This window comes from Colletotrichum orchidophilum (genome assembly GCF_001831195.1).
Source record: "Colletotrichum orchidophilum strain IMI 309357 chromosome Unknown Scaffold_109.1, whole genome shotgun sequence".
NCBI lineage: Eukaryota > Fungi > Ascomycota > Sordariomycetes > Glomerellales > Glomerellaceae > Colletotrichum > Colletotrichum orchidophilum.
This window is the reverse complement of record NW_019173065.1, coordinates 1-128,210: the sequence shown is the minus strand read 5'-3', so window position 1 is coordinate 128,210 and position 128,210 is coordinate 1. Positions and strand designations below refer to the sequence as shown.

At 54.6% G+C, this 128,210-nt stretch overlaps 30 protein-coding genes across 30 annotated transcripts; 17 read left to right on the top strand and 13 right to left on the bottom strand.

The window, feature by feature from the left end:
• Positions 1-11,174: 11,174 nt before the first annotated feature.
• On the top strand, positions 11,175-13,582 carry CORC01_10753 (domain found in Dishevelled; the record flags this gene model as incomplete). The annotated part of the gene is made up of 3 exons (XM_022622380.1): positions 11,175-11,912; positions 12,050-13,384; positions 13,457-13,582. The coding sequence occupies 3 exons, from the start codon at positions 11,175-11,177 to the stop codon at positions 13,580-13,582; spliced, it is 2,199 nt and encodes a 732-aa protein (XP_022471130.1).
• Positions 13,583-15,310: 1,728 nt separating this feature from the next.
• Positions 15,311-16,144, top strand: CORC01_10752 (uncharacterized protein; the record flags this gene model as incomplete). The annotated part of the gene is made up of 2 exons (XM_022622379.1): positions 15,311-15,532; positions 15,638-16,144. 2 exons carry the CDS (start codon positions 15,311-15,313, stop codon positions 16,142-16,144), a joined length of 729 nt encoding a protein of 242 aa, XP_022471129.1.
• A 3,349-nt stretch (positions 16,145-19,493) lies between these two features.
• On the top strand, positions 19,494-23,620 carry CORC01_10751 (beta-tubulin cofactor d; the record flags this gene model as incomplete). Its single annotated transcript, XM_022622378.1, has 3 exons — positions 19,494-19,655; positions 19,736-22,779; positions 22,867-23,620. The coding sequence occupies 3 exons, from the start codon at positions 19,494-19,496 to the stop codon at positions 23,618-23,620; spliced, it is 3,960 nt and encodes a 1,319-aa protein (XP_022471128.1).
• A 7,639-nt stretch (positions 23,621-31,259) lies between these two features.
• On the top strand, positions 31,260-31,997 carry CORC01_10750 (uncharacterized protein; the record flags this gene model as incomplete). Its single annotated transcript, XM_022622377.1, has 1 exon — positions 31,260-31,997. A coding segment is annotated over one exon (738 nt), but the record flags the coding sequence as incomplete, so codon positions are not given.
• Positions 31,998-32,157: 160 nt separating this feature from the next.
• On the top strand, positions 32,158-33,819 carry CORC01_10749 (uncharacterized protein; the record flags this gene model as incomplete). The annotated part of the gene is made up of 2 exons (XM_022622376.1): positions 32,158-32,492; positions 32,616-33,819. 2 exons carry the CDS (start codon positions 32,158-32,160, stop codon positions 33,817-33,819), a joined length of 1,539 nt encoding a protein of 512 aa, XP_022471126.1.
• Positions 33,820-35,915: 2,096 nt separating this feature from the next.
• CORC01_10748 (RNA polymerase Rpb5 domain-containing protein) lies at positions 35,916-36,790 on the bottom strand (the record flags this gene model as incomplete). Its single annotated transcript, XM_022622375.1, has 3 exons — positions 35,916-36,441; positions 36,507-36,589; positions 36,707-36,790. The coding sequence occupies 3 exons, from the start codon at positions 36,788-36,790 to the stop codon at positions 35,916-35,918; spliced, it is 693 nt and encodes a 230-aa protein (XP_022471125.1).
• A 753-nt stretch (positions 36,791-37,543) lies between these two features.
• On the top strand, positions 37,544-39,198 carry CORC01_10747 (nuclear segregation protein; the record flags this gene model as incomplete). Its single annotated transcript, XM_022622374.1, has 3 exons — positions 37,544-37,690; positions 37,818-38,987; positions 39,070-39,198. 3 exons carry the CDS (start codon positions 37,544-37,546, stop codon positions 39,196-39,198), a joined length of 1,446 nt encoding a protein of 481 aa, XP_022471124.1.
• Positions 39,199-40,795: 1,597 nt separating this feature from the next.
• Positions 40,796-41,657, bottom strand: CORC01_10746 (uncharacterized protein; the record flags this gene model as incomplete). Its single annotated transcript, XM_022622373.1, has 2 exons — positions 40,796-41,396; positions 41,455-41,657. 2 exons carry the CDS (start codon positions 41,655-41,657, stop codon positions 40,796-40,798), a joined length of 804 nt encoding a protein of 267 aa, XP_022471123.1.
• A 2,324-nt stretch (positions 41,658-43,981) lies between these two features.
• On the top strand, positions 43,982-45,793 carry CORC01_10745 (obg family GTPase CgtA; the record flags this gene model as incomplete). Its single annotated transcript, XM_022622372.1, has 1 exon — positions 43,982-45,793. One exon carries the CDS (start codon positions 43,982-43,984, stop codon positions 45,791-45,793), a length of 1,812 nt encoding a protein of 603 aa, XP_022471122.1.
• Positions 45,794-46,468: 675 nt separating this feature from the next.
• Positions 46,469-47,710, bottom strand: CORC01_10744 (glucan 1,3-beta-glucosidase; the record flags this gene model as incomplete). Its single annotated transcript, XM_022622371.1, has 1 exon — positions 46,469-47,710. One exon carries the CDS (start codon positions 47,708-47,710, stop codon positions 46,469-46,471), a length of 1,242 nt encoding a protein of 413 aa, XP_022471121.1.
• A 2,142-nt stretch (positions 47,711-49,852) lies between these two features.
• CORC01_10743 (uncharacterized protein) lies at positions 49,853-51,874 on the top strand (the record flags this gene model as incomplete). Its single annotated transcript, XM_022622370.1, has 2 exons — positions 49,853-49,893; positions 49,948-51,874. 2 exons carry the CDS (start codon positions 49,853-49,855, stop codon positions 51,872-51,874), a joined length of 1,968 nt encoding a protein of 655 aa, XP_022471120.1.
• A 241-nt stretch (positions 51,875-52,115) lies between these two features.
• On the bottom strand, positions 52,116-56,207 carry CORC01_10742 (ABC transporter; the record flags this gene model as incomplete). The annotated part of the gene is made up of 4 exons (XM_022622369.1): positions 52,116-52,142; positions 52,202-54,436; positions 54,517-55,293; positions 55,362-56,207. The coding sequence occupies 4 exons, from the start codon at positions 56,205-56,207 to the stop codon at positions 52,116-52,118; spliced, it is 3,885 nt and encodes a 1,294-aa protein (XP_022471119.1).
• A 1,977-nt stretch (positions 56,208-58,184) lies between these two features.
• On the bottom strand, positions 58,185-61,502 carry CORC01_10741 (uncharacterized protein; the record flags this gene model as incomplete). Its single annotated transcript, XM_022622368.1, has 4 exons — positions 58,185-58,312; positions 58,392-60,735; positions 60,798-61,350; positions 61,489-61,502. 4 exons carry the CDS (start codon positions 61,500-61,502, stop codon positions 58,185-58,187), a joined length of 3,039 nt encoding a protein of 1,012 aa, XP_022471118.1.
• A 1,123-nt stretch (positions 61,503-62,625) lies between these two features.
• Positions 62,626-63,660, top strand: CORC01_10740 (uncharacterized protein; the record flags this gene model as incomplete). The annotated part of the gene is made up of 3 exons (XM_022622367.1): positions 62,626-62,761; positions 62,865-63,366; positions 63,429-63,660. The coding sequence occupies 3 exons, from the start codon at positions 62,626-62,628 to the stop codon at positions 63,658-63,660; spliced, it is 870 nt and encodes a 289-aa protein (XP_022471117.1).
• A 1,164-nt stretch (positions 63,661-64,824) lies between these two features.
• CORC01_10739 (ribosomal protein L23) lies at positions 64,825-65,543 on the top strand (the record flags this gene model as incomplete). The annotated part of the gene is made up of 2 exons (XM_022622366.1): positions 64,825-64,901; positions 65,015-65,543. 2 exons carry the CDS (start codon positions 64,825-64,827, stop codon positions 65,541-65,543), a joined length of 606 nt encoding a protein of 201 aa, XP_022471116.1.
• A 145-nt stretch (positions 65,544-65,688) lies between these two features.
• Positions 65,689-66,846, bottom strand: CORC01_10738 (uncharacterized protein; the record flags this gene model as incomplete). The annotated part of the gene is made up of 1 exon (XM_022622365.1): positions 65,689-66,846. The coding sequence occupies one exon, from the start codon at positions 66,844-66,846 to the stop codon at positions 65,689-65,691; it is 1,158 nt and encodes a 385-aa protein (XP_022471115.1).
• An 874-nt stretch (positions 66,847-67,720) lies between these two features.
• On the top strand, positions 67,721-68,947 carry CORC01_10737 (uncharacterized protein; the record flags this gene model as incomplete). The annotated part of the gene is made up of 2 exons (XM_022622364.1): positions 67,721-67,924; positions 67,997-68,947. 2 exons carry the CDS (start codon positions 67,721-67,723, stop codon positions 68,945-68,947), a joined length of 1,155 nt encoding a protein of 384 aa, XP_022471114.1.
• A 325-nt stretch (positions 68,948-69,272) lies between these two features.
• CORC01_10736 (uncharacterized protein) lies at positions 69,273-70,363 on the bottom strand (the record flags this gene model as incomplete). The annotated part of the gene is made up of 3 exons (XM_022622363.1): positions 69,273-69,317; positions 69,376-69,954; positions 70,115-70,363. 3 exons carry the CDS (start codon positions 70,361-70,363, stop codon positions 69,273-69,275), a joined length of 873 nt encoding a protein of 290 aa, XP_022471113.1.
• Positions 70,364-72,742: 2,379 nt separating this feature from the next.
• CORC01_10735 (3-dehydroquinate synthase) lies at positions 72,743-74,393 on the top strand (the record flags this gene model as incomplete). Its single annotated transcript, XM_022622362.1, has 4 exons — positions 72,743-73,075; positions 73,126-73,172; positions 73,226-73,666; positions 73,727-74,393. The coding sequence occupies 4 exons, from the start codon at positions 72,743-72,745 to the stop codon at positions 74,391-74,393; spliced, it is 1,488 nt and encodes a 495-aa protein (XP_022471112.1).
• Positions 74,394-75,678: 1,285 nt separating this feature from the next.
• On the bottom strand, positions 75,679-78,436 carry CORC01_10734 (NOL1/NOP2/sun family protein; the record flags this gene model as incomplete). The annotated part of the gene is made up of 3 exons (XM_022622361.1): positions 75,679-78,058; positions 78,126-78,358; positions 78,419-78,436. The coding sequence occupies 3 exons, from the start codon at positions 78,434-78,436 to the stop codon at positions 75,679-75,681; spliced, it is 2,631 nt and encodes an 876-aa protein (XP_022471111.1).
• Positions 78,437-79,654: 1,218 nt separating this feature from the next.
• Positions 79,655-80,719, top strand: CORC01_10733 (class II Aldolase and Adducin domain-containing protein; the record flags this gene model as incomplete). Its single annotated transcript, XM_022622360.1, has 3 exons — positions 79,655-79,930; positions 80,014-80,152; positions 80,220-80,719. 3 exons carry the CDS (start codon positions 79,655-79,657, stop codon positions 80,717-80,719), a joined length of 915 nt encoding a protein of 304 aa, XP_022471110.1.
• Positions 80,720-83,723: 3,004 nt separating this feature from the next.
• CORC01_10732 (ABC transporter) lies at positions 83,724-88,699 on the bottom strand (the record flags this gene model as incomplete). The annotated part of the gene is made up of 4 exons (XM_022622359.1): positions 83,724-84,695; positions 84,771-85,666; positions 85,731-88,336; positions 88,614-88,699. 4 exons carry the CDS (start codon positions 88,697-88,699, stop codon positions 83,724-83,726), a joined length of 4,560 nt encoding a protein of 1,519 aa, XP_022471109.1.
• A 2,468-nt stretch (positions 88,700-91,167) lies between these two features.
• Positions 91,168-93,502, bottom strand: CORC01_10731 (endomembrane protein 70; the record flags this gene model as incomplete). The annotated part of the gene is made up of 3 exons (XM_022622358.1): positions 91,168-91,186; positions 91,265-93,341; positions 93,421-93,502. The coding sequence occupies 3 exons, from the start codon at positions 93,500-93,502 to the stop codon at positions 91,168-91,170; spliced, it is 2,178 nt and encodes a 725-aa protein (XP_022471108.1).
• Positions 93,503-96,431: 2,929 nt separating this feature from the next.
• CORC01_10730 (arrestin) lies at positions 96,432-97,919 on the bottom strand (the record flags this gene model as incomplete). Its single annotated transcript, XM_022622357.1, has 1 exon — positions 96,432-97,919. One exon carries the CDS (start codon positions 97,917-97,919, stop codon positions 96,432-96,434), a length of 1,488 nt encoding a protein of 495 aa, XP_022471107.1.
• A 5,406-nt stretch (positions 97,920-103,325) lies between these two features.
• Positions 103,326-104,860, bottom strand: CORC01_10729 (ZIP Zinc transporter; the record flags this gene model as incomplete). Its single annotated transcript, XM_022622356.1, has 4 exons — positions 103,326-103,511; positions 103,588-103,897; positions 103,998-104,620; positions 104,717-104,860. 4 exons carry the CDS (start codon positions 104,858-104,860, stop codon positions 103,326-103,328), a joined length of 1,263 nt encoding a protein of 420 aa, XP_022471106.1.
• A 2,594-nt stretch (positions 104,861-107,454) lies between these two features.
• On the top strand, positions 107,455-107,817 carry CORC01_10728 (uncharacterized protein; the record flags this gene model as incomplete). Its single annotated transcript, XM_022622355.1, has 1 exon — positions 107,455-107,817. The coding sequence occupies one exon, from the start codon at positions 107,455-107,457 to the stop codon at positions 107,815-107,817; it is 363 nt and encodes a 120-aa protein (XP_022471105.1).
• A 4,035-nt stretch (positions 107,818-111,852) lies between these two features.
• On the top strand, positions 111,853-113,508 carry CORC01_10727 (uncharacterized protein; the record flags this gene model as incomplete). The annotated part of the gene is made up of 2 exons (XM_022622354.1): positions 111,853-111,870; positions 111,928-113,508. The coding sequence occupies 2 exons, from the start codon at positions 111,853-111,855 to the stop codon at positions 113,506-113,508; spliced, it is 1,599 nt and encodes a 532-aa protein (XP_022471104.1).
• Positions 113,509-114,465: 957 nt separating this feature from the next.
• On the top strand, positions 114,466-116,876 carry CORC01_10726 (Spc97/Spc98 family protein; the record flags this gene model as incomplete). The annotated part of the gene is made up of 2 exons (XM_022622353.1): positions 114,466-115,128; positions 115,182-116,876. 2 exons carry the CDS (start codon positions 114,466-114,468, stop codon positions 116,874-116,876), a joined length of 2,358 nt encoding a protein of 785 aa, XP_022471103.1.
• Positions 116,877-118,340: 1,464 nt separating this feature from the next.
• CORC01_10725 (uncharacterized protein) lies at positions 118,341-119,768 on the bottom strand (the record flags this gene model as incomplete). Its single annotated transcript, XM_022622352.1, has 1 exon — positions 118,341-119,768. The coding sequence occupies one exon, from the start codon at positions 119,766-119,768 to the stop codon at positions 118,341-118,343; it is 1,428 nt and encodes a 475-aa protein (XP_022471102.1).
• A 1,248-nt stretch (positions 119,769-121,016) lies between these two features.
• Positions 121,017-121,467, top strand: CORC01_10724 (uncharacterized protein; the record flags this gene model as incomplete). The annotated part of the gene is made up of 2 exons (XM_022622351.1): positions 121,017-121,161; positions 121,376-121,467. 2 exons carry the CDS (start codon positions 121,017-121,019, stop codon positions 121,465-121,467), a joined length of 237 nt encoding a protein of 78 aa, XP_022471101.1.
• Positions 121,468-128,210: the final 6,743 nt, after the last annotated feature.

The window sequence follows — 128,210 nt, the reverse complement described above, 5'->3', positions numbered from 1 at the left end:
AGCACCAGTGTCATGTCCCAGAAGGAATGATAGTTGGTGGTTGCTTCATTGATGGCAGGATCGACGCCCGGAATCGCTAGACCTAAAACTAGGCTGGTGAGCCTTTTCGTTCTGCAGGAGGAGCAGTCTGCATCTTGTGTATGCATCATCAGCCCCAGGCCACACGAGGTGTCAAGTCGGTAGCTTCGTAGCACCCCCTGTCGGCCCCGCGAACGAGAAGCCATGTCTTTGATCTGTCGATTTTCGTTTCTTTTTCCTTCCAGCCTCCAATGGCCAGTTCGTCTCAGATGTCTCTGAAACGGACATGTCTCTGAAACGGCTCTCAGCTGACTAGCCACGATATTCGACACGACTTGAGTGAACGCCACATGAGCCGTCGGGTTTCTCCACAGTTGATTGGTCTCGCTGTTGGGAAGAAGTGTGTCGAATCGTCGATGCAACTTATAGCTCGAAAGTACAAACTCGTCGAGGTCACACTCTGTCTCCGTAACTCTGCCCCGTTGATTGCGTCTTCGCCGGCTTTCCACATCGACATGTTTGGCGGCGAAAAGAGAGGGCTCGGGTGCAGAACAACTTGCTTCGGTATATGGATGTGCAAACCCTTATGAAGATTGCAGTGTATTGGTGAGAGATTAGCTTCTGCTAGCACTGTATAAGGAATATCGGTCCGCAAGCCGCACGCTATCGCCTTTCGGCGGGCAGGCATCCTGTTTTTCTCTAATGAGCTAGGTGCACAGTGACGCGACACAGAGGTATCCGAACCCCGCGCTGCGATGTTGCTTGAAGACTGATGAAGTCACCTATCATGGGAGTCCCCTGGACAGGGAGTATGCCCAACAAAATCTGACCCGTGCCAGCAACTTTCAGCCCATGAACCTGTCTTTGTCGCATAATTGCTGGATGCGCCCGACCCGCGCCTTGTGACTGGTTTGCTCAAGCGATACAGCTATTGACGGCGAGGCTCATCTAGGAGCGCGGCGATGTCGTTCGTCGTAGATGAAACGCACAGCTGCAGTTACCGCATTTACTAGCCATACCAGGATCGTTCAGACGTAAACGACGGCGAGCATTTCAAGCTGAACTTATTGCCAGCGATAATGCGCCACGAAGGAAGGAGGGAAAAAGCTGAGATCGGCGAGTGGTCTAACGCCTGCTACGCATTGCATGTACATATGCTTTTCGCATCCTCAAATCCTGATAGTGTGCTGCGAGCACTATAGTCTCGATCCGTTGCACCGGGCGTCCGCGGGCTTTCGTTCGATCTAAAATCCAACTTGGGTAAAAAGTAAGGTTCGTGCTGGTACAGAGTACGCCAGAAAGTTTGGCTGCCCAATCACTGCCAAAACATGGTTCGCTTCCACTTCAGGGACAGACGCGGGAGGGCGACGAGCGAAACGTCAGACGTTTGAAACCGAGAGGTAGCAAGGTTTGCTGAAGCGAAGGTAAGAAGTCCTGGCTTCCAAAAGACTGAACGGCATAAGGCGTCGAGCTAGCGTATTGTAAGCAGGACCCATCTTCCTATTCAGTCGTCGTAATTGTAATTTTCCGCTGCAGGGTTGCCCGGTAGTCCTTATTGGAATTGAAAGTTGAGACCCATCCTGCTTGAATTCAAACCGTAGTCACCGTCCACTGTGTGGTCTGGGGGTTTTCGCTCGTGTTTCCAGGAAGGCTTCTAGAAGGCTGGACGTTACGGAATACTTGGGCGGATGCTCGGTGTAGGCTCCAGGCGGCGGTGCAGGACTGCAAGTATCGTTAGGCCCCGGTATCACAGAAATATTAGGCGGGATCAGTCGTGGGGCGCATCCATCCGCAGCATCCGTTGTGTCTGTGCTGTCAACGCGCGTATGTAGCGGGCCGGTAGACCACCAGCCGCGCGAAGCTAACGGCTCAAAAGGGTCTGCACCTGCCTAGCCTTGAGGCGTCTTAAGAGGCCTTGATGAAACTTGTTTGATTATGGCAGCAGAGCTGCAGTTCGTGGCCCCAGGAGAGAGCAGCGAAATGAAGGAGCCAATTGTCGACCACAAAACAGCCTGAAGCATCTGCTTGTTTCCTCCAGTATCCGTAAGCCGGGAGAGGCCAAAGCTTGCGGTGTTAAATGTGGAGTCGTAGATATGGCATGGAATCAAAGGTGACTTCTGAAGCAAGGCGCTAAGCTGGAGGACAGGCTGCTTATCGCCTAGCGCTCCCTCGACGCATTGCTAGTCACTTGGAAGGCTGGCTTGATTGGCAAACGGCGTCCAAGTGGGCGTGTTTTAGGGTATAGGACTCCGGCTGCCAAGGGGGTAAAGATCGGCGTCCAGGGACCAAGGCGCGAAAGCAACTTTGTCGGAAATAACCAGCCATGAAGGGCCCATCTAGCAGCTCCTCCATCATTACGGTGACTCCGAAATCTATTTTTAGGCCGAGTCTACCTGGACGCACGCACACCCATCGGCCAGCTCAGCGTACATACTATGTAGCATACGAGACTGTGAAAGCGTTGCAGCGGGGCAGGGAAGGTGTCGAATGCATCCGGACCGTTGAGCTGGAGGCGGGCTCAGTCAGCTTCTGTATTATGTCAAGATAGGGCACCGTATCGATGATTTTGCTGTCGGGTACCACAGAGAAGGCTGTGATAACCCAATTATCAACATCATACTAACTATGCGCGAGTGAACGTGTCGCGCGACGAGTGTTGAGGAATGAAGAGTGCAGTGTGCGAGTTGAAATGCCGGAAAACATTGCCGAGAGAATTATTTTTCCTGATATTTTGCGTTTGTCGTGGTTCTTCGTCAATAATGTGGCTCTTTCGATTGCTGTTTCAGGCGTTCTGAATCGCCGACGGTGAGAATGCCGCCATTCTCGTCCAATGGGCCGCATTTGAAGCGAAGACAGAGGCTCCCAGATATGAGTAGATGCTCTGACTCCGCCAATCTCTGACAGTTTCTGGTTGACCATTCCAGTCCAGACAAATATTGGATGACGTTGGATGCGTACTGGGCTGTCTACCCGCACCAGCCCGTTGAGGTGAAGTGAGGGGACGGGTGCGGAAGCCAAATAAGTAGTGTCCTGTGACGCTGGACTTTGTCGGAATGTCAATGGCACACCGTGTGTCGATTGGTAGGGGGGTGCCAGGCTTCAATCAGTCAGCAGATGAGAGAAAGGTTGCCGTAGGTGCGTATTGTTACCGTATTAAGGTAAGGTGGTAAGGTAACTATGGCCGGGGAGGATTGAAGGTGGCGTAGGTGGGCGAGTTTGGGTTTGGATGTCCTGCATGGTGACGATCAATGAGCGACGAGCATCCCAACCGAGGAGAACGTGGTTGTGTCGAAAAGTGAGAAAGATGGCAGCCGAAAAGGATTGAAGGGGAAATGAGGGGGGCCTGTCCCCAGGACGGAAGGCAGGGGTGACTCTGCGTGGCAGCAACGTGACGCCGCCATACATAGAAAGACGCGGGCCCATCTGGATCCACTGCGTGGCTACAGGGAAGGTGCGGACCCAAAACAGCTTGGCTCGGTGGGAAGAATCCCTGAGGCCACGCGCCGATCTGTCGGCCGCTGGTGAGACTTCCAGGTGCGGCCCCTTGCCCCATGCCTCATTGGCGGAGACGGGCCTTATTGTGCCTCCGTACCCCCGCCGTCTTTTGCACTACGGCGCAGTGCAGATTGTTCCGTGGAACACGCCGTGTGCAAGGAACCTGAGGTAATGTCGACCATCGCGTAGCTTCGAAGAAACGGGTAAATGATGCAGACCCAGCAAATACACTTTCAGGTCGCTACACTACTATGGCAAATAGGTAAAACCCTGGGTACTGGGGAAATTAGATACATTTGACGGTAAGAATTTCAGGCCTCTTGTAGGCGCAGAGCAAATGTGCCGGTGGGATCCATGCATGTACCCAAGATATGTTCCAGACTCTGGCCACATGTTTGTCTTCGCTTAGGTAATATTGTGTCAAAAGTGTGCAGGCAACGGAAATAAGGAAAGAAACGGAGAGAGACAACGGCGGCCGGCAAACAGTTCCTCCTGCCTGCCGTGCCTGCCCAGCTAGCTGTGTTAAGCTTGTCTCTTTTTCTTTGCTTTTTCTCTCTTTTTTCCCCTTCTTTCCTTGCCGCACCTCCCTGCGCCATTGAATGGGCAGGTACTCGATACTGCCTGCCTGCCTGCCTGCCTGCCTTCCACCGCCTCGCCACCTTGCACTCGAAGGCATCGTGCTTCATATCCTTGTCATCCCCACCTCTTCTCGTTTTGGCTCACCGTCATTGGTTGATAGATCTGGGTACCTGCCTGGATCATCCGGCGACACATGGGAGCCATGAGATGGGAGCCACACAGTCTTGTTTCTGCACGCCTCTTGTCATTTTTTGACGAAGCGTGTATACAGTGTTAACAGTGCGAAGCACCTGCTTCCCTGTAAGTACATTCCTTCGTCCTTCCCACTCAATATCCACTTGACCCGGTCTTCAAGCATCCAATTACACCACAACTGGTAGCAGCATGGACTATCAACCACAACCCTTTGCGGTAATCCGACGGCGTCGTCAGCAAACCTCGTTCCCGCTCTCGTTGTGCCATCTCAAGTGCTTGAGTGGGCGGGCGCTGCTTCATCACCGCCTTTTCAACATTCCCAGCCTCACCCACCGGTGGAACTCCCATCACGCCGGTTTCCCGTCCCAATTTCTGTATCCCGCCGATGGACGTGTTCGTCTACCCGCACTCTGTCTCCTCACTGTGCCAGCTACCGTGTTGTATTTGCGAGGCCGATATATCAACCTGTGGACTCTTTTGGTTCTTCGAAATACGTGCCCATGCCCCGACTTCCAAGCCCGCCTACTAACACTTTCTCAACCACCCCAAGCTTTTTAGGCGCACGTGTGTTGACAACGCCTCTCTCCTACGCCCCGCTCATCTTCAATTCACAACCAAAACCCCACGTTATATCTGCCTCATGAGATGGTTCAGAGAAGGCTAGTATAGTATGGCCTGCTGGCCTACTTGTTACCACGCTAATCTCCTCAGAGCTTGACGGCCTTTCTTCGGCGCTTGTCCTCAGGGGCCAATATGGCGGGAGAAACTGTGTTCAAAACCAAGATATCAGACGGCGAAGAACCCGTACAGCTGCCTGCCTGGCCGCCTAGCATATTCGCTGCACCTTACACACCCTCTTGGCCTTCTCAACCTCTCTCTGCCGTTGGTTGCCCCCGCAGTGCCTTGCGCCGTGCGTGCTAAGATCGCTCTGACTCCCCCGTCCCCTATCCGCCCATCCATCAGTCCATCGGCATCTACTATGTAAGACGCCCGCTTTCCGGGTATTCCCAAGGTCAGAGTGCCTTGCCCGGGGCCTAGCCCAGTCTAGAACTCTCTGACATCAGAGCAAAGTACATAAGATGGACGGCGTCGTCAGGTGCGGCGGCAGGCACTGACAGAGTTGGTGGCCTTGAAGCGTAAAATCCCCACATACCAAGGTCGTGCGTAGTATGTGTGCTGTAACTAATGTTGCCCCCCTCCTGCTTCCGTGGAAGAACTTGTAAATGTATGGACTGTGGGTGATGGCTCATTCACACATTGTGTTGGTGCATTCAAAGGAAGTAGATGACTAGATGGGAGCTGCAAACCGTGGCTGCAGAGTGGTGTAAAGTCAAACCTGTTGGGAGAGGCTTCTGAAGACCACACAACATTACCTACTCAACGCTGCTTGAGAACCATTCTGGGCGTCCGACGGCGTCGCCAATGTGGTCCAGTACAAGGTCGTCTTGCCTTATTAGACTATGCTATGCCAAGTCGCCCAGTAGCTGAACGCAGTCAATTGGCAGGGCTCGATGAGTGCGAAACGCTCTGTAACGCTGTACCTGCGAGGTATATCTGCCCTTTTCCCCCCCATCCTGAAGCTGCCGTCCTACTTGGGAGCTGGGGGCACATGATGAAGATGCATGGCCCTTGGACGCGGCCAGATGTTATGACATGGCAGATGTTCTGCCCGTCGCATCCGATCAAACGGCTGCCAGCCATGGTACGAAACCTCGCACCACCCATCGGAAAAAGAAAGGGAAAAAGGGTAAAAAAGGTAAAGTCGTTCCTTGAACGGGAACGACGGACGGCCCTTGCGTCTTTGATACCTCGGTCATGCATCCGTCTCCCGAATCGATTCGGAAGTCGATTCGGAAGACGGGGACTTGCCCTGACAGTGGACAGAAAGATAGAAATTGCATCTGGAATTAAATAGATAAAAGAGGCAAATTTGCGCCAACACGAGCCACTGACCTGGCCGGTGCATGTTATCACAGATGAGCTTGAAGAAGCGAAGAAGCGAAGCGGCGGATCGTGTAAGAGGGAATGTGCGGCGCTCTAAGCAGAGGGGGGGTTTTTCTTGGCGGATTGATAATTGCTGATGTGATGTCGGTACTCACGGCGCAGCTTTCGACGGCTTCGGGAGCTAGTGATCCACTTGCCCGAGAACGGCGGACTGACCACCTTACCACTTCTTTGCAAAGAGCTTCTTCAACTTTGGTCGCGCGAGGTTTTCGCATCTTTCGAGAATCTTCCTTGCCTAATTAGCCCTCTTTTCGGTATGGTACACCGTGGAGCGCTTGCTGTCTCTTGAAATTTCCAGCCCCCATTGTTCCCGGCCCTACGATCGGCTGTTGAAAAATAAAGGAAAATAAGATTTAACCAACAGAGACTGCCGGGCTGCAATAGAAACTGCGGCTGTTCAAAATCGTTGCATCGTCTCGGTCCACCTCACACTGTAGACAACGGCTTTTGTTGGAGCTGGCGCGAGATGGTGAGAAACACCTGCATGGTTCCCTGTTACCTACACACCACATGGAGGGGGGGGGGGGGGGGGGGGGACGCAAAAGAAACCCCCCCCCCCGCCCCCCCTTCCCCCCCTCCCCCCCTTTTCCTTTCCCTCTTTTCACCCGCCCCCCCCCCCCCCCCCTCCCCCCCCCCCCCCCCCCCCGGGTCACACCCCCCGCCCCCCCCCCCCGCGTCGTCCATTCACGACCTCTCTTACCTTTACCTTGACTCCTTTGCATACGGCCCCCCCTCCCCTTCGTTCCCCCCCTAGCCCGGCCATGAGTCCAGCCCCTCCGATGGCCGCGTATTTCAGCACACCGCATATCTCAACTTCATTGACATCACAAAGGGCTTTCGAAAGATGAGGACAGGATGAGAACGGGTCAAACACAACCGGGGGGAGGGAAGCGGGGAGAGATGGATGCCCTGCGGTATCGACAAGGGGGAAGGGAAGGGGCGGGCGGAGGTAAGGCAACACGGCGGCGCACAGTCGGGAGTTCTGCAATAAGGCGCGCCGCGAGATATGATATCCCTACGTGCTGCGGTAAGGCATTATGGGGTAGCAGCGGCACCTTGGGTAGGGTGAGGTGTGATTGAAGAGGATGATGGAATGGGAGGCGCCGTGCCTCATGGCGAAGGCGCAGGCAAGGCACATGGCAGGAGGGGACCAGGAGCCCCTGGGCGTTGAGAAGGAGGGGGGGAGTTGAGCAAGGGTAAGGTACAGCACTTGAACTGAGGAGTGGTTATTTGGATGGATGCTCATTGCTCGCATGTGCGGCGGTTTAGTTGCAATGCGACATTGATTGGGGTAGGATGTTGAGTGAGAAGCGAGCGAGCGAGTGATTGAGTGAGTGAGTAAGTGAAAAAGGGATGTCTATCGAGATGAGAGGATGAGACGGGCACGCATAAGGTATGAGAGTTGTCTCCCGTTCATGGTCTCTCACTCCGTCACTTTGTACCGGATAGTGAGGGGTGAAGAAGGAGCAAGCGGAGGAGAAGGGGGAAGAGGAGGGGGTTCCATCACTTCCATTGCTACGGCATGTATGCTCAAGAAGGGGGAGTGCGGTGGATGAAGACCTTCCATTGGGTCCCCAGGCCGGAAGGACCCCACACGACACCGTTTTTTTTTTTTTCTCACTGCAATGGGCTGTCGTCCAGCGGGGACCTGGGAGTGGATCTCTCTCAACCGGGACCTGGACCAACGGCAGGTTGCATTCGTGCTCTGTACGTTCTTCGTGCAGTATTCGTAGAGCAAAACCCTTAATAATATGGATAGGTAGAATAGGTAGTCTGTACCCATAAGTAAAATAAGAAGCCGTTCATATCTCCACTTCGTTGACCGCTTAGGGAAAGTCGGTTTTCCGGATGGGCGAAGAGGGGAGAATGGAAGGTCAGAAGATCAAGAGAGGCACCGTTGCAGCAGCAACCAGCTTACAGTGGAGGTGATGAACAGAAACAGCCTCACAGTCCATAAGGTAAGGTATGCATACGAAGTTCCCTACAGACAGTGGATAGCGGACGGTGGACGGTGGACGGTGGACGGCGGCCGGTGAATGACGGCGGAGGGGCATGCATGCAGCGGCACCACCATTATCAATCTACCTCGTGGCAGCAGCTCTATTCATCCATGAAGGGGTTGCAGCATGGCTGGCCACACGGCCTGGCTCCCGTCTCTGGTGCGTGGGCGAAGCCTGCCTTTGCATGCTATCGAATGAGAAATGCAGACCGCACCCCATCCCAGACGGCCCACCCAGCTCACACTCAGCAAGTCGCCTCAATGAGACTCAAAGGACGAGAATGTGTGTCTGTGTGAGTGTGTCTGTGTGAGCGAGTGTGTGTGTGTGTGTGTGTGTGTGTGTGTGTGTGTGTGTGTGTGTGTGTATGCGCGAGGGAAAGACGTTGGGCGAAAATAAGAATAAAACACGTTGGATGGATTTCCTAACTTTGCTTGTTCATGTTCCTGCTCCTGTTCCGTCTGCGCACCACTTCCTCTTCTCTCCAAGTCCAGTCAGCTGCTCTCGCTCGCCTCCCAAGAAGATCGGGATCGCTGGCTTCCCTTCCCTTGCCCCTGGTCCATGTTTGAACCCGCGCCGCCTCGTAGCCTCTTCACGTTTCGTCCGCTCTTCTCCGCCTGTTGTGCTGGACAAGTTCCGACCAAAGGGACCGACTCAATCTCCATCCAGCCTACGAATACCTTGGGGCACTAGATCAACCCATCAGCCAAACGCCAAAATTGCCTCCACGTCCCGTTTTGTTTTATGTTTTCTGTTTCCCTTTTTCTAAATTTCTTGTTCCTCTTTCTTCTTCTCCTTTTCGATTTAGCTTTCCCGTATCCAACGAGAAGGGCATGCAGAAAAGAGAGAGAGAGAGAAACAGAGAGAGGGAAAATTAGTTCGCCCAACCCGCAAGCCAATTTTCAGTCTAATCGAACTACCGCTCCTATATCGTACGGGGACGGTATAGTCGGAATATCAAACAGGTCCCATTCTGCTCCTGCTCTAGCCTCCTACCACCAGTACTCTGTGCTCGTTGTTCCGAAGGCCATTTTTCTTTCTAACCCCCCCCCCCCCCCCCCCCCCCCCCCCCCCCCCCCCCCCCCCCCCCCCCCCCCCCCCCCACACCCAACACCCCCCCCACCCCCCCCCCCCCCCCCCCCCCCCCCTCCCCCCCCCCCCCCCCCCCCCCCCCCCCCCCCCACCACGGCACACGCCTGCCAAGCGCACCCCCAAAACCAATGAGAAGGGGAACCATCAAGTCTCACGTTGCTGAGCCTCGGTCTCAAGTCTCGCTCTTTCCGCGTCTCCTTTCCTCCCTTTCCACCCCAGGCCTGACCTCACCATCCACACCTCACATCTTGGACCTGCAACTACGGACTACATTGGCTTAACTTGCCTTGCTTTATTACCGTACATCATACATCAGTTACCATTCATTACCTATTCCTTGACCTAGGTATGTAGTAAATCTCGACCCAGAAAAAGTAGAGAGGCACCGCCAAAGCAACGCCCTCGTGTCCATCTACTACATCCCAGCGTCAGCCGCCACGCTTACTTTCCACTGCACCAATCCCAATTCCGATCCCATCGTGCTCCTCTAACCTGAATGCAGGGGTTATTGCCATTTGCTTCACCTTTTATTCCCGTCTCATACACATCGTGGTGCACTCGTTAGCCTTCTTGCTGAGGGCCGTCTCGGTTGCCTTCGCCGCCGTCGCCTTTCGCACATCACCGCCGCCAGTCATCCGTCGTCTGCGCCTGTCCGCCGCCCGTCCGTTCCACACACACATGTCACCAAGCGCGGCGTGAGAATCTGCAGACACAATCCTTCAAGCCCAGTCCGCCGGTGTCATCTGCCATCCAGAGGCGATAGCTTTGACTATCACGTCACGCCTGGACTGGCAAAGATCGAATTGTTGGATCATCGTATCTCAGCGTCAGTCAAGTCAGTATTACCCTGCGCGCACAGGCAGACGGTCATATCCGTAGCCCGCATTTCTCAAATCTCCCCCATCCGCGTTCTTCCCAGTCTCGTCCATCTTCTCAAGTCTCGTATGCCCGCCCAGTTCTTCTCCAATCTTGTTGATCATTCATGGTTGTCGTTGTACCTACCCTAGACCTAGTGCGAATACCTTACTCCCGTGGTCCTTGAAAGCCCCTTTACTTTTGTGAATCAGCCTGTTTCCATTGCCCCCGACCTAGCAAGTGAGCAAGTCCCCGGTGGGCAGCTTCAAGCAACAAGTGTGGCATGGAGCTTTGTTCGTGACGTCCGACATCATCTCACCTCTTCTCCTTGACTGACTGCCTGTCTATCCGTCTCGCCTTTTTTTATTTTATTTTAATTGTTATCTCCCCTCGTCTGTCTCCCCCTCTGATTACCTACCGTCACTCAAGGTGGTGGTGGTTCAACTTCGGGCTCTTGCTGGCCCTGACTTGCCTTAGTTCTGCCCGCCTGCCGCCCGCTCTGCTTGTAGCGTGTGGAGCATCAGGTCAAGTCCCATGTACCTGCTCCCGCTTGCACTCCCCCCACTTCCCTTGCCCGTCTCACTCCCACGCTCTTCCCACTCCCACTAGGTAGCCCCTCCCCCCTTGTATCCTTTACTTGCAGGGTTCCGCCGTCTACATGTACATCACCCCCTTGGGGCATGTGTACTCCGTACTGTACCTCGTCTCGGACAAGTACCTTTTTTTCTCTCTCGCTCCATTCGCAGCCCTTGTCCCTTATTCTCCTTCTCCTCCACCATTACCACCACCGCACACCTCCTCTCCTCTCCTCCTCCACGCCCTGCCTCACCAAACCACCCGCTCTCTCTTCCTTTTTTTCCCTCTCCTTCTGCGCCGTGCCTTTTATTTGAACACCCGTCTTGCCGTCCGCGCCTCTTCTGATTCTCTCCCTCCCATTAGATGGCCGCTGTCTCCAAGACATCCCGACCTCCGAACCACGAGCCATTGTCAAACGAGGCCAGCTCTCAACCTCTCACACACAAAGCCAACCCCAACCCTACCAGTGCTAGCAGTCCACGATCCACCGCTACCACCACCACCACCACTCTTCCTGCAACTGCCACTGCCACTGCCACCACCACTACATCATCATCGACCGATCCCTACCAGGCACAAAAACAACAACAACAACAACAACAACAACTGGTGCCCTCGGTGAACCGTCCGCATTATCGCTCTCACCACCACTCGCCTTCCACCAGTTCTCTATACAAGCTTCAGCGTTCTGGTGGTATCTTGGGCTTCGCTGCTGCCGCCTTTGACAAGACCCAATTTGCCCTCGCAACATTTTCCTCGGACCAGTCTGTCCGCCAGCGCGTTTCCAGTTCCGCACTAGGCCGCGCCTCTTTGACCCCCGACTCCGTCTCCGACTACTCTGCCAATCTGGGCTCGCAAGACAAATACCCACGATATACGAACCCTTCCAATTACTCGTCTTCCTCCAGCAGCACCCTTAACAATATAGAGGGCAAGTCTCCAAGCCAGGTGTCGCTGGTACAGGATATACCCTCTCAGCCATACAGCGAGACCGATCCGACCAGGCCTGTTCCCATTCGATTGCCGAGCATTGAAAGCAAAATGCACCAAACCTCCTCGCGGCTTCTCCGCATGACGGATGACGACCGGCCGTTCACAAAGGTTAGTCAATACCTCCTAATTTCACCCTGTTCGACGAGCATCGCATTCGGTGATGGTCACATTTCCAGTCGCTCACGCACCTGTCGCTGGCGGTTGAACCCGGCTATTTAGAGATGGCTAACGTGGGAGAATGACAGGACTTCAAGGATCTCTACTCAACACTGATCGTCAGCCTTCTGCCTTTGTCTGCACACCGAGTACGGTTAACACGAGTGGAAAATACGTTCCTGTCCGAAGATGCGATTAACAACTTGGGATCTCTGAAGTTTTCTCAATCTAACCGTATGCCCGACCCCAAAGATCCCTCCAGAATAGTCACGACGACCACAACAACGACGTTCTCCATGGCCAAAGACATGGCACGCTCCATTTGCCAAAAGTTCCTCGAAGCGAGGTTTATTGAGTCAGCCGACGGAAAGTACCAGCAAGTGTACAACATGAAGGGTTCCGTGTGGCAATTGACGCCCAAGGGCGTAACCGTGCTGGATCGCTTCTGCTCACGCAACGGTATCCAGCAGAAGTCGATATCTGACCTGGTCGGCGCGACCCTGTCGCAACTCGTTATTCTCGAGCGGGACGGGCAGACGGATAAGCTCATTACCGATCGCGGCACAATTGAGGTCATTTTCAGGAGATTCATTGGAACACACGGCCCCAACGTCAAGTCGAGCGTCAGCTCAGCCGATTCAGATTCCCTGAGCGACTACAAGGATGGCTTGACCGGTGTCAAGATGGCTAGCGAGCGTAAGGTGAACGGCAAGACGTACAAGGATACTTTTACTGGCAAGGCTGCCACTGATTGGCTGATGGACTGTTGCACAACCGTAGACAGACGGGAAACGTACGACATCGCGTCACTGTTCGTGGAGTACGACTTGATAGAGCCCGTGGTACAAGACCGTGCTCATATGGCACAATATCCCAGCAACAACTTGTTCCAGCCTACAAAGCATGCCATTTACCAATTGACGGCAAAGGGCAGGGACTTGATCAACGGTCTCGGTTCGCGGGGAAGAACGTCAGAAAGCGAGGTCGTCACGCCCTCACGTAACGCTATTGCGCGAGACTCCAACACCCAGCGGCTGGACAAGATCCTAACCGACGCAGCCCTTCGCCTGTTGTTCAGAGAAAACCTGCGCGAAACACACTGCGAAGAGAACCTTTCCTTTTACCTGGACGTCGACGACTTCGTTCGGAGTTGCCGGCAGGCGATTCGGGTTGCCCAGAAAAACCCCAATGCGAGCTCAATGGACGGCATCAAGGAGATCATGGCCCAGGCGTATGGGATTTATAACGCATTCCTCGCCCCCGGCTCTCCCTGCGAGTTGAACATTGATCATCAGCTCCGCAATAACCTGGCGACTCGTATGACCAAGGCTGTCGGGCAGGACGTTGCCATGATCGACACTTTGCAGGAGGTCATGTCCTTGTTTGAAGATGCTCAGAACGCAGTTTTTAAACTGATGGCAAGCGTATGTTTATTTTTCACGCGATTGAGCTATGGAATGTGTGAACTTTTAGGCTAACTCGACATGTTTTCGCAGGACTCGGTTCCCAAATTCCTGAGAAGCCCCAAATACGAGCACACTCTGAAGAACTACGACTTTGACTCAGTCACGGGTGGCGGCCGCGGCTTAGAGCGCAGCACGAGCCGATCGAACCGCAAATGAGCAAATCTTTTATATTACGCAGCTGTTTTCCCAAATTCAATATGAGACGGCATATTTCTGCACCATCTCGTCACAACAAGACCGAATGCGTTCCTAGGATCGACTCATCGATGCTGGTACACGCTGGCCATTTGGCATACGGCACTTTTCTCAACCCATAATCTTGTGCATACGGGGTGGATGGCCTTTGATTCGTTAACGGGCGGTGGGCGAAATCTTTCAGTTTTTCCAACAGAGGAGGCCTCGCCAAGGGCCGATCTTGGTCGCCACCTGGATTATTTTGGAAATGAAGGCGTTGGGGATGGAACTATTCTTAGAGGGAGACCCCATGAGTCGGCGAAACTGACTCCGCTGCACATGATCACGTCATCGTCATATGCGGACTCGACTTGTTGACTCGCCCTTTGTTTTTTCTAATTTCTCATTTTGTTTCAATCATAACTGGCTGGGCGGGGCGGACGATCATAGAAGGACGGCATGAAAGAGCGCAGTCTCAACCACGACCCCCGAGACGAGCTTATGGCGACGGATGAACGATTTTGTTCGTCACAGAGTGGAGGACGAGGGCGATTCCGCTGCCCGTTGGCATGCCGGAAGTGGATGTCGTGTGGACATCACGAAGCGAGTAACTTGCTATGGACAAGGGGGGAGGATGGAAAGGGAGACGAACGGTCGAGGAGCGATCTGACCCAGCTGTACATATCTCAGAGCTCCGCCGACCGAGTGGGGGCAAAACGCTCGACCTTCCAACTCGCCTCTGAAAGAAAGGGAAGCAAATGAAAGTGGTAACACAAATCTTCCCAGGCTTGCGCGTGCTCATGTCCTTATTTGCTCGGAATGCTTCAATGATGAAATCCAGCAAACCTCGAAATATGAGGTAAGAAAGTGCAGGCAGCGGGGTGGAGTGTCTACTCCTGGCGCTTCCATGTGTTCATTAATTCATCGCATGTAGTCCCGTCTTTGCCAAGCTCCCCCTTCTGGACCTGACGGTTGGAATGCGCCACATTACCGGCGGCCGGTGGAAACATTCTTGGCAACTCAACGGACCACAACAAACACGGGCCCGGGACGGTTCCACCAGCATTCCTGGCCGCGAGTCCGGAGCTTCTCATTGGGCGCGGTTGATGTCTCGAACAACCAAAACAAATCTCCAGTCTAATCTTGTCGGGTTCCAGAGTCCTTGTCGAGTGAGAGTCGTCGTGTTCCTGAGACCTTTTTTTCCCCTTCCATCCCGGCTTAGCATTTTCCTCCCTTTCCTCCGTCGTAAGCTTTCGTCAGGCTCGTAATGTCAGTTTTGGCCCGCTGAGCGTGCCGTGCCGGTGGATATCGTCGTGTGTTTTTGTTTCAGTTCGACATTGACATAAAGAGGAGGCTCTTGAACCGTCTTGCAACACTTCTCTTTCCCCTTCCATCCCTCACACACACACACAACCCACAAGACTAGAACTCTTTCGTTTGTTCGGAGGTTCCCCCCCTTTCTTTTACATTTGCTTTAATTGGCCTCAGTCACTCTCTTGAAGAATCACAACCACTGCAACTCGCTCTCATTACCACAAAACAAAAAACTCAACAACTATTATTAATTAGCTCTGTTGCTTCCGGACATCCTCACATTCTCTCCAAACTCGAAACCTCTCGATCTACGCTCGTTCAGCCAGTACTCAATAATCAAAACAACGTTCAAGAACAAGACAATCACACATTGCACACCCACAACCAACAGACAAGATGCAGATCCAATCCGTCCTCACTTCCATCGCCCTCGTTGCCGGCACGGCCGCGGCCTACGATCCCGTCTACACCAACGGCACCTTCACCGTCACCACGGTCTGGGAGGCCGTCACCACCTACTGCCCCCAGCCGACCACCCTCTGCTTCAACAACCGCACCTACACCATTGACGAGCCTACCACCTTCATCATCCCTGACTGCCCCTGCACCCAGACCTACGTGAGTTGCCTCTCTCTTCCCCCAAACCTGACCACTATAACTCTCTCCCTCTCCACATTCGTTTGGTCCATGAACTGTCGCTAACAATACGCCTTAATATCATAGACCACCAACCATTGCGCCGAGTGCCAAAAGCCAACTGGCTACATCATCCCCGCCCCGCCCGTCCAGACCGGCTCCGGTGACGTGCCCCCCGCTGTACCCACCCAGACCGGCCTCATCAGCTGCCCCGGCAGCCCCAACTGCCCGCCCGCGGTCTCCAACTCCGGACCTGGCTTTGTTTCGCCCCCTGCTCAGACCGGTGGTGCCGGCGGCTCTGGCGGTGCTGGTGGTGCTGGTGGCCCTGGAGGTCCTGGAGGTCCTGGAGGTCCCGGCGGTCCTGGAGGTGCTGGCAGTGGTGCTGGCGGTGCTGGCGGTGCCGGCGGTGCCAGCCCCAGCCAGAGTGGCGCTCTCGTCTGCCCCGGCAGCCCCAACTGCCCTGCGACCGGCACAGGCGGCATCGTCGGCGTCGGCGCCAAGCCTTCTACCGTCGTCGTCGCTGGTGCCGAGAAGAAGGCCGCTGTTGCTGGTTTCGCCGTCGTCGCCGGCTTCGTCGCCGTCCTGGCTCTGTAAAGGAGACTCCTTCTCTGTGCAGGACAGCTCCATCTCTAAAAGCCTTTTCTCCAACCTCGATACCTCTCATTCTATGAGTTGCACTATTTTTTCACCGTTTTGGTAATGGGGAGAGACTTCCAGAGAGGGGCGAGGGAAAGGGAACCTGAAGACCTGTGTGGGTGTGTTTGAGAGGGATGAGAGGGGGCGTGAAGTGAAGCCAGATTTGTCTGCGCCTTCTGCACTCTTTTCCTTTTGTCCTTTTCAATCCTCATATGGGTTGAAGGTTTTTCCTTTCCTTCCCCCTCTTACAATCGTCATCTCTTCCTTGCGGCGGTTTGAGAAATTTTGCAGCCCTCGAACCGAGGGAGTCGGAGTGGCCCGTCAATCAAAGCTTTTGGGGATGTTTGATTCAAAGTTGACAATATTATTTATGTCTAGTGTGTTTTTTGTTTTTTGTTTGGTTTCCATCTTCCTCATCATTGTTATCACGCCCCATTATTGTTTTACGCCGATATGCCCAGAGATGAGGATACTCTACCTTGCATAGGGTGGGATAGACGAGAGAGATAGAGAGAGGAAGGGGCGGGGGTGGTCGGAAGGACAGACAGAGCAATTTATGCGGTATCCGCTAGAACCTGGGTGAAAGACTGGGGGACGGGCGGATCTACTGCTTTCAGTGGATGTAAAGGGGACGAAAGAACAATCTCCTTTGTTAGAATCTCTTGTTTCTGACAGGGTTCTCATGTTTGAGAACTTTGCTGTTCTGTTTGCTGCTGTCTGTCACCGGTGGGGGGGGAAAGGGTGGAAGGAAGGAAGCAAGGAGAATCGAAATGGGGTTTTCGGTTTGGCATTATTAACCCTCTAGCATCATTATTGTCACCAATCATCATTATCCTAATACAGGTGTTTTTTTGTATGCCTTTATATACTTCATCTTTTAGACCTTATAGAATTATCACTTTTTTGTGTGTGTGTGTCACATTTAGACCAAATATTTCTCATCACGGCACTTTTGAAGTGAGGTGGGAAATGAAGTGCTCTTTTCGGTCATGGTTGGGTGATATTTGTTTGGGGGTTGGTGAGCTTCGTTCTCTCAAAGACGGCTGCTCAACATTGAAGACTTCACATGAACCGTAGCCGGGAACTTTGAAGGGGATCTGCAACGGATGCTTATGCTGAGTACTCTCAAAAACAACTGAGGTTGAAGATTGAAACTCACGGCCTTTAATCAACACCCCTGGCTTTCAGTTTGCAGTTCATAGCCTCGACTATAACTCGCCTATACTTCCAAAAATTTGCGTACAACAATGGAAATGAAATGAAATGAAATATAAACTGATAACAATTCGCAAAAGGTTCTATATCATTTCTTCATTGGGTGTTGCCGGTTAGCAGTGTGAGATGAGTAGGTACATGTCCTCACACCGACCATCTATTCCCGTCGGCTATGCTCATTACCGTCATTGTGTGAAAACATAGCATTACTCTATTGCGTAGAAATGATCATTTTAACAGATATCGGAAAATACTAGGTACATCTTCAATTACTTGATTGCTGAGCTTTTCTGCCGCCCCTCAAGGAATGCATAAAGTTCTCACAGATAGATCTACTCACTAACAACGTCTAGGATACTCCGTCGCATTTGAAGATCTCAAATTTCAGATGGCCTGACTGAACGTCTAGTATGAACGCCAAGACATACAGATGCAGATGACAGGAAGGTAGTCCTCCCTCGGGAGGGGGCATACGCACTCTTTTCCATTACCGTCAGTCCAAGTAAATAAGAAAATAAGCTCAAAGTCATAGAGCACAGGCTGTTTCTTCCATTGATACCTTTGCCAAGGGCTGGATGAAATGCCCACGGGCTATATACATAAACACGGAAATACCAAACAGGGCAGAAAGTCTTTGGCTATTCTGGAGCTTGTGGTATCCGCCGGCGTACCTAAAATATCCATCCTACGTATCTTGAAAATGGCCAGGTCAATGGGCATCCAGTTGTAAAATCAAGTCTGTCTGCTCCGTCTCGGGAATTTGTGGCCCAAAAAGCAACTGTTGTCCTTTTCTGTCACCCGGGACCACCCGTATAGGTAAACCGCCGCGAACACTTCCAGAAGACTTGCTCTCTCCCGAAAAGGAGAGTCCTTTCGGGCAGCAGACGCTCCTGAAAGACCCAACCGCGCTTATACAGCGACGCTCTGTTGTAATCGTTCAAGATGGTCGTGTGATCCCAGACGGTGTATTCACCGGATGGAATATCCATCATTTCTGAGCAAATAAACGATTCCAAGACTGACAAGTCTCTTGCTATGAAGAGTCCATCGTCTGGTCCCTCGGAATGCGCTGCGACAATCTTGCAGATAGATTTGGAGCATTCGTGGTCCGTTATCGACGCATCTTTCGTCTAGTCTGCCTAGCTGTCTTGAAGGATGCATAGAGAGTCGATCCAAGTGATGTGCCAAAGAGATGGCATCGCGGAACGTCTTGGGGAGATCCTTGATAGCCGTGAAGCTTTGGGATGCGGGAAGCGTGTCCGAGATAAGCTCTACAAACAGTCAAGGGTCCCAGCAATGACTCAACGTGAGATAGCACTGATACTTGGGAGGAGTCTCATGTTTCTGGGTGGTGTAGCTGCCGGGGTTGCCGACAGAGAATTGATTTGATTCCGGGACTAGTTGACTCATTTTATGACAGGTCTAGATATGTCTTCACAACAAATTCAAAAGCAGATTGCCGACGAAAAGATCGATTATTGATGCAAAGTGCAACACACGCGTGTCGGTAAAAATCACCATGTATTTTGTAAACCTCTTTACTTCTCGAGGTTGTTGAGAGACTATAGGTGACCCATAGTAATCACAGGTGCTGAGCGTGAAAGAGGAAATCTGAATATACAACAGCATATGATTAAATATAATGGTAGTTCTTCAATGTAACCTTGCGTCGACAGTAGCTAGAATGAGATGATGGATGAAGGGAGAGAGGCCAGAAACAACCTCATATTATGCGAGATGGAGAGAAGGTGCAGTGGCAGCGAATCACAGTGTGGTAAAACAAAGATCGTTCCATCTATCGCACTGTGCCAACTTCACAGCCTGAACTCAAGGGATCCACATCGTCGACCTCACTCATTCACCAGACCAACTCTTCAGGGCATCCTCAATCTGGTTCGTAACGTACCTCATATCAACTCCAACTCGGAGTAGGAAAATCATTGCTGAGATTCTCATCGAGGTCCATTGGCCTGCGTCTAGGGATCTTTTGGCTCCCAATCTACCCCCCCACCTCCCACGGAATATGGAATAAAAGCCCGGCCAGCCATCTCTAAACTTCTCATCCTCATCCTCGAATCTTCGGTCCGTCAACATGGACGCCAAGGAAGACGACAGCGACATCAAGCTGCAAAAAGCCTCCTCAGACCTCATCGCAGAATTCTCTCGCTCTCTACCCCTTTTTCTCCGCAAACCCGATGGCAAGACCCTCCGCGCCCGCGTCCGGGTGTCGGAGACCGCACGTCTGACTTCAAGCGTAACTACACCCCACGCAATCTCATAATCTTTCCTTGTCAGGAAACAAAAGTCTCATAATTCTGACACGCAATTTCATAGCTCCTCGACCCCTTTCAAGAACTCCCTCAACTACTGGACCCTCATCTCCCCGAATGGCTTCCCCTCCTCGCGTCAACTTATCTAGAGCACCTCAACACCCGCACCCGCAACCGCACCCGGCCTTCGGCCCCGTCCTCCACCGGCTCAACCCGTTCCCAGCTCCTCGAACCCCTGAACCTCGCCATCGCCAAACTCATCTACACCTTCACCAAGATTCGCGGCGAAAAGGTAATCGTCCGCTTCCTCAACGTCGAGTCCCGCCACATAGAACCCCTCCTTTCGGCCCTCGAAGCCGCAGAGCGCGCATCGTCGACCGCCCGCCCGGCGCTCAACCCTCCTTCTCCCCAGTCCGCCGCATCAGCAACCGCCACCATCACCGCGACGCAATGGTCTTGGGAGGAGCGCTATCTCGTCCTCCTCTGGCTCTCCCACCTCCTCCTCGCCCCCTTCGACCTCTCCACCATCTCCTCAGCCTCCGCCGACCCGGACCTCACCCTTCCCCAGATCCGGGACTTTGACTGGCCCGAGGACCTCCCCGGAATCACCGTCCGCATACTCCCCCTCGCCATAAAGTACCTCGCATCCTCCGGCAAAGAACGCGACGGCGCTCGCGCCCTGCTCGTCCGTGTCGCCATGCGTCGCGACATGCAATCTCAAGGCGTCCTCTCCGCCCTCGTCCGCTGGTCTCTCGCCTCCCTGAGACCCTCACCCTCCGGCGCCGCAACATCAGCATCGACACCGGCCCCGGCCCCGGCCCCGCCTCAGCCGCCTTACTTCTACATCGGCGTCCTCTCCTTCCTCGCCGGTGTCCTGCGATCCTCCATAAACACCTCCGACATGGACACCTACCTCTCCCCAATCTTCCTCACCGCGCACACGGTCGCCTCCGCCGACGACCAGGACACCCCCATCTCCACCGCCATCCGCTCCGTCGCTGTGGCGCGCAAGATGCTCATCAAGGTCATCCGCTCCGTCACCGTCCTCCTCCTGCGCAGCAACAAGTCCCCGCCGGACCCGCAGAGCACAGAGCTCGTCGAGACGTCCATAGGCTACCTCCTCGAATCCCTCGCTGACAACGACACCCCCGTCCGCCTAGCCGCCTCAAAGGCTCTCAGCATCGTCACCCTCAAGCTCGACCCAGACATGGCCTCCCAGGTCGTCGACGCCGTCCTCGACTCCCTCAACCGCAACGTCTTCTGGACCCGTGACACCCCTGGGCCGGCGGGTACCAAAGCAGCCTCCGCCACGACCACCACCCGCGACCTCACAGCCGTCGATCCGCTAGAGTGGCACGGCCTCATGCTCACCCTCTCCCACCTACTCTACCGTCGTTCCCCGCCCGCCACACAGCTGCCCGACATTGTCCACGGCCTCCTCCTCGGCCTCTCCTTTGAGAAACGCAGCACCTCGGGCGGTTCCATCGGCACAAACGTCCGCGACGCAGCCTGCTTCGGCATCTGGGCCCTCGCCCGGCGTTACACCACCCCAGAACTCCTCAAAGTCCCCACCGCGGCCGTCGTCGCAGCGCGCATCCACAGCGCCGACGTCTCCATTCTCCAAGTCCTGGCGACTGAGCTCACCGTGACGGCGTCCCTCGACCCGGCCGGCAACATCCGCCGCGGCGCCTCCGCGGCCCTGCAGGAGCTCATCGGCCGGCACCCGGACACGGTAGAAAAGGGCATCTGGGTCGTGCAGACGGTAGACTACCACACCGTTGCGCTGCGCTCCCGCGCGGTGCTCGAGGTCGCGCTCAACGCGACGAAACTCTCATCACAGTACGGCGCCGCCCTGCTGGACGGGCTGCTCGGTTGGCGGGGCATAGGCGACGCCGACGCCGTCTCGCGGCGCGTGGCCGCCGCCTCGTTCGGCACGCTCACGCTGGAGCTCTCGCCGCATGGCACCATCTCTTCTGTTGCTTCTTCCCCTTCCCTGTCCTCTGGCGACGTTGCTCAGTTCACGGCGTCCATCGAGAGGGTTCTCGCGCGCCTGCGTACGCTTCAGACTCGCCAAGTTGACGAACGGCATGGACTTGTACTCTGTCTCGCATCCGTCCTGGATAGGTTTCCTGAGCTGCTCACCGGTCGGCCGGTTGACAGCGTCACTGAGATCGCTCACCGCATCATCTGTGACCTGGAAACAATCTTCAAGGAATTCCAGACGACGACATATCGTAGGCCGGAGCTAGTCGCCGAAGCGTATAGTCGTTTGATTACTTCTTCATTACCTATCCTACAAGCTGCAATGCTACCTGGCAGCGGCATTCTAGACCTACAGCCAGGCAATGAGGTCGTGTCAACTGACAGCACCAAAAGTCTACTCAAAGCCATCAAGACAATAGACGCCCTGGAAAGAATCCCCGATAGGGTTGCGAGCCTCGTATCAACATTCAACTACGTAGTCAGCGCAGGCCTCGCCCGCACAGAAAAGGAGGCCGTCGCGGCGTCCTCCGAAGCAGCCCTGGTCCTTCTCGTCTTCTCACCCGCAGAGGAGCGCAGGCGCATCATTGAAGAATGGGCAGCTACCGTGAAGCAGCGGCCGACATCTCGCGCGGCCAACGACACGGGTGTGCTCTTCGCCCTGACCATGGCGTACCCGATCACGACCACATTTGGTGCCGCTTTGGAAGCCGAGGAGCGGGATGGCGTTGTCTGCGATACAATACTCGCGAGATGGGCCGGCGACAATGACAATGACACGCGCGTGGCGATTCTGCAGGCCCTGTCGGAGAGCGGTATGTTACGGGACCGCGCGCTAGTGTTCCTCGACCTGCTGGCGGAGGGTTTAAACGACTACACGACGAACGCGAGGGGAGACGTGGGATCCCACGTCAGGCTGGAGGCGCTCAAGGCCACCAAGTCATTGTGGAGCATGGCCCTGGCCGTGAATGGCTCTGGAGGCGGTATTGCCAAGGAAACCAGCGGGATAGATTGGCTACCTATGGCGGTCTCGAAGCTTTTCCTCCAGACCCTACGTTTAGCTGCCGAGAAGCTGGACCGCGTACGCACTGAAGCGCACGCGGTCCTTGCTATGACTGTAGAGTCCAGGTAAGGATAGGACCCCTTATCCATGGTTGTAACTCACGAACGCGAGGGGATGAAGAAGGGGGAAGCCTCACTAACAAAACATTTCAGTTTTGCAACGAGCTTCACAAAGCTTACCTTTTCGTCAAAGGTTTACTTCCAAACGCTGCTCAACCTCTACGCATCCGAGGGCAGCCTGCAACCCCTGATCGCAGGGCCGGCGAGGGCCGATGCGGCAGCCTGGATGGCCGAGCTGCTGGCGGGCTACGTTACGTCAGCAGACACAGGCAATGAGGACCTGGTGATTGCGTCCCGCTCGGCGCTGGCCAACTTCTGCGCCACGTCGCAGCGGAACCTGGCCGCGGTCTGCGTCGCGCTGGTGGGCAACGTCAGGAGCAGGCAGGGGCAGGACCGCGTGGTGGTGCCGACGCTCGAGATTGTGGCGTTCCTCTGCCACGTCGGGCTCTTCCAGAAGTGTCAGGAGGTTAACCTGCGGCACCTGTGCCTGCAGGTCCAAAAGGCGGGTTACAAGACGGGCAATGTTAGGAAGCTGGAGGCCTGTATCAAGGTGTACGGCTGCGTGGCTGGGTTCGACGAGGAGTGTGCCGATATAGGATTGGTGGTGCCTTTGGAACTCCAGGGTAAGAGGCGGGACGGCGTCTTGGAGGCCAGAAAGCGACTTGGTGCGTTGATGTTTCATCCCTGGCCTAGGGTGAGGAGCCTTGTCGTCGATGAGTTATGGAAACTGTTTGGGGAGGATGGCGGCGCCGAATCGCTGAAGGGCGTTGACTGGAGTAAGGCAGACAAAGCCTCCATCAATCGCGTCGTGGACCAGTTCGCATTGGCTCGGGCGGCATACGCATAATAGAGACAGGTTGGTGCGCGGGAGTTGTGAGAGGTTTCATCCCAAGTCGGTGTACTTTTAGTCAGTGTGGTCTTTCGAGAAGTGTTCATCTGCGGTTTGCGACGCTCATGGATGCGATAGGGCAGCTGTCACAAACCTTCCGTCCTGCCAGATTCATAGTTCGGCCCATCCCTGAACGTTTGTCTTTCGGCCGCAAGTTAAAATCCAATAACAAGTCGGGACGGAACTCAAAGCAGAAGCTCAGACCCACGTCCACAACCTATCCAAAGACGCCATAATGAGGTCAGTTCATGGGTTGACTGCCGTTACAGACGGTATGTTACCGGGCAAGGAAGGTGAATGGGAAAGGGTCGCAGACAAGAGCTCGCTGCTGAGGCCCGACCTTCATGCCGATGCTGCAGCACTCTCATGTACGCCCAACAACTGTATCCCGAATTTCCAAGGGATTTGATAGCCATATCCAGTTCGTTTTGAGAGACTATAATTCAAAAAATCGCCAAGACGCGTTCATCAATGTCCAATGCTGGTAATGCATAGGCATCCCGCGGCCACCGAGATTCGGCGGATAATTCGGCGGGGTTTGCTACCGGCGGATTACCGATGATCGCTCCGGGCAGCACAGAATTCACTAGCATCATCTGGTGCATTGTCATTTCCGTGTCGATCAGCTTTTACTTCCGCTTTTCAGCGGAAACCAGCCGGATGCAAGGCCGAAACAAACCACTCAATTGTGTTGGATAATGCCAAGACCCGTTGACCCAGGCACCTAGTCGCAAACTCTTCACCTCTCTACAACAGTCGGCATGGTTGGCCGATCTTGGCCCTCAATTGTCTGGTTCAAGCACACTCTGGCTCCAATCCTTTGGCGGAAACTCAGGCCGAGACCGAGTTCTGAAGTTCTGGAGTGGTGAGACGGCATTGGCTAAAAGAGACTGCGCTTGACTCCGTTGTACTTCAGATATCATGCAAAGACCTCTCATGTTTACGAATGTGAGCCAAGCATCCGTAAAACAAATCGGATCCGAAAACTGTGTTTCATGGCCGGCGGCCACCATTGTGTCCTTGCGTCGTGCAAGCTGCGAGCAGCACATATTGCACAGGGGCCTTGTAACGTTTTGTCGATCGGATGACACACATGGCTAGTGAGGCCGTAAGGCGCAGAGTAATTCTGCCTGGTGACCAACCGCCAATATCGGATGCCGAAGCGGGTCACACAGACAGTCTATACCAGAGACAGATACATCGTGAAATCATTTGGCCGCTGCCAACTACAGAGTAGGACGATTGAGGCTGAGTGTCCTGGGAGTCATCCAGTGCGCAGAATCGGGCCGTTATGACCGTGCCATTATTTAGTCCAGTCAGCAGTTTAGGAGCGTCTTTTGGAGAATGTGATCGGATCCTTCCATGTCTCAAGAACATGGGACTTCTGGTGCAGAGGCCACTTTCCTAGCTGACATTTCCGCCGAAGTTTATTTCTGCCAGCATAGGTTAGAAAATCGAGGTAGCCTGCGCCGCGTTTAGACAAAGCCACCGACACGCAAGTGGCAGCGAGGTTCTGCCGGCCTAGGCACACTATCCAAGGCCATTTGCACGTTTAACAGACAAATCGCTGCAGTGATTACCAAAAGGCCTAGTGATGCCCTTATCAACGTGTGCCTGTCACCCATCTTCGATAGTCTGGCTCGCTCTTCGTTTCTCCATGACGGCGCTCTGCTGTTCCACGTGGATTTGACACAAAGAACCCTGGAAAGCAATTTCAGCTTCAAGGGACGCAATATGATAGGTGCCGGGGAGTTAGTCTCGATGAGGCCATGGTATGACGGACGCTGTAGACCTCGGATCCCCCCCAAGGCGCAAGTTGGTGAGACAAGATAGAGCCCTCTTCCCCCCAGATTGAGGGCTTGTCAGGTGGGCGCTAGGAGATGGACGGGTGCAAGACCAAGTCCGAAGGAGGAAAGGTGAGCGACGCCAGGCTACCCAATCTGGCGAGGGGTAGTTCGGAGGCGCGGTACGGAAGACGGATGGGGTGCGGGCATCGATTTGGGATTTTGATAAGTATTCCAAGGCTAGAGATGGAGAGTGAGAGGCTGGGATTGGTCCATTGGTGGGCATCGACTTAGCGTGGAACTACCCCCAAATGGTACCATTGAAAGGACCTGCTCAGTCGGGCAAGTTGGCAGATATGCAGTGAAACTCTTCAATATCTCATGGGACCGGGTGGTTGTCTTTCAACAGATAAAGCCAGCCCTTGCACTTCCAGGAGTTGTTTCGCTGCGACGGGCTGTGCGTAGAGATTGCGAGAAGTCAGCCACGGGGCCCGGCTAAGGATGTTGGGTAGGGAACGATTCCTGCGGCAACGTACCTTCATGGAGGTATGCCGGACAAGCGGCTGACGGTCAAATACTCAAAGTCATTGGTATCGTATCTGTTGGTTGTGTGGGGTCTCCTGTCCTCCGACCTTAGTCTTGGGATTAGCATCATTGGTCCGAACCGAGGTCTGAAGCGGTGTCGCGTGAGCAGCGGCGGTGTGATGAGGCAGACTCAGGAGCGCCGTTCCGCGCGTTGTTATCCCCTGCATCCCAATCAATATCGCTAGTTCTGGGCGTTGAAGATGGGCGCACCAAGAAAGCTATCATGCTGCTTTGGACGAGCGAAGTAGAGTTTAGCTAACAAACATATCATCCGTTCTTCGTGCTGAGTGGCCAAGGCTGGTGTAAGCCTGTAGAGATGTGATTGGGAATTGCTGGGCAGGAGGGATGTGCGTAGATAGGTCGGGAAGGCATCTGTGGCAGAGGTACCTTGGACCCAAGGCACCAGCACCAGCATCTGTGATGGTTAATGGCGCCGAACTTGGCCGGAGCGGAGGATTGAAGTTGGATGTGGTGAAGGTTGGGTTGCATTTCGACAATTTTTTTGCCTCGAAACATGCAGGCGGTGTGCAGTATCTGTAACTCTGCTACTTAGCTCCTGCAATCCGTAGACAAACCCGATTTATTAGTGAGGTGCGAGCAAGGAGATGATTCTCAAAATACCATTCGAGGCGCGCGTCTTCTCTCCTGGTGCTTCGGCTCTGGCTGCCTCCCTCGGGTACGCGATGTACGGAGTACAGAGAGTGTTATTTTCGTGACGAAAGACAGGATAAGGTCGAGGAAGATGAGATGCAGCGTGGCTGGCGTGGCGTGGGGTGGCGTGGCGTGGCATGATATGATATGATAGGTATGACATGGCAAAGGCGGCGTGGTATCTCTACCTGGGGATAAGAAGCAGGATATGCAGATGCAGAGTAGCAGGTAGGGGAAGCTGTTTGAATCCGCATGGCACTCTCAAGCTGACACTTGCTGCAACTTGCCGCACCACTAGATGACAGTTCGCGAACGACGGGAACCTTTGGGAGCCGCTACTGCCCGTAGTCACGGGCAGTACCGGACCTGACCCGCCCGCAAGGTAGGTGCGTGAGACGCGAGAGACGGAAGAGATGATTAGTTGTACCCAAAGGTGAGTAAGCTACGGGTAGTGAGGTAATGCATTCGTATGGCTTACAAAGTTTCAATACAGACGGAGAGCGCATTCACAGTTCTGCGGCAGGAACCACTCCATCTCCATTGATCCATCTCGATTGTCACGGCCAAATCGGGCCTCTTACGGGTCCCCGCGCAAGCCGTGGACTCCATCGTGTGTTCCTGGTGACAGGAAACTGGACTGGTCTGACCAGTGGGAGACGGGAAAGACCCAACCTAAGCGGTGGCCCATGCTTTTCCCCCGGTGTTCAACTTCTGTGCTTCTCGGATTCTCCTCTTCCCCAAGAGCCAGCCGATGGTGGTCGAGCGGGTGTCACCCACTTGTTGCTGGGCCTTGACCAACAGATGACGAGATGACTTCTCCCGCGCTGTCCACTGTTGGGGCCACATGCAAGGAAGCAGGGCAGGGTGAGCAGGGTGAGCATTTGAGCAAGGCAGGGTAAACCGCAAGCAAGGTACGGCAGAGGAATGGGTGCATCGCAGGGCAAGACATGATGTGCGTGCCTTGAGTGGACTGCGACTTGCAATTGCCATTGTGGTTTAACCGCTGCGGTCATGAGAACGACGATGGTGTCTACGTGCTATCTATCCTGACCGCATCAATGGGGTGAGGTAAGCAACGTGGAATTGAAGTACCACAGTGAGACTGGGTAGGTACCTTAGGGAACAGGATCGTACGGGCTTGGTGAGACGCACGCCAACGTTTCTCAGTGCCCGCCGCGCCGCCCCATTCAGTTACCGACCTTAGTCGGGTCTCAGGATGGGAGGGAAAAGGCACAATGATGGTTTTCTCACCTGACTCGGAAACTGGAGGCGGAGAAAGATATCAACTCTTTGCAATTTGCCCATACCCAGGTGCCCAGCAACACGGTCCTGGCTGAGAGAAAAGAAAATGCGTATCTGTAACCGTACGGATGGACTGCGAGGAAGGGGTTGAGAATAGATGCAGCCGGCCCACACCGGACTGCTCTTCTGTCTCCAGTCCGTCCCTGCCCGCCTGCCTGCCTGCCTGCCTGCCTCCAATATGCATTGCCCCCCATGCTCAACACACGCCCCCCTTTTTACCCCCACGCCTAGCCCCCCCTTCCCCCCCTCTTTCTCAACCTCAGTCTTGGATCGCAGCTCTCTCCTCTTCTCCGATCTCCAAATCCTCCCCCACCACCGCCTTATCCTCTGCCTCTTGTCGTGCGCGTACCCTGCATTTTTGACCTGCCATCGACTGAACTCAAATTTCAGCTGGACAGTGGACTATCAACCAACTACCTTGCACTACGATCTGTCTTAGCACCGACCCAAGTCACCCAACGCACTCTGGATTCAGGAACGGCCTAGTCTGATGTTAATACCTTACGCACCCACGCTCTCGACTTTCCCACGCGGCAGCCCTCCACCCCTCCTTGGAGATCTTCCTCTGGCGGCGAGACACTTTCTGGTGAGACCAGGGTGAAGAAAGCCTTGACTGTTGTTGATTGATAGTTGACCTCAAGCGCCAGCACTGTCGGACAGCAATTGATGCTTGGCCTATGCCATCGTCGACCGATTCTGCATACATCCCTCGCCGTGACTTGACTTTCTGATGGCTGGATGCGGATGCGCCTATGACAAAGAGCCTTGGCCCAGAGGCACCAGACATCCCTCTCATTTTGCACTTCTTTTCGATGATTGAGAGTTGACTCACCTCGCCTGGCGGCAACGGTTATGGCCATGGCTTCCTTCTCCTGCGTCAGCCACCTCCGCGGCTTGGCATATTATCATCAAACCTCACCCCCTCGACCGACCCAAAAGGCCACCGTTGTGGCTTCGTCCTAGTCTCGCTCTAATCTGCTTCTTCCTCTTCAACCATTTGTCTTCTCGGCATCGGCTATTGCTCTTCAAGAGCTTTGCGTCTCCCGGCCGCGGCAGCTCAACAGATGCCCAGGCCGAGAATCGTTCCTCTCGCGCCACGCCAGCGCTAGAGTATACTTGCTCGACTGGCTACATGACCCTTTCTAGAAACCAATGATAAAATACGGGGGCACACGAGGTAATGCAGCCATCTACTTTGGGACGCCAGCCGAGACGCGACTGAGCTCCTGCTGCGCTATCCAATTCCACATGCTCGAGCCGGCCGGCCGAGCCCGCCTCCGCCTCAATCCCATCGCCATTCTTGCTCCATCACTAGCTGCGAGCCTGCGACAGCCTTTCGCCTGTATACGCCGCGGCGGCAATCAATGGGGCCTCCATTTTACCTTCCGGTCTCACAAGAATCCTGGCAGTGCAGCCAACACCACCGAGAGTCCACCACATGGCCGGTAATATTAGTCCATAAGCCCAGGCTCGGCCGCTTGATGAAGCCCAATTAAACAAACCACGGTTATCTACGCCTATCCTCCTCTAGGATTCCCAACCCTCAACCGTGCAGCGCCATCAGGCCATGGCGGTTGTCAACTACATGAAGGCAACGAAGGAGACATGGATCTTGCCGGCGATTATTGACGCCAAAAATGCCAAAAAACTTGTCTGTCCTGACTGAACGTAACAAAGCTTACCAACGCGTCGGGCCATGCCACTCTTCTTTCTCCAGTCAGCAGGACAGAAAAGTGCAGGACAGGGCAGGGCAACGATAGCCGGTAACAACAGACACTTTGACCCTCCGCAGCTCGTGAAAGCCATCCCCTGTCAATTTTACCTGACAGCCCATTGGACATCCACGGATCCCTGTGGACAACTGTTCCCCGGTAAAGAAAGAGGGCAAGGGCCAAATCGCCTCCGCATCGCCTCCGCGCCGCCGTACGGCGCACTCAAGTTTACAGCAGTGTCCGTACCTACTTCGTAGCACACCCCGAACAACGATCGGATTTTGAGAGGGAGTTAGGATGTGGCCCACACTGATTCGATGAGCCAAGGCACTGAATTCGCAACTGTTCTGTCCATGTTGGTCGGGGGGGCGTGCGCAAAACGCGCCGTTCAACGGCTGGTCCACCAATCCTGCGAAGAAAGGCTGGCCTCTAGCCTGCCGTCGCCTTATCTAAGTGGAGAGGCGCACACGACTGGGAAATCAAGACGACTTCGCAGGCAGTCAAGACAAGACGAGACAAGTGGAGACCGGGTTCCGTTGGTTCTCTACCAAGTATGCTGATAAACGATAACGGAGAGGCCAATAGCCGTAGGGCCATTGTACGGATTCTGGAGTAACGGGTACTTTTGCTTCCTGCTACAAATCGAGGGTGCTGGTGGGACGTCGATGACCGTGACAGAGATGCGGCCAAGGCCTCGAAAGAGCATGCGGGTTGCTCCGACGAGGATTGCTGGGACGTGTCCGCTGTGTTTATCGAGCAAGCGGCCCCACGATTGCGGCTGTTCGCACTCCACGAGAGGGCATATGCTCCGAGCATCCGTTTGTCAAAGAAGAGGCTTTCATTCTGCGTCATGATGCCATATTCACAGAACAACGAGCTTCAAGTGCAAAGAAAGGAGATGTGGCGGCAGCTCTGCGAGCTTTTTCGCGCATGCTGCAACCTGCGCAGCAGCGCCGGTCTAATACCCGTTTTTTTCCATCGGGTCTCGACTCTTTGCTCGTCCAGCGGCAGTGTCTGCGTAGCGAGCGCCCAGGCCCCAAGAGGCTGTTGTCGCGTCCGAACTGGAGCCTGCCGAACTATGCGAAGAAGCCATGCTGACCGCAAAGCGAAGGCGAGCCATTCTTGCCTCAACTCACCTTACCTTTGGGCCCGGGTGCTGCAGCGAGCGAGACATTGTCGCGGGACACACTCGGTCGAAGCGAGCGACTCCAGGCTCAAGCTAGGTACTTGTCTTTACCACCTTAAGTGCTTAGCTCCTAGCTCGCCAGTCAGCTCCGAACCCCCCCTACCATATGAGCGAATCGGTTACACGTTGGACGCCGGCTAGCGTCGTTCTATTGGGCGTTGGCAGTTCTGCGATGGTTGACGACCGTATCCCCCGTCGGTACTAACACAGACACGTATACATGGCGCTGGGAAGGGACAGAGGAACGTGGGGACGACAAACGACAATCACAGTAACCGAGAGCATCTTGGTCCGTCACAGACTCGAGATCGTTCCCGTCGAACAAAGGACACGGGCAGCTCTGAGTCTTTGACTGCTGCCCCGGTGCTTTCGTCGAGTCTGCCGCGCCATTCCATTCGCCGAGCCGACCTCCTCACAACCTCTCACCTGTCGCCCTCCAACCGACAGGATCAGGATTGGCCAGCCAAGAAAAGCTGTTGATGCACACCACCACGTCCCTGATCGAACACCCTCGCCCAGTCCCTTGTCACTCCGTCCCACACCCCCCCGACGTTCCCCTACGCCCAGGGCCCGAATCCCCATTCATCCCTAGCGTGCAAAGGGACCTTCACCAGGTATCCTTGACTGCCCCCCAACTTGGCCATCCCGGCCCAGCCTATCCCATCGCCCATCTCATCCTAAAAGCCACTAGGAGAGCGGCGGTATGCTCACTAGAGACCTGCCTCTATCTGCGTCTACTCGGCGGTGCAGCTTATTACTTCCACCCACTCCTCCGCAGTATCGAGGCCAGGCTCCATTCCGTGTTCCCCTTCCACCACATTCGACATCTTCCCGCATATTCTTCTCGCCATCTCACCGGTCCAGAAGTCTACAGGAGTTGGAAGAGTTTCTCGTTCGTCTTCTTCGTGGTCGAGACGGTTATGCTCCCGCCTCCATCATCGCTCCGACTACCGCCCGGATCCGGCCTGCTTCATGTCGCACCGTTCGTCCCTTCACAATCGCAAAGTTCATGCATCAGACGCAACAAACGCTACAATACCTTCGCCAACCTCCCTAACAATATTGTGCTATTCTTCGACCAAACAATAAATTGCGCTGCTTCGGCCCCGAATTAGACATCAGTATCTCTGCCATTGGGACAGCTAGTCGAGCCGATTCCTTGCACGAAATTCGACCCGCCCGCTACGTCACGCCTCGATCTTCGACGACGCATCCTTTTCCTCGCTCGTCGTGCCCTCCGCGGAGGTCGACGGGCGTGGATTGCTTCAGTCCACCATGAGTCTCTACACTGAGGCGCCCGAGTTGCGTAGTTTCTCGCAGGACAAGCCTTCGCTACTGGTTTGTTGGTGGATAACGTCATTCTGCACAGTCATCATCCTGCTACGGGTTGCCGGCCGCTTCATTCGAACCGAAAAACTATTCCAAGAGGACAAAGTAGCAGCCTTCGCTCTGATTCCTCTATGGCTACGCATGGTTTGCGTGCATTTTGTCCTGCTCTACGGGACTAACAATGCCGATTTTGACGGCATAACATTATCCTCGGAAGACGAGCGTAGGAAGGAAATCGCAAGCGGTCTCGTGCTTGCCAGCCGTATCTTCTACGCAGCAACGTATGTCGTGGAATTTCCTTCAACTCCTTTCTTCGCGCATTGCGCCCGCAACGTCTATGCAGCAATTTCATCACTAAATCCAGTTGGACGGAAGGACGGCTTGCTAACGCTTTGTCTGTGCAGACTGTGGATTCTCAAGAACACTATTTTAGAGTTTTTCAAGCGTCTGACTGGCGTCACTTGGGCACGTTCCTATGAACAGACGCTTGTTTTCATCAGATGTACCTTGGTCGCATCGTTTGTCGCCATTGTCATTAGTGATCTGGCGGAATGTCGACCCTTCCACCACTACTGGCAGGTCATACCTGACCCAGGCGGTCAATGTCGCCAAGGTTTCGCTCACCTCCTCACCATGGCGACCTGCAACATCATCACCGACTTGCTTCTCGTCTTCTTCCCTATTCTCATCATTCTGCGCAGTCAGATGAACGTGAAGAGAAAGATTCAACTCACCCTGTTGTTCTCACTCAGCCTGGCCGTTGTTGGCGTGACCTTTTACCGTGTCCCTCACGTCATCAGGGCACATGGCAAACAACAATTGCGTTCTGTGCTGGCATCCGTTGAGCTTCTATTCGCGACGACGGCCGCAAACGCTCTGGTCTTGGGCTCATTTGTGCGTGACCGCGGCTTGAAGAAACAAAAGTTCAAGTACGGTTCCGTGGCCGAAGATTCAATAGATCGCAGGGGTTCCGATTCACGCCGTCCCACTCTTCACCGTCACTGGGGAAGTGATGAGGATCTCGTTCGAGACATTGGTCTCGGTGTCGATTCTGACCTACGAGAACGTGACGAAGAACGAGACGAGTTTGACAACGAGCAGCAACGATACACGCCCGCACCGATGGCCAGACCATTCGGCGAGGAGCTAAGACAGTGGCAATTCCCTCAACGGCAAAGAAGCAATGCCGAACGAAGCGACGCTTCTCTCTTACCCCACGACCTCTCTTCCTCGCGGAGCAACTCGACTACGACGCCGCGCAGGGTCTCCTTTTTCGATGTTGGGGGTTTGCTATCAGAGGATCAGGTTGGAGTAGGCCAGACGTTCCGCCGGGACAGCATTATCTCGAGCGTGGATCCCATGGCGTCTAGCGTTCACGGCGTCCCGTCACCGGCTTTACCCGCTGGGGCGAATGGTTTACGACGCGGATCAACAGCTCTCTTGCAAGATCTTGGCGGACTCCTAGGCCCCACGAAACCCTCACGCCAAAGATCCAGGACCGGCACCGAACTGCAACCAATTCCTCAATCGCAACACGATGACCATCCGTCATATGATCCTCGCCCCGGCGAGCCAACACTGATTGATCCTGGTGGCCTACTCAAGTAGTCTCGATTCAACTACTCAGAAACTAACCTACGATATGCGACGCAATCGCCACCTAATCACAACAAAGCACGACTACGTATGCACGATAACTATTTATGAGACATTATATGTAAATGTACCTTGACGATCTCAGCGACATTGCTGGGGCCTTTTGAACATGAGGAGTTATAGAGATTTAGAGCCTTTGACCGGCGTTTCTATAGGTCAACGGCGGACCAGATACGGCCGTGGTAATTCGCGTTTTGACTTTTTGGGAAGAAATATCTACGACCGAGGGAAATGGGCGTTGGAGGAAACCCCTGGTTTGGAGGAGACAAGATCTGCTAGGGCATGTCTACGGGAGCGACTGGTTCTGTCTTCATGATGATTCTGAAAGCTGTTGGCTTCACTGTGTTTATCTTTATCTATACCCCGGCGCGATAACCGTCATGTTTTGTGTCTGAACCACTTGTTTTAATATCATCACCATCTACAAATGACGAATGACTTGCCGTACAATGTGCTCACTTACCTGTGCTTTTTCACACTCGCAGCATTGCAAGAAGCCTGGTCCCTGCAGCGTTCCTGTTCGATCTCGCCCCTGTTCCCTGCCCAAATCCAACGACTGACTCTTTGCCTTCCAAGCCGCTGCCGGCAGTATCCCTCCTCAATCACTCTGTTACTTCCTGAGGTTGTGACGGGGTTTGCTTTTTCTTTTTTTGGTTGCGATCGATCGTTTAGAGTTTTTTAATTCTATTTTTTTTCTTTCTCTTTCCTGTTCATTTTAACATCTGCCCCATGCTTTCTTTCAAGTGCTTTCCCGTTATTTCCGTCCCGAGTCTAACAGATCAAACTCGCATTCTGCTTTCCGACTCTCTTCCTGACTCGACGGGCGGCCGCTCAACGCCGGGCGCCTGGCCCCCACTCTACCTCATCCCTAGGACGAAAGACCCAACGGACCCGAAGTTCCGAACACGCCGCAGGTATTCGGAAGATAAGCGTTTGGCAATATGCGGGAATAGCACTATGCAGCGCATTATTGTCTGCACAGTATTCTCCGTATCGAGCAGATTTTTGACAAGGAACTGCTGGTATTGTAGAGTTTCGGGTTAGTCCGGCACACCTTTGGTAAGGAAAGGGGGAGGGGGGGCTGAGACCGTTTTTGATAGATATAGGAGTCCACATGGTGGCGATGAATGCGAGATGGAGAACCTTACGGCGTGGTTCATCCGGTGTATGGATATCGATCTCTCCCCCTTTGATCATTCCCTGGGGCTTGCACTCTGTACCACACGCGGTGGACACATGGTTTTTTTTCTTTTCTTTTCCTTTTTGATACTTTATCTACAGAACTACATGCCGGTATACACCAGAGGGGAAAAGGGGAGTCATTTGAGTTGGAAAGGATTTCCTTGTTCTCTATATTACAAGAGACAGGAGGTAATATTTCTGGGAAAAGTTCAAGTCACCGACCGAGAAGATGAGAGCATCGTGATGAATGATGCGCATTATGACTTTGCTTCGCATTCACTTGACTATGGTAAGAACTATTTTAGGTAAAGTAAAAAGGAAATTGAGTGTTTGCAGTCCCGCTATTTATCGCTGGGAAGTCTTCTAGCCGGCGTTCAATGGCTGCCGGATCTGGAAGACTTTGCCAGATCACAAAACAGGCATGCTTGTCCTACCATTGCCAGGCGGTCGAGCTTGGCCGCTGGCTCCATTCTTGTCTCTCTCGTGTACCCTGGAAGAGCAACCACTACGGCTGGTCTGTGTCAGAATTCATCTCAGTCGATTAAGGATACGTAATGCCGAAGAAGCAAAAGCAATTGAAAAAAAAAAATAAGTCAGTTATGTTGTCCATCTAGAGGAAGCCCCTCATCTCTATTTTCTTGTTGTCGTACACAAAACAGCAGACCGTAGCCGTACCCTCAACGCCAGACTCAAGAGTGATGCAAAGAGTATACTTAAAACTCCCTTCCCCCCCATCTACCGGGGCGTCAAGTCATCCTGCCGGAAAGGCGAAGCCCAATTCCAGCCCACGTTGACCCCTTCTTCCCGGTTTCCCTCTTCCCATGTCTGCCTTTCTCACCGCAGGCCCTTTATACGCAAGACCTTTTTTACACGCACAATCTGTAACTGGCGTAACGACCTGCCGTCTCCGAAGTACGGATGATCTTGACAACGTGTCCGCGCTTGAGACCGAGGTACTTGGCGACCGGATCCTTTTGCAAGATGCGCGGCAGCTGCGTCTCCTTGAGGCGGTAGCGCTTGAGGAGGGCAATCTTCTCCTCGCGGCTCAGGAGAATGTGTTTGGGCACAAGCTCGTGCTGAGTGATGTTGACCAGCAGGTCCTCCTCGAGGAAGCATTCAACTTTAGCAAAAGACTCGATGGTGACGAGCATCTTGCGGGCGGCGGGGGAGAGAGCGACGTGGGTGACCATAATGCCGGACGAGTACTTGTTGCTGATGAGGTGGTGGATGAACTTCTTGATCTCCTTGATGCCAAAGGTCGTGTCGGCGAGGAACTCGACCCAGAGGGTGCCGCAATCGGGCGTCGGGTTCGGGTTATTAGGCGTCGCGGGGGGTGTGAACTTGCGGATCATGTCGGCGGAGGGGTTCGCAGAGAACTGGAGCTTGCCGCGGCTGGATGGGCATCGTGTTAGTACTGTGAGAACTAGTAGACTCTGGCGGACAGGAGGAGCACGTACTTGACGCTGCCGTCGGCGCTGGTGTACTCCATCTTAAAACGATCGAGAGAGATTGTGAGTTCGTCCTCGGCGAGTTCATAGCCCTGTGATCCGTCATCAGCACAGATGTCGCGGGGTCGCGAGGTCCATCATCCGCGAAACGAAGAAGAGTGTAGCCAGCGTGTTTCTCCTTTTTCAACGGATGGTAAGGGAGTCCGTACGCGATCTGCAGCCATCTCGTGGGCTGTCCGCCATGCTCGCCACAGCCTGGTAACCTCCTTGTTGACGTCCTTCTGGTCCGACATCTTCGCGATGCTTCGTCGTTATGATATATGTCGTCGTATTCGTGATCAGAACAGCTTTCGTTTCTGTCGAGAAAGGGGGGGGTTTGGTCGAGATGAGGACGTCTGTGGTGGGTTGGTTCTTGTCGCAACGAGAAGCTCGAGAACCCAAAAAAGATTGGCGTCGCAAAACGGGTGCAGCCAAAAAGTTCTGGCGGCGGATTCAGCCTTGCAGGCCGAAGCAAAAGTTTGAGTGGGGCACTCGACTGTGCTCAATCCCGGTTCGGTGCTCAGCAGTGGTTCTGGAATAATTGCGGGAAATGTTAATCCGAGACAGCCCGGAATATTCTGGACTAGAATGTCTTGGAGCTGAAGATGAGGTACGTACCGTCCTCTATGATTGACTGACCCCAGCGTCGTCGACAAGGTGGCAAGTGCACGCTCCAGCCACGGGCCTTTCAAGGGTCCAGAGTCACAGTTGACGCACGTGCCATCTTTGAGTCGATCCCCACAATCGAGCCCAGGATGGCAGGTGGCCTTACCTTCTGGAGAAGGTACCTGCCACGGAACCCAAAAGAGTGAATTTCAACAAAAATTGGGGGATCTTTTTGACGAAAAGTTCACCCTTCGAGTGGATAATTCCGATTTCCACTTCTCCATCCTCCCCATCACCAACCCGACTTTACTGTCCGTTCCGACTACGGCAGTGTGCGCAGTTGCCGGCTTTGTCTAATTGATCTCCCTTTGCATCAATTAACAAGCTCCTCCACCGTCACGATGGCCGACTCTAAGCAGGCACCCGCTGCTGTGGCGGCAGAGACCAAGACGGAGACCAAGACTCGCCCGACCATGCCCGATGAGGCTGAGTACCAGAAGAAGCTCAAGGTCGCTGAGAAGGAGCACAAGGAGGCTCTTGACCAGCTGGTAAGTGCCATCTACAGTCCCGTTGGTAGCGTGCTGCTTGCATTCCCTCCCCTGTTGGGAGAATCGCAATGGAGCCCCAGTACCTCAAAATGACACATCACCATTGGATCACGAATGGCTCACATAGATACTTGTCCAGAGCGCCATCAAGGCCAAGATCGAGATCGCTATGCCCAACAAGAACAAGGAGCAGCAGTCCCCCGCCCAGAAGCGTCGCGCCGAGCTCATTGCTCAGGCCAACGAGATCCGCCAGAAGCAGGGCGCCGGCAAGAACGCCCGCACCTCCAAGCTTGACCAGATCAAGCGCCTCGACGAACAGATGCGCTCCCGCATCAACGAGCAGAAGACCGCCCGCTCCAAGGTCAACTTCAAGAGCGTCGAGGAGGTCGACCGCCAGATTGAGAAGCTTGACTCCGAGGTCAACTCTGGTCGCATGAAGATTGTCGATGAGAAGAAGGCTCTCGCCGAGATCTCCTCGCTTCGCAAGCTGAAGAAGAACTTTTCCCAGTTCGACGACTCCCAAAAGTCCATTGACGAGCTGAAGGCCAAGATTAAGGAGATCAAGGACTCGATGGAAGACCCCGAGGCCAAGGCCATGTCCGAGCAGTACAACAAGATCCAGGCTGAGCTGGACGCCATCAAGGCCGAGGGCGACGAGGCCTACAAGAGCCTCTCCTCCCTTCGCGACGAGCGCACCAGGCTGCACAACCTCCAGAACGAGAAGTACGCCGCCCTCAAGACCATCAAGGACGAGTACTGGCAGCAGCGCAAGGCGGCTCAGGCCCACGAGCGCGAGGCTCGCGAGAAGGCCCGCGAGAGAAGAAAGAACGAGGCCGAGCGCTACCAGAAGGAGCGCAAGAAGGCCGACGCCGAGAAGTTCCTTGCCGACGCCAGCGACCCCGCCTACCTCGAGGAGATCCGTCGCGCCAACAGCCTCCTCCAGTTCCTCGACCCCACGCACAAGGTCGAGAAGGCTCCTCTCCAGGCCGCGAGCGGCCTCACCGCCCAGGCTTCGCGTACCGTTGACGACTCTGGCATCAAGGGCATGAAGGTCGTCTCCAAGAAGGACCGCGACGACGAGCTGTTCCCCGCCGTCAAGAAGGGAAAGAAGGGCAAGAAGGGTGGCGTCTCCGAGGATAAGGCCGGCAAGTACAGCTGTCCGCCCTCCGTTGTCGAGGACTGCGCCTTCCTGGGCATCGACCCTCCCATGAGCGCGGCCGACGTCCCCGCCGTCGCCGAGAAGGTCAAGGCAAAGCTCGACCACTGGAAGGCCGACCAGGAGGCTCAGACTCAGCGGGTAAGTTCTTTATGCAGAGATCCTCGTCCCACTACCCTTTTTTCCCCCCCCGTATTCCCATGCTGACCTACCACTCTTTCAGAACATTGAGAAGGCGAAGAAGCAGCTTGAGAAGCTCGAGGCCGACGAGGCCAACGGCGTCAGCAACGGCGATTCGGTCGAGGAGGTCACCAAGGACCTCAAGGAGACCTCGGTCGAGGAGAAGGCATAGTCTCTTCTCACTCTCCGACTCCACCCATAACTTTGCCGGACTGAAAATCCACCAACCCCCAACCATGGTCTGTTTGCTACACGTCATGTCGTAGGCATTATAGACTTGGGGAAAGTGAACTCTCTCACCTACGCCTCTTTGTCACCCAAAAAAGATACACGCATACAACACTCTCACACGCGCTCACACACACCTAAAAAAAAAAAACCCCCTTGGCATAAAAGAGGAAACGGAAACTTTGTCGGAATCAATTGGGGGAATGCGAAACCTTTTTATAAACTCTCTGGCCTGTTTTTGCGTCTTCCTAGCCAAGTCCCTCGAGGCAGTGGCTTTCTTGTACTTAGCAGCTTCCCCCAAAACCGTCTAGTTTCAGCCACACCCAAAAAATGAGAGGTAAAGAGAAAAGCTTTTTTCTTTGATTTGTAGAATCAGAACGACGTACGTCCTTGAACATGGAGTATCCCTCAGCGTCCCCAAAGATCGAACGTACCTAAGCACACCACGCTTCTAAACAATGGGCTGGGCATGCGCGGCTTCAAAATGAGCCATTTGGAAATATGTCTAATGCGGATGTAATGCCACGTCTCACTCACACAAAGCCGGTCTCCCCTACGCGCCATATGAAGGGCAATATCACATCTACATACTCTAAGGTACGATAAACGGCTATTCGACTATGGCACCGCTTTGCTCGGCTGTCCAGCGCAGTAATCTCATCCGGTAGGTCCATACCCTATCAACAAAGTCGGATCACCAACGCCCATTGGCCTGTTGTCTTGGGCTGTCCTCGTCGGGCAGGTGTGCTTGTGCAGCAGGCAAGTCATGTCATGCCGGGCATACCTATCCACGAGGGTCCAGCTCCTGACGTGACGTGCTCGACTGCGTAACGTACCTAGCTATGTACAGTGCTTCCCGGGGAGAATTGAATAAACAAGTCGAGGAGTTGGGAAACGGGACGAGTGCGCGTGTAGTCTCGGTAGTAACGGTTCGGGTCTCATCGTGTAATCGTATGACGTCTCTGGCGTACAGAGTGGTGATCACCGACTGCCTGACTTTATCCCATCTTACTTCACGGCAGGTGCAGATAGCTGTATGGTACGTGAGATGAATTTTGTATGGTGTGTAGATTATTGCTCTAGCGGCCACTTATTTGAGGGCTGTTGACCATTTAGATCCCTCCTGCAATGAAGAAGAAGAAGAAGAGGAAAACAAGTAGTATCCGGCCAGCGCCGTCGCAAATGCCAACAATGCCTCTTTCCGTGATCCGTACTCCGGTGCCCACTACCAAAGAAAATGGAAAAGGACGAAATCAGACAGAATACAAAAACCGTTCGAGACTAAATCGCAAACTTCTGGTGTCTCGAATATAGTGAAGGGTAAGTCCGCAAAGACGTGGGTCCCCAACGTTACCGCTATGCTTTGTTTGCATTGCATATGCCTACTGATCCCGTGTCAATACGCCAATAAGACCGCTAATGCAGTTCGTGGTTCTCATAAAACATCAAAAATGTTTTGCAAAGGCGCCATAATTCGTACCGAGTATTCTTCGATTTCCAGGAGATTCCAGCTTGGAATAGTTTTGTCAACCTCGGCAACATCATCCCACCCATCCGTAGTATTGACCCGGAGGCGGAGGTGCGGTTCGTCCATATCCAGGCGGTGGTCCGGGGTGTCCCATGGGCTGCCCCATGGGTGGCATTGACCTTCTTTCTCTTTCCCTCAAGGCCGGTACCCTCCTGTCCATTCTGCCAGGCATCTCCATAGGGGGTGGTGTCATGCTTGCAAACGGATCTCTGTCATGACCGCCGGGCGCAGCAATGGCTGGAGGCCCGCCTGGAGGAGGTCCCCCTCCTCCAATTCTTCTTCCAGATCTATTCTTGGACCCGCCACTGAGGGCGCTCAATGGGGGATCCTTGACGAAAGGATCATCATCGGGAGGGACGTTCAGCTCGACCAGGCTGAAGAAATATTCGAGGACCTCGGGATATCGCTGAACACTGGATTGCCAATCCTCGTCAATGCCATGCTTCAAGGTAGCCTGCGCCTGGGCAAGCTCGCTGGGATGGGGCGGAGCATGGTAGTAATGGTATGCGGTAGCGTTAATGCGTTCGATGTTGGCGGCATGAGCTGCCTTTCGGCGCTCGGTGAGAAGGCGAAAATACTCCAGGATGTAGTCTTGCGCGTGAGCCCGAACCCAGCTCCTTTGTATCTAGTTAGCATATCCGCCATGGCACAAGCATGAATTGTCAGGCTTACCGAATATCGTTGTATATTGACTGCATCATTCGCTGCTCGGCCTGTTTTATGGCAACATCCAGCCCCTTGGCCTCGCAGTCGCAAACTGCAGAGGCAGGAGCGTGACATATAGCACAGTCAGGATCCATCCTGGTGGTAGTCTTGCGCGTACGCGGAGTGCGTGGAGTGCGCGGCCTGTAGACTCTGCTGGAAAACGGATACATCTTAGCGGAGGGATCACCAGATGGGACACTGATGGTCTGTTTCTAGCGGGAGAGGAGAGGGGTTGAAGATGAGAGGATATTGTACAAGGAGGTCAAGATGGGTCATCTACTACTAGTACAAATATCATTATTCCTCTCGAGACCCTGGGACGGGGTCTCATGGACAGAGCTTGGAGAGTTTGGGGTTGGGGATGAGGCTCGGGAAACGGGCAGAGAGAGTAGAAGAGGAGGAGACAGAGGAAAGAGGTGATGGACTGACTTGACTTAAGAGATTATTAAGAGGGGCGAATGGTTACAGCCCTGCAGAGCGTCGGCGGTAGGTGAGTGAGAATAGTTGGGAATGAACAAAACTAGGACGAATAAAGCGAGTTGCTCCCGTATGTTGGTGCTATGTATCCTGCAGCATCGAAGCATGAACAATAAGGCAAGCAAGCAAGGAAGCAGCAGACTAGGCTTCCTCAGCGTGCAATAGAGAAGGCCGAATCGACAGCAACGAAGTTGTAGCAGTCAGACGGCGGGCTCTCATTCAACGAGAAGCAGAAGCAGAAGCAGACGCTGCGGAGGCGACGTGGGGAGAAAGATAGCTTGATCCACGAGGACGCAGGCGGATGAAGAGAGGATCGAATGGGAATGGGTTTTTGACTGCAGCGCGAGTGTCGTGGCTCGAATGCCAGCGGCTTCCAATATGCAAGTCTTTGGAGGGGGGGGGAACGAAGGTGGCCCAATGAAGGGGCAGCCAAGCGTTAGAGGATCGTCTGCCCGATCAAGTCCCAATGAGCTCCGATCGGGGACCAGTAAGAGGTGGACTTTCTCCGGGGATGCTCAAGGGGGAAGAAGAGGAAGGATGGTGGAAGACGAGAGAAAAATGTTGAAAACTGCAGTCAGTATGCAGACGGAGACAGACGGAGAGAGAGAGCAGCAGGTCGATGAGTGGAGGGGAAGATTATGTGTGTGCGTTGTCGTTACCCCTCGTTTGTCCTTCCGGTGCCGTTCCCGCCTTTACCTTTAGGTTTCAAGGCGGTCAAGGGCATGGACAGCCCGCAAGTAGGAGAGCTGTAGCCAAAAGAAGCCGCGGGGCGGATTGCAGTGAAGCGGGGAGGGAGTAATAGTTACTTTGTAGGAGGTTGGGCGAACCCAAAGGTGATGGATACTCCAGAGTGAGATAGCGCGCTGGTGGTGCAGATGGTCCAACCGGAGACACTGAACAAGGAAACAAAGCGGAGAAGGGCAGGAGACATCGGGCGGGTCAGCGTTTGCAGGCCGAGACGACCGGCGGGGTGGGGTGGCTGGACTGCCCGTTTCCCCATCCGCAGGTCGTCTGGGCTTCATTCCCGTCAGTCCGCACCAAGTGGCCCAACTTTGGAGGCGCCAGACCAGCAACACCGTCCACTGGGAAAGTACGATGCACAAGGGGCGAACCAGTCCAGACAGGAAGGAGAGGATGAAAGCAATTGATTAGCTGGGAACCACTTGGTTCCATCCGGTGCAACGTTGACGGCCCCAGTACGAACGCATGGTTGGTCCCAGAACGCCAACGAACGCCAGTCAAAGATCTGGCTTAACGTTGCCTTGGCTGGCTCTCAGCGCCATCTTGACATTCCTTCATCAACTACGAATACACGATGGGATATCCCACTCAACCCCCCGTGATACCTCCAAACGAAATACTGTCTGCGTCGACGATGCGTGCTGCTTTCCCGATGCCCCTACAATCCATTGGGTCATGGGACCAGGCTGGTTGGCTCACCGCATCTTGCCCTACCTCATGCAGGTTGCGTCTCGATTAGAGCTCGCTGCATGCGCGCAAAACATACCTGAACAATGCGTTTCTGTCAGATTATGGATTCGCAAAGAAGCTGTGGCAAGCTGCCATTGGTAAGCTGTGGCAACATGGCTCTCTCCGAGTCGGTCGAATTTGCCTCACCGTGGTCCTTCATGGAACAGCGTATCGAGAGGTGAAGGAGTGACGTTGAGGAGGCTGAAAAGAGAAGCGAGGCCCTTTCCCAGTCTTCCATTCTTCCCCAGGCAACTCAGGGGGAGCTTACGAGGCAGTGCACGGCGCCGGATATCCTGTCAGCCCCAGTTCGCCTACCGATGATCTGGACACTGGCCCGTTTGGCAACGGCGTTCGGTCGCTGATCCTGGTCTCAGAACGGTTGCTCCCGCCCCTGCAAGATTATGTAATTCAGCCTCCTTATCTTATCGTCGTAACAGATGGGATGGAAACACCCAAAATTTCGAGCTTGCTTCAACCCATCGCGGGCACTCGACGACGACGAAAACGACGACGACCGGCCACGACCTGTGCCAAGTGAGAGACGAAAATGGCGTCAAGATGTTCGGGCGGACATTCGGTGCTGCTACCGTTTCTCTACCCTTCGTTGTTTCTTTCCAAGAGCACCGCCGCGCCTCGTCTCGCTGCGAGAGCGGCCGCGAATCGCCGCCATAGCTCCACTCACGTAGCCCAAGAATCGAAAACCACCAGACTCAACCCAGCTCCCGACGACTACTCCTCGCCCATCTTTGCCGATAAAGCCTCAGTGACACTATATGCAGGCCCCGGTGGCCATGGTTGCATCTCATTCTTTCGCGACGCATACCTCCCCGACGGCCCCCCTAACGGCGGCGATGGTGGCCACGGAGGCAATATCTACATCCAAGCTGTACATGGCGAAACATCGCTGCACAAACTGGCCAGGAGGCGCTTCATTCGTGCAGGGAAGGGAAAGTCCGGACAGGGAAGCTCAAAGGGTGGTCAGCGAGGCGAAGACGTCATCATCACTGTACCAGTTGGTACCGTGGTCCGCGAGCTGAGCAGGGAAGACCCCATCGCTGAGGATGCGATAATGCAGCGCGCCATGAAGGCGCAAAGGAAGGCCGAGAAAAGGGCCAAATTAGCGCGACAGGTCGAGCTGGCGGAGCAGGCCAGACGAGAGCTGGAGGAGGGAGTCGAAGAGGAGGATGAGGACATGGCGGCGGAAAGGGAAAGGCAAGCTAAAAAGCAAGCGGAAGATGAGTTTGACGAGCCCGAAGATCCCGATCGCAACAAGTTTCTTCTGTACCCCGGCCTCTCAAAGTCCGATCTGAAGACGATATCTCTACCCAAAGCCCCTACCCGTCAGCGTCTTTACCACCAGCCGCCCGGCCCGATCCAGCTCGACCTGTCGCGCCCGTCCCCGCAACCCATCCTGCTCGCCGTTGGCGGCATCGGCGGGCTCGGCAACCCGCATTTCACGTCGCGCGAGTATCCGCGGCCCATTTTCGCCACAAAGGGCGAGCGCGCCGTGACCATGGAGATTGAGCTCGAGCTTAAGCTCCTCGCCGACGTCGGTCTCGTGGGGCTGCCCAACGCCGGCAAGAGCACCCTGCTCCGCGCCATCACGAACTCGCGCACGCGCGTTGGCAACTGGGCTTTCACGACACTGCAGCCGAATATCGGCACCGTGGTGCTGGACAGCTACAAGGGGCGGCCCGTGATCAAGAGCTACAAGCGGTATCCGGCCGCCGACTCCGCGGCGCACGGCGGCGGCAGCGGCCCCGGCGCGGAGGAGGTTCTCGTTGAGCAGCGGACCCGCTTCACGGTCGCCGACATCCCGGGTCTCATCGAGGGCGCACACCTGGATCGCGGCCTCGGCATCGCGTTCCTGCGCCATGTCGAGCGCGCCGGCGTGCTCGCCTTCGTTGTCGACCTCTCTGCGGGCCCGGCTGTGACGGCGCTCAAGGCCCTCTGGAATGAGGTCGGTCTCTACGCCCAGATGCGCGAGGAAGAGGAGCGCGCGCGCGAGATTGATGCCCGCGTCGACTGGGACCTCAACGCGGGTACCAGCAGCGAGGCTGCTTTGCAGGGTACCATGATGGTCGCCGGCGCCCCGCCGGCGCCGCAGCAGGAATCGGGTCTGCGCATCGCCGCCAAGCCCTGGTACGTGGTCGCCACCAAGGCCGATCTCCCCGAGACGCAGGACAACTTTCAAAAGTTGAAGAGCTACCTCGAGGAGATCAAGCAGGGCACCACGCCCCATCCGAGTGGGATTGAGAACGCCTGGACGGAGAATGCGACCGCCATTCCCGTCAGTGCCATCAACGGCCAGGGCGTTGATCGGATTGTCCATTGGACTGTGGGACTACTTGACGAGTAAATGTATCATATCATTCTGTACCATTCTGTATAATCACTGTATAATGCTACTCGTAGAAGAAGTGTTCTCCTCCTTGCTTCAATTGGTCCGTGAGACCGATACCCGGCACCTGACCAAGAGCATGAAAAAAATACAGGAAGTCATGGCCAGCATGTTGTCAGATTGCCAGTTTGAGATATATGAATCCGGTACGTGTAAGATTTCTGACTCGTTCCTTCGTCGCAACTTTTCGTCGCACTTCTGATAGGATAAGGTGGTTTGGAGAAGTTGGAGATGTAATCGGGTCTGATAACTTGCTGTGCCCTGGCGTGCTTGGGTGGTTACACAGGAAACGATCAAGAGAGGATGAAATGAATACACAGAATCAATATCAGGAACTTTTTGGTATTCATTCGTAGTCACTACTCCGTCTAGGGCGACTCCAATTGCATCGATGGTGCGTATCTAGGTGCTCCCATCCAACTGACTATTCAGGGTTTGCCCACGCACTTCAAACCCAAAGCCATGCAAAAAATTAGTATTTGCTGCTAAACCGTGAGAGACCTTTCAGTCACTTCCGCCTCCCAAGTGTTCTGCTCCCAAAGTTCCAAGTCAACCCCGAATAACCATTGGAGCATTACGAGGTCAAGAATGATCATGCCGAGAACGCATACTCTTCTCCTCGCCATGAAGTCCTTACAACATGGCGAGAACAACCGCGCCAGCCAGAATAACAATGCTGAAGCTTGTCGTAGCCGCACTGCTGCCGGGGACGATCTTCGGTGTCGTTGTCGGAGAGCTGACGTTTCCATTAGTACCAGGGCGACCGGTGCCGGAGCTTGGAGAGGCAGAAGGCGAAAGACTGCCTGTAAGATTAGCACTTCCGCCACCGCTTCCACCCGAGCCAGAACCATTAGTTGGCACCGCAGTGGAGGCACTGGCAGAGGCAGTGCTCGTGGAGGAGGCCGAGGCTGAGGATGATGAGCCAGAGCTGGCGTTGTCGCACGAAAGGTCGTAGAGGGGCTTGGTAGTCAGGGTCGAGCCAATGACACCGAAGCTGGGGTTGGGGGTTGTTGGAGAAGAATCCTGGAATGTGTACCACCAGACATTGGTCTTGCCGAACAGGGGGCATCCGACATCATCCCAGTACTTCTTTGCGTTCTCGAGTGATGGAACAGCAGCCCCTACAGTCTTGCCGCTGACAGGCCAACCAGTCTCAGTGACCCAAACGGGCTTCCCACCAGCAGCGTTCTGGGTGGCACGCAAAGCGTCGGCCCAGCGTTCCTTGCTGTCGGAAATGGAGTTGGGCGTGGTCTTCTCGAAATAGGCGTAGGCATCCATACCAACCCAGTCGCAGGCATCGATGACCGCCTTGTTGCTGACGTCAACCCAGGCGGTCCATGTGTCGATGTGACCGAGAGTGGTGTTGGCCAAGGGGGAGTTCTCGATGACCTCTCGAACTTGCTCAAAGTATTTGACGATAGTGTTGGGATCAGCGCCAGAGAACTCACCGTTGGCGATGCCAGTAGGTGAACGGCGATAGAAGTCCTCGCTTCCGACGGCGATGCCAGCAAGCAGGCCCTTGAGCTGGCTGCCGTACTGCGAGACAGTCTTTTTCAAGGCCTCAAGCTCGTTGGCAAAAGTAGCGTCACCGGCAGAGGCCCACAGACCGAGCAGAAGGGTTGTCTTAGTGGAAATGGCGGCGGGAATGGCAGAGATGGGGTCGTTGGTGCTCCCTGCCTGGACCATGGTGTAGAGGCGGGCGGAAGTGAAGGCGCCATTGGTCCCCTCGAGGCTAGCTGCGGCCTTGAACTCGGATTCGAAGTCTGCCTGTGTCTTTGCTTTACCGTCGGTGAAGGTAGATCCGTAGTTGAAGCCCTGGAAGGCGCTGGCCGTAGCTGCGGTATATATAGCCGCCAGGCTTAGAGAGGCACGCATTTTTTGCAGCGAGAGCTCTGAGGGTTTGATAATGTGGTGTTATGCAAAGGAGAAGATGAGAGTTGCGTGGAGTTGGTTTTGGATCGAGGGTTATGGCAGTAAGGTGTCAAGTTATCGTTGTAAGGCGGGGCCGGGTACTCTGGGAGGAGTGTTGACTACGAATAAATATACAAGAGGGAGGTAGGTCCAAGGTTTTCTTAAAACGAGAGACGGATCGACGAGGTTAGCCCAGAGTCCCGTAAATACAAAGAAGGATGGGGGGCAGGTCAGGTATCGTGAGTGACAGTGAGGGTAGGGAGTTAGAAGAGTTAAAAGATTGATGAAGGCGGCTGGGCGATGAAAGGTTAGAAAAGGGAAAAGTCAAGTGACGAGGTAGGGCAGAGCAGACAAGGAGAGATTCCCCAGACAGTAGGAGGGAGACTTCATCAGATCACATCACAAGCTTGGGTGTCCTGCAGGGCTCCTTGTCCCTTGGAGCTCCCCGTCTGTCCCCTTTGGAAGGCCCTTGGAAGGCCCTTTGGGGGCTTTTGAAGGTTTGCACGCCCAACAAGAAGAACCTTGAAGGATGGCAGGGGTGTAAAAGTCTGAAAGAGGCAGGCGGAAAAGCTAGTTGAGTGGTGCTACAAGACCAAGTAGACCGAATTGGCGTGCCTGCTCCCTCTATCAACTCCATCAGGGCTGCCACCAGGAAATCACAAACATAGTTCGTATGCAGGAACGATCCAAGGTGAGGTCATTGGTGTGGCCCGTATTCTCCGAGCAACACCGTTGGGTCCGCCTTACCCACGGAACGATGGTGACGATGAGGCCCGGTCGAAACACCGACCCAATCACGGCTGCGATCCCATTTTACCGGCGTCCCGGCTCCCAGCTGGGACGGCCGGATCCCTGCTGGCGTTCCATATTTAGCACACATCTCCACTATTTAAACTCTCCAGCCCCTCCAGGGCTGCCCTGTTCTGTCGTCCGGCCAGGCCGTGGTGCCCCTCCCCCGTATTTTCCAGCGACCACGATCATCGATGCCTCGGATGACCAACACAAACACGCTACCTTTAAGCGGGAGATTACATCCAGACCATCACCTCCACCACTGTCTTCTGACTTGTTCTGGTACCATTTTCCCGCAGGGTTACTCTCCAAAACACAAGCGAGGCTTGGTTGTGTCAATCTTCAGTCACCAGTTCCGCCATCCCATCCACGCAGTGCAATCACCAGCATACTCCCAGGTTGTTCTTGTCATTCTAACATGTTGATGCAACGGTGCTGGTAGTCCCACCCACCCATCGACCACGACTGAAATTCGAGCGATTACACCTTCGAGGAAAGACCACCGCTGTAGGCGAAGTAGGTTGAGAAAGCAGCCTCAACATTGACGATTGAAACAAGGCTCGACGACTGGAGAAGAAAAGGACACAGAACAAGAAATAAGAGTGACATCTGCAGGTACAATGTAAGCAAAGCGCCTGCTTCCCCGCCTATGCAGGAGCCCAGGATAGACGCCGAGGTCGGGTCTATTGACTACATTCCTCGACCTTGAATCAGCAAAGAGCATCGCGTTTCTCCCCATCGTTTCGTCGGAAAGACACGACGTTCTCCTTGTTCTCTGTTTATATCTTTCAGTCATCGCAGTCTCAGAGTACCATCTGAACAGCATCGGCCCAGTTTTTGCTGATTCCTCGCGCGGCTCCTGGCAAGATGGGGTTGCTACCTGCAAGACACCACAAGGTAAGGTAGTTCTCAGTTACGGCAAAACAACCTAATGTGACCCCTCAGTGCCAACCCGGCTAAGGGATTAAGCCCTTGGCCGAATGGTTTGGGCCTTGTCAACTTTTTGCACCAAGTGGGAAAACGGACAACAAAAGGCGATGGTTGTTATAGCCGAATGCATCTGATGATTGATGTTGTTGGGCAGCTGGCAGATCTGCTAAACAACTGGCAAGGCCCCACTATAGCAAGCAACTGTTCCATTACCTTATTGTCGTGGCAGCATGGGTGAATTGAACGTCAGACGGGTAAAAGTGGGGCGAAGGACTAGGCAACTTCACGTTGTCATCACGAGGCACCAGTGGCACCTTACCTTGTCTTCGAACACTCGACTTCTTACAATATGCCAACCAACACTGATTGCGGGAACAGATCGCCATGGCAGATTACAAGGTAATATTGCCCGGACGCCCTCAAAGGTAAGAAGAAAAAAGGCACCGGGTCAGTGATAAGAACCGAACTGACCATCCCAGGCCTATCGTCTCGGACTCTGATACGGTCTCCGAGACGAAGCCAGTCCGCGTTAATAAAGTGAAGCTATCGCGCACGAGCACACGCAAAGTACGAACTGGATGCATCACCTGTAAGAAACGCCACATCAAGTGTGACGAGTCCAAACCGCATTGCGGCAACTGTCTCCAGGCCCGGGGTCACTGTGAAGGTTATCCCCCGGATCACAAGAAGAAGAAGAAAAAGACACCAGGGCCGTCTGAACTCTGTTGGGATTCCACGCAGGCCATCGTCCCTCGTACGACGTCGCCAACCGTGCAGACTAAACTGAACACCAATACGATGGACTTCCACAACGACACCGGCATGTCTTACTTCCAAGAATTTGTCGGCCTGGTTCGAGGCCCCTGGATGAGAGCCGCCTCCACCGGCGACCTGTGGGAAGTCATGCTGCCTCAGCTGTCTCGCAACAACGGCACTCTCCGCTCCGCGGCCATGGCCATCGGCGCGTTGAGCGTGTGGCATCGTCAATCCGCGCACGCCTCCCTCCGTGCCGTGTCTGCACCCGATCAACCTACCGCCCAAGAAGACGCCCACTACTTCCAAGCCGTGGCCCACTACTGCGACTCCCTCAAGATGCAGTGTAGACGGGCCTCCGCCCAGGATGCCGTATTCCTATCGGTGCTCGTCCTCTTCTTCGAGACCCTCCGGGGCAACAGAAAGGCCGCCCTCGATCACGTCAACCACGCCCTGTCCCTGCTCCTCGCCATCGTGACGGACACGGACGCTCACCACCGCCTGGCCGACCTAGCTCCCAATCCGAGACCCGTCATAAGCGCCGTAGCAGACGTCTTCAACCACCTCGCAAAGCAGGCCCGCACCGTCTTCAGTGGCCGCATCAGCGACGGCCCGCCCCTCCCGAACCTCGCAAAGCGCCTGCGGAGCACCAAGCAGACGATGGAGACCTTCATGATGCTCCTCAGCCAGACGCAGAGCGAATCCGCCATCTCACCAAGCTCTTATCCCGACGCATTTGACACCCTCGAAGAATTCGAGCAAGTCTGGCCAGCCATGCGACGTCACCAGGCCGCCATGGGCGCCATCATGGAGGACGTCTTCAAGACCTGCGGCCTCCGCAGCGGAGACGACGCCGCCATGATCAACAAGCTTCACCTCGAGATCTTTGCCAACCCCCGCATCGTGGACTTTTGCGCAAACTTCCAAAAGTCCATGACCAAGCTGAACGTCGCCTTCCAACCCCTCTTTAACAAAATCATGCAAGCCGACTTGAGATCCCCTACCTACCTCCGCGCCATTCTCCTGCGCATCGAGTTCTTGGGTGTCTACATCTTCAGCAACCCGCCCTCCTTCATCGACGACCAATCCGCCCGGGCTCTGACGCCGCTGTACCGCGAGTACCTCTCCCTCGCCCACATCGCCCTGAGGGCGGCTAAGAAGGAGTTCCAAACGAACCCGGCCCACCACCTCTCGCTACAGTGCAGCCTGAGCTGGTTCCTCCTCGTCACCTCCCTCTTCTGCCGCGACCCTCTCGTACGCGACGAGGCCTTGTGGATTTTGAAGGAGTACCCAGGCCAGGACGGGATCTGGAGCATCCGCGCCTTGTACGCTCTCGCCCGGAGGAATCGCTACATCGAGCGGGCGAACGCGGTCGAGGGCACGCTCGAAGAACAGTGGCAGCGTCTATGGCGTCGCGAGTTCGTTTTCGAAAACAGCGGCGATCGCATTGTGCTGCGGTACATGGAGAAAGACGAGTCGGCGAGGGCATGGCAGCTGGTGGAAGAGGCGGCCGATCTCCCCAAAGACAGCGAAGACGTCCAGTGGAAGCGGCAACCTCTCACGATGCATAGCGGACTGCTCGTTTTGGATCTGTTCAATGCTGTGACCCAGGGTGATATGGATACTAGGATACCAATTGGCAGGCCGTGCTAATAGGTGCAGTAGAGAGTTGTTGAGGAACCCGTTGGACAAAGGTATGTTTCTAGATGCGATTCAAGTGAAGTCTCTAAACATGCTGGTTTGATACCCCGAAAATAAAACTAAAAAGCGAAAAAGCATAGTAGATTCCAACACGCTGTCTGCCCAATGAGTATGATTCTGCCAAGGACTTCCACATATTCGCTTAGTTTACTTTCGACTCCAAGATCCTTATGTCTCTCTCCCGATCCATAGGTTATTGGTCCAAAGCCTGGCTCTGGCACTGTTGCAATTCATATTAGCAAAGAACGATCAAGGTCAAACAGACTAGAGACAACTTACCATCTCCCAGTAGACGCCCTGTTTCCCAATGAGCTCGCTGTGGCTTCCCTTCTCCACCACTCGTCCCTCGCTAAACACGAAAATTACGTCGGCGTTTTGAATAGTCGACAGCCGGTGGGCCACAGCAACAACTGTGCGACCATCACGCGCCCTCTCAAAGGCCGCCTGCACAATCTTCTCCGACTCCGAGTCCAGCGCCGAGGTGGCCTCGTCCAAGAGCAAAAGCTTGGGCTCGCGGATGAGGGCGCGCGCGATGGCGATGCGCTGCTTCTGACCGCCTGACATGGAGACACCCTTGGCCCCGACGTCGGTATCATAGCCCTCGGGCAGCGAAATGATAAAGTCGTGGATGAAGGCGTCGATGCAAACTTCATGTATCCTCTCGTCCGAGATGGAGCTGGGGTCGTCGATGCCAAAAAGGATGTTGTCTCGGACTGTCCCCCGAAACATGATGGGTTCTTGCGGTACGAGAGACAGGTTTCGTCGGTAGTCGTAGACGTCGAGCTCGTTTATATCGACGCCGTTGCAGAGGATAGAGCCGTGATTTCGGTTCAGGTCGTAAAACCGTTCCAGTAGTGAAATGATCGTCGTTTTACCGCACCCCGAGGGCCCAACAAAGGCCGCGTACTGGCCTTTCTCGATTGTTAAGTTCAAGCCTTCAAAGACGACAACATCGCGCGTGGGGTACTTGAAATGGACGTCCTGCAGTTCGACCCGTACACCTCCTTCGGACTCGGCAATGTCCTCTATTCCTCTCGTCGCACTTTGGCCAACGTCCGCCGACTCCCGGACGTCGAGGATACGGTCTGCAGCTGCGGCTGCTTGCGCAGCGCTCGGTGCCACAGCCAGAGTTTGACTTGCCGCTTCAGCACCCTGAATGATGGCCATGAAACAGACGAAGAACGCCTCCATGGTGTATTCGCCAGTAGCAAGGAGCCTGCCGCCGTAATAGAACACCAATGCTTGGCAACCGAGACTCACGCTATCGGCAAATCCATACAGCGCAGCTGTCCACTGCGCTTTGCGGCGTGCCTCGAGGATGTGACCATTCAGGAGCTTCTCGTATCTTGCGTTGATGGTCGACTCCATGCCAAGGGAAGAGACCGTCCTAATGGCTCCAATAGCTTCAGTGGCAAATTGTGAGCTCTCTCCGAAAACGGCCATATTCATCTTGTCGAATTGGACCTCGTGTCTATACTTCCAAAGCCCAGCGCCCAACATGATTGGCATGGTGATGAACATGGCAACCAGACCGAGCTTCCAGCCGAAAATCAGAGCGATGATGACGCATCCGAGAACGGTAAAGACGCCGGATAGCAGCATCGCCAGGTTCAGTCCGAGGAGTTCCTCCAGCAGCTTCGCGTCGCCCGAAACTCTGGCAGTCAGAGCACCGTGGGAATTCTTATCCTGGTCGAAAAAGCTAATCTTCTGGTGAAGCATGTCGGTCAAATATTGCCTCTTGTACTCAGCGCTGACAAAGTACTGGAGGCGCAAGCCTACCCACCCCTGGGCGACGTATGCAAGACCAACGCCTCCAGCGAGGGCGAACCACATCAGACCCCAGAAGTTCGCCTTTCTTTTCAGCTCGTCGCCGGTTAGGAGGAAGACAGCAATGACCTTTGAAAACAGCCAGGCTTGTATCGGCGTACCGGCCGCGGTCGCCATACAGGACAAGATGACAGCAGAATACGATGTCCATTTTGCCCGCCTTTCGAAGAGGAGCTTGCCGAAGCTACGAACCAGGCCTCGGGACTTATTGGACGACTCGCCCTCGGCAGTATCGGTGAAGGCAGCGCTCCTGAAATGGTCGTGGCCATTGAGTTTCTCCTCCGTTTCCGAATCAAGCCCAGAGGCAGAGGCGTCCGACAAGGCCTTTACAGGCGTTGAAAGGTTCAATGCTTGAGCCCTTACAAGTGAGCTATAGACACTGGATGCGTCACTCAGGAGGCTCTGGTGGGTGCCTTGCTCGACCGCCTGGCCTTTCTGTAGTACTACAATATTGTCGGCCTTTTTGATTGTCGAAAGCCGATGGGCAATAGTAATCGTAGTCCGGCCCTGGGTAACTCTGTCAAGTGCGGCCTGGACTATCTTCTCGCTCTTGGCGTCAATAGCACTGGTCGCTTCGTCGAGGATGATGATGCGCGGCTTCTTGATAATACTCCTAGCAATTGCAAGTCTTTGTTTCTGCCCACCTGAAAGCTTTGCTCCGCCGTCGCCGACTCGCGTATCGTAGCCCTGTGGAACATGTCAGTCAATCAAATGTTCCTTCACGCAAGGTGCCGATTGATGGAATTAGGCAACTGCAGGGCACTCACATCAGGTAGCCGGCTAATAAACTCATGGGCGTATGATTCCTGGCATGCGTCACGAACAAGCTCACGCTTTGCTGTCTCGGTTTCATTTTCCCACTCGGTTCCTATGAGACCATTGGCGACGTTGCTGAAGATGGTGTTGTTGAAGAGGAAGGGCTCCTGCTGGACCAAACCAACCTGCGATCTCCACCACTTGAGGTCAAGATCCTCCAGGTTTACACCGCCGATGGTGATTGAGCCGGACAAATCGGGTCGAATGAGTGACTTGGACTCGTCGGTGACACTTTCAACCCTCTCAGCTTCTGGTTTCTCGGACGATGAATCCTCAACAACCCGAGGCAAGGCGTGCTGCTCTCTCAAGCTGTACCAACGCTCCAATAAGCCGACAATGGTGCTCTTGCCCGATCCGGATGGGCCGACGAGAGCGATGTTTTGACCTGGCTGTATGCGGAAGCTCAACGAGTTGAGGACCTTGACGCCGGCTCGGCTAGGGTATTCGAACGTTACATCTTCGAAGACAATATCTTCCGAGTCAATTTCCGGCTTCAGAGTACCCGGGGGCGGCAAAGGAGCGTCGATTACGGTAAATAGCTCACAAGCCGCAACCATTGCCTTGCTGACAGCGATGACTGGCGTTGAAATCCTCTCCAACGAGGTCAGAATCATCATTACTGACATCAGTACCACGACAACCACGCCGGCATCACTGAGGGCGCCTGCGATGTATCTCTGAGTGCCGTACCAGAAAGCCAGACCGAAAGCGCCGAAGACGCCAAAGAACTGAATTTCATGTTAGCTCTCGTTAATGCTGTGGGTATCTACCTGGACGTTGGGGAGCAGAAACGTACGATAAGGCCAAACTGAATCGCAATTATGGGAGCGGTTTTCTGAGCCCGCCTCCTGGCTTCGTGCACCCACCCCTCGTAACGAGAAATGATGTGCTTCTGTGCACCACAAGCCATTACCAGTCGCACTCCGCCGAGAGCCTCGCTGGCAATGGCGGTACCTTGAGCATCAGCTTCCGTCGTCGCGGTCTCTCCCTTGACGATAACCGGCAGGCAGAAGGACAGAACCAGGAGAATGTATAGAATCAGCGAGGAAGTGACCAGGGTGAGATCCCAGCTCCAGATAAAGGCAATAACCAGGGCGGCCCATATCGTGCCGTTGAACTGCAAGAATGTCCCCAGGCGGTCAGAGATGCCGATTTGCAAGGTGGCTGACGTGCCAGTGATGGCCGTCGCGGCGGCGCCCGGAGGCATCGAGTCAATGACATGGATTGACTGGTCGAACAGCGAGCGGAGGTAGTGCAGGCGGATGGCGGACGATAGACGGATCCCGATCATTCTGAAGCAGAACTTGTTGATGGCGTTGAGGAACCACCGGCCGAGGAAGAGAGCCGTGATGTACAGAGCCTGGCGGTTCAGGAGGCTCTCAAATTGCGACTGGGAAATGGTTGAGTCGTTGCTGAAGTAACCTGTGAACTGACCGACGAGCTGGCCAAAGATGATGTTCATCAGCGGGAGTGTCACACCTGCTGCGATGGACGCAAACGCGGCGATCACGTAGACGAAAAAGTCCCATTTTGTCGCGTATGTGAAGACTCTGAGATAATCCGCAAATTTTGGCTTTCGCACCAGAACCTGTCTACCCGTTGTCGAGATGGTCTCGTCGGTTCGAACTGGACTCTTCGCCATGTTGGGCACCACCTTGAGGTGAGTCGTTGTGCCTAGCGTGCTTGATCGTTTTTGGCGTAGATGTCGTGCAAAGAGGCTTTCCGTCCTAGATTAGTGCCCCCTTTTCTTCCGTGTGTTAGTCTGACAGTTTCCTTCCAGACTTTGACAGGAGAAGGAATTTGAAGTTTACTTTGGGTTGGAAGAATCCGTCCGTCCGGATGCTTTCCTGCTTGGTTCATTCTGAACACTTTTGTCCCAGTGATGTTTTGACGTCAGAAGGTCCGACCTCGTGCTTCAAGGAGAAGGACGTTCTTTTCTGGTTCTTGGGCCTCCTTTTTTACTCTACCTTGATTTCCTCTTGACGGCAATGTGCATGCAGCAAATCGAAACGAGGCACTGCTGTCGGTAGGCCGTGTAAGCTGGAGGTCCGAGAAAACGAACTGAGAGCTACATGATGAGATTATTTCTTTGCGACGGCGAGACCGAGGACAAAACCATAAAATGGCTGATGACGAGCTGTAGCAATTTGTACCTTTATTTTCCAGAGACTCGGGACTCAAAGAAAGTCTGATATGATTTTTGTCTTCTTTTTTTGGATCATTGACACCGCCCATTCCTGGAAAGCTTCTCTCACGGTTGAAGCTGTCTGAGACGGTATTTGACAGAATGCAAACTACTGCAAGGGCCTCCTCTAATGCCGCTTTTGGAAGGCGACAAGCCGTGCGCTCGGGAACCCGGGTGAGACCTAAGAGAGAATCGGTGAGTTTGCACCCATCACGGCAGCCTTCTTATACCCGACTCTCCGAGTAAATCTCGCACGTATAAATCAGTCTCTGGCAAAGACTAATGCGCCTGTAGAAACACGTCCTCGGGGCTCAGTGTACACTTGCAAAACTTTTGACACGGGTGGCGATGCTGCTAGCTGCAAAGTGTACTAGCTATGTAGGTACTGTTCGTTGTTGGGTAGAAATTCGCTCTCCCCTTCTTCGATCCAAAGCATGGAATCCTGTGAGGCAGACTTGCTGCGTCAAAGTCTTTGCGCCGGCGCTTGCGCTTGACAGAAGATAATTTCCGAGCTTCCTCCCCCCTTCCACAACGTGACCTTACCTCTGATCAGCCAGGAAGTCAAAGCTGAGACTCTGGGGCTGTCAACCTCGGCAACGATTGACCAAAATTCTTGTTTGTCAAAAAGTCAAACGAGGCTTCGCCCTTTCCTTTGCAGCCTTACTTGATCCATCAGACCTACGTCCGCTCTCGTCCTGTTTCTGGAGGTAAACGAATTCAAGCGACTGAATTCAGTTGACTATCCAAACTTTGTCTAGAGGAAACCGAGCCATGGCAGACTGTATGTTAAGGTTGAGAGAAGAGAGCAGGCCGCTTCCGCCATATCCGTGAGAGCTCCTGCATGACGAGGCTTCGCACGACTGACTGGTTTCCAATCATCGAGGCGGATCCTTGCAATAGTAGTAGCTGGCTGATGTCGTCTTCCCCAGTGTGTTCTGTCCGCTTCGTCAGCTCGGACAGATTTTTTGCATCAAAATTTGGCCTGTGGAAGAATACCATTGTCCCGGAAAGCCGGGAGAAGATATTAAGTATACAGTGGCAACCCCGTGCCTTTTCAGGATGCTGGCGATCATACCTATACTGTACGTATTGCAAAGCTGTATGGTGACACAATATGAAGTGACGCCGATATCTTATGAGAAGCTTTCCTGCACCTTCCGCTGGTCTGTACTTGTGAGAAAAAAAGGCCTAGGAGCAGTCAGAGAGGCCCAAAACGCGGCCTCACTAGACCTGCCTCAGTATGTTAGGAAGCGTGAGAAAGTCGGCAAAGGGCCTTTGGCGACTTTTCCTAGCGAAACAGGCACATGTTCATACTCGAACGTAATTGGAACTCGGCCATAACTCTGGCAAAACTTTTCGTCATTGGGTATCTTTCTTCATCGACCAGGTTTCCGTATTTGTGGGCCACACCAGCGAGCCACTCATGCTTGAGAATCACATGTATCCACGGATACCTCTTATCACTCCAGACTTTTTCTCCTTCTTGTCTCCACCGCCACTGCCAATGCCACCATCCTCTTTCTTCTTTCCCTTCTCATCTTTCCGTCGGTTCTGTACTCCACCTGGAAAGAAAAACCATTTGCGATTAGTTAACCCGCCAGTACCCATCTTGGAATCGAAGCCGGGCCGTTCCAGACTCACCTCTGCCGAAATATCTCGGATCTGCCGTGGTCGGGCTAATGGCCTCGTCCGTCTCTATCGGGCTGGAAGGTACGGGCGGGAGATGTGAGCTCGAGGGAACCGGTGTCGACGGCTTCGACATGATGGGCGGCGTCGCATTGTACGACGTTGGGTTGAGGAAGTCGTGCTCTGACAAGACCCTATGGATCCCCGAGTGGCTACCCCTCGTCGTGACCGGACTGCTCGAGTGTGTTGAACCTTCTCCGTCACCATCCATGCGGAAGACAAAATCGCCCCGGCCATGAGAATTCGAAGATCCTATCGAGAACCGATTCTCCTCTAGCTGCGATTGCAGAACCGTGTATTTCCTCATCAGACTCGTATACTGCTTCTGCAGCTCAGCCTGCTTCGCCCGACTCACCGCCAGCGCGCTCTCGACCGCCGCCTTGGTTTCGGCGTTCCTCCTGCGTTGGATTCCTTCGTGCGCCTCTAAGAGCTTCGAGTTGAGCACACCAATCTGGGTCTGGAAAAGTTTCTTGGTCTTCTGGAGTTCCTCCTCGCGCGCTTGAAGCTTCAAGTCCAGGATCTCGGCTCGATTCTCCGCTTCTGCGGCAGACGTGATTGCCGCCTGTCTCTCTGCTTCCTTGGCTTGTAGGTCTCTTTCTGAGATTGAAAGTCGCTCCACGTCAGCCTTCAAGCGGTCGTTCTCGGCAGCATTGATCTCGACAGACTGCATAGTCTGCTTCGAGTTGAGCTCCTTGACCTCAGCATCGCATACTAGCTTCTTCAGCTTCTCGCTCTCTTCTCGTGCGCCTTGCAATTCTTGTTGGAGAGACTGAATCTCCGTCTTTGTCTTCCTCGACTCTTCACGAAGAGCCCGCAACTTGGCAGACAAGTCAGACTCCCACTTTTTGGCCAAAGTTCGGCTCTTCTCTGACTCTTTCCTGATTTGACTCTCGGCCTTCTTCGAATCTTCCAAACGTTTCCTCAGCGTCCGGTTCGTCAAGATAAGATTCTGAGTTTCAGCTTCACTTGCAGCTTCCCGCACCTGTTTCCGTCGCAACTCGCCGATATGCGCCATGTGTTGCTGCTTGAGGTACCGCTCGAAGTTCAAATCATTGTGGAGTAGAAGAATCTGCCTCTGCAGGTGCGCAACTTGAGATTGTCCATCGGTGGTAGACGTCGGTGTAGAAATTACTGGCATAGGTGGAGGCATGTGGCCAGTAGTCTTCTCTGCTGCTGAGTCTGGATGGCTTAGTGCGAGTGATGGAACGCTGTCATTAGCTAAAGATTGATGGAGTCCCGCTTTGATAGCCTTGTTCGACTGGATCATGTCCTGTAAATGAGTATGGGAGGACGACGGAACAAGCTGAGGGGGCAAAGTTGGACTATCCCCAACGAGATCTGCTTTGGGGGCTTCTAAGGAGTTTCTTTGCGAAGGCTGACTGGAAAGCGAGCTCTGGCGTTGGCTGCTTGAATGGACACGGCTGCTTGTCGTCGAATTTTGTTCCACATCTTGGTTGCTTCTCCAGCTCTCGGCACCAGGTTCTAAGCTGGATCCGCTGAGCAAGGCGGGCCCGAGACCGTCTTGATCAGATTCATTGCTGAGAAGGGAGCCGTCACCCTCAGCCGATTGCATGCTGTCCGGTTCCAAAGCTGCTAAAGTATCTGGGGAGAAACGCAGCGCCATGCACTCAGCCACAACTTCTGCTGGTTCGCTCGTCATCCATCGCCCGAAATCAGTCTTTTCAGACTCGATTGTCAGAGTATAGAAGTTGGGGTGCAAAAGATGGCTTTGCCTGTATCGCTCAGACTTGTACCTTATTTCTGTTGGTTGAACTTCCACCTCGTCCGGATTGACCGCGTTGGCATGTCGGAGATAACGCTGCGGCTTCCGAATGTAGTCCATGAAATTGATAGGATATAAGCCATAGAGAACGGTAAAGTAATTAGCGAGATGAGGGACCTCGATATCGTCGGCCTCGGGAGAATATTGGCATGTCTCCCACCCTGAAGGCGAAGCGAGGCTTTTCTGCTCGCTTTCAACTGATGTCGCCTCAATAATCCCCGTCCGTTCGCTGTCCCAGAACAGTAACCGCGCGTAGATATTGAACAAATTTGGGAGATGTGGCACCAATGAACTGGGCATATGTGGCAATATCATGATGAGGGCGGTGATCGCCATCGAAATGGCAGTAGCCGACGTGTCCTGTTGCAGGCATCGCAGTAGGTTATTGAACAGCGGCGTTTGCAATATCAGGTGTAGGTGTGGTGGTTGGCTCTGGACAAATTCGCACAGTAAATTGGCGGCCCTCGCACGGAATTCACTCCGCACGAAGCACGCATCCAACGTGAAGAGGAAATCCTGCCATGCTGTGAGACAACTCGTCATATCTACGAGAGATTCAAGAAACCAAAAAGACGTACCTTCGGCTTCCTCCTACCATACGTTATCAAGGCCTGGCGTATCGCACGCTCGCTGGATTGCGCAATCAAGTCATTCTCAGACTGGGTTTTGTTGTATTTTTCCAACCACGACAACAAGAGCCTCGTGGCGAATGGATTTACAACCCGTTCTTCGTTCGGATCGTCCTCTCTCGGTGCGTCCAGCATTAGAACCTCAAGCGTGGCATGGTGAGACTCTTCCATCAAGCCTTTCTCCCGAGTAAAGTTCTCCAGTATCGGGTCGTTGAGTATGTCCCACCATTTGAGTAGACGGGCCGGCGCGCGGATCGCGGGCACTAGAAGGCGAAAGACGTGGATGAATGCGGCATATTTGGACGGTGCACCCTTGACGTGCTTATCCCAGATGCCGAGGAAGTCATCTTGTAGTCTTTCGGCGCTCGAATCTTCGTATTTCTCATGCTTGTTCAGGTAGGCATCGATGACTTCGGCAACATGGTCGGGTAGCGGGAGGGAAGGCGAAGCAAAGAAGGACGTCAAAGCTTTGGACAGGTCCTTGAGTGACCTAGAGAGTTCGCTGTCAGTCCATGGTGTGCGTTGTCGCAAGTCGCAGGCACAGATAAGTTGCGCGATGGATAATCGCGCACCACATGATGCAGTGAGGAAAGTTGGACGAAGATGGAGGAAAAGACGAACAGGAAGTCTGGCCACTTACGCTGACGACGCCATTTTCTTAGCTGTGACTCTTCATCGAGCCTCGCGATGTGCTACGCTTGTCGAAAAAGCAAGGCAAGGTCCGTCTGTGGGCGCAGATGGGCAAGTCGGTGTCATGCAATTGTCAGGCAACGGCAGCGGAATCTGCTGATGCAAGGTACAGGCTTTGCCAGGGACCCTCTCTCGAACAAGGCCGATAAGATAGGCTGGATCATTGGACGGCACGCTACCTAGGCACCTACATGGCATGGGGCATACCTACTCTTCGGCAGGACGTGGCCAAACAGCTTGCAACGCAGCTTGTAGTTACACTAGTCTCGCTTGGTCTCGCTTGGTCTTGCTGCGGGTCCAGCCTAACCTTCTGGGTCTCACAGTGCTGTCGCAGACGGCAGGGCTCACTCAATATTGCCGGGCAGTGCGAAGAAGGCGACGAGGGGAGTTCTGAGTGGAGATACTTGAATCTCGGTGGTCCGGCTGCCCTGCAGGCATGTACCGGGACCCACCAGTGACCTCACGGGGAGACTAACCCCGCAATCCGCGAAAGAGCGCCATGCCATGCACCGATGCACCCGACCCCAGAAAACGTACGGGAGACTGTGGGGCCATTGGACCACTTGAAGCTGTTGTGGGTTGTGGCCTTTTCCAGAGACGCACCTGATCAGTCGCTCCATGGCCAGTAGCTCAGCTGAGGGGTTGCTGGTTGCTGGTTGCTTTGGTTTGAAGCCGGCCAACTGCGCGGATCCGAGGGGGACATGCCGCAAGATGAGGTACCTCAACGTCCACCTCCAGGTGAGGTGTGAGGAGGTAGACATTTGGGAGGTCAGGTAAGGTAAGGCAAGGAGAAGAGAGGTCGGTTGGTGGTGCAACCCCTCCTTTGTCCAGATGACTCGACCCTTATTAGTTCCTTCCCATCCCTCTTTCCATTCAAGTGCCTCTAAGCTTCCTTCTTTACCTTCTTCATCTTCTCCAATCATCACCAACGAACAACCCAATCCCATCAATCACCCGTCAATTCCAAGCAACGACCTGCTCCGAGACCTCATCTCGGTACCCCAATTGCTTCAATCAACCCATCAGCTAGCACAAGCTGTATTACTTCACCTTCCCCCCTTGAACCACTCCGTTAACAATCGGCACGATGGCAAACAAGAGCTCTGCAGTGGCGGACGAACCCATTGAGGTTCTGTTCGCCCTGCAACCCAACTTCGACCTTCTTGACATGGCAGGTCCAATGGAGGCCCTGTCCACCGCCCTTCACGACCAGAAGGACAAGAGTTAGTACTACAAGCTCCCAAGCAGCTCCTCCTCCCTTCTTTCCCCGCTCCATCCGCCATGCCGCCGTCACACAGCCATGCTGACCAGTGCCCAACCCCGCAGACTCCAAGGCCTTCGAGTGCACCATCACGGCCGCAGAGCCCAAGGTCGTCTCCGACTCTGGCGTTACCATTGGCACCCAGATCCCCTTCAAGGAGGCCTATGAGCGCCTCAGCGACTTTGACGTCCTTGTCATTGTTGGCGGCGACAGCGAGAACATCCTCAAGACTAACGCCGAGCCCCTCCCTCTCATCCAGGCCTTCTCCGAGCTGCAGCAGAAGGACCCCTCCCACGAGCGGACCCTCCTCTCCATCTGCACCGGTTCTCTTTTCCTCGCCAAGCAGGGTGTCCTCGCTGGTCTGTCCGCCACTACTCACTCGGACTACATTACCAAGTTCGAGATCCTCTGTAGCGAGGCCGCTACCCGAAACCTCACCGAAAGAACTGACGTTATCGACGATGCTCGCTACGTCGTGAACAACCTTCGCTTCGAGCTGGGAGACGAAGACGAGAACCCCTATGTCCGCCGCAAGTCCGACTCCGGTCGCCGACCCTCTAATGCTAGGTACGTCATCAGACCGCCATTCCACCTATAACGCTACCAGCAAGGCTAATGCATCGAAATAGAAAGGGCAGCATGTCTTTCAAGAGCTCCGGCCGCCGCGAGTCCATTACCCGTCGTGCTGCGATGCGTCTCGGCGGTCTTCGTGTCATTACCGCGTCTGGAGTCAGCGCCGGTATCGATGCAGCTCTCTACCTTGTTAGCGCCCTCGTTGACGATGCATCGGCCGAGGAGACTGCCCGCCTCATGAACTGGACCTGGAACAAGGGTATTGTTGTTGACGGCCTCGATGTCTAAGTAAGACATCGATAGCCATGACGGATGGATGGTAAAAGTTCATCATGATTCATGAAGATCTGTAAGAAGGACGGGAAAAGCCTTCCAGATGTGTACGGGATATTCAAATTTTCATGTTGCTAGCAATGCTGTGTTTATTAGTACCTTACAATCCACCTTTGTTTCCACGAAACAAAATCTGCAGTCCATGAATCGAATGCGAGTTATTGCCCTCACTCCCAGCCAACACCGCGTCTCGCACAAGTTATGCATGTTTTTCAAAGCACATTGCACTCGTTTTCCTCAATTGAGAAGGGTAAATGCAGTCCTAAAACCCAGAAACCGCCGAGTTTTTTTGCTCCCCATTCCCCTCATAAACCAGTGGAGATTAAACTCGGGTTTGTGGGCGGCCTTACATAACCCGTCTGTTCTTGGAATCCGGGGTTCAGTCTTGACGGACCAGGTCATCCCTTGATCGGCGTCGCTCTTACCTCGTTGAATTCCCACTCCTGCTAGGTAAAACATCGGATAGGCAAGTGTGCCGCTCGTCTAACCTACACTACACGTCTCGATCAAGTCGAAGGCCAACCGAGATGACATAGACTCGACATCTGACGTCTCCGTGCGAGGGAGGGGAGCAAATAGAATTTCCCAATTGGGATCGACACTTATGTAGAGACTGAATTGACGAGAGCAAGTCTCGAGCTATCCGGCTCAAACTTTCGGAGACCGAGATCTACGAAAGGCAGGACGTTGCGTGACATGCCTTGACTCCACCTCCGCCTGTCACACAAGCAGTACATCCTTGTATTCGCGTTCATCATTTCTACCAGCTGCAAATATATTACGTGTCCGCAAAAAGAATGATGTTTTGCTGGCTATCTGTCCCCTAGGAACCAATTTTCTCCAGTGATACGTGCAATCAAGGTCAGGCGCTGAAAGCTAGCAACTAGGGCCGGGGATGCGGGTCCGGTCGGAGGTACATGCTATGGAGACACCATGAGTGAGCTGCCGGAGACCCGCTGTGACCGGACCCGTACCCGGCTTCGGACCCACTAGCAAAGACGGAAATACGTGGTCCCGATTGAACCAATCAGCAATCGGGTCGATCCTAGTCCTCAACTTTTTGGACTCTCGCATCGCAGAAGATCCTCGAGTTACGCTTAGCAAATCACCGACAACAAGATGGCGGAGGCATTGACAATGGCGGTAGCCCGCCAAGGGCCGGCATCCTTCAAGCTGGGAACGAAGGCAGTGTTTTTGTATGTCCACTTTCCGATCACAGACGCCTCGCCCGAGGAAACCGCCTGGCGCCACGTCTTTCGAAAATGACCTCGTCCATAAGAAGCTAACCTCTCTCTCTTCCTACCCCTAGGCCAAACCATGTCGTCACCTTCGTCCGCAAAGATAGATCACCGCCAAACTGGGCGACCTTCAACGTGCCTCTCACCTTTACAAAGTTTGACATGCGCGACTACCTCTGGAACCTGTACGGTGTCGAGACGACGGCGGTGCGCTCACAAGTGAAGCAGTCGGCCATCGAGCGCAGGGCAACAGGGTCGGGCTACTTCCGCCCGCAGAGCACGAAAGTCATGACGGTGCAGCTGACGAAGCCCTTTGTGTGGCCGACGCCCCCCGAGGACCTCGAGCCGTGGAACAAGAAACTATGGGAGGCGCGCGAGGGCACGTCGCGGGAGCAGTACCGCGCCGACATCAAGAAGCAGCTCGGCAAGCTGGCATACCCGAGCAAGGACCAAGAGAGCGCCGAGAGGAAGAACCTGCGGCGGCAGGCTAACAAGCTGTTGAAGATCAAGGGCGAGTGGAAGAACGAGGTTCAGCTGGACAGCAAGTGGGATCAGATTGTCGCCAAGACGAGGAGGTCGTCCAAGGCGAAGAAGGCATAGCCGTCATGAAATCGCAGTGGGCTATCAGGAGCATGATGGGGCGGCAGAAGGGGATATCACGTGTAAAAAATCGAAAGAACTATAGTGAGCATGCGGGTCGCATGTTTGTACAACACACAAGGATGACAAGAGATACATACAAGTGTCAATTGGTTTTGGTATCTTGGGATTTGGTTTTCTTTGATGTGTTTTGTCTCGACACAGCTGGTATCACCCAGTGATGAGGCTCTTGAAAGTGAAGGATTTCATTACCCCATCCCCACCAACCGGCAGTCAGATTACGTGCGAATACCTCGAGACCGCGATATCCTTGGGGTAGCAAGTCGTCGAATAAGCAGCGGAGGTTTGGCTTCCGTGAGTGGACGTCAGGGACGGCAGCAATTATCCTCCCGGGTACTTTTTGGTTGTTACCTCGTTTCCTCGCAATGATGAGCCTCTCCCAAGGTTTTCTCCATGCAGACTCTGTGTCGAATATGGGATCTCCATGAGCCGTAATCTTAACCCACTGCCACTCGGCGGCGACCTCAAGACCCCAAGACGCGAGAACGCCTCTAGGTGAAGTGAGCAAATCTGCCAGCGTAGCTTTGTTAGTCATCCAAACAGCAACGAGACCGCTGTCCGCGAGATGGGCGGCGACGGGTATCTGGTCCAGAAGCGCACGAGTCTCCTTGAGTCCGTAGACCGTCGAATAGCCGCCAGTCTTCCTTCTCGCAGATTTATTCGGCCAAGGAGGGTCCATGATGATGAGGTCAAACTTGGGCGCCGTTGAGAGGAAGGATTCTCTAGTCTCCTGGATCGAGCCGCTCAGGTACGTAGACTCTGGAGGAATAAAGTGCGCCGCAGCCGCAGCCGCGTCTCGGGCGGCGGCGGCGACGTCGTCGTCCTTAGGTGCGGGATGATCCTGCGGGCTCTCGCTGCACTCGCGACCGCTACTGGCGTTGCTACTCCCGCCGCCGGTGACACGAGGAAGACAAAACGGCGCGTCGTAGCCCCGTTTTAGCGTGTCGAGGGCATTGTTCACCGCCGCCTCGATCATGAGGTCTGCGAGCTGGCTGGCCGGCGTCTGGTTGTTGGTTTGGGGGTCCCGGGGCTCTGGTAGCGTAAACGGTGTGGAAATGGGGGCCACCGAGAGGAGCCTTCTTTGTGGTTGTCCTGTCTCGGCACCTTGACCCAGCAAGACCTGGCTTTCCTCCAGAGAGGCTGGAATGTCGACGAGGAAGACAGACCGGTCTTTATTATGGAACAAGACGCATCTAGGCGATGAGCAGGCCTGGAGGGTCTTTGATGAAAGGCTAGAGGCCATGTTTGAAATCGCTGTTTCTTCTCATCCTTCACCTATCAGGCCAGCGTGCCTTGCTTTGTGGCTATGACCGGGGCGTCTTCCCGGAGGCTTAATTTGAGGCCCGGCGCAGTCCAAGTGCCCCTCGACCGGACCCGGGTGCTTGACTGGGGTGGCCGTGGGAGAAAATAGTCCGGTGCTGCAGTCCAATCCTACCGATGCCCTCATGCGTTGGTGTTTGTACTATTTCCCCTTGGACAAGCGGTCTGGAATTAGTTCTAGTTTGGAAGTGGTGTCGTTCCTGTGAGAAAAACTCTTTGCGATGCCCGATTCGAGACCACCCGCATGGAATGAATTGCGGAGGTATCGTGGATATCGAAGGCCTAACCCCGGATCGGAACTGAGTGAACTAGAGTAAAACTTGGAACCTGGAAATAGAGAGGTCGAAGTGACCATCCGCCCGTGTCGAGGTTCGGCAATCTTCGGCTCGTGGCCCAGACCCCTGTACTAGAACCCAGCGGGCAACCCCCATTTACCGCTCGTGCGCCACGCTCCTCCCCCAATGAGCGACGGTGCGATGAGAGGGAGCCTTTCTAAAATCTCGCCTTTATGACGTTCCGCCCGTCGCATTTCGGCTTTAGACCCTACCCTTTCCTTCCCGCACTCTGCTCCCTGAACCTTCTCCACGATCACCACCCCACGATCCTTACCCTCCTCGTGTGACAGCTCGTGCGTCCCCTTTTGTTTCTCCTTTCCAGTCCTTGAACCTCCGAAGCCGAAACCTCGAAATCCAAATCTTCAAAGAACGACTTGCGGAATGCTTCTCGAGTAACACCGGGCCAATAACGTTACAACAGCCAGCGAACGGAGCGCGCTCGTGGGTTGCGCTGACAAGGTAATGCCGTCAGCGCTGCTGGAACATGCCTCCATGTCGGAGATAGCACCAAACAACCAACGAAATGCTGCGCGACCTAAGCCAGACACGAGGGCCCCTCCCGTGTGCCCGACCGACGATGACGAGACGGTAGCCGTGAGGAAACAGACGCGGACGTTCGATTATGTCTGGCGTTCCGGTGTCGCGGGAGGCTTGGCTGGATGTGCTGTAAGTAGCAATAGGAATCAAAGTGAAACCAGAGGGCAAGATCCGCCAAGCTGACGTTATCACGCACTGCAGGCAAAAACGGTCGTAGCACCTCTTGACCGAGTCAAGATTCTGTTCCAGGCGAGCAGTCCTCAGTTCGCAAAGTACACGGGGTCGTGGTTTGGTGTTGTGACGGCAATGAAGGATATTCGTTCCCACGAAGGCTTCACTGGGTTGTACAGAGGGCACTCGGCTACCCTCCTCCGAATCTTTCCCTATGCCGGCATTAAGTTCCTCGCCTACGAGCAAATCCGCTCTATGATTATTCGGCGGCAGGATCAAGAGACACCTTGGCGCCGGCTTATCAGTGGTTCCCTGGCGGGCATTACTTCTGTCTTTTTCACATATCCCTTGGAGGTCATTCGCGTCCGGTTAGCGTTTGAGACAAAACATGGCGGTTCCTCGCTAGCCGCAATTTGCCGGCGGATCTACAACGAGCGTTTTGTGCGGACGTCTCCCGCCTCGCAAGCGGCCGGCACCTTGGCAACTGAGGCGACTGCCTCTGCCGTCACCGCCGTTGCCCCACGGTCGGGTCTCATCAACTTCTACAGAGGCTTCACCCCAACTATGCTAGGTATGCTTCCTTACGCCGGCATGTCTTTTCTGACACACGATACGGCCGGCGACGTTCTCCGCCATCCGAGCCTGGCAAAATGGACAACACTTCCACGGCCTGAAAACTTGCCTGCGGGCAAGCCCACGCCGCTGCGATCCTGGGCCGAACTACTTGCCGGTGGTGTTGCTGGCCTCATCTCCCAGACTGCGTCGTACCCCTTGGAGGTCATTCGCCGGAGGATGCAGGTCGGCGGCGCGGTGGGCGATGGACACCGACTGCGCATCGGCGAGACGGCCGCTATGATTTTCCGGGAGAAGGGAATGCAGGGGTTCTTCGTGGGCTTGACTATTGGCTACGTCAAGGTTGTGCCCATGGCGGCGGTGGCTTTCTACACGTACGAGAGATCTAAGATTTGGCTGGGAATTTAGACAGTCTATCTTGTTGCGTGGGCTGCTTGAGTTTGGCGTTGTTGGAACACTGGGACAAACTAGCATTTTTGGGTGGACTTTTTTTTAATGAAATACGTAGTTAGAGGAGCACTTCTCCGGGAATAAAGGAGTAAGAGGGAGCACTAGAATGGCGGCTGTCTGCACATGCCAATTATCCAATAAATTCTTGGATTCGTTGCGCTCCACGCCAAAACCTTGACACTCCCTCCACCGTGCGATGTGGTGTATGCCTTATTGACTAATCTACTGGATGTGAGTGTAATGACGGAATTAGGCATGGTATTCTAAATTCGTAAGTCGTAACTCATTCCTTCTCCTCGTCAACGCATCTTGTTATCTCAACACCGTCCTAACGAAACTTGTCAGTACCCAGAAGAGCTAGAGCAATGTCCAGGCTGAAAACTCACCGGCACACCAGTCGGCTCAAAGCTATTGACGAGCTTGCTTTCATACTGGAGGTTCGGGTTGCCGATGCGCGTCAGGTCCAACCTCTCTTCGCCCTCCCGCTTCTCGTACTGCTTCGCCGTCCGCTCGTCGTGCCGCCCGGCCGCCTTTCTTGCCGCCCCTACGTCCCGGGCCGCCGCGCGCTTCTCGGCGACCGAGCTGCGGACATATTCAAGGTATGGCGGGTTGCCGGGCTTGATGACGTTGTCGGCCGCGAGTACGGAGCCGGGCCCGACGAGGCCCAGCTGCTCGCACAGCTTCAAGTCCGTGGTGTAGGCGGGCTTGTAGTGGTCTAGGAACATGAGGTCGATCTTGCCGTTTGGAAACGTGCCGGCGGAGTGCAGGCGGGCGATGGAGGCGTCGCTGGGGCCGACGACGACCTTTACCGTGTCGTTGAGGCCGGCGAGGTCGACGAGGGAGCTGATGACGGCGGCGAATTCGGGGTTGCGCTCGAGCGAGTAGTACTGCGCCCCTGGGGAGGCTTTGCGGACCGCGTTGCCGAAAAGGATGCAGGAGTAGCCGACGTAACCTCCTAATTCGACCTGTTGGCGGGGTTAGTGATGAGACATTGGATGAAAGCTTCTCATCCCGAGTTCAGATCATTTCCGACGCAAAGAAATACACTCGGACGGTCCCAGTCTGTTCATCGCGGCTCTCAACTTGCGACGGCAGACCGACCTTTCGAGGGATGCTTTTGCTTACCATTACCTTGGGCTTGATGTCGGCGATCAAATCAGTCACGATCTTGCCCTTGTCCTCGCCCACATTCATCAGGTACTTCTTGGTCCGGCCAAAGTCGTCAATCGCCTTCAAGACGCCCTCAGTAGAGCCGCGGATCTCATCGAGGTTGGGCTGGCTGTAAACGAAATGTAGGAGTTCAATCTCGCGGCCGTCATCAAAGAATACTTCTTCCTGGATGGCGTACGCCTTGCTCTCGTCAAAGTGAGGCATCGTGAATGCTCGTTGCGGTTGTAGCGAGGTCACAGTCGTTTTCTGGTATTCCTTTTCTTAAATGGATTGGTGGGAACCTGGAAGAAAGACCTATTTGGATGTATATTAAATGCTTTAAAGAATGAGTGAGAAGGGAGTAAAGACAGAAGAAGACACCGACCCAGGCAGTTTACCCAGGGCCGCAGGTCTAGTTATCATCACGATGAACGAGACAGACTCCCACCATTACTCAACGCCGACTTCGTCCCGCAAACATGGAATTCCGAGCCAGCACACGACCGGAACCGCAGCTTTCGGCGACCTCGACCACATTAACACTCTCTACCCCAACTTTCCTATACCGCCTCACACCTGTGGAGCTGTCCCTCCTCGGATCTCCTAATTGACTAGGCAATAATTGCCGGCAAGCCACGTCAGGAAGAAAGCTCAGCTACGTTATTGAAAGCTTACATAGTAGGCGCCGCATGGTACGTAGCTCCGAGGGAAAAAGACATCTCAGTCATGGCGGGGTAAGGTAAGAGACCGGGCCTTGCATCCCGCAAGGTCGTGATTCGCAGCTTCCGTAATGTGTCCAGGGAGCAGACGGAAATGGCGGAAGGTACGTAGCTACGTAGATGAAATCTTCGACCGAGTAAGGTACCTTAAAGTAGAAAGGTACGGCGGTACGGGAGTACAAAATCATGTGCTTTCGCGACGATTGCGGGTAGTGGCACGCGGAGAGGGGCAGTTGGCTGGGCACGGCAAGTCATGACGCGCAAAACGCCTCATCAACCGCGTCAAAGATGTAATTGAGTTTGCTTTCAAGCTCGGCTACAGCCCTTCTCAGTTCCTGCCAGCTTCTCGGCCGACTGCGAGGGTTTTCCAACCGTCTTAACTACCTAGCGCCTTTCCCCCCTCAAGGTGCGTCAAGCCAACGGTAGCACGAAACCAGGGGACCCGAGGGACGCCGCTGATCCAATCCAACATGCGACTCGATGCTAGATGCTCTAAGTGTTTTATGTACAGATATACAATACGGAGTATTTGGTCCTTATGAGGGAAAGGAGTAGGCGCAGAGACGCGACTCGATGCTTTCATCCGTCCATGCTGTGGCTCCTACGCTTGATAGCATTCGAACAATCTAAAGGACCAGGAACTCCAATTGAATCCATGCCGGTAACGCAGGCTGTTTCCCCCCACAGCCAACGAGAAGCTGTCGACGACACCAATGCGGCTCGCCGGAGGATTATTTCCGCCTGCTCTGCCCTCTCCTTTTCCCCACGTGCGAGATCCAGATCTCACAACTCGCGTCGATCACCACCTGGGAAGAAAGCAGCCGCACTGGGGGCCTAGGCTCTGTCTCTGGGGTCGGCTTCTCTAGCTACTTTCTAGCCACGCTTAGCTACGCGTTCCATGCCAAAATTATCAATTGTCGATGACGGAATCGACTTTGCCTACTGAAACATGGGATTTCTCCGGCTCTCGTCCTGTTTACCGTTGCTCGACAAGCGGCAAATAGAAAATTTCCGGAGGCACTCCGATTATAGCACGCCATCTTCCCGCCTGCGGACAGCATTGGTTGTAACACATCGAGCAGGAAGCCTGTGGCATGCGGAACTAACGCCAGAACGGACGCCGCGCCTCGCTTCGAGACGTCTCCGGGGCCAGAGGCTGTAGGCTCACTGGCAAATGTCATGAGCATCACGACACTCCTCTGCACATTGCCGTCAAACAGCAACCGTACTACGCGAGGAACGAGAAGTTTGATGAAAACTACGCATCAAACGAGTCGATTCCACCAAAGCTGGCCGTGCTAGCAGCTCGCTTGTGCCACTAAGGTTTGACGGCAGCGTCGAGTCGAATGTACTTGTCACCGTTTCTCCTCTCTTCTCAACTACCGCTTTGCGCCAGCTGCTCTACCAAAGGTAAAGCAGCATAGCTCCAAGCTTACGCGCCCGGGACAAGCCGGAGTCTTGTCTTTTGTCCCTGACCCTTGTCTTTCGTCTCCCGATCACTTGCTTTCGTCTGCCTTGGGATCGTGTAACTTGATCCTCTTTTGAGGAGTCGGTCAAGCTCGAGTGGGCCTCCGTGAGCGTTGGAGGCGTAAGTGATGATGTCGACAATTCGTCGACAATCCTCGGGGGACTGAAATACGCCGAAAGAGTGCTGACCACTGGAATGAGAAGTATATCGTTCGGCTGTAGTTTTGTCTTGTAGTTCTCACTAGGGAACCTTGATTCATTCAAAAGCCCGGTATTGGAAGCACGTTTCTGGCAAGAACTTTACATCCTCACTCTCATCTTACTCAACAACCCTCAAGGTCTCTAATCTTGACAAGCGCTCTTCTCTCTCAATGCGCCATACCCAGACTCATTTCACCTCCACCCCCTTTTACACAATATGGCATCAGACATGAAGGCGACGGTCGAGCCCACCAAGAAGGGTTTCTCAGTTTGCGGCTACGAGAAGATTGAGTACGACTTCGAGTTTCTCGATGGTGTTTTCAACAAGCAGAACAGCCAGCTGGCTGACTGCTACTCGCGCTGGAAGCGATGCCTTGCTGTCATGGACCTCAACATCTTCAACATTTATGGCAAGGAGATGAAGGAGTACTTTGACCACTACAACATTGAGCTCAAGATTCACAAGACCATGATTGGAGAGAAGGCTAAATCCATGGAGACGTTGCTGAGCATCGTCGACTCAATGACCGAGTTTGGCGTCTACCGCAAGGTGAGCAGTTCTTGTTTTCAGTCGTCGAAGCTATCTAACACCAATTGAAGGAGCCCGTTCTCGTTGTAGGAGGTGGTCTCGTCACAGACGTTGCCGGGTATGTCTACCCTGAAATTTCCCCTGACTTGCTTGATACCTAACAAAGTCTAGCTTCGCATGCGCTGCCTACCGCCGCAACACACCCTTCATCCGCATACCCACAACAGTCATTGGTTTGATTGATGCTTCGGTATCTATCAAGGTCGCTGTCAATTACGGCAACTACAAGAACCGTCTTGGCGCGTACCACGCGCCGACACACACCTTCCTTGACTTCACTTTCCTACGAACTCTCCCTACCGCGCAGATCCGCAACGGCTTTGCCGAGCTCATCAAGATCTCTACTTGCGCACATCTTGAGACGTTCAATCTGCTTGACCGCTTCTGCGAGGAGTTGATCAAGAGCGGTTTCGGTCGCTCTGATGGAGCTAGCAAGGAGGTTAGAGATGCGGCTGACAGGATCAACCGCAACGGTATCCATGAGATGTTAAAGCTTGAGACGCCCAACCTGCACGAGATCATGCTTGATCGTGTCATCGCCTACGGCCACACGTAAGTTCTTCTTGTCCTGCATACGCCACACAAGAAGTTCTTGGAAGCTAATTTGCGCAGTTGGTCACCCCTCCACGAGCTTTCCCCTGATGTGCCCCTGCGCCACGGCCACGCCATCTCCATTGACATGGCGTACTCTGCAACTCTCGCACACGTCCTCGGCAAGCTCTCCTCAAATGAGCACCGCCGCCTGCTGAACTTGTTCTCCCGCGCCGGTCTGTCCATGGACCACCCGCTGTTCGACGAGGCCATGCTCGACAAGGCTACCTCTGCTATCCTCAAGACCCGTGACGGCAAGCTGCGCGCTGCCGTGCCCTCACCCCTGGGCTCCTGTGAGTTCCTGAACGACATTTCCCACGAGGACATGTGCGCCGCCCTCAAGGTGCACAAGGATCTCATGAAGGAGTATCCCCGCCAGGGTGCCGGCCTCGAGGCTTACGTCGATGCCAGCGACACTGGTTACACTATCAACGGCTCCTCTGTGGAAGATGAGTCTCGCAAGTACATGAACGGTGTCGAGCAGACCGTTACACGCGATGATACCGTCTCCTCCAACGGCTCTTCGACACCCGAGTATGGTTTGTCCAATGGCAAAAACTTGGGCCAGGACAAGGCTACCTATGCTTCAGCTGGCTTTGAGCCTGAGGTTTTGAAGAAACTGAACGCCGAGGAGATGAAGAGTTCCAGCGGCTATGGCAAGGTTCACGTTGATGAGGAGTGTTGCTAAAAGCATACTAAATTTACATTTGTTAAGCGGCGCAACATATCTTGCTAGTATTATTGCATCATCGTGGGGGTCATAAAGCTCGAGCACAGCACTCGATGAAAATTCAACGGATGGATATGTCACATTTTCAGAGCATTAACAGCGTGTGCATGCGTCTCGAAGGTTGATCTTGCCTGACATAAATCACGTTGTCCACACTTCCAAGGAAGGACATAGGCCGTCCAAAAAACCGGGATTCCATCTAATCAATCCCAGTGTTCTCATATTCTTCTCACATTGAATCTAGACCCCCCTAACACATCACTCGCAAGTGACCCATGCAATATCCTATTTCTCCGTTACTCTACAACGTCCTCAGGGAAGTCTGGGTAGAATTCCGAACCCATAAATCCACAACCCACATCCACAAATCCTCTCTCTCCCGCCTTCGACCCGCAACATCATAGACCCTCCTATGCTCCCGACTCGTCACCAACCAAAAACATGTTGCAAGACATCAAAGCCTGCCCGGCTAGCTCAATCGGTAGAGCGTGAGACTCTTAATCTCAAGGTTGTGGGTTCGACCCGTAAGTTACAGGATCCTCTCATTCGAGGTGTTGAATATCGTTGCTAATTCCTCCCAGCCACGTCGGGCTCAATTCCCGTCCGCGATTGAAGCGTACTTCTCTATTTTCGGAGGATTACTTCATCCACCCTTTTTTTTTTTTTGGCCCTTTGTAGTAGGTTGATGTAAACATGCTTGTTTATTGAGCAGAAGCAAGAAGGCTTTTGTGAGTGGGAAGTCAGCAGTATGGAATTTGCGAGTCCACAAAGTTTTGGGTGACTGGCTGAGGGAGTATCATATCAGCTACAGAGTCAGCACCAAAGGTGCCAACTCTGAGTGTAGAACGGAAAAAAAAGATGGAACTCTGGATCTGTCAATCTGGTTGATCTCTTTATTTCTCTAGACGGTTTAAAAAAGCAAACGCCCGTCTCAACGATTTTTCATGTACTCATACACTTTTTCTGCCTTTTCCATCTCCAATGGCCCACTCTGTCGTCTCCAACCCTTGATTCTACGGTTCTTGTGTGATCCTCGAGGGTAAGACTCCAACGGCCGGGCTCAGTCAGAATCGCCCACCAGCCAACCCCCCTCCGCCGCAGCGCGCGTGAGCAACGCCGCGCCCCTCTCTGCGAAGTCACGGCGCCTGCGCTTGGCTCTCGCACGCTTGGCCGCACATTTACCCTTCTCCCCCTGCAGGGCATCCTCGTCCACTTCGCTAGAATCCGAAAATGCGACCGCCTTCTAAGCGTCCTCGTTGGCAGCGGCAGTGGCATCTTCGGCTGTATCAGCAGCAGCAGCAGCGGGCTCGGCGTCCATCTCCTCGGGCGTGGGGGCGTCCTCAATGTCAATGAGTTCCTTGTCCGCAACATAGGCGTCTTCCTCCGCCGCCTCCGCCTTCTTGGCGGCCTCATCAATCTGCCTCTGCTTCTGCAGGCTGTTGTTGATGAGCGGGGTGGTGTCGTTGAAGATGCGCAGCAGCATGGCCGTTCGGTCCTCCTTGGGCAGCATGAGGTTGAGCGAGTGAATGCTCTTCCACAGAGGGAGCGCCATGCGCTCGCTAAACGCCGGGTCGGAGCCGTCAGGCTCGACGCGGAGCACGCAGCAGCCCATGCCAATGTCGCGGACGCGCTCGCCAATCTCGCCCATCTGCTCCCACTCACCGTCGGCGATGCGGGGGAACATCTCGATGAGGAGGCGGCGCAGCGTCTCCTTCTTGGTGAGGCGGACGACTCGCTGCTCGCCGACGTAGCCCTGAAGGATGGGCATGCCCTCGGATTGGATGCGCCAGCGGCAGATCTCGGCCGAGGGAGCGTCCTGCTTCATAAACATCTTGACGCCGCCGTGGATGACCTTGATGCCGCGGCCCTCTTTCTCGGAGAGGATGTCGCGGGCGAGCGCCGAGGTGTAGTAGACGGCCTTGGCGGGCTCGCCGGTGGCGTTGCGGACCATGTAGCGGTCGTCGGGGAAACGCGAGGAGATGTGATAAAATTCTCTAATGTTCTTGATGACCTCGTGCTTGGGGTCCAGGTACTTGAACGGCTCCTCGACCCGGCCGTGGATGTTGCGGTTCGAGTTCTTGGGCTTCTCTTGTGTCGTCTCGAGCTTAGGCTTCTTGGTCTCTTGGGTCTGGCCGTCAGCCGTCTCGTCTTCTCTTGGTCGCTTGACACCGTTCGTAGCATCCTGCTCAGCCTCCTCGGCCTTTTCCTCACTTTTTTCATCTCCATTGGCATCGGCGGGGGCCTCGGCGGCCGTCTCAGGGGCCGTCTCTAGAGCTGCCTCGACCGTCTCTTCGGTCTTCTCTGCAGCATCGACCTCCATCTTCGTCTCGGCGTTCTCGGTCTCGGTCACGGGTGTGGCAGCTGTAGTCGCTCCGTTCGACTTGGTGGACTCGTCGCCCTGCTTCTGGTCCTCGGGACGGATCTTGACCTCGGCCTTCTTCTGCAGAACGGTGATGAAGAAACCACCAGTGTCCTGCTGATGAGCGTAGACTCGCATGCAACGCTCGAGAGGCAGGTCGGCGCAGACGCTGCCCTCCAGCGGCGGGAACATGCTCTCGACGAGTCTTCCGGGAGCAACACCCTCCGTGCTGTTCTTGGTCCATTCATCGACCTCGGCCTGGGAGCCCCACAGCCTGCCAGACTTGTCCATGATCTGCCATTTCTTCATACCAGGAGCACGAACGAGACCCTGCAGCTCGTTGCTGCAGTCGACGATCTCAACCTTGTCCGGGCCACCAGCACGATCGATAGCGGCCGCGACGACAGACTCGTTCTCGACGGGGTTCATGCTGCAGGTGGAGTAGACAACGCGGCCTCCGACCTTGAGCATGGCGAGTGCGCGCAGCAGAATTCTGACCTGGGTGACGTGAAGACCCAGCGCATTGCCGGGTTGCCAGTCCTTCCACAGGTTCATGTTCTTTCTCATGGTGCCATCACCGGAGCACGGCACGTCGGCGAGGATTCGGTCGAATTTTAGGTATCGAGGCTTGGTCGGGGTCTCGGGGTTTGAGGGGAGCTTGATCGCAGGGTACTGAGTGGCGTCGTGGTTGGTGACGAGCAAGTTGGGAGATCCGAGACGCTTGAGCTGGTGAACAAGCATGTGGCCGCGCTTGTAATCGGAGTCGTTAGCGATGAGGAGGCCGGTGGTGCGGCCAGAGTCCGAGGGGTCGGCCGAGAGGTCAGCCTGGCGCTCCTCCTCCGTCTCATCGCCGAGATCGAGTCCGTCCTCCTTGGCGAAGGCGCGCAGAACCTTTCTGACTCTCGCCTCCTCGCCCTGATGGATCATCTCGAGAAGCTGACCAGCCTTGCTGCCGGGCGCAGCGCACATATCCAATACAGTCATGCCGGGGCGGACGTCCATCAGGAGGGGAGGAATCATGCTGACGACCTCCTGTCTGCTGATGTTGCCGACAGTCGTCTCGGAGACCAGGAACTTCTGGAAAGCGGCAAAGGGGGGATATTTGCGAATGATGTTCTTTGGGGTGGTCATCCACCAGGCGAGCTCGTTGGGGTACCAAGACAGCGGCTTGGGGGGCTCGACGGTGCGTCCATCGGCGTGCTGGATGTTCTGGATTTCGGGCATATATCGAGTTTGCAGCAGCTTCTTCACGGCCAAGGCGTGACTGAGATTTGGGGTCAGTTGAGTCCGCGCGAAAAGACGTTTGTTTCCGTCGAGTGACAACTGCCTACCCTTTGGAGCCGCAGAAGCGGAAGCTGTTTGGCAGATCTCTGCGCAGCGCATCCCAAAAAGGACCCTGCTCCTCCTCAGAGAGACCAAAGATGGTATTGTAGTAGCGCTGCAGTCTCTCGTTCTCCTTTTTGACGGCGGGGTAGCTCTGCCACGATTCGCTGCGAGGTTGACGACCGCGGTCGCCGCCGCCCTCGGCATTGCTGCCGCCGCGACCCTTGCCCTTCTTGCCTCCCTAATGATTATTGTCAGCGCGAAACAGGCAGCAGTCAATCGAAAGCAGCTCGAGACTTACTCTGAACTTGCGACCCATGGTGCGTCGCGGGGGTTTAAGTTGACGTGCGGGGAGGTGTATGAGTTGCGCACGTGTGTGTTGTTTGGGAGGAAAGAAATTCAGCGGCTAGGTCCAGGCCGATCCTATCAGCGTGGTGGGTGGTGTCGTGCGGTGTGAAATTTTGCCGTCACCAGAGAAAGAAAAAAAAAAAAAAAAAAAGTTGGAGGTTCGGGCAGAATGCGCCAACATGCGGCTAGCCCCTCGATTGGAGATGATTGACCAATCAGAAGACAGGAATGAAAAGCAGCTATTCACCCCGCATCGCATCCCTGCACTCCCAGGGTCCGCCCCGGCTTGTATCCGCTCAAGCCCGCTAAGCCCGCTGAGAAGCGTCCCGCATTCATCAGAGAGTTCCATCGACGTGCCCAAGCCTCCTCTCAAGCAAGATATTCGGCAGCCTTCATCTCATCATCCTCCAATCTGCGGTGCCACGAATGAGATTTGCATTCTGGGGACATCGGCTGCTTAAGTTCCTTGTAGATATTCTCGACTTACACGGGATGAGACTCAGACGCGACACCGATTACACTACTCTACACTCGGGAGCCCAAGCTCCCTAGAAGTCTGCACCTGTTAGATCCGTGACATCCGCAGGGCTCAAACGGCAAGCGTGCGCTTTCGGTTGCCTTTGAGAGCCTCTGTTCACCATTGCGGAGCGCATTCCGCTTTTTTATTAAAGTCACAAGCAATTCTCTCGGTCCTCTCCGTCGTATTAATAACTAGACGACGATTGGGCTCTGCCTGAGTGGGCACCGAGGCACGCACGGTACACATGTATGTCATGGATGGGCCCCAAACGCCAGAGTGGCACCACGACGTACTTTACAATGCAATGCCGGGTTGCCTCGGGACCCGGCGGTCGGGGGCGGGTGACCAACCTTAGCAGCTCCGGTCTCGATTCCCATCTTGATACCCGCGACAGTCTTTCCATTTTGTTAGTGAAGCTGTATCCGCTAGACAGGCCAGTGGGGTCGGCAGCCGCAGCTTGAGCTATCCGCAGTAAAGCTTATTTGCGAACCTTTCGGATTGACGTTGGCGTGGCTAGCGTGGGCTGATCTCTCATACTTCCTCTCACTTTTATAAAGCGCCCTCGAACCCGCCTGCGTAGATGAGAGGATTTTTTTCCATTCTCATTAGAAGAGTACACAACACTATTACCTTATTCTGTGAAGTGAACCCCCATATCCAACAGAAAACATGGCACCTTCAACCTCAGTCAACCAAGTCCCGGATGCGGACACCTCTACCGTCAAACACACAAACGGCAATGGCGTCCCGCCCAGCTCCACCGACGCGCTTTCACAAAAGCAGGACAGGACCAAGACCATAGAGGTCAAGGGCCTTCCCCACCTCCAGAAGTTCGAAGACCCGTACCAGCAGCGTCAGTATCTCAAAGAGCGGCTGGCACTGGGATTCCGTATTTTCGCAAAGAACGGCTTCGACGCTGGCGTCGCAGGCCACATCACAGTTCGGGTACGTCACTTTCCGTCTCAGATGCACAACAGAAACCCCAGCCCTGTAAATCGTTTTGTGACTAATAATGTCGCTGTCTAAAGGATCCCGTTGAGCCGCACACATTCTGGCTGAACCCGTTCGGCGTCGCCTGGCCACTCCTCAAGGCATCTGACCTGATCCGCGTGGATGAGAAAGGCGAGGTAGTCGAAGGTGGTCCCGTCAGACTCTTGAACACGGCCGGTTCGTCCTCTCCCCAAGGCCGACTTCACCGTGACCTACCAATGATCAAACTGACACCCCTCTACAGCATACATGATTCACCACGCAGTCCACGAGGCCCGCCCAGAAATCAACTGCGTAGCCCACTCCCACTCCCTCTACGGCCAGGCCTTCTCCGCCTTGGGCCGCAACCTCGACATCACCACCCAGGACACCTGCGCCTTCTACAACGACATCGTCCTCTACAATACCTTTGGTGGCATCGTCCTCGGCAAAGAAGAGGGCCTGCGCATCGCCGCCGCACTGGGCGACAAGAAGGCCGCTATTCTGCAGAACCACGGCCTCATCACGTGCGGCAAGAGCGTTGAGAGCTGCGTCTACTGGTTCCTCAGTCTCGAGCGCTGCTGCCACCAGCAGCTCCTCGCCGACGCCGCGGCAGGTGGCAGGGGCCACGAGACGGTCAAGGTTGACCCGGAGGATGCCGAGTACACTTACAAGTCCGTCGGACCGGAGTTGGCGGGTTGGTTCTCGGGGAAGCCGACTTTTGACATGATGGAGCACGAGTCGGGTGAGGAGTATAAGCTGTAAGGTTGAAGGTTTTGGTGGCACGGTAGTTAACGAATTGACATATGACACGGAATGGTTTGCTTTGATTAGTATTGATTCTTTCCATAAAGCTTCAATACGTATGTATATTGGCATGTGAAGCTTGCCTCTGTTGCATCATGGAAATTGAAGACGTGCCGTCCTATTTACAGGCCATTACGAACGAGATGTAGTCCATAGATGAAACCCTTTCTACTGAGCTCAAAGTTAATAGTTTTCAACGGTGAGAAGAAGCAGCTTTGTTATACAATACGCTTGAGAATGAGGTACCCGTAAGTGACCTCGGTGAACCTGACAGACCCCATCGCGTCAACAGGTCGATTCGGTTCCGTGAGGGAGATGGCCTTGATGGGCTGACCGGTCTGCTTGGGCTTCAAGCCTCTCCTGTTGATGAGGCCGAGAATCTCGACGTCCTGCGGAGTTTCGAAGGCGGTATCGGCGTTGTTCTTCACGTCTACTATCTCCCGGTCATGAAGAGTTAATGTTGTCCTCGCTAGGCCACACGCGGAATCAGTACTTCAGTTTTTCTATGAGCGTTAGGTACCCATGAGAAAGTCTTTGTACAGCACACGCCTATTGTGGAGGATTTTAAATGGGACGAGCGCTCGTGCATCCAGAAGACATCTCGCTTCTTTCTGGTTTCTATTCTCATTGTTATGAAAGCTTTGAGTCATCCATTACCACAGAGCAGTGGTTGTGCTATCAGGTTAGGACGGGGTCCAGTGGTCGCCCATCGTCTTCCACTGTTGATTCGTGTGTATTACTCGAACCAGAGAAGGATGGAAACGAGTGCGCCTTGAGACCTCCCTGCCTGCCTTGGACGGTCGGCAAGGAGAGGGTCAATGAGGCGACCTACTTCTGGGCATAAGCCCAAGAGATTTCCAAGCCTTGGTACTCGGCGGAAGTCTGGATCCGTCAATTTGTTCGGGGAGGCCTTACCACGATACGACCACATGCCCGTCTTACTTCGCATAGGTCGGAACTGCTAGGAATGTCGCCATCGCCGCCGCTAAAGCTGAGCTACCTGCTCCACCGTTTCCGTCTCTCATATTATCTTTCTCTGCAGCCTCCGCCGGCGCTTTCCTCGCTCTGTGGTTCTGTCAGGTATCTATATTTTTTTGAGGCAAAGGTCCGGGTTTGGATCTGACGCGCAATAAGCAGGTAGCAAAGGTCGTCAAGAGTTGGAGTAATAACCAGATAAAGATGTACATCCTCGATAAGTTCGCGCGACCAAGAGCCAAAAGAAAAGGGGAGCCGATGAGTGGGTTTACGGACAAGTGAAATGGAGGTACGTCCTTCAGTATGGCATGAGCTTGGCGGTAAAGGATTAACCCTAGAGATGTTCTTTTTGCTAGCGGGCTAAGGTGTCCAGGACTGTATGTGATCGGGTAGGCTACTGTGCTCTCTTAGTGATTTGGATGGCGTACCTGTCTTTGTCCGCCTCGGATCTGCCAGCCCAGGACGCGTTTACTCAATGATCGAAGCACGAGCATTGCCTAAACCAACGGTTCTTGACGGCAGGGAGCAGCAGCCCTCTTCAACTGTACGTTCGAGTAAGAACTGGAGGCTGCAACACCTCAGCGCTTCAATTATAGATTCATAGTATGGGAGCTTTGGATATTCATCATGGAGGATTGCTGCGGTTTGGGTTCAGAGTTAGCATGTAGTCAAAAATTCCGCGGCCTTGGAACCGCGAACTAGGTGACGGGACGGGGCGTAGTTTAGTACGATCCCAGGAGTTATGGAGGCCGTCGTCAAAAGACCACCATGGCCATAACAACGTTGAACCGCAACGACCTCACGATTTCCGTCCTCACCGCGCTTTACTCACTCACTCCCATTCTTCCTGCTGCTTTGTATATGCCTCACAAACACGAATGGATTGATGTTTTCCCCGGACTAAGCAATTGGGGCTCGGGTCGGGACCTTGAAGAGGCTCGCGTCCATGATTTTGTGTCGATTTGCCTCCGGAGCCAGTACCTTCGTCTCTAGAATTCGGCGGCGGCAAGCTCCTCGGCCGATATCTTGACGGCTTGGGCGGCTGGCTACCTTACGGCTTTGGTGAGGTTGGAGGCGCTGGCAGAGAGCAGACTGCGCAGTCAGCAAGCATACAATTGCTTCAAGCCCTATCTATTTTCTCTTCTTCCCCGGCGGCGATTCTACCTTGGCGACTTTGGCGGTCATTTCGTCGTACTCAATAGCGGATCTCAGGTAATCTTGGTCATCGCCGGTCACCTATAGCCATACCGCAGTGAACTATACCACAGAGACCTATACCACATGGATCCGTGCTTACTTGGGCCATTATTATCAGGAGTAGTCCGTTTTGTCGGAGTCAATTGGCTTCCATCGGCGGTTGGAGGGTTGGGTGCTATAGCTTTGGAAGCCTGTACAGGATTTGGTTCCTCAGCCGTCACACCAGAGGGAAATGCAGCGGCTGGCATCTTGGGAGGATTCCGGTTTATTCACTGTGTAATAGTCCCGACTCAGGGGAGGACGGAAACGTGGGTGTCTGGTTCCCTCTCGTTACCCAGCCCTAAGTTGCCTCGCCAAAGACAAGAATGCCGAGCAAATCAAGGCACAGCATTCTCTCAACGCCTTTAGATCGTCGGCCATGTCAAAAAACTTGCCCGTCCTCTTGGCCCAGACCCAAGACCGAAAGGCCAACTTTGTTTTTTTTGCAACAAAACACGGCATCCGTTACATGGCAACAAGCTAGGCAAAGGCAGGTAGTTCAGTATATATGGGTTGTGTCATCTGTACCCTTCTACCGGTAAACACGAAGCATGGATGCTTCTTTCTATATGTATAGGAAATCCCATCCCGATGTCAAAAGGACACGCATGAGAGCACAATCTATGACACGCTGTTCTAATGCATCATGGCCGACTTCTTTGCACACAACCACCCCTGGCGCCTCTAGTCATCTTACACGCTCAGATATGGGTGGATTCTCACAAAACAACAACGTCACCCCCTTTTCTATTCATTTCCCTTCCCCAAAAAGCACCTCCAAATCCTTCCTCTCACCACTGTGATGAACCATGTCATAAAACACGCCTCGCGCCCGGTACAGCTCCGCCGGTCGACCCGCCTCGACGACCCGCCCGGCCCCCATGACCACGACCGTGTCGTAGTCCGCAATCGTCCGCAGGCGGTGGGCGATCGTGACCAGCGTGCGGTCCTCGCCCGGTGCAACCTCCCTCCTCAGCACGGCCTGGATCCCCCTGTCCGTCTCGTAGTCCATGCTCGCCGTCGCCTCGTCCAGCAGCATCAGCTTGCTGCCCCGGACGAGCGCGCGGCACAGCGAGAGGACCTGGCGCTGCCCGTGGGAAAAGTTCTCGCCCTTTGCGTTGACCACCGTCGAGAGCGCCAACGTGGACGAGTCCTGCGCCAACGCGGCAGCGGCTGCGTCGTCCGCGTCCGTGTCGGTGTCCGAGGAAGACTGCTGGTACTGGAACGAGGCGATGCCCTGGCACGACTCGAGCGCCCTCTCGAGCACCGGCTCGGCAATCTTGCCCGTCGGGTCGAGGTTCGTCCGCAGCGTGCCGTTGAAGAGCACGGCCTCCTGCGGGATAATGGTCAGCGCCTCGCGGAGGCGGCGGCGCGGGATCTTTGTGATGTCGATGCCGTCGTAGAGGATCTGGCCCGACACGATGTGCGTGAAGCGGAGGAGCGAGAGGACCAGCGTGGATTTACCGCTTCCCGTGCGGCCGACGATGGCGACCCTCTCGCCTGCCTTGAACTTGAGGTTGACGTCTGTGAGGATGTTGGGGCCGTCCTCGTCGTAGCGGATGGTGACGTTGCGGAACTCGATTTCGCCCGTCGACGGCCACGTTTTGGGGATGACGTGGGCCGGGTCGTCGGTGTACTCGCCCTCGCCATCGCCCTCTTCCGGGTACGATTCGTCTGCCTTTTCCTCCTTCTCGAGGCCGGCGTACTCCTTGATACGTACAAACTGTTCGCCGTTAGCTACAATGGCTTTTTACACACGCATATACCTCCCAAAGAATAGAAGACGCGCGTTACTTACACTCTGCAGCTCAACCTCGAGATCGTTCATGCTGCGGACGAGCCCCAGGATCGTCTGACTCAAGCCAGTCGCATTGTGCAGCGAGAAGCCCACCAGTCCGGCGCCCACGAGGCCGGCCTTGGACACGGCAATGATACCCGCGCTCAAGCCGACCAGGGCCGTGATGACATCGACGCGCATGGCGACCCAACGATTACAGTTAAAGTGCGCCTCGGCCGCCCTGGACCAGACGCGGAGCTTATCGGCCAGGTTGTCGCCAAAGGTATTGGGCATGCCGCTCCGCGCGCGGATGATGGGCAGACCCGCCAGGGTGTCTGCAAACTGCGAAAAGATGGGCGACTGCGACGACGCGACGAGGCGCTTGATGGTGACGGCGGTGCGGGTGTAGATCTCGCCGACGATAAGGCCGCAGGTGGAGGCGACGGCGGCGGGCACGATGAAGATGGGCATGATGGAGCTGATGGCGAAGATGCGGATGACGAGGGAGATGGAGCTCTCCAGGAACGAGCGAAGCTGCTGGCTGACGCTCAGGTCGAGGGAGGACATGTCGCTCGAGAAGCGGTTGATGATGCGGCCGACGGGCGTCTTTTTGTACCAGGCGAGGGAGACGCGCATGACGGCGCGGATGAAGTCGTTGTGCAGCTTGCGAGCGGCGTGCCACGCGCCGTTCTCGAAGACGAGGAAGACTATGGCGTAGAGGACCGACTCGGTGACGGTGACGGCGGCGTAGATGCCGAGGTAGAAGGCGATGTCGACAGCCACCTCCCTGTCGTAGGCATCTACCCAGACGGAGAGCCACAGGGTCCCTCCCAGGACCGAGAGCTGCGACAGGAGCATCAGGAACATGCAGAATACGGCGTACCCCGGGCCGCCAAAGTAAGTCATGTACTTGAAGACTGTTTTTCACACGTTTGTCAGATCAACCTCGGGAGGAACGGTCAAAGAGATGGTCACACTTACACATCAACCGGGCGCTCTTCCCGCTGGCCTTCATCTCTTGAGCCACGGCATCTTTCGTCCCCTTATCGACGGCGACCTTGCTGGTGTCGTTGAGCGAGTCCGTCTGCGTCTCGACTTCAGTGTCCGAGTTGTCAGAAACATCGGTACTACTCTCGCCTTCAATGTCTTTGGCGACGGCGACCGCGTGCCGGACGACGCCAATGTTCTGTTCAACGTGCTTGACCGCGCCATCCTCGAGGGTCACGGCGACGTCAGCCTGGGCCGCAACCCAGGGCTGCTGCGCCACCAGGACTACGGTCCGGCCCTTGAGCAGGTCGGAGCAGAAACACCGCTCCCAGAGCGAGGCCGCCGTCTTGGCGTCGAGGGCCGAGAAGATGTCGTCCAGCAGCAGCAGGGGCGCCTTTGAGTACAGCGCCCTGGCCAACGCCACGCGCGCCTTCTGGCCTCCGGAGAGGGACGCGCCGTTCTCGCCCACGACAGTCTGGTCGCCGCTGTCCAGTTCCCGCAGGTCGACGGGAAGACAGCACGCGTTGATAACGCTGTTGTAGCGCACCGGCTCGAGGGGGCTGTTGAAGAGAATATTCTCCCTAATGGTATCGTTTTGCAGCCACGAGGTCTGTGAGGCAAAGGCGACGTCCTTGGGCCGCGTGATGGTGCCGCTCTCCTTGACTGTCTCGCCCAGGATCGCCAGCAGGAGGGTCGTCTTGCCGCTGCCGCTAACGCCCGAGACGACGTTGAGGCCGCCCGAGACAAAGTCGATGGAGAGGTCCTTGAGCTGGAACGAGGCCGTCTTGTTCCGACGGAACGTGGCGTCTTGGATCTGAAGAGGGCCCTCGGGGTACTCGTCCAGCGGCGTCGTGGTTGCAAAGTACTTGTCGAGACGGCTGATGGCGATGGCGGCGCCGGTGATCTGCCTCGACATGTAGGCGACCTGGCCGACGTTGCGGCGGATCGTCTTGACCAGGTACGTCGTGGTGAAGGCCGTGGCGGCCGTCATGGGCTGCCCGCAGACGCCGACGTAGAGGGTGAACATTGTGATCATGGAGATGTAGGGCATGAGCGCGCTGATCTGGTTGAGCATGACAAAGCTGAGAGACACGCGCCAGAGGTCGCGCTGCTCGCTGGCGCGCGCGTCCTCAATGGTCTCGATGATGGCGTCCTCCCAGGCAAAGTATTTGACGGCGCGGATGGAGGCGAGGTACTCGGAAACGAGCGAGATGCGGGCATCCTGCGCACGCCTCGCCTTCCTCGTCAGCCGGCCCATGAGTCGCGAGATACTGACGGAGACGGGTGCGGCCAGGAGGAGGAGCAGCGTGCCCACTAGGGCGGGCCAGCCGAGCATCCTGTACAGGCCGACGACAGCGATGATTGTGCCCACGGGCACGCCGGTGCTGGCCATCACGATGTCGCGCGAGCTGAAGATGACCTGCACGTCGGCTGCCATGAGATTCGCCAGGCGGCCGGCCGAAGTCGTGGACCGGGCCTCCTTTGCGTTCTTCTTGTCCTTGTCCTTATCCTTGTCCCCCCCTTCGGTCTTGGGCGCGAAAATGTCCTCCTCGAGCTCCATGGACTCCATGGCGCGATGGTATAGCTCCTGCGTCAGGGCGGACCGCAGGCGGACGACCAGGCGGGTCGACGTGAAGATATACTGCTGGAACAGGACTGAGCGCGTCAGGGGACCGCAGAACATGAGCACGAGCCAGAGCCATGGTTTAATGAGGGCGCCTTGGGGATCCGCGAGGTACCCAAGAAGGTGGTACAGGCCGTACGGGGCGATAAGCTCGGAGGCGTACGCCGAGGAGATGTAAAAGGCCATGAGGTTGACCTCCTTCCGCAGAAGATAAAAGAGCGTCCACGTCGTCGTCACGCCTTTGGCCCTGGCCTTCTTGATCCTCTCGAGAAGCAGCAGCGGCTCGTCGTACCAGGGCAGCTGGGGCAAGTCGTCGAGGACGACCTCGCTGCGGGCGCCCTTCCACATGACGGGCGTGAGCCACGCAAAGGTCAAGTAATAATTGGCCCAGCTGCACGTCTCCTCCGGCGCGGGTCCGCGGGCCTCATAGCCCCCAGGCACGTCGCTTGTGAGCGAGGGGGGAACCCACTCCCTGGGAGTGATGATGGAGATAACTACGGCGGCAACCAAGCTCGTGAGGCCGCCCTTGACCGGCGCCGCGACAGCGCACTCGGACGAGGCCTCGATGCACGGCAGGGCGGAGGAGGCGGCGAAGATGAGTAGCTCGAGGCCGAGGACGAAGTTGACCTGGTGCAGGGCGACGTGCCGCCACTCGAGGTCGTTGACGAGCCTCGAGAGGCCAAGGACGAAGGCATAGGCCACGGCGAGGGTGTTGAGCCATGACGACTGGCCGCGGGCGGCGGCGACGGCAAGGAAGGCCAGGGCGGCGGCGCGGGCGAGCTGGGCGAGAAGTTCCCAGGGCCATCTGATGGACGCGGCGCGAACGGTGATAGCGGGATGAGATGATGAGGGCTTGGTGCGGCGGCGGATCAGGCGTGAGACGGTCCAGAGCGCGGAGAGGAGGAGGACGAGGGCTTGGGGGTACCCCGAGTCAGCGAGTTGGGTCACGTCGTTGATCCAGGCGAGCTCTGTGTGGCTATTCGGTGGTTCTGTCAGTTATGTTTGTTTTCAACGTCTACCCAGATATGGTATGTGAGAGCGTTGGGTGAAACTAGAAGTGTCGACCACGGCACTCTCACGCTCCCTCGCACACAAGACATGAAAAAGGTTTTTGATGGCATAGAGTCAAAGGCTCCCAATCAAGCCCAGCGACGAGTTGCAGAATGATGAACCGCTCCCATCTTTCTATCACAAATCTATACCTGGACTCTCCCCTTCATGGACATGCAGCGGTCAAACTTCTGTGCACTCACCTCTGAGCAGTCGCCAGCAAGGTCTGGGACCGCAGTTGTGCTGCGGTTGCGAGCGCAAAGACTCGCTCGGGTACGAGTTCCATCATCGTTAAAGGAAGCGTGGCGGCGTCGTCGTCGACCCGCAGTCCCGTCTCTGACGGCGCTTCTCGTGATGTGAGATTTCTGACGACTACTGCGAACACCACGTCATGAATCACTTTGACAAACGTAGATCGGAGAGTCGTTGAAACGAAGAAATCAGAATTCGCCCGAGGTCTTGTCCAAGGTCCTATGAACCGCCTTCGGAGGACTAGGCAATTATGCAGCCAAGAAAGAGATCTAAACAAAGAGCCAAAGAGCCGACATACATCAAGAAGGTGAGTGAAAGGATCTCAAGACGTTCTATCTTATTCGGAAAAAGTTGGATTAGATAGGTACGACGCAGAGCAATCAGTTAGCAGGGGAGGGATTCCTAGCCTCCTAGGCTGTGCACTGCGCTTGTGCGAATGGGAAACGGTCAATTGAGGCCGTCTACCGGGGGACCCCAGCTAGGCAGACAGGTCCCCGGTTGGATGCGTTCGTCCTCGTCGACTGTTCGTTCATCCATCCCTCAGGGGGGGGAGGGGGGCCGATTGTTGAGAATGCGGGAGCGTTGACTGGTAAGGAATCTGCCTTAGGAGGGTCACCGGTTGCGAAAGCGGCATCCAAAGTGTTGCAATTCCAGACGCGGCAACCCCCCCGACCGCCCTAGGATCAATATGTTTATCAAGTCGACCAAGGCCTAGCCCAACTGATCGTCATCCACTGCTCAAATTCCCACAAGTTCCCTGTGCATTGGCTTTTGCATGGGGCAGGCAACTCCAGTTTCAACCGCAATGCGAGTCAACAAGATGATACTGAAAGAATCAAATTCCAGCACAATTCTCGGGCAACTTTGCCGTGTCGGGACCGGGCTTTGGGGCCATTCGTCACTGGCCAAACTTCGGAGCGGGTGCGGAATGGGGATGCCGGTTTCCAGGAGGGTTATTCGTAGCCCCCCGTAAACCTTTGCCGGCCGAAGCGCAGCCAGCGAATCATTGACGCTACTGACTTAGCACGAAACACCTGGTCGGTAACGGTCCAGCCTGACAAAAGTCCCGATTCCAAGGTACCGTATTTACGAATACCTACTTTGGCTTACTGATAAGAAAGCTGACTGTATTTCCTCAGAGAGACTTTGTACTGGGCGTATCCCAAGTTTCATGTCCATGCGGTCCAGAAGGTGCCTTGCGCCCCATTGCATCCCGTCCACCTAGCTCCCGCCGCTTGCAAAGCTTGACTTTTCAAGGAACCTAAACTTCTCGGGAGGCCATACCTATCCAGCCATATTTACACGCTTGAAATAAGACTCTGCACCAGGCTGGGAGCATCGTGCTTTCTCCAACAGGAGCGATGTGAACCGGGAAACCCACACTTTTTTTTTTTTCTGATCATCGCCTGTGTGTTGCCTTCGTGCTTGCTTCACTCCCTAGAACCCCGTATCGACTCGTCAACCCTGAGCGCAAAAGTTTGAGATCCTGAAAAGTGACGCAAGTCTGCCTGCCCGAGAGCATCAAAAGCGCCCAGTCAAAGTCACGGAGCGTCCGTATGCGGCCGTGCAGCGGGCGGCCGCTGCACCAGAACACCCACCAGATTCCACCCCTGCACCCCATCTTATTCCTCCCCGCCGCCTCCCCGCCTACCCTGCCTGACATAGTGACATTATCGGCATCCAGGGTCTCGTCGCTCAAAATGGAAGGTCCAGCTCCCTCACCTCGTCCCATTGGATCATGACCGACACCTCGAACTCCCGTCGTCGCCTTTGATATGGCATCATGTTATCCGTGATCCTTTGGTTCCCACTAATCCTCGCCGTTTAGCCGCGTTTTTTTTTTTCTTCCTTTTGACACCACCATCAGAGGAGCAGGCAGCAGTTGTCAAGATTTCCCAAACTCGGTGAGAGGCGACCAAAACACCATCAATTACGTCCAATATATGATAGGTCACTCCAAGATTTCTCAATCTTAGTGAGAAAGAAAAAGAAGACCATTAGACAAGATTAGCACAAAGCGCATTTACATCTAGAAAGAGCATTTAATTACACGTTGGTAGTATTGTCAAAAAGAAAAAAAAACCATTCAAAATTTTCAGACACATATACGTACACTTTGGCCGCCGAGCCATGGAATCCTGCTTCATCATATGTATTTGGTGTGCGATAAAACATTGTTCTTCGAACCTTCTCCCTCCATCTTTCTTTTCTCGCAAAAACCGCGGGCTTGAGAGAAATATACAAAGAGAGAGAGAGGATAGGAGACAAGACAGCACTTTCAACCGCCAGTATAAACGCCCAGCCCAACGCACCCCGTTGGACTTTGGTTTCCCCAAACTTGTTTGACGCCGCCAGGCAATGCAATTAATGAGCGCCACCATCCTTTCCATTCCGTTTCCTTCTTCTCGTTGTGCCAAAAACCAACAATAGGACACGCGACCGCCCCGCTGTCCCCAAAAATTAAACGAAAAAAAGATTAGATGAGAAGACAAACCCCCCGCAGGCTCAGTCTGCCTTGATTGCTCTGACAGATGTACGTTAGCTTCGCTCAGACCAGGGTAGATGTAGTACGGAGAGGGGGGGAGGCGGGGAAAACACGTACCCGTAAATCCTCCTGACGAAAGCGTACGCGCTCAGGAACCCGATCGTCCCCGTCAGGAGTCCGTATACGCAGCACGCCAGGAAGCTGTAGCTGAAAAAAAGCATGCTGCTCACGAAACCGGTGATATGCAGCTTGAAGAAGTAGTACCACACGCAGTACAAGAAGACCCACACGGCGCTGCCGCCGCCGACCGCGAACGACTGCCACCACCAGTTGTAGTTTTCCGCGCATAGCCGCACGTAGATGGTCACCACCGTCACCTCGGAAATGGTCACGATCAAAATCACCGACACGACGGCCAGGAACCCGAACACGTAGTAGTACCCGCTCTTGTCCTGCCAGACGGACTGGAAGACGAAGAGCAGCTCGATGAAGATTACCGCAAAGGGGATCAGGCCCGCGAGGAGGACGGACTGCCACGACTTGATGTACCACGCCTGTCGGGGCACCTGCCGGGCAGTAAGGCTTGTCTTGGTCGGGTGCTCCCAGTTTCCGCTGCGGACGAAGCCGAACCAGGAGCCGGCATAGACGAGGGGCACCTGGATGCAGAGCCAGAGGAATACAATGGCCACGAGCGTGCCAAAGGGGATCGCCGTGCTTGAGGCCTGCGCCCACACAAATAGGTTGAGGATGAAGACGACGCCAAAGAGGAGACCGGGGAAGAGGACGGCAGTGACGAGCGCGTTCTTGCGGAAATCCTGGCCATCAAACGTCTTGTAAACCCGCGCGGAGAAGTAGCCCGAAAATAGGCCAGCGAAGACGAACAGCCCGACACCCACGCTAATGAAGCCGCCGCGGAAGCTGGGGTTGAGGACACCCAGGGCGCTCAGCAGAACGAGCCCGACCGCCATGAAGAGAAGCTGCATCCCCGACCCGACGAGCGGGGCTAGGAGGTAACCCTCCTGGGGCGTCCTGAAGACGTCGGCGTGCAGCAGCTTCCAGCCCGTGACGTCCTCCAGAGCCTCTTCGTCCGAGGACACGTCCGCGTCATTTTCGGTGTCGATTCCGCCCTGGTCAAGCAGTCCGCCGGCCTTCTCCGACAGTCTGGGAGACTTGTTTCCTGCCGTCTTCTTGCGCTTCAGCTTTGGCTTGCCATCCTCGAGGGCCACCTCCTTGTAGCCCTTGATATCGGAGCGGATTGTCCTCGCCAGGATCATCAACACGATGCCCGTGAGCAAACCGCAGATGATGAGGGAGTTGACGATCGCCAGCCAGTGGATCTTCTGGCCCTCCTCCTGGTTCACGAAATACAGGTCCCAGCGCCGCGACCACTCGATGTTGTTGTCCTCGCGGAAGTACACAGAGTAGGTGTAGGGGACGGTGAGCTTGGCGCCGTCGTCAAGATCCTCCTCCTCGTCGGCGGGGTGGTACGAGGAGGACTCGCGGTTGTCCTGCTGCTGCTTCGGCGTCTCGGACGACTTGTTCGGGGCGAGGTAGAGCTCAAAGTTCTGGTCAATGTTCTGCAGGTCCGCGGGGCACCCGTTCTCGTCGCGCTTGTTATTCGGGCCAATGCTTTTTGGGTACACCTCGAAGCCGACGACGACCTTGCCCCCGCGCTCGCCCGCTTTTCCAGGGGCCCTGCGCCAGCGAATGACAATGGTGTGGTGGTTGTTGAGAAAGTAGCGCGGCTTGCCGCTGCTGGCCGAGTAGTCCGTGAAGCCGAGCTTGAAGCCGGCGGCGTAGTACTTGCGGCTCTTGTCGACAGTCACGAAGCTCGTCGCGCCGGGGAGGTTGTCGACAATCCACTCGGTGACGTAGCCGTCCTGCACCATGTCCTTAGCCCGCCGCATGTCCTTGCGGCCGATCTCGCGGCTGCACAGCAAGTTGCACGGCTTATCTTGGCCGACGACCAGGTCGATGTCGGACGTCTTGATCCTGTCGCCGCGGAGGACCTCGCCGAGGTTCAGGGGGATGCTCTGTCCGCTGAGCAAGCCGGTGCCGGGCCTGCGCTGACCCGTCGGCGGGCACACGAAGGGGAGGTCGTAGTAGGCATACTGCAGCTGGGTATTGTCGGAGTAGACCTTGTTCACTAGTAAGGGCACCTGCTCGCCGTCCTTGTAGCTCTTGATCGACCAGCCTGTTTGTCCGGGACTGTCAGTGGCATTGCTCGAGCGAGGTTATGTATCTTGATCCTGGGCTTCCTGAGGGTGCCGAACCTGGAATGTAGAATGCGTCGGCTGGTGCGGCGAGCAGCAGGGAGACGAGGCATCCCAAGCCGGCCTTGAGCACCTGTCGCATTGTGATGTGTAGGATCGCGAGTCGTCGATTCTATGTCCGCATAGGCTGTCTCGGCGAGTCTTGTATAAGGTGGTGAATAGTTGTCCAAATAGTGTGGGCGAAGTTTCCTCTGGTGGTCTATTCGAGTACCTGTGTGGTTCGAGGGAATTGGGGCAATTGAGGATAAACTAAGTAAGTCAGGAACGCAATCGAGGTAAGACGGCCGATCGCGTTCAGTCGAGGGTCCGTGGCTGCACGGTGTCTCTCCGCGCCACGCCGCCGCTAATGGGGAGCGGATCAAGAACTGGAACTGGGCGCGCAGTAGCTGGCGTCGAAAGAGAGGACCTCGGTAGGTGGAAACGAGTGGAATCGGTAACGAGTACCCAAAAAAAAGTCTAAATGTATCAAGCTCAAAATCTAGAGGGCCGTCTTGTTGGGAATGACGCAACTGAGCCGCATTTGCCGTTATCGTTTGTTTCGAAACGGGGTCAACCTTGGGGAGGGTTAGAGTGAGATGCTAGTGTTTGCAGTGGACAGGTAGAGTGGCGGCACTCGGAACGGGGGGAAGAGGGACAAGAGGAATACAAACTCCAGATGGAACGGCGAGGAGAGGCGAGGGAATGAAGAGGCAATTGGAAGAAACCGAGGACGCCGAGGGCGGGGCCAGCTGCTGGACGGAAACGGGACGGAATCGGCAGGAAATAAGACCAATTAACAAGGGGGGTGTTGGATGGGCATGGGAATGAGAATGGGAATGGGGGGGTTTGCATGGGCTGCGAGCATGGGGGGGGTTCAAGGTCACTTTATGACCACTGAGGGTGAGTTTCGAAGTTATTAGAGAGAGAAAGAAAGAAAGAGAAAAAAAGAGAGGCCTGGAACATTTCATAAATTGCTTTTAATCATTCACCTTAGTGTGAGATGCCGTCTTCCAGCGTTGCATCGCGGCCGTCGAGTGCTAACCTTCTCTGGAGTGTCTCCATCCGGCATCTGGGGGGCCCCCGCCTCTCTACTACCTTGACATCCTTTCCTACGCGTTTCTGCTCCTATCTCGCGCTTCGCCAAGACCACATGTTTCCCAGAACTAAGACACTCGGCGGGAGGCTTATCGCAACTCACCACCTCAGTAATGCTAGCTGCAGATTCTCAAGATCCAATCCTGTGGACGTAAGAGGGTGGTACAAGCATTGCTGCAGGCTGTTTGAGTCTGATTCCCTCTCCCCGAGTCCCCAACCCCTATATCTGCCGCCGCCTGCTGTCCCGCCGCACCAATCAAGACATCCTGTTGGGGAAGCTAAATCCAAATGAAAGGGGTTTTTGGCATCGTCACGTGTTTTATTGCTATTGCTATGCATGAGCATTGCTAGCATTCTACAGAATCGGATAAGTAAGATAGGGAAGTACGTGAAGAAATGGATAAAAGTTGAATCGCCAGTCAGTTCGAGCACAGCTTACTTTAGCTTAGCTTACCTCACCTTAGCTCACCTCAGAACTTTACGTCTCAGCCTCATCCTCAGCTTCGACTCACCACACTAGAAACGTTGCCATGTGGGACAGACAAACGCTGCTCGCCTTTCCCTTAGTCTCTTACCTTAGTGGGCAGTCACGCGGCTGGCCTCGTTGCTAACAATAGAAACATACGAACGAACCGCTTTCATTCTTCTTCACACATACTATTACATACTATGTACCTCCACCCCTCGTAGGCGGTCGCCCTCCTCTCCGGTATATAGTGTACTAAACCACAAGCACTGGGAGAGTGGGCTGTCAACATGCCGGTGTCAAGACCAGCAAAGATATCGTCATCCTACCACTTCTCACCCGCTTGGTCTCCATTCTCAGTGCCACGGGGGAATTGCATGCAGCTTGTGTCGGGTAATGCCCCCCTCCCCCACCTTTCTCCCCATCACCCATCCTCATCTACCCAGTGGCCCCCAGTGACCTTCCAGTCCGAGCTTCCTGAGAAGTCGATCGTGTCCGCCGGGCGTCCGGAGAGACTACATGTCAACCGACCATTGCTCACCTACACTACTTGACCTGACCTGACCTGACTTGGGTGGAACCCAGAGAAATATAGTCCCGACTCGAACCGAATGAGCAATGGTCGGTTGACCTGCACTCGCGCGTCGGGGGCAAAGCAGAAAAAAAAAGCGGAACATTAGAGACTCCACTGCAATATACATTATATTATACGTTAAAAACTGAAGCAAGAGGGAAATACGGATAAATAAGAACACACATGGGGCCCCCCCTTCATCCTCCGTACCCCCCACCCCCTTTCTTCTACTCCGGCAACCTTAGTCCGGCTCCTTCACCACCGCCGCCCCAACGTCCCGTCTCCGAGGAGCCACACCGCCCGGGCGCTTCTCTTGGCAATCATTCCGGAGGCGGATGTGGCCTCTATGTCATACGGTCCATTTTAAACGTGTCCGTTGAGGGTGGGTCACATTCAGATTCGAACGATGCCAGGTCCCGGATGCTGATCTCGTAGTACGCAAGCTGGCGTCAGTTTTCTTCAAATATGAAGGACGCTGCACGGCATTTGTGTGCCAACGAGCACCTTCTTCGCAAGTTATTGCCAGGTTCACTCGTGATGTTGGTTGCAGAGCAAGAAGTCGATTCGGGAAGGTGACGTACGCGGGCTGAGATTTGAATAATTTTGTCAACTTATTACTATTGCTGTGTTTATTCAATTTGCCTTTGCTCTTTGGGTATCTCCAATTCAAGCAGCTCACAAACATCTCCAGATGAACAACCGAAACGCCAAGTCCTTTTGTCCCAACTTCGGTGACCAAGATTCCAACAGCCAACCAGCCAATATCTTTACTGGTATCATCAACATCGAAATAAACAATGAACAAAGGAAATTACTAAAAAGTGGTATCGCCCATGTGACTCTCCGTAAGTCGTAAGTCGTCATTGCAAGGAAATAAAAGCTCAGTTTGAAAGCCTCTCAAGCAGCTGAAACCTCAGATCGCCTTGCAGACAAGTCGCCGTAGCTAGGCAACACAGCAGTACCCTGAAATTCGGGTGCAGGCTGCTGAAGCAACCTCGGCTGGAGGAATGCGTCCGCTTCAGCCTCCTCCTGCTGAGCCATCACGGCCTCGAAGCTGGGAAGTCCCATGTCCGCCGAATCGAGCTGCACGGGCGGCTCGAGGGCGATTTGCAGAGGGACGTTCAAATTCACCTTGGAATCGCCGACCACCATTGTCAACTGCAGCGTGTAGGTGCGGGAGATGAGGCAAGAGTGAAACGTCGGGATGAAGGTCTTTCGAGATGTGGGCAGCTTGAAAGGAATCTGGAGAGCGGCCTTGTGGAAGATGGGCGACGAGTGGTCCTTGCTCGAACGGCGGCTGCCACTCTGGCGCTGGTAATCCGAGTCGGAAGTACTGCCTTCGCGCATGCCATCGCTGGAATATCCGGAATCGCGGCGAGCGGTGGAGGACAGCTGCTGGCGCCAAGCAACCTTGTCAACCGATGTCGAGAAGAGGGAAACGGAGGTTGAGTAAGCGAGCTGTTGGGTCATGGCATATGCCTCTTGGCTGTTCCCCATGTTGGGGAGTGTCGACATGGGCGTTGCGCCATACCATGTCTGAGCTTGGATCTTGGCCGAGACGGTGTTGACCTTGGGTGGCAGGATATCGGCAGATGTGGGCTCAAAGTTGAGGTTAACCAAGACTGAACCCTCGGAGGCTCCGCGGCCGTCCGCAGTCAAGTAGACAGCACCAGGCTGGGCGGTGGCAGCTGTGATAGTGCCCTGCTTGGAGGAAAAAATGTTCTTGCGAATGGTCTTGGTCTTGCTCAGGGTGTAGTTCTTGTCCTGCTTGGTGATGTTGAGGGGCGGGTCCTCGGGGGAACGAGGAAGGACTTTGATGTGGTGAATGTCCTCCATGACCTTGGTCGGCCTACTGTCGAGCTCTTCCTGTCGCACGACGCGAGCCTTGATGACGTACTGAATCTGGGCCATGTCAGGGGCCATGTCGTCCCTCTCCCAGCCGCCCAGGGTCGGGGGCAGACGCATATGGTAGTCGTGGATGTAATCAGACTGGGCCTTGTGAGTGCAGGCGCTAATTGTCAGGTGGCGAGGAATGACAAAGTTGAAGGGAATGGTGTAAGTCCTGCCGGCCTCGAAAATCCGGGGTACGGGGTAAGCGGATGCGGGAATGGGCATCTCGAGCTTGAGGAAGGTGTGGGAAGAGAGCTGCGGAATCTGAACGGCCTCCAGGCGAGTCCTCGAGATGCCAATGAGGATAATCTGGACAAAATCGAATCGGCTGTCGTGGCTTGGCGTGATTGTGACCTCTCCAGAGATGGGGTTGCCAGAGGTGTAGACCTTGGAGCTGTAGTGGTCGTTGATCTTGACCTCGATGCTCTGCTTCCGGGCGGAGGCTGGCTGTCGGGCGAAGGTGATGACCGAGCTCATGTCACTGCGGGCCGACATCTCGACTGTTGATGATAGAGTGGTGGATGAGTGGGGGATGAGTGGTGACGATGAAGACACTGGGAACGTCCCCGTGGTGGGGTGTAGCTTATATGTCTGTAGGCGATGGCTTGACTGAAGATCCTCCAGATATTGGATAGGAACCAGATGAAGTTGGATGGTTGACAATGTGGTAATGTGACCAAGTTGAAAGCCTGTGAGTGGTACGGAGAAATATAGACACTTCCATGACAAGAGGGTGGGCGAGGCGTGTCTCTTTAAGGCCGGGTCAAAGTCAAGGATGGAGTGGAGGAGATGGATGGGCAGGAGGACTGTAGTGCAGCATGTTTGTTTGATTCGACTTTAGTAGATCCATGGCAGCAAACGCCAGGGCCGGAAACAAACCCTCCACCTCGACGTCTTTGCATTTGCAAAGGGCGGGCTCCTCATCCTCAACCTGCGTGATGGAGGGAGGTGGGAGACGTACCGGTACCTGGCCAAGGTACATGAGGTACTCGGGTGAGGTACCTTACCAAGAGTAGTGGTGGCATGTGCACGGGTGGGAAACTTGCGCCTGCACAGGCAATGGCCGATGGGATGGAAGAATTCAGACTTAATTAGAGAGCCAGAGGTGGAAAGGTGGAGAAAGGACACCAGACGGACAAAACCTGAAGGATCCGATGGATGGAACCCACCAGGATGGTGAATGGCATGGCTGATGACTGGCGCTCCAAAGGCGAGCTTGGTCTTGATAAGTGACGCCCTTCATGTCGAGCTTACCTTACCTCATACGACAGTGCGCGAGGGAGGTTCCCAGCGGTGCATCCCCCGACTCCCCTCCCGTCTGTACCTACCTTATGGAGCGGAGCCCTGCGGTTGATGGCCGCCAGTGGAGACTATGGCCCTCAGAAGGTCGCCAGCACTGAGCAACTGTGACAAAATGGCATGAAAGGCGTGTATGGCAGCTGTGACTCCACGTTCTGCTCCGCAACTTCTCCGGGCCATCCAGGTTTCTGTCGTCCCCGGTTTCCTGTTGCAGGTACCTTACCTAAGCGCATCAACAAAGGTGTAATGACATGACAGTCCATCGTTGCGCAGGGACGGGAGGATTCACTTCTAACAGATTCGGATTCCAATGCTCCAAATGATGCCATTCAGACCGTGGATGCCTTTGGTTTCTCTCCCTGCCGTTTCAAAGCAAAGGCTGCTTAGCATTCTTTCAGATTGGTAATCCAGGTAGCGAATCTGAGATTCAACTTTATTAGCGTGTCGCACTTGCTCGCCAAAAGAGTCACCATGTCAACTTGGATGTCGTGGAAAGGCGCGGGACCCGCTTTACAGTGATGAGAACCTAGCCACATAAAACCTGGAAGGTAATAGCGAGCAAGACCCTTTGACTGGCCCTCCCACCACCCTGACACGGCGCCGATGCTCGGCAAGTGCTCCTTGCAATACACTTGCTTTCTCACGGACGAGACAGTCGCGAGTGACTCTACACCTGCCTACCTACCTACCTACCTACCTTACCTACGGTATTGACTTCATGTTGCTTGGTAATCTGGGTAATCTCCCCCTTCTCAGAATCAAGGGAAACTTTCATCTTGCCGGCCGATGCTTCTTACATGCGTCTACGTCGATTTGCTCTGACCCTCCACCCGCTCGGATTTCCGACCATCACCAACGGACCCTGGCTCCAGCCTCCAGGACAGTCATCCAAATGACATGACGGGTCTACTTCCGATTCTCATGACTGTGACACCAGCGCCAACCACTTAGTAAAAGATCGAGTCTCTCGCCAATCGCAGACACGAATTGACAGTGGTCGAGACTGATGACAATAAACATCACGCTGCCTGCCGAGCAACTTGGCTGCAACCTTGGTCAAGAACCTCTCGTATATCTGTACTATATGCGTTGTTCGATTGGCTCGGCAACCAGATGCTGTCTCTCATGCATACTCAGGCCACTGATATGGCTCGATCGCCTTGTTCCTGTCATGCTGCCGTCCGACGTTGTAAAGTACCTTAGTCAACCGGCGGATCGTCCAAGTTCCGGCGACATTGTAGATGATACTGTTGACATTCAATGTCGCCGGCCATTGCATTCGGAGCTCAATCGGAGCCGTGCCAGACTCCAGCCGCTGCTGTCTCCAGACTGGGGAATGGGGACAGAGCTAGGAAAGCCGCCCCCGCGACACAATGAGAAAAAGCAACTCAAACCGAGTGCGATGCGGGCACGCGGGGAGCAATGATGGGATTCAAGATCTGCGACCCCATCAATCTACCAACGGCTGCAACGCGCCAATCTCCAGACTGTTATCTGCTTCTCACGTCGCCCAAACCTCACCACAGCCCTCTGCGACTTCTGTCAACATCAAGCGGTGACAAGGCGCACGAGACAGCAGCATCACTGCAGCCGGCCAGTCAGTGTCACACTTTTCATCCTGCTAGTAAGGTACCGAGGAAATGTCTCGTCGCTGTTCTTCAATGATCGACCCCAGCGAGTCGCCAGTCCGACACCGCCATTCAATTCAACAGCTTATGCTAGTTCAACCACCCTCTGCGACGATTACGGGCAAAGGATCGGAAACTATCTTCCCTAGCACTTAACTTCGTCATGCTTGCATTATCCAGTCACACGCACCGGTAATTTTTAAGCAGGGCAACAAGTGTGTCGTTGCTAAAAACCCCCAAGCCCGTCAAACAAACACGGGCGACCTGGGCGGATAGACAGAGGGTACAAGCGCGACAAAGTAGACCAAGTAGACCAAGTACCTCTACCTTGAATCAATCGTCTTTACCCTCAAACACACGCGAGGTGGATATCGCAATTCAGTGGCCAAACGACGTGGATGAGAAAAAAAATCTAATTCAGTTGCAAAGTTCGCAAAAACACACGACAACCGGCTGGGCTTTACGTACACGGAATCGATGTCTAATGAGATCCATCCAGGGGCGCAGCGCCTTGCCTTTAGGTGCCTGGCGGCTGGTGCTGGCATTACACAAGATCCATGCCATCGGGTCCCCTTGACGTACACGGTCGAAAGTGGACTCCCGCGGCGGAGGCACATCGGCCACCCGGTTCGGCCTCCCGTTAGCGGTCGATGCGCTCTGTCAAGCCGGTGGAGCCCCGGTGGTCTGGGGCCCTGGGGGTCGCCCTGATCCATCCCAAGGGTGCGCTTATGGGGGCGTGCCTCGCGAGTTCTTAACGTTAGGGGACACCGAAAGTAATGAGATCCATCAGAGCTACGACCATGACCATCGTGAAGTGAAAATTTTACATTCGATCCCACGCTTTCGAGGGCCTCGAATGGCCAGCCACTCGCCAAGGTAATGGCTGCATGATTAGCACACACACGGAACACACAAAGGGACCAACACACAGGAGCCTTGACCGTCACTGTTCACATCAAGAATCGCCAACCATGTCGGGAGCAGCAGGAGAGGCCCCCCGGGCTTACAGCTGACCACGTTGCGGCCTACCAGGAGCGTCATTGGATGTCAAGCAACAACAGCCGCACGACGATGGCGAGCTTATGACTGATGAGATCCATCGGGACGATGACGCTAGAATGCATGGAACGCCTGGATGGAAGGCTGGAACGGCCAAGTACGTCAGGCCAAGGCACGGTAGCAAGCGGATCTTGAGACAAGACAACTTGAGGCTCCATTGCGGAACAGAATGGGGCTCTTCGGGTAAAAGCATACGGCGCAACGCTGCTTGCATGGCCATGCTGTGCGGCTCCTTTCAGAGCAACAGCTAGAGCCGCCGTGTGGTTTGGATCGACTGACCCAAACCAGGGGTGGGTGACGATGGTGCAACTGCAATACTGCGAATATCTCAAGCACGATATCCACTTTGAGCCGACGACAAACGAGCCGTGGATGGCCGCGATCCACGATGTTGAGACGTTCCTTGAACTTTGAAAGGGAGGGGCCGTTTGGAGAAAAATTTTACGAGCACTTTGTTTCCTCTTTGCGATGGGTGGGTCGTCACAAGCGCCATCTGTCCAAAGATCGGGGCCCACGACGCGCCTTTGGGTGCCCTGAACATCATGGCTGGAGACATCCATCCCACGCTCCGGAACGAGAGTCCGGAAATATTACCTAAGACTCCCGTCAACCGCCCTTCCGCACATGGCCTCATCGCCCAACGTGTATGGCGGCATGCCAGAGCCAGCGATGATGGGATTCCGCTTCCAATCGGGACGGTGAGATCGTTCGGATGGAACAGCCATCACTTCCATGTCATTCCCGGACCAAGGTGCCTAGGTATCAGACACGCACACGGAAAGTCAAGCGCTAATTAGACTCTCATTGACTCACGCGCCCTATCCGTACGGTGCATACGGTGCACCTTGTATGCTGATGCGCACCCCGCCGCGCCCTGCAGGACGCCTCATGTCAATATTGCTGCGCTAGTAGCAGATCATAGTAGCAGATCATGGGCGTGGACAACAACACATATCACTTGGGCATTTCCCAGTCATTGGCAATCAATCGAGAGAGCGAGAAAGCAAGAGCTGACCAAGCTCTATGATGAATAATGATCGTCTTCGCTGCACCGGAAATCATAATCCTCGAGGCTGAGGTGAACCAAAACATCATCTCTAGGACTGTATTGCGTCAACCCCCTCGACATTTTTCTCATCAAGCTCATTGCGTGCTCTGCTACCGCAAACTTTCAGACCGCCCAGAAATTGCATCATTCACACCCCCACTGGTTTCTTTCTACCCAAGGTAGGTAGGGAGGTACAGCAAAGCGGTCAGGTCAAACCCAGACCAATTCCCGATGCACGCAAAATTGCAAGCTCTCCGGAATACACACAGCTCTTTGAAGCGCATTGGGACATTGCACCATAGGTAGGCTCAGCTTTCGCCCGGTCTGAACAAGCTTATTCCTTCGTTGGGGCTTGTACAGCATGGTGTATTGTTCAGCTTCTCCTTCAGATTCAGAAATTGACATGAAAGGTTCCTCTACATTGTCTACTTTATTGACCCCAACTCTCGAGGACGACGCCACTGCGTTTGCGCCCGCACTTCTACCAAAGACGGTCAGACGGTCAGGACTAAACAATCCGTCAACCGAGTTGTTGGGCGAAGGGTTTCAGACGATCTCTGCCACGAACGCGCCGTTTGGTTGGAGAAGGTCATCATCCCCTCCATCCAGCTTACCCTTAAGTTGCGTTTCAAGTTTCGAGTTCTTTGAGGTTTTCTTGATTCTTCCCGCCTGTGGCCACTCTCAAGTTGCTTCTGACTCGGGCAATCCGCCCATTCAGCAGTAACAGTAGCTCTGCACAGTCTATTGTCTCTATATTTTCTACATGGCTTTTGACTTTTTCAGCAGTCAGGGTTCATCTAACATAGGCATGTTTACATATGCGTGTGGCAATTTATGCACCGTTATGAAGAAAGGATGAGCATCTATTCAGTCGTGCCACGAGATGTACAGCATGATACCGGCGCCAACGGCGATGGCGGCAAACTGAACCACGGTCTTGCGCAGCTCGGCCATCTTGTTCGGGCCCGTCTCGAGCAGCTCGGGAATGACGGCAACGGTGCCCACGTAGAGGAAGGTGCCCGCGGTGAATGGGAGGAGCAGGTCGCCCAAGGTCTATGGGTCACCGTCAGCACTTGTAATCGTCGCGCAAGATGATTTCGGGTTAGCTGAATGCCGGAGGGGTACTCACCAAGCTAGTTCCCCAGAGCCCCGCGTTCCGCGCCATGCCGCCCTCACTGGAGCTAGAGCCGCTACCGCCGAGCTCCTGGACGGCGATGCCAATGAGGGTGCCGAGCAGGGCGCCGAGAGCCGTGACGAACTGGGCGCCCATGGCGGCACGCTTGCTGAAGCCGGACTGCACGAGCAGTGCAAAGTCGCCGACCTCGTGGGGGATCTCGTGGAAGAAGACAGCCACCGTGGTGGTTGCGCCGATGGTCGGGGAGGCGTAGAAGCTGGCGGACATTGCGAGGCCATCTGTGATGTTGTGCGTGAAGTCGGCGCTGGTAGATGCAAGTCAGCCAAAAAAACAATAATGAGTAGGGGGGATATGCCCGATGCCCGAGATAAGCGGCAAGGGCGAGTTTGGGGGAAAAGCCATACATCAGGTTCAGGTAGCCTCCGAGCTTCACGCTGGGGTTCATCTCCTTCTCCGGCTTCTCCACAGTGCCGTTGGATCCGGAGCTGGCGCCGGCGCCCTCAGCCTTCTTCTTGCGCGACGTGACCTCACCCGCCTTCTCCACGGCAGACGACACGCCCTCGGCTTTGGTCTCGGCATGCGAGTGCGCGTGCCCGTGATCATGCGAGTGACCCCCCTCCCCGCCTGTCGCGATCCGCAACCCCTTGTCCATGGCCACAAAGGTCATGAAGCCGACGAGGATGGCGACGCCGAGCAGCAGGTTCCGGTTGGGCTCGACGAGCACCAGGCGCGCACGCTCGGGCTCGTCCTCGCCGAGGAAGATTTCCGGGAGGAGATGGAAGAGGGTGTCGCCCATGAGGCCGCCGACGGCGAAGGCGACCATGACGGAGAGGGAGGAGGGGTCGATGTCGGTCGGGCAGAGGGCGAGGAGGAAGTTGGGGGGGCCCGAGATGTAGAGGGTCGCGAGGAGGGCGTTGACGGCGGGGGATCCGGGGAAGAGGGTGCCGAAGGCGCGGGAGAGGAGGGACGGGGTTGAGGAGAGCTTGGCGAGTTTGTCGGCCGTGAGGCTTTGGACTACGGAGCATTGCTGTTATCGTTGATTTTCACTCTGTCAGTTTTGTTTGTTTGCCTGTGTGGTTCTCGAGGCCGAGCTCCCATGGGATTGATTAGCTTCCGCTCTCACCTGCAGCTGCTCGTCGAGCTCCTCGAGGCTCAATGAAGCCACGGGTTTGCTCGTCAGACCAATTTTCTCGGCAACGGAGGAGGCGATGCCCAGCTGCACGAGCAGGAACAGAGCCCAGAAGACGGGCTTCCAGGAACGAGCCATTGCGTTGGTGTAGAGTCAATTTCGATTTGGATTTCTCTTTCTTTCAGGTTCAAGCTAGCTATCCGGTCTCCTGCATAAACGATTGACGGAGGATGGCGTAGTTGGGGGGGGGGAGTGGACGTGGGAAGCCGAATGGAAGCTTTTCGCTTGCACGGCGACGAGATGGGAATGCGAGCTGTGGCGATCCTAACACTTGTTGAGATCTCTCATTACTCCAATTTCCGCAGGCCCGCCCCTCACCTCCCTTCCTAGGTAAGCTGTCATCTCATTCCTCCAACCTTTGGCGAGCACGTCCGCTGCAGCGCGGTGCGCGGGTAGGCAATCCGCCGAAGGGAACACAGTAATTCCGACCGTCTTTCGGCCGGGAAACGCTGCGCCGACGACCGGTGCGAGCTGGCCCTCGCTGGAGGACGAGCTGAGAGGGTCGCGTGCCGCTGATTAACATAGGTATGTTGTTTGCTGGCGCAGCGTACAAGCCGGGAAGCATAAAAACGCCGCTAGGCCGTTTTCGGCACATAGAATGCAAGTCTTGCGTCCGATATTAAAACACATATCCCATACATGATGAAGTTTGGCCCGAGAACATGGATAGAGTTGCCAGAAGATTTAGAAGGAAAAACAAAGGGCTTGAGACGAGAGAAGGGGAGGGTCGCGGCATACAGCATTTATTCAATTCTCGGCCTCCTTCATGGACCTTGGAGAACGGGCCACGCGGGCTAGTGGTCTTGGTGGAGAGCTGGGGCTCCGAGGTTTCGAGTACCTGGACGGGTCGGCGCTGTTTCCACCATTACTTGCCGCGTAGCGATATCCCCTCTTTGGTCCTCTCTAGACTCTGACTCAGAGAAGGGAGTAGGAACAAGGTTTGTTGGACCAATGCCGTTGCGCAGAAATCGAATTCTGGCAGTGGACGGGAATGCTTGGCAAGTGATGAGCCTTGATCTGCTGGGGATCACTAGGAGGCTGGCTGCATCTTGCTTTTCGGGATGTGGGAGCGGAAGCGGCAGCTGTCACTAAGCTTTTCCGGGTGAGCCGTGACGTCTCCTCGTCCATTATGGTGAACTCTTCGAAGCTCTAACGATTTCCCCTTCATTAGAGTGAACCAGTATGATTGAGTGTCACTACGAACACCTATTGGAATTGGTAAGAGAGGGCGATGGGGATAGGAATTCGGAAAGCTGCATCCTTGTCCCTGCGTCTACTAGACTCCTCTATCATCCAGAGGGACAAATACATATACACCATGTTGCGTATCCAATTGTAACACACGTAAAGTATCTATTCCATCCTGATGATTTCTTTGGGGACTACCAATAAGGTTTAACAAAACCAAGCCCCTCAGCCACGTCCATGTTCTGTCAGATATAGACAGTCCTCGGATTTTACTGGAACCGGCCCAGATTTCCAAAGGGGCCGGGGTCTCGAACCGTCAACTTCGGTTCACTAAGAGACCCTACCCAGCGACCAATGATCTCGCGCTAGTGACTCATCGGATTACCGCAAAGCCTATCTTACGGGTGACGTATGTCAGGTTCGATCAGCTCTATTTCCAGTCGACTCTTTGGGTCATGATCAATCGCCTCCTTGTGCCTATTAGTACCCAGAGCTTATACCCTATTCGTGCGCAGACCGCTGGTGGGCGAAAGCGAAGGGGCAAGATCGTGAGTGGATTTGACCAGATTGATCGGGTTCGGTGCCGATTTTCGGGAGTGGCACGGGGATATATTCGGGAGCCATGCTGTGTAAAACGTGCTCCAACGAAAGAGAGAAAAATCACTGCGAACACTGCGATCCAGGGGTACTTGCAGCAATGTATTGGCAGGGATGGTGAACAATAGACTCACAATCAGAAAGGCGACGCTCTCGTTCGCACTCTCTTCGCCTATCAACAACGTCCATATGGATCCCAGCTTCATGCCGGCAAAATACCCTCGAGTGGTTACGTAGAGTCCCCAGCAGCAATAAAGCCACAGAATTCCCCCAACAATCCAGACTGCTCTGGAGAAGGAGTTTATCTTCCCGTCAGGTTTCGGAGTGTGTTTCTCGTCGTCTTTGGTCTGTGAGAGTAGCCACAAGCCTAGACGCTCAAAAGGAAGTTCAGCACCGCGGTGTAGCATGTTGATTAGTAGAGAGTATTCCATGACCATCCAGTCTACGACTTGCACCACTTCGATCGAGGAGAAGAACAAAGCAGTCAAAGATGAGGGTACATGTGAGATGGCCGTCCAAAATCATATAAGCGTGAGTCTCCGAAACGTGTGAACACCTGTTTGACCGAAGTCTATTGAGGCTATACCGCCGCCTAGGTAACAGCAGCTTCTGTTCATCTTCGACCACATTGCCACCGTCCATGATACTCGCTCAGAATGGTCCCTCCTTATCTTTTGTGTACACTTTTAAGTATATCAAATGGGCGGTTTGCCCATCCATCATCCCATCATCCAAAGCAAAACCGAATCATCCGCCTCCTCATCACCCAGACTGCAAGGTATAAACAAACAGCAGGGAGAATGTACTTCCACGCGGAATTGAGCTCTATACTGAGTGCCATCGAAGCAGATGGCTGCACACTATCAGATCACTCCTTCACACAGTGCATGCTTGTCATCTGCCAGATATCCAACATCTCCCTACCGGGCGTCATTGACTATTCAGTCCTTCTCAATGCGTTTCTATTCGAAGCATCGGAAGAGCCGCGGCGGACCCTTGGCTCAAATCCATTCGGAATTTTGTGTGCGAATGATACCAGGGGCTACGAAGTCGACATCAGTGACGAGGACGGCGTCACTAGCGACGAGAGTGGCAAGGAGGAGGGGGCTAACGACGGGGAAAAGATTGACGATCCGGAGGGCCCGAATGGGGCAACATCCGTCCGGATTCTTACACGCCGGTTCCAACAACGGCCGGCAATGCTGCGAGTCGAGGTGTATCTGGATGGATGCTCTTCAGGTTCTTTCTGACCATGCTTATACACTGCATTCGCGCCGGTGTGCCATTTCAGTACTACCTAGACGCCCTATTCCCCTTCGCCAACCAGGATCCATTTTCGAGTACAGCTTCATTATCATGCTATCGAGTATTCCCACGTTCTCCTTCGGGCAAATTTACTGCGATAAAGCGTGGCAATCGCTAATCGGGCTGATCCTGTTGGAACGGGTCAACCAAAACATTGCCCACGGCAAGCTAGCTAAAGTCATCCAGGGAATGTATATCCGGGGATGAAGGAACACCATGAGAAGGATAGAGGGCTCGGTAACGGGGCCATTCGTTGTTCTTGTAGGTACGACACGGAATTGGAGGTCATTCAAATACGTTCAATCAGCGGACTTTTAGTGTTTGCGGTGACGGCATTCGGAGAATCAGATCCATCGAACAGCTTCAATCGTTCAATGATATATTAAGCAGTCTAAAGCTTCTTAACCTGAGCAAAAGTCGCTTCTGCGTGCCACGTTCCCTTGCATCTTAGGTCAGAGTCTCGCTTCGTGATTTAGTTGCGGACCCAAACCACTACCTGGGTAGCCCTCGAAATTACTACTCCGGAAATGTCATTGGAATCAGCTCATCTCATTGTTGCCTCACGGTTGAAGGTGATACCATGACGAATACTCAAGCAACGGAGAATGCAATCCACGTGGTGGTGACGCTACGCGCCTTTTATAAGATTTCGTTCTTGGTGATTTCAATAGGCCGAAATGTCCGCAGACAATGACACCAAAGAGGCTCGAGAGCTTGAACGGTCTGATTGTCAGCAATTAGGATCGCCATCACTTGTCCGCTCTGCGGGTTCTTGCTAAGCCGTCTGTCATATGGAAGCAATCCTCACATAGGTAATGGGACACCCTGCACGAAAGCTGAGGTGTCGATTGTCGTGGCATACGCAGAGTAGGACGAGCGGCGGTGGCTGTAGCAGAAACAAACATGGTCAGGTGGACCGTATCAACGTCTTTAATTGAGGTGCGCGGCCTGGCCTGGTTGGTGAAGGCTCCGAGGGCCTCAGCTTCTCATCAGCTATGATGATTTGGAGTGATGTCAGATAACTTGATTTCTTCGTTGTGACTTGACATGCACCAGACCGACCGGTTTCATGTATTAGTATGAAGATCGGTCGTGGAAAGGGGTAAAACGGCGCGACTCCGCCAACGACAAGTAGGCGCTCCAACACCGCAAATATTCCACTGTCTGTAGAGCCTCATAGGCAGACAGCAACTAGCTGAGAGGAGCGCCTTTGACAGTTGTCGAACAGCGTGGCCACGCTGGCCAAGACTGTTTCAAAACTTGCTGACATCAGAAGAAGAAAATGAACCACAGAAGACAACCATGTAAGTAAACCTGCTGAACACCGATATTGATCCATGCTTATGGATGCCTGGGCATAGTAAGAGGCTGCGACGACCCTAGGTGGATTGGAGTAATTGGAAAGACCCAGCAACATCGGAAGCGCTACTACGCCCCTTTCTTCCTATTCAATTGAGGTTGTGTGTCTTGACTAGAGGAGGCCAAGTCTCTCTTTCAGTCGAATAGCTTGCGGCAGAACCTTACTAGTTGCATAGGATCAGATAACAGCCGAACACCCTCGATCAGAAGTCTATGCTGACAGTTTGATTCCGCATTCGATCTCGAAATAAGCTTCAACTTGGCAGTTACTCAGGCACCAATCTCACCAAAAGGCATCCTGAGTTGATGACAAGACGAGTAACCCAAAGCCCTTGACGGCTAGCACTGAATAAATTTGCGGCTTCTGCAAATCTTCTTCAAGAAGGTGGCTATCTGACTGACGGCGGGTGAGGAAACTGTGTGTGTCAGGAAACGTTTCTCGGAGCCTCAACTTTTCCTCTCTTCCCTTTTCTTTTCCGTAGAGGAAAGGGAAACTATCTAAGTAAGTGAGCGTCAGTAAAAACCAGCTTGCTATACGGTTTGCCTGTGCTAGAGTAATTACATCTCTGCTTGGGATGATAGGCAGGCGGGCGACATCCCCAGGACGATATGCAATAAGGGATTGGGCAAAGGATCACGCCCTGCACCATTTGTTGATTCAGTATCAAGGCGGTCGGCAACAAAGAAGGCACTAAAGGTAGGTAAATTAGGTTTGCGAACCGGACAGCAAGTGACCACTCTCCAATTTAGACTCGAAAGCATCATCAATAGTTGAGACGACTCCATCGAGATACTCCAACCATAATCAGTAGCTCAATTCCAATGGACCTCGTTAATCGGACTAATTGGCAAAGGAGAGAAATACTTCTCACCGCGGACAACTTGTCTTCAAAATTTCACGACGCAGTGTCACTCACAGGCTATAAAATCGATAATACCATCCACTTGGACGTTTTTGAGCCGAAAAATATAGTTAAGTTTTTAGTCACGGAAGATTAGGGGGGAGGCGCCAAGCGTCACAACTTCAGTGTTCAGCAAGTTATCCTGTCCGTCACCTCTTTCCAGTATACCTGGTTAATGCCGGAACGCCAGGCAAACCGTGTTGGATTGGGACATGGGAAAGTAAGAGATGCCATGACGCGCATAATAGATGTGATAGTTATCGACGCGCGGTCTGGGGCCAGGACAGGGGTCTGTGGACAATGCCAACCATCTCTCGCTCAAAGACGAGGACAAGGTCGTCGTCTGCTATACTATCAAAGATACCTGTGCCAAACACATGCCAGAATGCGAAAGAGAATTCGGATGCCCCTCGACGTATGGAGAATATGGGATATACGCCTCAATCTTGGCGAACTTGGTGTTACAAGTAGCATGTGATGGTTTCTTGAGCACCGTATTCGCTACTTTCACGGAGTCGGGGAGAAATGTGGCTCGAGGTGGCCTGTTGAGTCCCATTGTCGTCCTCATCCGACTCAACAGCTCCTGGAAGTGGACTTCGCCTCCAACTGACCAGACGGAGCTGGGAGACTGGGCCCAGGCACAGATGATAAGGTACCTCAGGAAGCTCTAGATGATTATTGGCTTGTCTCAACCGTCGCTTGCCCCCAGTGAATGCTAAAAATGATGACGATGGAGGGGTCGCAGGTACGTACCGGGCCGGGTGGCCTTTCACAGCAATTCCGGGAGCTGGAGCTGGTGGGGCGCGCCAGAAAACACATGGGGTTGTGTCAGTGCGTGTGACAACCGCTGGAAGCTCCGACCACCTTTTGATGCTCCTTCCAATCTCGCTGGTAGGTATCCTCTGCCAAGAATCCCTCTTCGTCACCTCGCCTGCTTTGCTGAATTTAAGGTGGCTGTGCAAACAATTGGCAACCTCCAGAAACCTGGGATCCTCCCCACCACTGCACAATCAATGCTCGAGTCCACTGATATGAGTGAAGGGGGCAAAAAAGGGGACCGTCCCGATTCCTCGAGGTGCGGATGTTGGTGCTGGTCGCTGGCAAACTACGGATAGGTACCGGTGATATAATTATACCTTGGAATCAACCGCGTCCAATGACGTCGCTCGCCGCCCAGAGGCCTCTCGGGCACGCACCAGCGCCATCACCAAGCTAAAGCACGGCGCACCATTACCAACAGCTGTTTAAGCGCCATGCAAGCTGTTTCGACACACCCGCAATCCAACCACATTCGTTGTCGCTACACCCCCAGTCCTTGAATAGACAGAGTCCAGCTCGTCGTCACAAAGTCTCACAGCACGATCCGAAGTGCCACTCGCCTTTGGGATTCCTGCTTTCCCGCTGGCGAATAGCCGTCGCGTTTCCTTTGCCCAGTCGTCACTCTGTCTGATCGATTGCTTTGACCTACCACCGACCTTTAATCCTCCGGGGCGCAACTCGACAACTGGACAAACACACTCTCTCCCACTTCCACTTGCAAACCAACCCCTTAGACTCCTTAGACCCCTCGGTCTCTCACCAAACTTCTCCACGACATTACGCGCCTGTCGCATCTCGAGACACCACCGCCCACGAGCAACCATCTTGCACGACGTCTGGCCTGACGTAACCCAAAAAAAACCCAATAATTTGCGCTTGCTTTGCGCACCCATATTCACCATGGTATCGGGACATAACGTACGCCCTCCAAGAAGAGGACAGTATTGCGACCGCCGTTACTGACCTTGAGACCAGGACCCCAAGCTCTTGTACGCCATCAATGGCGTCCAAGCCTTCCACATCTCCAATGGCAAGGAGGAGTCCCTCACCCCCGCTGGACCCCAGACCTTGTCGTTGTTGATGGTGCCGACTTCTTCACCCTTCACCGACGCAGACTCCCCCGCCGAGGACTTCTACTTGCACCTCCACCTACCTCCCGAGCTCGATCTGCCTCTCCCTGCCACAACCCAGATCTACCACCAGCCACCAACAAGCTACCTGATTCCAAGATGGGATCTTGGCCCAGACAGTGGTGCTTTCACTCGTATCGAGTTTCCGGATACCGGAAGCCGGAAAGGACTGCAGGAGGATGTCGACACCTTCGAAACCATCCTTGCGCAATGCACCGCATTTCTCGAGCGAGCCCCACCGCCGAAGACCTCGTCCAAGTCGTCCAAATCAGCAGCCGCCGCCTCCGCATACCCCTACGATGACCCTGTTACCGACGCTCCCTCTGCCAAGTCCAGAGCAGCCGCCGCCGATGGCCTCCCCGCCTATAATCCGGCCGATTACCAGCCTGGACAAGGCTACGCCCCGGGAGCTCACAGCTCTCATCATAATGGCGGCCGGATCGTATTGATCGACGAAGAAGATGGCAGCGTCATCGGGGAGTTGACCGACAACTACCAAGTTGTAGAGGAGCTGGGCGTCAAGCCCGGAACAAAAGGTAAGTTTGGCGGCAGCTCGGCCGAGCTTGACTCACATGGCATGCTAGATCCGGTGGAGATTACACTCCCTGCCGACAACAGCCAAGCCATTACCGTTCAGCCCGTGTCGCAGGAATACCGCGAGATGATCATGCACCCAGCATACAAGAAGTCGTTCTTGGTGTCAAACGCCTCAAAAGCATCTCGGCTCATCGTGACGTCGTCGGACTTGATCACAAAGGGTTTGCAGTCCTCGGCCGATAGTTTCACTAAGAAGACGAAGGCGACGACCGAACCCGTAACGTTCACTCCTGCAGCTCATGATCGTGTACGACGCATCAATCAATTCTCCACCAAGGCGGCTGGTTTGTCGGCGACCACAGTGGGTGCAGTTGGCAAAGTTGCCCAAAACTTGGGCGCCACCCTAGCTAGAAAGAAGGATGGCAGTGGAAGAGGATACGACAAAGATGGCAACCCCATCGAGGGTTACAAGCCTGGCCTGCTGAACAGAAGTTTGATGGCGTTCAACACCGTTGCGGACGGCATCGACCAAGCAGGACGCAACCTGTTGACTGGCACCTCGTCTAGCGTATCACAGATGGTGGAGCATCGTTGGGGTTCTGAAGCTGGTCAGGTATCTAGGAATATTGGCGGCGGCTTCAAGAATGTCGGCTTGGTGTATATCGATGTCACCGGTGTATCCCGAAGAGCAATTCTGAAGAGCGTAGCAAAGGGCATGGTCGTCGGTAAGGTAAAGGGTGGTGGAGAGATCATCGTCGGAGGCGGCGATGGTGGCGCGGTGGGTTATTTGGAAGACCAGAAAACTCGCAGAGACGACCAGAGCGACACGGCTAGTATGTATACGGCGTACGAGGGCAATGGCAAGCAGCCAGCTGGCAAGAGGCCATGAGCGTGCGATGGAGAGTGACCGTCGGGAGTAAAATGGATGGGACTTGTTGACCATTTAAAGGATATTGGGCTTAGCGTTGAAAGGCTTGGAACGAAGGGACCGGGGGCCACTCTGCGGCTTTGTCCAACTAGTGCATATGCATACGAAATAAACGAAACCTAGCCCAGGTCAGAAACTACAAGCTACTGCTGGACACCAGCGGCCGCGTCCGTCAAGGAAGAACTCCAGCTGGAGCATCTTATTTGTGGTCCGTTAGGATAAGCCTTGGGCGAGTAAGACGGAGGGCACATGCCGCCAGGGGCCGGTTTGCCGGGAGCCGACCGCAATTACATAACCTTAGGTACTGGTCACGTGGACCCGCAAACGCCTCGCCGGGTCTCAGAGCAGCCACTTTAGCCCGCCCGGTCGCGTCAGATCGCGCTTTCCTCTCGACGCCCACTTCATTCATCAATGCGACTACCGTGATATTGGAAGGGACCAGTCAGTCCCTCAGCATGGAGCCTCCTTGACGTCGGTGCTGTTTTGTTGTGGCTCGCGCTCTCCTGTTCCCGGTCTGTCTGAGAGAGGATTTACTTTGGGTTCGAGCTACGATAGTTATATGCAGCCCAAACAGATCAGGTAATTTATCCATTTGCCAGCTATCCATCACCTGTTGTTGCAACGCAACCCAACTTCCCCGTCCTTTGCTTCCTCCTGCCCCGCCATCCCGCCAGATTCTGGACGACAACCAGTGTCTTCTTCCCGCCGCATTGCCAGCCACAACGACAGACGAGTAAATGTGTCGCTTCGAGCTATTAGGCGCTCTCATCCTACTTCTACGCGACTTTGGCGAAAAGTCAAAGTCCAAGAAGCCGCCGCAACCACGCGAAATGTGCCACATCCTCCCCCTCTCCTTGATGGGCTCCGGTCCTTCCCCCATGATCTAATCCCTGTTTCTACCATGCCCGGACTAACACGATGATTTTCTTCCCTCGACAGAAGCAAACAACCGTCATGCTCCACGAAATCCTCCTCGCCCTCTCTGGGCACCCCTCCCCTCTCCTCCGAACCGACAATCCAGATGCCAATGCGCTATCAACGGCCATCTCACCCCCGGAGCGCGAACTCCTAGCCACCGCCGCCCACCTGAGCGACCTCCATGTCAAACTCCAGAGCTACACCGCCCCCATCGCCGCCGAGCACCCATCCACGATATGCCGCGCCACGGCGACCGCCATACAGTCCGTCCATCTGGCCGCCTTCCAGCGCAAGGTCCTCGAGGTTGAGGAGACGATACTGCTCAAGGACTCGAGTCTCGTCGGCGCTTACAACATTGTGCCACTGACGGCTGTCGTGGGGGAGTTTTCCGAGTGGACGAGGCGGATGGAGTGGCTGTGGGAGATTGTGCAGTTCATGTTGAAGAAGCAGCAGGGACAGACGTGTCGAGGCGCGCAACTGATCGACAGGTTGAGAAGTGAGCTGCAGAGCGGTTACGTGGATATCGAGAGGACAGCTATGAGCCTTGTGTCTGTGGCAGAGACGGCATGGCTGAAGCAGGTTTCTGCCTGGATCCTCTACGGGCGACTGCCGACATTTGGAGGGGAGGACTTTTTCGTACAGAAATCCGAAGGAGGTGACCAAGTATGTCATGAACACCAAGTGACTCGTGAAGCTTTGATGACTGACCGGCATAGGGTTACGTCTTGGTGCCATCATTTCTACCCAACTTTGTAACCTTAGCAACGGCATCATCGATGCTGTTCATCGGCAGGTCACTGAATCACGTCCGTGTCAAGGGCAGCGTCGAATCAGGCCTACAAGGCCTCGATCACCTTTCTTCCCAACTGAAAGAGCTATCCGCCTTGACCTACCCTCTCCACACGGCCAGCTTCTCGCGCGCCATTACCTCGATTCGGCTCACACTCTCACGGACGATCTTGCTAAAGCTCCTGCCTCTCACTAAAGTCGTCGAAGCGCTCCAGGTTTTGCGCGAATTCTTCCTCCTCGGCCGCGGCGAATTCGCCATGGCTCTCACACAGCAAGCTGATGAGAAGCTCCGGAGCCGGTGGAAGAGATCCGACAACCTCGCATACGAGAAGCGAGAAGGACTAGGCACCTTTGCGGTCAAGGAGGGTGAGGTCGCCGCCGTGCTGGTCAAGACGTGGGCGGCCATGGGCTTGATGCAGGGGCAGCACGCGGATGAAGACGAAGGGCTGGAAATTGCGCGGGAGCTTCTGCGGTTGAATCTCACAAAGTCCAAGCCTGCAGTGCCTCTCAAACTCGAGGCCAGCGTATCGCGTCCCACAACGAAAACTCTGGCCACGACGCCTTTCCGCAATCTCCTCCTTTCTGTCCCCGTCGTCTTGACAATGCAGATTCCCTCGCCCATGGATATGTTTCTCACACCATCCGACTTACAAATTTACTCTACCATCAACTCATACCTTCTCTCTATCCGCCGAGCACATATTCGTCTCACTGAGCTGTGGAAAATCACATCTCTACGCCGGCATCATCCGGCACCTCCGGGCCCACCAGCCGGAAGCACTCGGGCAGGACGATCCAAAGTGATTTTACTTCGTCAGCGCTATACCGAGCGGTCCAATGCTTTGCGAAGCGCCTGGGTGACATGCAGCTCGGCGCTTTTCTTCCTCTCTGAGACGGAGGCATACTTGCAGACGGAAGTAGTAGCTGGGCTATGGGACGGCTTCCACGCCTGGTTGACTCCCAAGGAAGAGACAGACGGCCCGGAGACTGGACCGTCCGGTGCGTCGATCAAGGCGGCATCAAAACCTGCGACAGAAGTCGAGGCTGAAGATGAAGACGATGACGACATCTGGCTTGCCCAGAGCACATCTAGTACCAAGTCTCCCAAACCGACCGAACCCACCCCAACCCACGATCCCCAGAGTCTCGCCACAGCGCACAGAGCCTATCTCCGCGCCCTCTCCACCCGCCTCCTCCTCACCTTTCCCTCCTACACGGACCCGCTGTACAACCTCCTCACGCACACGGACCACCTCGTCGCCCTGACGCAGCGTCTCCACGCCGTCTGGACCTCCATGGACCTCGAAGCGGACGCGGGGGTCGTTGACGCATTTGTGGACCTCGAGATTGAGGAAAAGGAAGTCCGCTCCGCGATCCGCGACGTTGAGAAGCATGTTAAAGACGGGATACGGGACGTCATTGCCGCACTGCGGTCGCTGGAGGCAGATCCAGCGGCGTTTGCGGACGAGGAGGAAGGGGGCGAGGAGGGCGTGTTGAGGGAAGAGGGGGAGTATGTTCCCCGACGGGTCGGTGGCGTAGAGAGGTTGCTGATGAAGCTTGATTTGGCGGGGTGGTTTGGGGAGAGGAAGGATGACTTTGGGTTCGTGTTTGGCGAGTATTGAACGCGGCGATGGCACGTGTTACGAAAGAGTTGAGAGCACACACATGCAACGCACATACAGAACAGTCCTTTGGAACGAAACCTTCTCGCCACCCCCGCAAAGGCTGGATGCTAGGGAGGATCACGGAACGAGGGAGGATGAGGCGGAGAGGAATAGTACGACGACGAAAGTACATGCCGTCATGAATCCGAATCTTGGAATCGCTCGTAAACAGGGGGAGAATACGGGGAACATGATTTATGTGCGGAGTTGGAATGCGGTGGTGAGACGTCACATTTGTTCGGTTAGACAAGCGAGCGCGCGAGCTTTCACGATGTGGCCGCTGGAGGAGGCGAATCTCCCCCCCCCTCTCTTGCCTCCCGTTTTCCTTTTCTGTCAAGAAAGAAGGGTAAGAACGTGGTCGTGCAGTGGAAGTGGGGTGATTGGAAGTTCACGGCCGCCCGGCCGGCCAGCGAAGCAAGTAGGTTGGTAGCCATTACCGGCGGGACGGACCGGCTAGGGACGTCATGGGTCACGCCAGAGCGGAGCTGGTGTCGCCAGGTCGGTGTTGTGGGTGGGTTCTCTTCCCCCACCCCCCGGGGACTGATTGTGGTGCGTGGGGAGGGGGGGGCTTTGGTGGTACGACACTGACGGTGTTTCGCGACGACGACGGTCCGTTTGCTGCCATAGTCCAGACAGACGTCGACGATGGAAGCTTCTGTATTGTGTCAATCGCGTAATGGGATTGCATGAGCGTTGTTTCTGCGGTTTGGAATCAGCATCTAGTAAGCAATGGCGTTGAAAATGTGGTCACATCGTTTCTCCGTTCATGCCAGCATAGGTAAATCAGATTTGAGATAACAAGGCATCTTTTTGTCTTTGTTCATATTTACGAAATGCCTATCTTAAAACAAAAAAAAGGACGAGATTTCGAGGGTAGTCGTTTCAATTCGTACAGGCTGGCTTGCTTGCTTGATTTCTTTCACAATTCATCTCATTCATCCATTCCAGCTCTTTCATAATCCCAATTCAACCCGGATCCGGCGCCTGTTTGATGCAACTTCCTTGGAAGCAAAGTGAGGAAAGTACATACAGACAGAGATAGAAAATAAAAATAAAAAATAGAAATGGGGGTCCAAAACGCCGGTCCACGCTGTGCTTCAGAGGGGGAGGAATTCCCCCTGGTACCCGTATCCAACCCATCATATCCAGATTGATGTCATCTGTGTGTGTGTGTGCGTGCGCTGTTCTGTTCTGTATATGCTACGCATAATTTGCTGTTCTGTGTCTTCTCGCTCCCTTCTTGGAGCCTGTGTACTTCGACCTGTAGTCGATTTGGAGCTTCCATTCGGAGCTTTATTGTTTTGGGTTCTTGTTTTGTTTCCCATAAAAGATGAGAACAGCCGTACTAAAGTGATGTTCTGCTGTTTTTTTTAAAAAAAAAAAAAAAACTTGTCGTCAAAACTACCGCCTGTGACTTAGGTCTCAGTAAGTTGAAATCGGGCGTTTCCGCAATGGACTTGAAGCTTGATCAGAGGGACGGCGCTGGAAAAGGTGTTGCATAAAGGCCTTAGGGCCTACGTGCTCGACGTCGACGGACCGGGAGGTCATGGGCACCGGAATGCGGGTGAACTTTTTGGTTTGCCAGCGGGTCTTGATACAGTCGTCGACGAGGGCCATGAGACCGGTGGCGATAATCACGTCGGCAACGTCGGTGACGGCATCGAGGATGCTGCGGTCGCTGATCCACATATGGCAAGGGGGCACCCAGCCACCAGCGCTCTCGTCCTCAATGACCTGGTTGGGCGAGCGCGTCTCGGGGACAATGTGCGCGACGGCATCGCGGGCTTCGTTGTTGCCGTCCTTGACGAGGTGGAACGACACGGCACCGAGGTTCTTGTCGATGACGCGCTTCCACTGGTACTTGTGACCCCACCAGTCAAACTCGTAGCGCTTGTTGTTGGCACCGCCGCGGCGCGAGACGTCGACGCGCGCATAGTTGGAGAACTCGAGCTTCATGGTATTGCTGGGGACCGGTCGAGCCTTGGACTTCGTTTCAAAGGAGGCCGAACGCTTGAAATGGCTTGCCGCGTCGTCACTGTAGGTGCGCGTTGACGAGGAGCTGGACTGTGGCCGCTGCGAAGCTCCGTCTTTGCCCTTGCCGCCGAAGATCGAGCCGCCTGAGTTGGTGCGCGACAGAGGGGGTTTCCTCATGGAGAGGGTCTTGATGGCGCTCGAGACGGATCGCTGCAGAGTTGGTCGCTCTTGGTTATTTTCCTCAATGTACTTGCGCTTGGAGTTGCAGACTTCGCGGCCGGAGTCGCGGCAGTAACGTCGCAGCGAGAACTCACGCTTGCTGAGATCGTACATGCGCAGGTGGAAGAGCTGAATGTTGAAGGGTCGCCGCCCGGGGGCGACGGTGTCTACTCTGAGGTTCATGTTGCCGTCGGGTGTGAACTCATCATGACAAATAGATAATCTATTCATGGACGGGAACAGGTTGCCAAAGTCCTGGGGTGTTGAGGGCCGAACATCTGTGTCGATGATGTCGCGGTAGTAGGTGGGCAATGGCGGAATGTCGCGGTGCTTGTCGAAGTTTTCTAGTTCGGCTTCGCGTTGAAGCTCAAGCTCATCCTCGTCATCCGAGGCCAAACTTGAGTCGAAAGTGTCGACAGACGATCTCAGACAGTTGCTGGTGGAAGGAGATATGTCTTCTTCGTAGACGGGCGGGATCTTGTGCGAGACGGTCCTTGCTTCTTTGACCGAGGACGCCTCGGTGCTCGCATAGTAAGAAGTAGGTGTTGTGCTCTGTGATTCATACGTCTCGTACGAGTCACAAGACTCGCTGCTCCTGCGGGAATCCCTACTGCTTGTCGAGCTCTTGGAGCTATTTTTTCGATATGAATGTGTCATGTTGGTGGTTGGTGTTGTGTTGTGTTGGGCGAGTCGGAGTAATAGACTCGAGGATGGGGGATTGTTGGTGTTATAAGATGTTGTAGATGTATGTCAGGATTGTCAGGGGAGGGAGCCAGGCTTCATATAACCCGAATGGAACAAGCCTCTGATAATGTGACCTGGAGGATTGGGCTCTAGAGGTGGTTCAGGATTGGGTAATAAGGTGTTTGACTTGAAGCCAGGGTGTTGGTTTCCAATGAGGACCTGAGGCGATGGGGGCGGTTGGATGAAGCAGGGGTGTAGAATTGCGAGGCGGTTGTGAATGGGGAGGTGTTGAGATGTGAGAATGGTTATAAAGTGAGTACGGTCAAGAGGTGGTGGATATGGTACAAGTGCAAGAATATAGCCATGAGGCAGGAGAAAAGTCCGACGAGAGCAGGAAAAGTGCAAAGTCGAAAAGGGTAATACGTGATACTGGGGGACGGGGCGCGACAGGTGGGAGGTGGGAGGTGGTTTGCTTCTTAACGGAGGGTGGGCAGCTTTGGCGCGGACGGGCAGGGAAGAGGTAGGACGGGGATCGGGGATGGAAGAGGCAGCGACGGCAGAGACGGGAAAGTGACTTCCAGAGGGACCCCAGACGGTGCGACACCACACGACTGGAATTGGAACAACAGGCCCTGGTCCGTCTCCAACTGCTACCGCACTGCGACTGCACTGCTACCTGCCTTAGGTACAAGTAAAGGTACCCAGCCTGCCAACCCCCATTGCCCCCCTGCAGCCCTGCTTGACCCGAGATGCCTTACGGTGCTGCGTAGTTGCGTGTGTCGGTCGGTACGCTTGGTGTCTACTGTCTACTGTCTACCTAGTAAGGTAAGGTAGGCCCTCCCAAAGGTCTCTTGTCCCTCAGAAGTCCACGAGATTGGACATGACGGGATGGATGGGTTGAAGAGGGCAGACGAGTGACAGGGTTTTCCGTATGGCTGGCGAGATGGCCGGAGGCGTGAGTTGCCCAAATGGACGGACGCTCTGCCTCTTGGGGAATGTGGATGCGTGAACGAAGGCGAGGACGAGTTTTTGAAAGTCACCGACAAGTCACTCTGTGCTTCATCCTTGAGCGAATAGGCGTGATGGGAGACTCAGACCGGTCTGGGAGTGACATCCCGTACAAAGTACTCCAATAAGGTATCCGTCCCTTTCTCTTTCTTGCTCCTTCCCCCATTTTTGGTGGCAGCGAGACACGATGGCACCGCATGTGTGGGGGAAAAGATGGGAGGAAGTCTCGCTGGGCTTGGCTTTGCAATGCAAAAGTCATTCGGCCGGCCAAGGAAACACCAGGAAGAAACCATCGGTTTCTCGGCCTTTTCACTACTCCTCCTCCCTCGGGTTGTCTCGCGCGGTGTCCGCGCCTTAGGTAAGAAAACGGGGAAAGCAGGAACGGTGGCCCGCCGTGGGATGTTCCCTGCCCGAAACGGTACGAATCGCTTGCGACCTCTTGGGAAGCTCTGGAGGAGCAATAATGTCCCACGAACAAGGCGCGGTGTTGCATTTGCAAATTTCTCGCTGTTATCATTTCGGCGACTCCAACACTGAAGATTCTGGCGACACCCGACAACTACACAATACAGGCTACCTTACGTCTCGTCGCGCCAGGCTCGACAGGGAGCTGGCGTGGCACGACACGTCTCGTGGTTTTAGCTTCCGGTGGCATGTTTCCTAGAGACCTTGACCCTGTCATGCCTGTCTGTCCGCTAAGGGTCCTTGGTAGGTGCTAGCCAGACCACAGTCCACACCCAGACCCTTTGCTTGACGGACCGAGGGAGTGTCCCGCTGGGACGGTCGGGATGGAGACGTGCTTTGGAGCTCATGCCTGGTGTCGTTCCCGCTGGAGATGCAGGCCGGGAATCATCGGTTTGACCGTCGCCATCCGCCAATTTGACAAAAAAGCCCCCAAAACTCTGTTTATAAGCTAACGATTCCAGCCCGATGACCGCCACGTCCACCCACGTCCACTTTAGTGTAGTTCTTTCTAAGCAGGCTGGCGCCTCTCGTGGCTGAGCAAAAAAAGTCATAGGCATCACTATCGAATTCATAGCAGGACTCAGGCTGAGTGGAATCCTAAAGCTGAGGCGGTCTTTCGGATGGTCTCCAGGCCACTGGATATCCCAGTAGTGACCGAAAAGATTCACTCCTGCCTGCGTGCCTGCTTAGCCTGACCCTCACGAAGTTGGTCTCTCTTTCATCAATGACCAATGATCCTACACCTCGATGGCCGTGTTCTGTGGCTTGGGCGGCGACTCAAGCCTGATTGATCATATCGTGTCATCAGGAACCTAGGTAGGCTCCCGTGTCACTGCCATTTTCAGTCGTCGTCGTGCTTTCTCGCGCGGCTGCTGGGAATACCTAACAATTGATGGCCTATTACAGAGACAGAGGTACGAAAGGAAGGAAACGCCCGCAGAAACATCCTAGTACTCGACCAAAAGAATGCAAAATGATCAAATCATCTCGCGAGGGTCGTCCTTACACCAGGGAGAATTTCCTTCCGCTGATTCTTCTTTCCTGCCCATCTGATTGACCCGTTGCTTTCAACGATCGGCAGTCCTCGCCCTTCCCGGGTCCCTTCCCGTTTTCTTGGTCACCGTCTAGACTCGTCGACTCGCAGCTTACCCTCCCAAGCCTCCCATGCCTCCTTGCCTCCCTCCTCCAGATTGGCACTTGGGTGCTTGGGAACGGCTCCCTGCCAACTTCCCGAGCCTTCGACCTGCATCTAGAACGTGCTCTTTTCCCTCACCTCCCCGTACTCCCGCCTCTCTCCGTCATTTTCTCTTCATTCGCTGGCAATCTCTGTGTAATACCTATTCGTCGTCCTCCATCTCCACGCTGCACCACTCATTGGATTCCCAGATACTGACGTGCCACCCACAGCTTCATCCTCGTCTTCGTCTTACTTCGCAGTACTCCGTCCAACTCCGTCTCACGCATTGAATTCATCGCGACGCAACGTTCGACTTGCCCCTCTGCCCCGCCGCCCAATCGACGACGGCCTCCCGTTGTCACATCCGCGATGCCACCCTCAAGCGCTCCATACGACCCCATTCAAACCTGTAGTGCAGACTAAAAACGCCTTCTAGAACCCCCGTTGCTAGCCACCGCACTGCATAGCCGTAACCCTGCGTCAGCCAGTCCAGTCCAGTCCAGGTATCTGACTTGTTGATCACATAGGGAACGGATGACACATCGTGCGCAACACCAGACAGATCCTGCTCTGTACTCCACGGTTCACAAGTGACAAGCAACGCTTACTACGCCAACAGCCCTCAGGCCGACCCGCCCTTGGAGACCTGAGTCTGTGGCTGCTGCCATGGCGTCTGACAAAAGTCAATCTATCCGATTTTAGTACGGATAGTTCTGCGTCTCCATTTCGATACGGAGCACGAGGCACGCCGCAGTCCCTGGGAGTCTGGGACTGCCTACGACGAACCCCACCAGCCTTGTTGGCCGCCTGGTCTATTGCGCTTAATTTAGCTTCCTTCGTGGTCAGCCACAACCAGCCGCCATTGTTACGCCGTCTTTCCCCACGATGCTGCCGCTTTACACACCGCAACCTCGTCCTCAGCTGGCCTGGGATGACGAGGGCGGTGGCACCTTTGGGGATCTCTGGGGCTGCTTGCAGTGTGCTACGAAGACGCGCTGAAGAGTCTTGCCTAACGCTCCAGCATTGCGAAACGGCCACGTTCCCGGCGTCGAGAATCGTATTTCATCTCGCGGCCCTGTTCGATACCCCAATATTAACATCGTGACGAATCACCCACCGCCTCTTCTTTATTCCAGCGCCCTCGCTGATGCCCAACGGGCGGGTTAGCCCCACGAAGTTCTAAGAGTCAAGGCTGCATGCCGCTTGATTCATTCATTGGAGCGGGCAGTCACGATCAAAGCCTCGGAGCCCGCTCTCGCTTCGTTGTCCTCTGGATACCAGGCTCTAGTTCCTGCCATTCCGACTCGGCGGGCGTTTTTGGGATTTGGGCCCTGGTAGCAATGTGCATGCTGCCTCGCTTGCAGCTTTGTCTGGGGCGCAAAAAGTCTCGAGCCCCTATTGACTCGATATGCATCTTATCTAGAGCCCAAAGTCAGCGCTGTATCGGTTCGCATCGCTTTGTAGAGGCCACAGAGCGACCGGCATGTTTCTGTGGTCGCTATACACGGTACTGAGGGTTCTGTGATAGAAGGCTCGCAACCCTTGATTCATTGTGCGGCTTCACAGCTCTGTATGACGAAGTCAATTACCCCATAGGAGAATGCAGACTATCCACCTCCTTCAAATCCATCTGCAGGCCTTTGAGACACACTTGTCTTACGAACTTGCAGCAGAATGACCGAACCTGCGTTTGCTCAGGGACCGTTTCTGCCAAATTTTCTGTACCTTCGCTTAAGCGGGTTGTTGTCATCTTGGCTTCGGACCACCGCCGTGTGTCAGACGATGATTCGCTGGATCTACTGCTTCACCACTCCCGAGAATCGGCCCTGCTCACGACAGATCTTGAGTACCCAACACGTGCTATCTCATGGCCTGTCTGGGTCATCTCTGACAGGTCTCTTCGACTATTCCTGTACCCCGTAGGACGACTCGGAGTCCCACCCCTATCAACTGCTGCTGCGTTTTCAGGGTCTCCTGGCGGCCCAACGTACACTCCCTTGGAATGCGAAGCATGGCGAGCAATCAGGCAACCAGATTCTATCTCGTTTCTGGGACAGGCGACCAGATGGCATCGATTCCGGCGCTCTGGGGACATGTCGGTCAATCATCACACAGTCCTCCTACTTTATCGAACTCACCATGCGGCCCAGACCATGCGGCGTCACATACCATAAAAGCAATATTGCAAGATTCTCTCAACGTTTGCATGAGACTCCTAAACGTGTCATGGGGTTTCAAATTCTGGGCAACCATCGATCAGTAGTTGCTGCCGATCAGTGCGGCAGCGACACTCCCGACGACTTCCTCGTAACCGTTCCTTGATCGGCGTTCCTCTCGGGCCACTACCCGGCGCTTGGCCATCGGCAGACCTTGCCAGAAATGGCAGATTACACGGAGCATCTCCTCGATGTGAGGATTGATCACCGTCGTCGTTGAGCGGCTCGAGTGTGCCCATAATTCCGTGGAAGTGGCTTCGACAACCACTAGATAATCTCCTCAACTACAGCACGGACGTGTCTCTATGTGCCGCACCTTGATCCTGAATGTCGGGTCGAGAGGATATCCTCCTGCATGAAGCAAATGTGGCAATGTAAGTCTGGAACGACTCACAGGACTGGGTGACCTCATCGCCCGTTGAACTCTAGGAGAGCAAGCTGCGTCGAATATGCAAGCGTCCGAAGCCAGGGTTGTCATACAGCATCTACAGGTGTATGGTGTGTGGTGGCTGTTTTCTTTGCCATTGACGCAATGATGCCTCGCAAGCGCCCATCACTCGGAACTACATACCGAAGAAGCATGATGTCGAGACTTCCTCAGTTGCTCATCTTGGCTGCATTTGCCAGAGATCGTCTAAAAACTGTCGCCGTAATGGCAAGTTGGGTAGACGTTTTCAATGACGTCTTGGCAGACAGTTGAGCCCGCGACGGAAATGCGAACTTCGCAAAGTGGCGATAGATTCGGTCTTGTCGCCAGCCGCGCATGTCTTTGAACAAAGGACAGTCATTTATCCGCACGCGCACGTACTAGGTATTATTGCAGCGTTTATTGCCAATGTGAATATTCCTAGCGAAAGATCAGACAGGTGGTGGGATTGCCACTTCATCTAGATGTAGAGAGACTATGTCCTGCGCCGGCGAATGCGTCTCATTTTCTCTCATCAAGATTCCCGCAGAGACAGTTTTGGGCGCTATATGACAGTCTTTCACGTAGACGGTAGACGACCGCGGCAGGCGAATTTCGGCTTATTCCTGGCTTCTACCACGTCTCCTGTCACATCGATTTTTAAGTCGGGCTTCAACGATGTTTCATTTGCTGCACGAGTGTATACCCCGTTATTCCCTGTGTTAAATCGACCGGGAAGCGCAAATGGAAAGTCTATCCGCGGTGAGTACTACATCGGCACAACCACAACCAAATGGCGTGGACTGATTAGCCCCGGCAGCAAGTCTTGCTGATCCGGATGCAACGGTCTGTGTTTTTAGACGACGTTCTAGACCTCGCTACCCTTTCGTCTCTCAACCATTGCCATTGCGATAGCCCTGAACATGGCTTTATGAAAGACAGAATCGAACACTGGGATTGACGGGCAGCATTGCAATCAGCCAGTCAGGTATCGAGAAGTTCACCTGGATAGCGATTGGGCTCTCAATGGCTCATGTGATCCTTTCCAACGTTTTGCGGCGTCCACATGCATGGTGGAGAGAAAGCTTTCCCCCGCACTCGCTGCACGGCGTTGTGCGACCCGTTGCCGGCACTCGAGGTTGACACCGCAGTGGCGCCCGGCGCGCCTCTGACAGTTCGGCCTATGAAAGCGGCCGGTCGTCATCCCAGTGCAGTGGCAGGCTAGGCCAGAGCCGCTGGCAACGGAGCTTGCCTAGCAGATATATCACACCATAGCGAAGCTGCGCGCATCTTGTTCCAGGGCGATGATCGGGTCCGGGGTAGATATAGCCTCAGGAGCTGGGGGATGGGAAGGGTGCCGGGCTTGTCAAGCTTGCTTGCGATTGCATTCCTGTACAGGCGTGTCAGGGTGGTATGTTTGGTAGGAGCAGGATCAGAGCAAGGGATTGAATCCCATTCAAATAATGAGGAGATTGAACCTCACTACTCAAGCCAAGTCATGGGGACAAATGTCATTGAAGAGGACAAACGTTTCCATCGAACCATAATCGGGCGTCCATCGGAACATCTCCCCTTTCAGGCTTCGAGGGGCGGAGAAAAGAATTCTCTTCTTTTTACAAGTCCAATCATGGAAGCCGCGAGAAATACCGTCATCAGCACCCCATCCCGTTGCCGAGTTATATGTCAAAGGTCTGCCGTCAAGTCTGGGCCGAACCGGGCCTAGCCGAGCCCTCCATTTTCAGCTTTTGCCATCCCAGCATCCACAACGAATTGCGGAAATCCCGCATACATAGCCGGAGGAAAGACGAATCAAATGCGCTGCCGCTGCCATTGGGTGTTGCTTAGTGCGGGATGGGAGGGTGGGTGAAAGGGGGGTGGCTTTTGGGGAGATGGGATGACTGACGGTATGTGGACGGAAGTTTAGCTGGAAGAAGGGGGAGGAGGGGGCAAGCAGAAATATTTGGCAGGCCACCACCATCTCACCACTCTGGAGTCTTAGTCCATGACTTAGCGATTGGCGACTGTGACCCCTAGGGCAGTGGGCGAGTGCCTTTGGCGACTTGTTCGTGACGGCTTGAGACCAAGGCAGAGCGTTGAGAGTTGAGTGGAAACTTGGGGGGGTGGGGGGGGGGGGCGTTGTCTCCATGGGCATTGGGCGACGGCGAGGTGAGTCTAGGAGACTTTCTGGTCTGTGAGGCTTTGAAAGTGACGCTGGTGAGAGCAGTTGAGACGATCATCGTACTAAGTGAGATGTCCCATCAGGGGAATCCGAATCTAGGAAGATGGTTGAATCATGACGCTCCCTTTGTTGGTGCTTTACGAGATTGCAGCTAGCAAGAATAACGTAACTGTAGAGCCATTTGTGAACTGATGTAATGGCACGACCGTCGACAGCAATGATGACTGGTTATACGTTGAAGCCATTTTGGTGTCTTCTGGCTTTGTTTGAACCCAGTTTGCGATCATGTTGGCAGGCGTTGGGGTGGCTTGAGAACAATGGCAACGGTGATCCAGGACCTACAATCCTGGAGCTGACTGATTGTCCCATTGCCAACTTGCCGTTATCTTACTAGGCGATCTATCATACTTTTTCACTTGGACAGTATCTCCATTCCAATAATGCATACGTTCTCGTGGTTTCACATGGACAAAGCAGACTCACGGCCAGGGTAGGGAAAGTGGACTGCATCTTCTATTTACCACTTAAATATATGCTTAACAACACTTGGATAGATTGAAGATGGAGATATAGATCAGTTTGAAGCCACACATGAACCTTCGTGGCCGAAGGGTGCCAAGGTACGATGGCAATTGTTGTCGTTGTCTCATGACCAACCTCGAAGATACGTCGGGGTCTGGGCGGTATGAATGAGGTCTTTTCTAGAGTGTCGACCTTCAATTGAGCAGCAAATTTAAGAGGAGAAAAAGAAGGGGTGAATCAAGACCAACCCCGGTTATTCCTAGCCCATACTGTCTAAACGATTCCAATGAAGATGGTGGGACGTGATCCAGAGAGAGTCAAAAATGGAATCAACAATAGAGTGCTGCATGTAAGATCTTTTGAGCTCAATTGTTTGAGCAGGGCTTGGACGGCAGACAAATGAGAAAAACACGTAAAGAGTACAGGCTTGTGTTTTTTTTTT